At 35.6% G+C, this 142,004-nt stretch overlaps 1 protein-coding gene across 1 annotated transcript; it reads right to left on the minus strand.

Moving 5' to 3' along the window:
* Positions 1 to 10,350: 10,350 nt before the first annotated feature.
* On the minus strand, positions 10,351 to 120,973 carry ADGRL4 (adhesion G protein-coupled receptor L4). The gene is given in 17 exon segments (XM_006178514.3): positions 10,351 to 11,746; positions 12,094 to 12,262; positions 13,603 to 13,694; positions 38,228 to 38,294; positions 38,424 to 38,644; positions 41,421 to 41,624; positions 42,838 to 43,011; positions 48,074 to 48,279; positions 51,880 to 51,996; positions 53,415 to 53,598; positions 53,703 to 53,828; positions 53,830 to 53,883; positions 54,693 to 54,763; positions 55,256 to 55,405; positions 61,444 to 61,596; positions 119,240 to 119,389; positions 120,735 to 120,973. Coding segments are annotated over 17 exon segments (2,223 nt in total). The 5' UTR covers positions 120,757 to 120,973; the 3' UTR covers positions 10,351 to 11,683.
* Positions 120,974 to 142,004: the final 21,031 nt, after the last annotated feature.

The raw sequence follows: 142,004 nt of genomic DNA on the forward strand, positions 1-142,004 counted from the left end.
ACTAGAATAAATGACTCAGGAACATCTTATACTTATGATTAAAGTTTTGTTATAGAGAAGGATACTAACTAAAGTCAGCCAAGAGAAGGGTTGCACAGGGCAGAGTCCAGGAGGGATCCAAACACAGAACTTCTGATTTTCTTCTCCCCCTGGAGTTATGGGCAGCCTTTCCTCCTGCTGATCACCCTGTGAGACAGTCCACACAGAGCATTGCCAGCAAGGGAAGCTCACCAGAGACATGGGTGCCCAGAGTTTTTACTGACGCTTGAATATGTGTTTCCTGCACAGCTGACCGTTAGTCTCCAGCCCCTCCCGGAGACTCAGCTAACAAGTTTATCTTCCAGTTCCCCTGGAGGTCAGAACCAGTATGGTGTGGCCCAAGTCTCCCTCCCAAATCACACTGATAGACTGTCTGGTGGTCAAAACCCCTAGGCCAATGAAGACACTCCCATCAGGCAGGACATTCCAGGGACCTTGAGATCATCTTCCAGGAACTGAGGGCAAAACTCAGACCTCTCCTTGGATAATTTTTCACTACACATCACATTATAAAGACAAAGATTACATGAATTTTAAATAAGATGAAACATAATTTAAATATGATAGTGACAATATTTACTAGTGCTGGAAAAATACACACTTTGAGATTTTTAAAGAACTTGTAGTATTTCCTTCTCTTTCAGAAAGTAGAGTGCAAATTATAATGTATTTGAGTATTTTATAGGACAAATTTTTAATAAGAAAATGTTAAAATGGCCATTTTTTGTACTTAGGCATCTTAGTTGAAGTCTTTATTACTATATGTTAATCTTTATGGGATGTTGTTTCTCTTTAGCATTGTCGGAAAGAGAAGAATGTCCACATGGTCTTCCCTCATGGCTGTGTTCTTCCAGTAAGGAAGACAATTCTTCAGATTAGCTATTATCCCTTGCTTATAGAGGAATGGCACTGTTTTCTGTGTGTCTGTTTTTCAGTGATGGGGCCACTGGTGGGTCTCCTCATTGGTTTCCATTAGCTTACAATACTTTTGGAATGTCACGTCTTAAAAAGAAATTTGCCTAATACCAAAACAGCTGTCTTCATTTAAAGCACATTAGTTTATGAGTGCCTGTAACACTACCAAAGGCAATGATCATTTACTTTGAGCTTTAGCATGTTAGAGACAGAGGACTAAAGGAAGCAGGCTAACTTTTTGCTCGTGGTTGTTTTCCCTTTAACGATGAGAAGTGTTAAGCTGTGGCGATGGCCTCATAATGATGTGCACAGGTGTTCACAGTCTGTGTTGTCTGGATGGTTTCAGAGAAAATCACTTTCTGAACATGGGATTTTTCACCCTTTCCCTATTATCTCACGCTTCCCCTGCTGAGTCTATTGGGTGATTATGTCTGATTCAGTCATCTCGCTTGGAAGTGTTGCATACAAATCATCCATTAAAAGGGTAGACAAGAAGATCTCATAGCGAATGTTTTCAGATTCGGTAGATGCATTTTCAATTTTGTGTAGCTTCAGGGAAGGAATCCCTGCAAACTGCTTTCCTTGAAAACTTCTTTAATTTCACTCCCTAATTCATAAATTTATTTTTCCTTCAGCACAGCTTCATTACTTCCCTTTCTGTTTTGTACACTGCCGCAGTGAAGCAGAGACTCTCGAAAGATCTTTAATGTTGTGGGTAGCACCCATATTATTTTTGAATCAGTCATCTTGTCTTGAGAAAGCTCTACAACCGGATTGGGGTGAGATGAAATCTAATCTTAGCATACAATCTGTTTTAGGTCATAGCCTTTTGACTTGGGTTTTCATGGGAAGAGAAAATAGGACATCGTTTAGTCCCACTCAGTGTATCAAACTTTGAAATAGATTCCTTACCTATGTAAACTTTCTTCCTAATTTCTCTGATATTAAGTATTTTGTCTTCTGTTATTTCTAGTCAGAGTACTATATAGAAATACTATTCTGTAAACAGTATCCACTTCCTGGAGAAATGCCAGAACAGATATGATTATATAATATACTTGATCTTGTATTCATTTACTTACTAAATATTAGTTAATCCACATTCATCTAGAAAATACTACACTATTATTAGTTATGCAATGATTAAACTTAGAATAATAGTTATGAGTAATACAAAATAAGTTATGGGCCATTTCATAAAAAGAAAATGTGTTCATCTAAATTTTAGAATTACAGTTTTTTTGAGAACTAAATATTTGCAAGTATGTTCTAAATTTGAAATTGTTTTGAAAGTTATTGAGTGAAAGGAAGACATTAGTAGATTTTTTCACACTGACTTTGGATTTTCTACTTATAACCTTGACTTTAGTATTAAGATCAATATATTTGTAAATTTCATGTAGCCTGACATTTGTCAATGTATTGACCAGGGGGAATTTTAAGTAAATTACTCCAACTGTGCTATGGATGTGGAGTCCTCTGGGCACTCAATCACCCAATCCTTTGTTATATTGTCTGAGGAAAGTATTCTGTTGATTTGCTTCTTAATAAAACTACTGGGTCCTCTTTTGTTGTTGTTTTTACAGAAGAATTATCAACTACATTCCTGGATTAATTGAATGCCAAGGAGTTTCATTTCACAACTAACAGGTACATAGCTTAGAGTTTATTCTCAAACAGAATGTCACTCCAGTCAATATTGCTGAACAACTCAACTGATAGAGGCAATAATTATGGATGAGTGACAGTGGCAGGATGTGAAAATTCTGTATTGTATCACATCAGTACCTCCCAATCTATGTTCCGTGAAGTTTCTTAGCTCTTCATTGGTACACCCAAAAGAGAAAAGAGAAGTATTCTGAATTTTAAAAAGGTATGGCAAAACTACGGTAAGTTAACATCAACATTTTCATTTGTGTGTTTTCTAAAACAGCAGTAATTTTCAAAACATTTGATGTATTAAGATGATTGAGAAGCTGACTCAGAGTCAGTGGTAGAGAGTTGGGCAGTGGTTATGGGTAAACTATGCAGGATTTTTCAAAAATATTTACTTATAAAATGCCCTTATTATTATATTTTTTCAAATAGGACCCTATAAACTTTAAGCAGAAAACTGATGTTTAGAATACTAGGATATGGTATGGAAAATACTGATGTAAACATGAATTTTTAAAGCTACCTCTGGATTAAGATATAGTAGCAAAAAATATTTACCTGGGTCATACAGTTTAGGACTTTTATGGCTTTTATTGCTTTTACTGGATTGCTCTTTGGTATCACATCATTGGATTATACTCAAGGACACTTCAGGAGACAGTCCTGTTGAATTCATTGCTTTGTCTGATGAAAGGATATTAGCATGATCCATAGATATTAACAAGAGCATAAAATTTACAGCAGATTGTATTTACCCGAAATGACCTCAGTAATATTTCCCGTTTCCATATGCTTTTATGCATGAGACTTTGTCACTCCATTATAAGGCAGGTCTATATTTCCAACCCCTTAAATCTGGGTGGGCTTTGTGACTACTTTTGGCAGAAGTAAGCTATATGCCGTCAGAGACCAGGTGGTAAGAAGCCTTTCTGCCTGAACCAGGGCCTCTTGGAATGTTTGCTTTGGGAATGCTCTCTCAAGGATCCCAGAAGCCATGATGTGTGAAACCCAGATGATACAGAGAGACCATGAATGGATGTGTGGCTGGCAGTCCCTGTTGAGATGGTGGTGGATGGCCATGTCAGACGGCTGTAGCCCCAGTGAGTATCCGACAGCACGAGAATCTCTGGGGAGAGCTTCCCTACTGAGCCCGATCAACCAACAGAAATGTGAGAAGCAGTAATAAACCATTTTTCCAAGGCACTAGGGTTTGGAGTGGTGTCGTTACACAGCAATAGATAACAGGACGGAACCTGGATGAATAAAGCATTCATATTTTACCTCCGTTTTATGGCTGTACCCTTATTTCTCTTTTGGCGCGACTCTTGTTTTTGCATTTATAGTATCTAGTTTCTATTTTACCCATGTTGGTAAAAGTGCCTTAAATTTATTTTGTAAGAAGGTTGAATATACATCATGATTTGTGTCTAAAATCACGTCATGTTCAAGTCCAAAAATATATATTAATCCACTTACCTTTTCTGAGATTTATAAAGGAAACAAGGAGATACTAAGAAATGACATTACATTCTTTGTCTCAAAGAAACAGAGATTTGGTGAGCAAGAGTGAGCTTCCTATGCTGCTTGTCCCAACAAGTAGGAAAAAAAAAATGTTTGGCTGTGTAGAGTTATTCAGCTTATTCAAGCTATGCATGCAAATCTACTTGGGAAAAAAATCACAGAATGCTAAACATGTCTTATACTTGGGCACACAGAAGAATAAAGAACCTTGTTTCTGATCTCTGAGGCATTCTTTGTCAGAATGATGAGATATTCAGGTGAGGGTGACAGATAAAACAAAATGTCTGAATTCTTAAATTAGTAACTAATAGAATTCCTGGCTCGTTTATCTCAAAAATTTGCAATATCTAGTTTACTAAATATGGAAACTATAAATTGCCTTTGTATCACAACAAAGACATCTTATTGTCCAGGAAACCATGCTGAATATTTAAATAGCATAAATAATAGGCAAAAACAAATACATTTTACATACGAGGGAGATGCATTTATTGAAGAATATTTCTTCCTTTCTACTGAAAATTCCTTCTTATTTTTTTCCCACAAGTATTAAAATAGCTCTTTGGCTTTTGCCTTTAAAGAAATCAAGACTGTGTTTTAAAGGAGCTTGGTTTCTGTAGTTTTACATTAGGCGAGAGCAAACGAAATGACTGCAAATTGTCCTGAGCAAAGAATATGAGGAACCTGCATGATGCTAGTATGAATTTCTCTGTCTTTTATAGGAGTATGTGGAAAGCTGAGAATATCAAATTATTTTTGCTCATATGTACTGTTTAAAGAAGAGATTATATTTTGCAGTTTCATGTACATGCTAATAATATTTATATTTAGATAAAAATATATTAATGCATCTTTGTACAGGAAAGCCATTTTAATTCAATTGTAGGACATTTAGCCCCTCAGAGGCAGAGATTTTACACGTACAGAGCAGTAAAGGGGCTTGGGCAGCACCCCCACTCTGAAGAGCACGTTGGCAATGTTAAAGCATTTAAAATTCTCTCTGACTTTCTACTGGCTTCACAATGGATGGCAGTGAAATTTGAGGTTTTGAATGGGACAAGGCGGAGATTGGCAAGATAGGTCGGGAGGTGGAGAAAACAGAGCAAGTAAACCTACAATTTGATTTTATCATTACTGTCTCCTTGCCTGTTTCAGAAATAACTTGCTGATAAATCAATGTTATGGAAACCCTCATCCTATGCAAGAAATTGATGTGCAGACATACACTATTACATATAGAACACATAAACAACAAAGACCTACTGTACAGCACAGGGAACTATATTCAGTTTCGTGTAATGAGCTACAATGGAAAAGAATCTGAAATATACATGTGTATGTATATGTATAACTGAATCACATTGCTGTACACCTGAAACTTACATTGTAAATCAATTATACTTCAATAAAAATAAAATTAAAAAAAGAAATTTAAGTCTATTTTTTTTTTTTATTAATTTGGTTTTTACTAGTGAATTCCACCACATGACTGTAACAGTCACTGGCACCTAGCAAGTGCACACAGTGAATGGCTGCTCACCCAGGCTGTGATAATAATAGTTCGTACTTCAATATCACTGGCTATTTGCTAAGCACTGTGGTAATTATCTTCCATATATTCTTTTGTTTAATTATGAAGTAGGTACTGTTGTTATCTCCATTTCCTAGTTGAGAAACTGTGGAACTGAGGCATGGGGCTGTAGCTGGCCTGAGATCACATATCTCACTAGGGGTAGAAATGGATTTCTAGCCCAGGCAATTGGACTGCAGAGTGATCCAACACCGCAGTGCCTCTGAAAGATGTGAGAGGTGGCTGTTTATTTACACATTCCTTTAGGAGACTCTGAGCCATAGATCTGAGGATCAGATTAGGGAGCGTTTAGGTGGTTCTGCAGAGGAGTGAGTGGCACTCGAGAAACAAGAAGCCATGTTGTTTTGAATAATTATTTTCCTCACTTGGGTCACAAAAGTTCTGCAGAAAAGCCTTCTGCATCCGATTGAGTGAAAGATGTAGTTGTCATGATTGCTGAGTAGGCTGAAGTGACAGCATAAATGACCTCACTGGAAAGGGGGCTGCTCTTCCAGGAGCCCGACGAGCAGAAAACCAGGGGAATTTTCAGGTGATCTGAACAATATTTGCAGTGGTGGCAGCTCAAGGCTCTTTCTTCACAGCAGGCAGCAGTCCCAGGGAGTCTTTTACAGGATTCTGTTCTTATCACCTAAAACTTGCAGAGCTTAACTGACTGCCAGGATAATTAACCCCCTCTGCATCCTGGAGGTTCTTTGAGATCCACTTCCGATACATTAAGGAAAAGAAAGAAAATAATCATTTTCAGGTTGAACAGCCTGGCCCTCGGATGCTGATAGATGGCAAATTGCAGCCCAATAGGAAACAAAACCACATTTCTTAAGGCCAATTTTGCAAGAAACCTATTATTTTTTCCCATATTTTTGAGTGCATAAAATTGTAATATACTTTATAGAGTTTATTAATTACTATGCCTCAAAGTGGGGGGCTGAGATTAGAATCATGGGTCCGTTGGACCGAAAGAGATCCATTGCAGCTAAACTAACCCTCTCATTTTGTATTAATCATAACTACCATACAAACCTATGATGTATAACATCTGAATGAAACACCAAGAAAACTGCTCTGTACTTTCAGATCACCTACTGATCTCAATGCTTGCTCAAGCCTTCAATCTGGGGTAAGTAATTCAAATCCTTTTCACTTAAATGAAAATGCTCAAGGAGCTTTGTGGATTTCAAATTCAGGGTATGGTTTTCACTGAACAGTTACAAGAAATAACAAGCTACTTCTGTATCAATGAAAAGGCGATAGTGCTTTGGCTTATCAACATAGATCCACATCCGTCATGGAAAAAAAAAAAAAAACTGTTGGCATTTGGTATTTTAAACAATAAAACTAAGCCACATGGCATGGAGAGCATTATTCCTGAAAGATATTGAAGTCTTCCAATATATTACTTCATTAATCCAGATTGCATACCAGCTGTGCAAATTATGGTCCAGGTTCAATATGAGATATTACTCAGTCTCTTAAAAAGAGTGAATGAAATAATCCATTAGCTTTCCATGTGAGAAAAGCAGGTAACAGAGATGTTTTTAAAATGTGATTCCACGTATAAATCATTTGAATCTGATGAAATGAACAGGAAGAAAATTATGGAAGGCTATATCCCAAGTAGTTAAGGTAACTTGCCTGGTTGAGGGTGTAAGTGGGGATGGGGGATGGAAATAGATGCGGGGGGAAAGGGCAGCCAAGCAAAGGGGAAAGGAGAAAAACACTTCACCTTAGAGCATATAAAATACACACTTCAAATTGCACATGCACGTAGAAGAGACATGTTAAAAAAGCACGTCACCCATCTTCCATCCCCCAAAGAGCATAACTGTAAACAGGAATTTAACTTCCTATCTGAGGGAGTCTGAGCACGTCCCTCAGTTCCAATGGAGGAGCAGAAGGAGCTACGGCTTTCAGTTTAAACACTAACTTTGCAATTTCCTAGCTGTGTGACATTGAGTACTTTTCACATTGAAACATGAGGATAAAACTGCATATGTTACTGTAAGAATTAAAAGAGATCCTGCAATTTAACAATGAAATCGGTATTAACTCTCAGGAAGAGATCCTTTTTTTTTTTCTTTTAAATGCCATCTCCAAGTTATTTCTCTCACCTCCGTAGTCTAAAATCTAAAAGTTTCAACACTGCATGATAAGTTAACAACCCCTGTTAAGTGTTATGTTATTTCATACACTTTATAACTGCTATAGTTTTAGTGACTGGGGTAATTAGTAAGAACCAAATTGATCTGAGAGGCTTCATACCAGGGATTTTGAATGATGGGTAGAACTTGCATGGAAGAAGACATTCTCAGTAAAAGAAAAATCTGAACAACAGATACTTTTTCTAGATCCACACTTAATCAGTAATTCATACTTTCCTCAAAGATTTCATGTTGGAAAAATTAGAGAATAATCTTGACACAGAAAAGAGTCATATTTTCTAACTCATTGAAGATGGGTACAATAACTTTAAAAATATGGAAAATTAAGAAATGCAGGGTCACTTTGGGGGACAGTGAATTTAATAAGACTGAAGAAATGACACCATCATCAACTAAGAATGTATAGTTTGTTAGTTTATCTAGCATGCAGATTGTGGAGTATTTGTTAATAGACTTTCTTATGTATTTTCTATATTGTGTTACATTGTGTATAAATATTTTTCCTAACCACAGTGCAATCAATCAACCAAAAGATATTTTTTAATAGAGGATCATAATATCTCTAGTTAATAGCAATGTTTTTACACAGTCAGGGTATTTATCTTGTATGTTGATGTCCTTTCATCTCATTGTTCAAGGCCATCCTTCAAGTAGTGAGTTCTTTGATTAAATCTCTTGAAATTCTGTAACCCTTCTCCCATCCTTATTTGTTTACAAAGAAGAGTTTGTAAAGTAATATTTATTAATGAATTTGTGATACATTTTAGGAATTGAGGAGATTGCATCTCAAATCCTGGTATCACTATCAAATGAGGAAGTGACATGTGAGGAATACCAGCCCGATGGAAAATGAAGCACTACTTTATCAGTAGTTTGGCAAGCTCCTTAGAAATCCCCAAAGAAGATTTTCATTGGAAAACTTGAGTTGAAGCTATATTATGAGCTCAAGGTGTACACTAGTAGCCTAATTCCTCTGCCTGCTCCATGCCACCAATTTGACATTTTTGGCTGTCTCTTCCGCCTAACTGTGTGGCAGTTTGAGAGAAGCATGGAGGGCTTTACCTGGGAAGCTGGCTCACCCAAGGGGCCTCCAGTATGGAATACCTAAAGCAAAAGAGCAAAAGCCAGACTGTTCAGAGGATCCAGACTCTCTTATCACATCAACTGTGTGGTCACAAAACAGAAGGCAGTAACATTGATTCAGGAAGCAAAAAAGAGAAGGTACTTGCCTTTAAGGAAGAACAAATCTTGGTACAATAAATATCTCAAGCTTGGGCTAAATAATTGCTATACAACGTGATAAATGTTAAAACAGATAAGCACTAGGCGGAGGGATGACACAGCAGCGGGAGGGACTAATTCCTTGTGTGAACCAAGAAAGGCTTCACAGAGAAAAATACCTTAGGGAAAAGTAGATGTTTGTCAGAGTAACGACGATCACAAGGAGAAAATTACAGAAATAGGGGATTTGGTAAACCATAGTGAGTTCTGGGAAAGAGAAATGGTTTAGTATAACTGAAGAGGCTCTTAGGGCAAAAGTGAAAATCGGGGAGGTAAGCAGATACGAGAAGGCCTGAAATCTCATCCAGTGATATCTAGGGGAGGGTTGGTGAAAACAAAGTGCATGAGCTAAGGTTTGCCCTAATGTTATGAGTACTTGTTTGTCTCTGAAGATGTTAACACTGCATATCTCCACAGTATCAGTTCCCTATAGTTGCTGTGACAAATCATCAAACAATTATCAATAAATTTGTGACAAATTATCAACAAACTTGGTGTCTTAGTACAATATACACTTCTTATTTTACAATTCCAGAGATTAGGAGTCGGAATTGGGTCTCCCTGGGCTAAAACAAAGGTACGGCAAGCAGGGCTGACTTCTTTCTAGAAGCTCTGGGGGAGAATCCAGTTCCTTGCTTTTTTCAGCTTCTAGAAGCTGCCTGCACACCTTGGTTTGCGAGCTGTTTCCAGCTTCAACGCCAGCAAGGCGTGGTTGAGGATGCCTCATGTTGCATCACTTTGACAGGCTCCCTCTTCTGCCGCCGCCATCTTTCATTTATAAGAAATCTTCTGATTGCATTGGGCCCCCCTGGATTATCCAGGATAATTTCCTCCTGTCAAGGTTAGCTGAGTAGCTGTTAGCTGGTTAATTCTCCTCTCCATGCAACCTAACATAGTCATATGTTCCGAGGATTAGGGTGTGGGCATTCTGGCGGTGGGGGGGGGGCACTGTTTTGCTCATCACACGTGATTTGTACACATTGACTTACCAGGTTACTTTTCCAATATCAGTTCTAGTAGACCTATAACACTGTCCTATGATGACAATGCTAATAATAGGTCATAGGTTTCTCTTATAAGAGATCAGAAGATCTAATCAAAAGTTATTATCACAAATCCTCTAAAAATGTTTAAGACATTGGCAGGTAGCTCATCTTGAGAAAATGACTCAGCCAAGCAACAGAAAGGTTCATTTAGATCATGTTTTATTTGTTAGAGCAAGATTTGACAGACTTCATTTTAACGGCTGGAGAAATTAAGTTAAAATCACAACATTTCGTATCTTGGCATACTTTTACAGGTAAGTGCAGAACAATTACATATTTTTGAAATAAAATTACTACTTCTGCATTTGAATGAGAAGATTTGAAGACAGAAGCCTTACATTTTAGCAGATATACATTAATAGTGGGAAAGTGTCAGGAAAGAGCCACCATGAAAGTTTCCACAGTTCTTAGTGATTTCTTTGCTATAAATAACATTTTAAAATGTGTTTTTTTTCTGAACAGAAAAAAAAATAGCAATTCACTTTATGAATACTTTCATATTTACAATGCCATTTTACAAATAGTAAGTTAAAAGGGAGTATTGCCATGTGATCTACAACATTTCTAAAATTAAAAAAAAAAAGAACTCAAATTTCCTAGTCTAATGAGATACAGTATTTTTCACTACACTGAAAGGTTATAGCACACAGTGCTTCAGGTTTATATACACCATTTTTACATTTACAGGCATGAACAATATTATATTTTGACACATTTCTGTACTACTGAATAAGCATTTGAAGTCACCATCTGTGAAATAAGTATAGAAACAGCATATACCTCACTCTAACGTGAACCTAAAAACAGAACAGAAATGTTTAGTTTTTCCTTTTGTAAAGTTTTGTGTCCTTTTTAGACTATTCGAATAGAAAATGGACATAAATACAGGTCAGAGTCATTTCAGTAGAAATTTAAGTTCAGAACAATTCACAAGATGGTAAGATGTGTTTGCTCAGTACTTGATTTTATCCCTTTAATTTCTCATCTAGTTTACAAAACAAGTGTGCTCGAAATACATCTCATTGTTATAACAGCTATTCCTTTTTTACTGTTTTATATTCCACTCCTTCGTTCTCTTACGCTCCACTTTCTGTAACAGAGCTCATTACCAAGATGATAGGGGACTGGTTTCAAAGGCAACATGAGTCACAAAAATATCAAGCCAGGGGTTTCCTTCAGGACATGTATATATTTTTTGTGTTAGAAAGAAAATCTTCCCTTGGGCGCAGTGATATCACTCTGAGAAACCAATTACTTTCCAAATATCTGCAATACTACTTTTGACATAACTAAGTCATGTAGGAAAGCTTACTATACCTATATGGTACATAATTTTATCTCTTATTATCTACAGTTTCTACACAGTAAACAGAAAAACTGATTTAAAAGATTTGATTATCTAGTAATTAATAATTGGGTCATTTTTACACATCGGCCGTCCATAGCTTGACTTTTTTATCCATAGTTCTCTCTGTTTACCTCAAACATCCGAAACAACAAGGGACATTTTTGAACAATCTATAATATTCTTCTTGGATCTAAAAAGAAAAAAGAAAGAAATATTAAACGTAATTGCAGCAATCACAACAAATTACTTTCGAATCACATTAAACTGTTATATTTGGTTTTCTAAATCATTATTGTCTTCTGACTACCTGTCAGAATACGCTCCAGTGAGTATAAGCTATATTTATATCCTTACTAACAGGTTTTTTAAAAGCATATTGTGCTATGAACAACTAGATGTTCCGCTTATTTTGATATTAAATGTACTGCATTTAGGCAATAAAGGTACATACAATAAATCTATGAGAATGGTTATCAATTTGGTAGCTGATGCTACAAAAATATTCTATGAGGTCGACAAAAATAACAAATTGCTTACCTTTCTAGATAAAACACACAGGAACAAGAAGATGAACATCCCCTGGAAGGCATTGCTGACGGTGAAGAGGTAAGCGGTCACCACGGACGCATGCACAACGTGGAGAACGCCAAAGATCCAGGTGGTGCCGAGGAGGAACAGAAGAGCAAGGGCTCCTCTGGCACAAGACCTGGAACCAATGTGAAATGTTCCAGCTGAAAGATCTACGTGGACATCCCCAAATTCCTCCAGTCATGTGGGGAGTCAGTTTTTGCATAATCGAGGAATCTTTGGTAAAGACCAGTCATGGTTTTGAAACTGACAAATTGTGCTCAAGTTACAGGGGACAGACTGGGGTATCCTGCTTGCTGCACTGTGGCTGGATGTGCTTCCAAATTCAAGGCATCATTACTAAAATACGGTCTTTTGCAAGGAATTTCCTTAATCTTAAAATATTTTCATCTGGTGTACTGCAGGGTGTATGCTTTGATTTCCAATCTAATGTTGTGGTAACTCCCGAAGGTTAAGACAGTTATCTGTTAGAAAGTATTCTCCCTAAGAAACCTTGAAAAGGCTACCTTGTGCCGGACATCAAAGGAAGCTTCTGTTTCCTTTCAGTCTTGGTGGAGAAGAATGTTGAAGATATGAAACAAGAATTTTTTGTTTTGTTTTGTTTTTGCAATACAGTTACCTCAAAATAAATTCATGATAGAAAACTGATTTCTTAAAAATTAAAAAAAAATACATGCACATAGTCTCTTATACATTTTCAACTTATAGCCTATGAGTTTCAGTAAAATAATCTTCAATCCTGCTTACTGAGGACACTGCCTTGAAAATAATGATTATTTTCTCATTCATTCTTAGTGCAATCATTCTTTACTGCCGAAGATGTTTTAGCAGTGTACCTTAGAAAAAGCGTCATTCTTAACCTTATTTAAACTGGCAAACTGTATGTAACTATGAATGGTGAAGAGTAAAAGAAAGTAATAGATCAAACATTTGCTAAATCCCAACTGTAAACCTTGTGCAAGGTATCCAAGCTCCAGGAGTGTTCCCAAGCCACCTGAAATCAGTTGTTTCTAACATTCCCTACAGCTCACTTCAATTTTTCCTGAACAAACAATTTTCAAGGTCTCAATAAATCAGTTTTAAAGGGAGGAGGTGACGGAAAAATCACGGCAGTATGCAAACTAGTAATCACAAGAAAGAAACACAGTTACCGAGCTCTGAGAAATGTTGTGCAAAATAAAATCACTAAGGCCTTCTTTTGTCTTCAAATGCAATCATCATTTGTTTTTTATTTTGAAGGGGAGTATATTTAAAAAGATTGCTTTACTTACCATTTAATCTTTGATGATTATAGGCTCATTGAACATATTAAATGCTATTTTGCAATAAGTATTTAAAATATGATGGGGGAAAAAACGTGAAAAAATCATGTAAAAATTGTCCTTCCAAAAATGATTTGTACTTTAAGTTACAGAAGCTTTTAATTACTAAAGAAAGTACAATTGAAAAAACACTTACCTTATGTTCTCATAGCAACTAACTTCTGGTTTCAACCCTGCAGTGTGACGGAAAACTTTGTATATGATAACACCAAATGCCAAGAGGTTAACCTGAGGAAATAAATTAATTTCAAAAAAGAGATAATTTTCATAGTACATTAGATATATATAAAGGAAATAAACAAGTAGCAAAGACATCAAATAAATAGAAACCAGCAAATCATGGCATTTTTATGTATATTAAGAAGCACAAACCCTCTGGTAGACTTATGCAAACAAATCTGTGGTTGATCTTTACAATATCATTGAAAATTGCTGGTACAAATGGTAATTAGTACAGTTTGCCAGATTGTATCAAGCACCTGTTCAAGAACTTCTTCAGATGTTACGATCACTTCTACAGATTGATGAATATCGTCTACTGCCAATAATACGGTTAATATACATAGTAAGATAAATTTTGGTTTGAAAAACTTTATGAACACTTGAGAAGTCAAATTTTTGTTCATTAAATTGTGTGCTGTTTCTTTGAAAAGGAGTTGCAGTGATAATTCTGTCAACCCTTTGAAAATTTAAACTAGAGAAGAGAAACTGAAAGGAAATAAGAAAACTCACCAGAACACACTCAATCTCTATTGCTAGAAAATGTCTGAATATACCTTCTTTGGTTCAACTGGCTATTCCTTCTAATATTCATGTTGTTGTTTTCTTTCCCTAGATTTAACCTCATGAACTTTCAAAATATTAGCCAATGAAATACATGTTTGTGTGAAGGCATATACATTTTTACTGGAAAACACATTCTATTATTTATATTTCCTCACATGAGCTACATAGGGTACGCAGGATTTTTACCCCTTCTAAAGTGACTGCATTATGTAAAATTTCCTCTTTTCTTTCCTTTCTTGTATTTTTGGAGACCTGTAAGTCACGTTTGCAGTGTCAGAGGATTAATTGAGGGATATATTTTAAATGTATATCTATTTTAATATAAGCATACTAGTAATTTAAAATATTAAATTATAGCAATAATTTGCAGGTTAATCTTTTACCGAATATATTTTATTAATCCAAATAGATTTTTCAAAAGCCATTTTGTAATAACAGCAGCAAAGTGCAGTATTTTAATTTTCAGCTAATTCTTACACTAGGATTTCAGAAACTTATAGAAAAGTTCTGTTTTTTTTCTTCTATACTCTAAGGAGTTTTATATAGTTCCTGAAAATGAAATTTATAAATTACTACTATAAAAAACAGTATAAAATAAAGGGTCAGGTAATTTCATGTTACTGGGTCTCCATGGAGAGGTCCTTGAGAGAAAATCTTAGAGGAATATGGATGTAGTTCCTTCTTCTTGCTTCCAAATGTCTATTACTTCTAATTATATGATTAATTAATTTTAATTACAGTAAGACCCCCCCACAAAGAAAAAATTTCAGCAAATGCAGAGAGGAGATAAAATATATTTAAATTGATTCAGTTGACAGTTTCACCCTGTTGTATTATGCTCAAATAACTAATTGAAATGACAATTCAATAATATTTAATTTTATAAGTAGCCTTTGCTACTTATAAAGGAGAGGTGCATAGTATTTATGAGATTTCTATATTTATAGCTTCTTTAAATAAATTTAGAAACAACAATGGTATTTAATTTTATAAATATATATATATATATATATATACACTTAGGCTTTTTGAAGTTGAAGTATAGTTGATTTACAATGTGTATTAGTTTATTCTAGTGTACAGCACAGTGATTCAGTTATGCACATATATTTAATAGTCTTTTTCATATTCTTTTTCATTACAGGTTACTACAGGCCATTGAATATAGTTCCCTGTGCTATATGGTAGGACCTTGTTGTTTATCTATTCTGTACATAGTAGTTTGTATCTGCCATATGTATATTTTAAAAAATAATCAAAGTATTAGCATTTGGTTAGTATAAATAGTATACTCAAACATTATTGGTTTGATAATCTTCAAAAAATTTTTAATAAGGTGTTTATACTGAACTTGTCATCTAAACAAAGGAAGTGTTATAAGATAAAATAACTTTAAATGATTACAAAATTGTTCTCTAATGAATAATTTTTCCACATTAGTGATTTGTAATATTAAAGTTTCTTAAACTTCTGTTTTTGATAAAACAAATTAGAAAAATAGTCACCCATGTTGCTAGGGTTTCTCAGAAGTGCACACACATTTTAGAAATGCTCTTTTACATTATATCCTAAAACAGTGAAAAGTGGAAATGGAACATTCTCCATGGGTGATCTAGTTCTGGAAAGTACACCTTCTCTGCATTAAAAAGGAAAATGTTTACCTATTATGAAAACCAGGTGCACTGGACGAACAGGAGACTAATTCTTTGTCCATAAATTTCTATTTTCCCAATTGTAAGATAAAACAGATTAAAGCATTTTTATCAAAAGGTGTTATGGTTTTGTATAATAAAAATACTCACAAATACATTGATTGTATTATCTGCATTCATTGACAATAATACAGATATATGGAATTTTTTACTTGCATGTGTTCCAAACATTTTATAAAGGGTCTATTAAGTGGCTGATAGAGTGGTGAGGGCTGGGTACCTATTAAGGAACAAAATACTGTCTTTTGTTCTCATAAACTTATTAAGAAAATAGTAAAAAAAAAAATCATACAAATACTTATAATTCTACAAACTGTGAAAAATGCTCTTAAGTCACAAGTTTAGACTGTTAGGAGAAATTATATGAAGGTGGATTAGGATGAAAGTTTTGGAAGTCTATCTCTTAAGATTTAGCATTTAAACCAGGACCTGATGAATGATAATGCCTGAGCGGAACGAGAATGAGGGAGAAATGCTTTCTGTGAAGGAAAATGACATAGAAAAAGCCTTGATGCTTGAGAGCGTCAGGAATGCGACGTGCCTTTAAGGCATTAACCACAGTGGTGGCTGAGATGTAGCAAACACAGGGAAGAGGATCAGGAGGTGAGGTAGACAGAGATGAATAGTACTTAGCTTTTCTCTGAACGGCAAAGGTTTTTTATTTATTCTTTCACTTAAGAATCACTTATGCGCTAGAGTCCTTTTCCTCAAGGAACTTACAGTATAAGGACGGAGGTGAGCAGGCAAGAGTCAAGAGCAGCACTATTCAGGACGTGCCATGCAGCTGTTTGCACAGCAGCAGTAGAACCCAGGCGATGATGCCCTAACGTATGATTTCTAAGCCCATCTTCAGTGACCAGCAGAGCCCAAGGAGGGCAGCACAGAGAAAAGAAGTGATTTGTCTGCATCTCAGTCCTTGGACCCATCTATGTACACTCACTTCCTGGGTGGTCAGACCCCGTGGCTCCAAATAGTATCCTTAGATCTTATCTGACTTCACCACTTGGAAGTCTAATTGGCCTCCTGAGTTAAAAATGTCAGAAATTAAACTGCGGTCTTCCCTGAAAGAACCTACTTTCGCTGTAAACTTTCCCACTTCACACATAAAAGTTATCTCATTTTCCAGCAAGCAGATCAAGCTTACTCAACAGCAAACCCTTCATCTCTACTTTCAAACCATATTTGGGATATGACCACCACTTGCCGCCTTCACAGAGCCTTTCCTGGAAGAGGCCACCACCACCACCACCTCCTGGGCAATCGCAAAAGCCCCCTAAGTGGTCTCCTGCTTGTATTCTCGCCTTCCTACAATCTACTCTCATTACAACAGTCAGACCAATCCCTTTAAAATGTAACTCAGACCGTTTCTCTAGTCAGCAACCGGTGGCTGCCCATCTCAGGTTGAACCTGAAGATCTCACAACAGTCTCTCAGGCCTGGAATGATACACCTCTTCCTGCAAGTCCTGCTTCTCTAAGCTTTGATCACTTCACTCCACTCACACTGGCTCTTCCGGTCTCCCCCCAGCACACAAAGCCTGCCTTCTGGCCACTGGATGTGCAGGGCCCATGGGTATCCCCATGGCTCTCTCCATCACCACCTCTGTTTAAACGCCCCTAACCTACACACTGCCTCCCAGTGGACTTCGATGAAAAACTGAAACCCGAGTGATAAAATCAGACCTGTGCGTTCAATCCCATGGCAATGTAGAGAGTGATGCTATTCTTTACTGCTTTGAATGATGCAAATTCTTACATCAACGTGCTCTCCCCTTGCCTTAGTTGCTAGGAAACTGACAAAAACGTTCCTCGACTAAACTGTGGTCGGGTTCCTGTGAGCCCTCTTCTCATCTAGGCCTCGACCTTGGGTGTCAGTGCCATCCTTGCGGTGTCCAGTTTTAGCAAGAATCCTGCTAAGTCAGCTGCGAGAGGATTTCCCACTCTTCATATCTGATCACTTTCAATATCTAATCAAACTCCGCATCTCACATCCTTGATTTCTGATCACCCCAGCCTGCCGTTCAGGAAGAAAGCTGTTAAAGAAAGTTTATCAAGAATTCTCCCTACCCTTGATGTCTCCTCTTAGTGATTTTCCATCCACCAGCCCCACCCTCTCTCCCACACATTGCCTGTTCCTTTGCCAGAAATCCCCAGCTGCCTTTATTATATTCAGAGTTGAGCTGCATCTCCCCTATTTCAATAGTTTTGATATCTATCAAAATAGTCCTAAATAAAAGCATTCTTTACCATTTTAAGAAGTGGCAGAATAATTTTTTTCCCTAACAAATCTCAGAGCCAAATCCAAAGCATATTATAATATTCAGCAAATTTCAGATAACTAGAAAAACCTACATTTACTCCTTTTAAACTGCCTGCATTTTCTCTATATCCAGAGATGTATGTGACTTAAATTCTTCTTCCAATAGAGTAAGAAAAACCCTAAACAAAGAATCAATATCACCTAAAAGCACATGACTTTATTTACTTAGAAGTAGAAATTAAGTTGAAATGCTATGCATTTTACATGGTATAGAAAAATATCTTTTGGGAAAGAATATTTTATGAAATAAGTATGAACAGCTTGAGATGCGATAAAAACAAAAGCTCAAAACAAGAGTTAAAAAGTATTTCTGATACTAAGAAATAATTTGCAATTATTCTAGAAGTAATGACTTTGAGAACTGATAGAGAAATATTTATATTTTAGGTTAAATAGTTGCAAAGGTACTATAAACACTGTGCTTACAAGCAATGGCTACATCAATGAGAACATATTTTAATTCTTCAGTAAATCTTTAAAATATAATGAAAATTTTTATATTAACCTTAATTAGGAAATTGATGCCTTTAAATTGATTCACACTTTCACTAATTTGTGTCTATCTATATGTGCTGATTCTCTTATTATTTATCTCTAATGTTAGTGTCGCAAAACACAGGGGCTAATTAATGACTCACAAATGAGTAAAGTCATTCATTATCATTTTTGTCTCAATTTTTAAAAAATAATTTTATTTATTTAGATAGAGGTACTGGGGATTGAACCCAGGACCTCCTACATGCTAAGCATGCCTTCTAACACTAAGCTATACCCACCTCCTCCAAAAAACCAATTTTAACTTATTAAACCTTTTCTAGGAATAAACAAGACAAGGACATTAGATGGCAAACATAAGAACTCTGAAATTCATCGCTGCACGTTAGAATACTGAAGAGAGTGAAAATAGCTGTGAAGAATCATTCAGTCGTGAAAATTTAACCCTTGAGAAACAGTAATATTTTAAATTTAAAATCAGTTCCCTCGCTTTATCTTGAGATACCAGAAATCGACACATTGTAACTGACTATACCTAAAAAAGAAAAAAAGAGAGAGAGAGAGATACTTATCTATACAGAAAACTGTTTCTTCACTTCATTGGTACATGCACTTACTTTGAAGTTTGGCAGACATGTTCTGATGTTTTACAGAGTGCATTAAAATTTTTAAGTGCCTATTTTTTTAAATGAGAAATTTAAATAGATGATCTGGTGAGAGGGTGGGAGCTAATTCTGAAAGATTTAGACCTACAGGTACATTCAACCCAAGGGCTTCAAATTCAGACTTCAAAATAAAGCATCCTGATCAGTCATTTTTCCTTTCTTAGTCTTTTTCTCAATAATTTTTGAAGCCATCTATATGCTGATGTCAAATCTCACCAGAAAGAATGAGAAAATTTCTCTTATAGCACTTTTAGACTCACACTTTAATTTTTCATATATATCAAGCAGGATCTGGTTCATATAAGAATGTGTCATAATCACAACTACTATATCCTTTCAAATAGTTTTATTACTTCTAAATTAACTGGCCCAGGACAAACCTGCTTCTGCCACGGACAAAAGCTGGGTTTCTACTGGCCTACCAAGAGACCATTTAAAAAAAAAAACAAAACTCATTTTCAATCCCTAGCCACTGCAGAGATGGCTAAGTGCTTTTCAATTTAAGCTTTAAAATGAAAAGAGATGACCTATTAATTAAAAAAAAAACTGTCTACTAGCTAGATTGGAATTAAGTACTTAGAGTTTTCTCTTCAGTCTGAGTTTTTCCTTTTTTTCTTTTTTAAAAAATTATTTTCTAACTGGAATCACCTCTTTGCATGCCTCTGTGACAGTGATATGGACATAGTACAGGGGTGTGTGGTAAGTGGAATAATGCCCCCTCCAAAAAAAATGTCTACACCCTGACGTCTGGAACTTGTGCATACAGCACAAGGGAGTTCACAGATAGAATTAAGGTTATGGACTTTAGGACAAGGAAGTTATCCTGGATAAGGACTCAATGCAAACATGTGAGCCCTTAAAAACCAGAGGGGAAGGCAGAAGGGATTCAGCAGAGAGAAGAGAGATGCAGCCAGAGGTAGGAGAGAGCAGGCAGAAGTGGAGGTCAGAGGGAACTGAAGACAGAGCCAAATGGCCATGAGTCGGGAAGTGTGGGCGGTCTCCGCAAACTGAGACTCACCTCTGTCCAACGGTCAGCAAGGAAACTGATCGCACGAAACCGAATTTGGCCAATGATCTGAATAAGCACGGAAACAAATTCTCTCCCACAGCCACCAGAATGGCTGATGCCTTCAGTGAGACCCTGAGCAGAGGGACCAGCTGAGGCACGCAGTACCCAGACCTCTGACCTACTGCACTAAACTAATAGATCTGTGGTGTTGAAAGTTGAAAGTTTGCAGTATTTTGTTCCAACTGCATCAGAGAGCTAATCCAGGGTGAAAGCCGCTCTGGATTAGCTTCCTCTTGCTGACTAGATAGATTTCACTGTGAAACACCCTGTCATTGTAGTGTTTCTTATTTTTTAAATAAAATTTTAAAATCCAGTTTAAAATAAATACTAATTTATCACTAATTTGTATTTATTATTGACATTCTAGGTATTTGGTGAGTAGCCAATTATATAAAAACATTCATTATCTGTGGATTCTGCTTCTGTTTCTAAAATAAAAAGATCAAGACAAAGACGAGTTATACCTTGTAAATGACTTCCTTTCCAGCAAGTCATACATGCAGTTTGTACTTTCAAGTACCTGTCACATTTTTTTTTGTTATAATACCTGCCTTTATAGGCCCTTCTAATAGCGTTGCTAGCTTGGTAAATAAAAATACAAGATGCCAGTTAAAGTTGAATTTCAAATAAACGACAAATTATTTTTTAGTGTAAGTCTGTCCCATACAATATTGGGGACATATTTATACTTAGAAATAATTTGTTGTTTATTTGAAATTCAAATTAACTACTTTCTTGTGGTTTGTATGACAACTGTGACTTCATAGCTGATTCTTTTTACAATCTAAGGACACTGACTTCTTAGTAGAGAACCCCAGGGACATTTCCCTCTCAACATAGGCTGATACATAACTGTTTCAAAAGACATCTCAAAGGAAGAGGGGGTACATTTTCAGATATTGCAATCATTGTGGAACCTAAACCTATGTGTATGTGCTGAGACCAAGAAAATATCCTGAAAGTATACAGTGGCTGAAAACATACATAAAAGTTGGAGCCTAATACAGATCATGCCCAGGCCTGCCAGACTCCCCCCCCCCCCCACCCCGGAAAGCCCTCTATCTTCATGGTGAAGCTGGGTCAGGAAGCAACGGATCGGGCTGGCAACCTGTTAAAAATCTTTTACTAAAAAAGTAAGTTAAAAATAAAATTTCCAAAGTTTAGATGTGAAATTGCATTAGTATAAATTTAAGGAAAACTCACAAATTATGATACCACCATGCTTGTGGACCTTTTGTCAGAACTGTGGAGTGGAATAGCTTTCCCCTCTTCAGACACCTACGTGACCCCCTTAGGAAGCATTTTTCTCCTAACGTCACAAGCCTATCGTGTTTAACATTCCGTAGACTCAGGATTTAGCATCCTTGGGAATGTTGATAGAGCTGAGAGATAATCCTCTGCTGCAGGTACGAACACCCGGCTGAGGAGGCAGTAGAACACAGAGAAATGGGAGTGCAGTCTATCCTTACACGAAAAAAATACTGAGTAATCTGAAACATATCGAAATATTTGAAACAATCTGAAAACATAGTGAATATATTTAAGTAGGTTCTAAATACCGTAAGAGAAGAGTGTTATTCATAGATTTCTCTGGAATGTTAACAGCATTCCTGATACTCCACTAATGTTTTGAGGTTTACACTTTAGAAGACTACAGTGTTCTTCTACCAGGCACTGGATGAACGGTTGTTCTGGAATAAAAGCGTTTTTCACATACTCAACACCGTCTATAAAATCGAGCCTCATGTCAATAACAAAAATAAAACTAACTAATATTTACTGAGTGTTTTCTACATGCCAGACACGATTCCAGCTCTTCTTTATTTATTCATTTATTTAACCTTCACACGAACTTTATGGGAGAGGCATTCTTATTCCTCTTAATATTATCGTTTACAGATGATCCCTGACTTACGATACTTTTACGATATTTTTCAACATGATGATGATGTGAAAGTGATATGCATTCAGTAGGAATGGTACTTCCAATTCTGAGTTTTGATCTTTTCCCGAGCTAGCAGTGTGCGTGCGCATCACTCTTGTGATGCCGGGCAGGGTCGCAGCCGCAGCTCACAGGCAGCTACACAGTCATGAGGGTGAACATCCAACACAGTGACAACTGTCTGTACCCAAATGTCCACTGTTTTTCACTTTCAGCACAGTTTTCAATGAACTACATGAGCTCTTCCACACTTTATTATGAAACAGGCTTTGTGTGAGGTGATTTTACGCAACTGCAGGTAACATCAGTGTTCTGAGCCTGTTTAAGGCAGGCTAGGCTAAGATATGATGTTCGGTAGGTTAGGTGTGTTAAATGCATTTCAACTTAGGATGGGTTTATCGAGCTGTGACCCCATTGGAAGATCTGTATCATTACATTTATTTCACATTTATGGCAACAGAGGCATATGGAAGCTAAATAACTGGCCCAAAGTGATACATTTAGGATGGAGAGCCAGGAGGCATCCTTAGGAGACCCATTTTAACGTTTATGCTCCTAAAAGCGTTGCAAAGCTGGCAAACCACACAGACGAAGGATCAGTAAAAAGAAATTCAATTGACACCTGACAGTTCAGGGATTTAATTCTGTAGACTTTTAAAATTTTAACGGTTAATAGTAACTTTATGTTAGAAATGGTAGAAGCAGAAGAGTGAAACACTCATGAGCAATGATGTGGTGAGCTATCTGGCATTAGAGTTCACTGAACTTAGTCAAGATGCCTGTGGGCGAAGGCCTTGTTTACACTGAACAGGATTTAGTGTTCAATGCCAGTGATTCCCTAATGCAGACACATGTTTTCTGTTTGCTGTGGTCAGAGATTTAAGAAAATGATAGTTTTTCCTTGTTTTTCCTTTGCTGGTGAAGAGCAGAGCTTTCTATCCTATCCTTTAGAGTTCTAATATGGTTATTGGGTTCACGTTGGTGGCCATAAGTGGAACGCAAAAAAAATCTGTGGTTGCATAGGAAGAACATATTGGAATTCTCACTGATATTTTCCAAGGACACCGGTGCCCTCATTTTTGCCCACGTCACACAAACACACCTCTGATGGAAGCCATTCAGAGGGACAAGTGATTCCTACTGAAGGTAGAGAGGGTCACCCCTTTGTTATCTTTCGGCTACTGCAGTGTATCCTATGTGCGCCTGCTGGGTGGATTTCCAAGGCACATTAGGTACTTCTAATAAAGTGACCCCAATAAAATGAAGAGGTAAGATGTAATGTCTGTAAGTGTGCTGTGGGTTAAAGTCAATGCTGAAAAGGAACACACAAAGGAGAAAATGACAGAGATGACACTCTTCCTACTCTTAGGGTGAGTTACGTGCCAGACAAGTTGCAAGACGGTGTAAGTAAGTCAAGTTAAAATTCATGAAGATCTATTCAAATTTGATAACACGTTGTTCAAAAATTCAAAATATTAAGAGGACTATTTGAAGTATATACATTTAGAGCCACAGTTTTCAATTGTATGTAAAGTCATGTGTACTCAATTCAACACATAATTTCTCTAAAGTCAAGAATACACGTTTAGAAGTCTTCTTAAAGTTTTCTACTTATCAGTGAGAGTTTTAAAAAGTCATGTGCCATTGGAGAAAAACTTTGTTCTTTCATGATGAAGTATGTTAACTGAAATAATGCATGAAAAATAATATGGCACGAACTTAAATGTATTCCCTTTATACATTTAAATGTACATTCTTTTCAGTAATGCTAATGGAAAGTACAATTTGAAAACATTACTGAAGATCTGAAGAAGTGAGTTTTAGAACAGAGTACTTAGCGTGGTGTACCTCCAATGTAGTGGCCCTAACGTACAGCTTTAATGTATCTTTGTGACAGTTTAGCTATGATAACCATTAAAACCAAATATTGAACTGAAGTTAGATCTATAACTTTGGATTGCTGTATTAAAATAATAATCAATATTTCACTTTTTAAAAAGAAAATACTAATGATATTTTAGTGAGAATCACATTGAATGCATTTAAATATTGTTAGTTCATCTTTAATCTTTTAAATCTGTATTTTCAAGCATGCTTTTAATGTACACTATATATATGATGTATAACATAAAGTGCATAAGATATTAATAAACTAGTAAATGTATACAGATTTTCAAGATGAAAACATACATTTGTTGAAGTACATATTTTTTAACTGATGGGCTCTTTAGTCAAAAAAGTTTGGAGATCATTGCCTCGTATGATTTGACAGTTTCAAAAAGGCAATGGATAGATCTTTAAAATAAGTAGAATAAGTAGACTTTAGAGCCACACTTCAGGGATTCAAATTTCAGCTCTGACACTTATTTGATTCTTTGCATTTCATTTTCCTTGTCTGTAAATTATGGATATTTTCATGCTTATCTCATAGGGCTGTTGTGTGCATTAAATTATATGCATAATTAATGTAAAGTACTTAGAAGAGTGCTCAATATATAAGTTCATAACAAACCTCATTATCACTGAGTTATTAATTCATTTGGAAGTATGTTCTGTCTGGAAAATTTGAAGTGTCTAGAAATAAATCCAACATTTATTTTTTCAACAATTGGACAAGCATCATTTTGTGTTATACTCTCATGGGACCTGTAAATAGCACCTAAAAATATCAGAACTTATATCTGTCAGTCTTTATTTTAGGCAATATGTCTTCAACAGAAAACATAAGATTTTTTCCACTTTCAGGGCTTTAAAATAATGTCAGCAAAAATAAATACTTAAATAGATGTAATTCAATAATATGTCAATTATTTATTGCTCATGTAAACAATTTCCTATTATTGTTAAAAAAAAAACTCCTCAAGGGTAGAACTGAAATTTCCAGGTAAAAATTCTTGCTATCTTTAAGAATTTAATAGAAAAAGGAGGAGTAACTCGGTTTCAAAGGATAATCCATATATAAAATTACCAGATACCTTAAATATATAAGCATATCCTTAATGAATCCAGTCTGATAGTCTGGGACAGCATATGGGAGAGGATAGTTATATTTTCTTATGTCACTCTAATATAGAACAGGGGTCTGCAGACTTTTTCTGTGAAGGGCCAGATAAGTAGATAATTTGGATTTTGAGGGCCATATGGTCTCTATCACAATTACTCAATTCTGCCCACCATGGACACTTAAATGGCCTTAAGCAATATGCAAACAAATGAATGTGACTGTCATTGGAATCAATGAAACTTTATTTATAAAAAAAGACTATGGCCATTGCAGACTTCTGGTCTAGAATCCAAGATCCATGAAGGATAAGGACTTTTTCCTATTTTATTCACTGATGTATTCTCAAGGCATAGCACAAAGTCTGACTTATAAAAGATGATCCATAGACATTTGTTGAATGAATAAGAGAATGAAGGGTGGTACACCCCAAACCCAGGTATCCTCAATGGTTTATGCAAAGGAGCATTCAACCATGAATTTGATTAAACATTTTAAAAATTGTATTTTATTTCATCTTGTGTCTTGCAGATTTTGACAAAATGATATTTTGTTAGAAATCTATTATTTGTGTACAGATATACCAATTGAAACTGAGAGACATAATTACCAAAAAGTAATGACCATCTAGGAACAAGTTTAAAAAAAAAAGGAGAAGAACAAAGTTACACTCCTTTGTTTTAGGAGTGGATACCTTGAGATGCATGCAACATTTTGCATCTAACAGAAATCACAGACCCATGGATTTTATGACGTATACTTGTTAATCAGACTTGGGCACACAGGTAGGTCACAACCAAAGTCGTAATCAAAAATGGGCAAAATGCTGCTTCATTAGGAAAATATCTTCCCACAACCCCTGAGGTAATAGTTAAATTATTGCTCTATTTTATTATGGTAAAACCCCACAGCAATATATAACCATCTTAAAAATATTTAAAAAAAATCACACTTCATATTTTTAACATGTTTCTATTAGGAATATTTTAATAGCTGAATTTTTTCCAGTGTTTAAAAGAATAATTTACTAGTCTCCAAGCAGAATTAAAAAGTGAGGAGAACTAGAAATTTATAAACAAGAAGGAGGAAGTGACCTCGGTGGGTGTAAGCGAACTTCGTGAGCGTATTTTTATGGCTGGTTTTAACTGTAGATGGTTATAAGCCATAGAAAGACAGTAGAAAAGGAACAAAGGTGAAGGAGAAAAATTATATGTGAAGAGTATTTACAGCAATTGTTCGATTTAATGTGACAATGAAAACTGAGTGAGGAAATTTCTTTTGTTAAGCTATAAGCAAGGAAAAATGTTCCTTGTATATACTTGCTGTATAAAATGAAGGTAGAGGTTATTAACAATTAAAAAATGTATACAAACTTATAGAAATCATTTGACTGTTACTTAGCATCTCATACAAGGCTTACACAATTAAATTCAAAGATGTATCTAAAGCTATGGCCAATTTAAAAGGTAAAAATAGAAGAGGGACTTAAGATTGTCCCCCACTTTTAAAAGATGTTTTTATCCTTTTAATTTTTTTTCTTTCTTTCTTTCTTATTTTTTTTTCCTAACGGTAACTCTGTATATAGTTTGGCAACATTAGCCTCATGTACATATCAGAAACCCAGGGCACAGAAAGGACCCTGTGATACGTACTTTTCACCAATCATATATGGCTTTTGAAAAACTCTAATAATATTTGGCTGGGACCTCATTTTATTCAATGCCAATGTTGAAATTGCTAGTGAAAGCATGCTATAGAAGGTAGATCTAGGTAGATAGACATAGCAATCATTTCTAAGGTTTAAAGAAATAAAGTAAAAGTGATACGTTATAAGGAATGCTTTACTTGCTATGCCTTCTGAGAAGTCCTCTCAAAAGAATCCCATTTTCATGGTGATGATGATTTCTTTAAATTTCCTTTTTAACAGGGAAGAACAAATCTGACTCCACGGTAGATCTGTTCCTTTGGCTCTAACCCTGTGCTCTGTTCCCGGTGCTTAGTCATGCTGGTTCTGTACCCTTTGTAAAAGAATGTCATCTCCAGCTGAAAATATACAGGAGAGCCCATTCTCAAGGCTCTGACCTATAAGGGTGTAACACTTTTCCATTCATATAAAGACACAAAGTTGCAGAACAGAGAATAGCATTTGTCTTATTGGAGGTTTACAGGAACATCACAACCTGACCTACGTGGACGGCTGCAAGAGCTAAGGATTAAGGATTCTGACACCAAGAAGTTTGCAACAACCAACCACACTCCCTCCTCTTTTTAGTATAAAAGGAGACTAAATTCTGACTTGGGTAAGATGGTTCTCTAGGACTTTAGTCCCCCATCTTCTTGGTCTGTTGGCTTTTTGAATAAAGTCACTATTCCTTGTTCCAACAACTCATCTCTTGATTTTTGTCCTATCATTTGGTGAGCAGTATGAACTGGGACTTGGTAACATCTTTGGGGATAATAATTAACATTTTTAACTAACTGCTGTACTTGGTACATCATTTATTTATTCATCCAACAGTATTACTTGAATGATTACTACCTGGAAAACCTCAATGATAACAGACGGAGAGAAAATCCATAAGGTTTTACTCTCAAAGAGTTTACCGTCTCCTGGGTAAGATAAGACAGATATGGATCAGTTATTAATCAGTCATTTAAACTAATAGTCATGTAATTATAAATGGAGAAAGGTCTTCAAAAAGAGAAAAAAATGTAGAAAAAAATTACTTTTGAAAATAGATTTCTGAATAGAGCTGTTTTATAGATTCATCCGTACCATGAAACCAATTTGAAGTATTTTTATTACCTACTTTTCACTTGCAGAAATATTCTAATTTTGATGATAAACTGATGGGCCACCCTTATCATTGGCTTTGATACAGGTTTTAGACTTGACCCCAAGAGCAATGTAAAGCCAAGAAAGATGTAAAGAGGGGGTGAAGAGATGTTCAGATTTGCTTTTCCAAAATGTTACCTCAAGCTTACTGATGTGTTGTCTTAGAGTTGTTTGTTACACATGTTAGCTTGATACACTAATTGAGAACAAGGTCTCTACCACTGAGCTGTATACTCTTTCCCATCTCAGCTTTTTCTTGATGAGAGAAAATGAAAAAAGAATTTGAGTAATTAGATAGTATACAGAACATTGAAAATTACTTATTGATGCATAACAATTAAAGGAACAATCAGCATCCAGACTGTCTGTATTCCATAATCCAATGTAGTCAGAATTTTAGGAAGGATATTTTGGTTAGTGGTTAGATATGCTTGACAAATATCCAGATACAGCAATACAAAATGGAGGAAGAGACTTTTATAGTAGGCAAGATTTCCCTCATTTCTAACAAGATGGAAAGTAATTTATCTTGACATATACACTAAGTAAAGAATTGAAAGTTTATGAATAATTTTTAGGAGGTATACGGTTGCTGGGTCTCTCACAACTCCCCCCGAAACCATTTGTGGAATCTGGGAGATGGGAACAAGTTTTTCATGGACCCAACAAAGATCTACTCCCTTCAATCACGTGCAAGGAAAGATGAAAGGCTATGCCGTGCTGAAACAGCACAGGATTTGAATTCGGAAAGCATGAGCTTGCCTCTACCACTCAGTAGCTGGGTGATCCAGAGTAAACTGCTTAAGCTCTCCACGCCTTAAGATACATTTCCACTTATTTAAACTGCAGAAAAAATGGTGGCTCTGAATGAGTGTGAATTAATCTCTAATGAATAAAGGCTGTGCTCTAACACTGAACAACTTGGGCTCTCTTTTTGAACAGATACCATCAGGAGGCACGCTTTTTTCATCAGAAGGAATTTTAAATGTTCCTTTCTTGGGAAGTGTTGAAACTAGACACACCATTTTTTTATGAGAAACAGAAATCAATACAGTCCCACACAGATAGCCCATTCTCTCAGAACGAGCATTTTATGTTTTGTAGAGAACATTGAAGAGGACAGAGGGACATGATAAATACTTATGGGGAAGAGTAAATATTTTCAGATGTGTAAAACAAGAGCTCAGCAAATGCTTAGAAAGACTGATTCAGAGAAAGGCTCACTGTTGTTGCAGGTTAGCTTGGGTAAGGATGCTGTGTTACACACAGAGGATGATCAAAGCAGAAGAATGATCAGAATATGTAGTGTGCTGTTGGCCAGATGTAAGGATTTTTATGTATTCTTAGTGAGTAGAGGCTTGAAGATTTCGTCTGTTAGCTACATAAGAATGTACACAATTTGCTTTAGTGTAACCAGTTCTTCTCAAGGAATTAGTACACGTCTTTAGAAAGTTATAAATTACAGAACCCCCACAGGTATTTACAGATAAGTCAAGATTATAGTTACTAGATCTAGTGAAAATTTAGTAAAACATTATCTCTTACTAAATGCCATTACTATCTTTATTTTGATGTATTACTGAAGCTTTTGCGAGGATTAACTAAGATGCTAAAAGGGTTTTGTAAAGATTAAAAGACTAAACGGATGTAAAGTGAATAATAATTCTAATGACCATCTTGCTCTAATAACATCCCTAGTGCTTCCCTCTCACCATATCATTATGTAACATCCTTCACTGTAAAGCTGCATTTATAAGAAAATACCAGTGGTAAACTTCACCTTGGCTGGTTATTTCTAATTGGGCTTGAGAGACCCAAGGGTTTTTTTTTTTTTTTCCAGTAACTTTTTGATCTCTAATTTCTATGAAGTTATTCAATTTTTATGAAATTTTCTAGTACGAGTCCCAAGGAGATTATCTGTGAAGGTATTTCCGGTAAGAATATAGCTCCCACGTATGGGGATACCTTGAAAACTACAAACGTATTATTTATGATAAGTATTTTTTAACTCCATTTTTTCTTTTCTTTTCTTTTTTTTAATTTCAGCTACCTGTTTCAAGAAGGTCAAAATAATATGAAAAAAAAAGCAGCTAAATGTTATAGGCCCTGAAATTCTTTTTAATACATAATCTCAAGAAAAGGTTAAACTATTAAAGTGACCTGAACCACAGAGGTCACTAAAAGATGCATCTAACAAATTAAAGCACGTAGTTAAAATGTTGATGCTGTTATACACAACATTTAAAATTTACAATAAACAGTGTTTCTAATACAGCTTCAATGGGGTCATCTAAAGGACATGCCCAAACCATGATTTTAATTATTTTTAAAAAATATTTATGCTATTTAAAGAAAGCTGCAAAAGCACTCCTATAAAGGATGTTTAATTCCGAGTCTACAGTATACTGTTGCTCCCAAGCAAGAGAGCTGGGAGTATCACCCCCACGGCACATTTGGTTGCGTCTGGAGACATTTTTGGTTGTCACACCGAGGTGGTGAGGATGGTGGTGGTGCTGCTGGCATATGGTGAGTAGAAGCCAGAGATGCTGCTAAACTTCCACGCAGCACAGGCTGCACAACAAGGATTTGGTCCCAAGTGTCAGTGGTGCCACTGTGGCAGACCTTGGTCTGTCATAATTCTTCCTGTTGGTTCATAGATTTCAATTTAACCATTAGACACCATAGTAGATAAAAATGTCTACTGTTGGCAAAAATGTCAGGAAATGGACATTTTCATATGTTATTGATGGAAGTATCAAGTGAAGTAAATATTTTGAAGGCAATTTGTAAATTTGCAAATCTTCCTTTACTTGCATTTGTACTCTTAAAAATTGAAGTCTGGTTGGCCGACTTACAATATTACATCAGTTTCAGGTGTACAATGCAGTGATTTGATATTTTTATATATTAGGCACCATCCAAAGTTATTAGTTATTGACTGTATTCCCTGTGCTGTACATTATACTTCCAAGAAACACTTCCTAACAGTTTTATATAGTGGATATGCGTAACTGTACTGAAACAAAGATTCTCTGTGCAGTATTATTTGTAATAAGAAAATACTGCAAACAAATGTTCATCAGTAAGGAAGTGGTTAAATACATTACAGCATACTCATAATATGGCATGATGAAAAAGGGCAGAATTAACAAGGAAGGATCAATGTGATATATTGCAGGTTGTAAATAATCCAGGTTATTTGAATTTATAATCAAATTCCTTGCTTACATTTATAGATATATTTGCATGTGTATGTGTGTATGTGCGTGTGTGTTCAGGCAAACAGAGGTCTAGAATGATACAAAGTAAATATGAAGAAAAAGCGTAGTCAATCATGGAGACTATGAGTATGTTTTGAAACATTCACGTTTTACTTTACATAGCCTTGTAATATTTGTATTTCAAGCTTGGGAAATTTGTGAAATTAAAAATGTAATAACAATAACAGTAATAAATATACTTAGACAGATATTGTCTGTCTTGTAAGGGTTATGTGAGAAATTCATTTTTGAGAAGGTTTTGATAAGGATTTCCCAGTGAAAGGAAGTTAAGAGATTGTAGTCATAGAACCATTAGAGGAGACCACTGCAAAACACTGGGTGGAATTCTGGGCAACGGAAAAAGAAGGGAGCAACGTAGCATTATAGAAGCACTCAATTATAAGAATTGTGATTCAAATCCAAATGAAAATTCTCACTTTTTTTTTTTAAAGAAGATGCCTTGTTTGGACACAGCTTGATCAGTATTTGCCTCAATCAAGCAAATTTCATTCTTCAGCACATGTCTATGGGAAACTTCAATTTCTATTCAAAAGTTAAGTTATTTTCACAAACTCTTCTTTATATTTGTGTACTTGAATCTAATCATTTGCACAGTTTTAGTTGAAAGAATTCAGCACTAAAGATGAAAAATATTGGAGAAAGAAATAAATTATGAAAATTATCTGCAGTCAGCAGCTTGCTTTTACAAAGATTTAGAAATCTCTTTCTTGTCCAGCTCAATCTTTCAAAAGCATGGCTAGGCCCTTTCATGTACAGTTATAATCTCAACATTCTAAATGTAGTGCTTCATAGATGCCATCAGTGGGGTCACTGGTTCACATTTCAGAATTCTAAGAGAGCCTTCATGCTAATGAGTCAACACCTGAGGAAGTGTCTCATTTGATCAATACAGAGTATGTTGCTGCTCAAATACCTAAGCAGTTAACACTTATCAGAGTAGGTTGAAAGCTGGAATCTTCCTTTGAAACAACATACCTAGGGGTAGAAAAAAGCCACCAGGGCTGAACTAATTCAGTTTGTACTCATTTACATATTGTCTTAAAGGCATTATTATAACCCCAAGCCAGACATGCCCCCTAGGGCTCCATTCATAACAACAAGCAAATACCATTTACTGAGAACTAGTTCTCACTTTATAGAAGAAATACGAAGACTCAGAATTAAAGCCATTGCCAGTTGTTCTATAAAAAAAGTCTTTTCGGAGGACAAGTCTGTCCAGATTTGTTCAGAGAAAGCTGTGAAAGCAATCTTACTACTCGTATAAAGCCAGACATCACAAAGTCTCCACTAATTATCTATTTAAATTTGAAGGCTCACTTACAATTTTTCTTCATTCTGGAAAATAAATACTATTTATTCTATTAAATTTCGAGTGCTTTTCTTTAAGCTATTTCACACTTAGTTTCATTTCAGTTAACTTTTTCCACCAGAGTGTACTAGAGACTTTTAACAAATTCCACAAAGTAACAAGCACATATAATCATGTCTTGCTATAATTAACCAAATGCTGTCGTATCTTCACCAATATTTAAAAAACTAGGACCTGCGCTCATATGTATATATATGTTTATGTATATACACACACTGTATTAGCCAAACATATATTGTCTTGCATATAAATTTTTGGTGTGCCAATTACGGTTTTAAAATTAGTGTTTTAATTTAATTTTCAATACAACAGGTAAAACTGAGAAAGCCCAAGATTGCCCTCCAAATAATTTTGTATTTTCCTGTTTTAATTTTTAAAGAATAGATGCTCTTTCTAAAAAAAAAAATTCTTTTTGTTTTTACCATATTCTTTGTTGTGTTGCGCTGGCATCATTACCTTCATTTTCCATGTTGGGGATCCAGAACACAGGACAGTCATAGAGCTTAAGAAAGATCACAGGGTATTTCTTCCTGCCTCATTTATTACCACGGTTTCTATTAATGGATCAACTGAAAAACTATTAAAGGCTTACTGTCTTCTGTGTTCTGGAGTGACCAGAAAGAGGGCTGTGTAGTTTTGGAGTCTAGGGTTCACTCAAGCTCGGAGAATACAGTGTAAATGTCGCTCTGTGGAGAATCCTTTTGCAATTATTGGGCTGTGGCCCCTAAGTTCATGTAGCACACGGGCATTGATTATTAAACAAGCTATGGTCAGTGCATCAAGAAACTCATAGCTCTATGTTTGGGTGTTTGGATGTGGAGGATGCGTAGTGTAATACACACAGAAAATCGTCATGTGAAAAAAACTAAGCGTGAAAAGTATGATACAAAGGTTTGAATCAAAATTCTTTAGGAGCATGAAGACAGAGATTAGTTACAAATCAGGAAAGGTTTTCCTGAAGTTGTGCATCAATTAAGGAAAAGATTTCAGGTAGTAGAATTTCACACAAGATGGTAGGACTATTGAGTGCAAAGAACCAAGAAAATATCCAAGGGACAACAAGTATCCTGCAGAGGATAAAGTTCTTAAAGGAGAACATGCAGTGTGATAAAAGGCTGAAAATAGATAGGGTTCAACTCGATACCGAGAACATTATAAACCAGCCGATGGCATTTGGACTATAGACAAAGGGAAACTGTCAGCACTGGGATTAAGAAGGTTGGCCGTGGATTCAACTTCATGGACATGGGTTCCAGCTCAGGTACTTACTAGCTGTTGGGCAAACTGTGTAATCACTCTATGCCCCGATTTTTCCAACTTCAAAATAAAATAAATCACACACACACACACACACACACACTCACAGCCATTTTTGAGTTATTAAAAGATTAGATTCAGTGTGTTAACACATGGAGAGTGTTTAGTGCCAGGAGTATACCAGAGCTTAATATTAATGTTCTTATTTTTCTTATTAATAGTTCCCATTATGTGAGCTGAGTTTGGGGCAGTTTATTATGGGTAGATTAAAATGAAATGGGGCAGAATGGCAGCAGAAAGATAGATTAGAAGGCAGTTGCAGAAGAGGCAAGGTAAAATGAAAAGGCGAGCTTTAGATTAAGACAGAGATAGTTTCAAGTTCTATCTTCATTACTTATTTGTAGATTCAGTGCCTTGGCTCGATCACTTAATATTTTGAATCAAATTCTATTTTTCATTAACTATAAAATGATATCATAACACTATGGCTGCTTTAAGGAGATTGAGTATTAAAGTATTAGCTGTGTGTTTCAAAATTAGTAGCTGCTCAATAAAACTGTAAATTTAAATAACTCCTATTACTGTTAATAATACTAGAATCTTAGTAAGGGGTAACAATGACTAAAAAAGGTAGCAAAGGCTTGACTATGAAAGGAGAGGAGAAATGGAATTAAAAATTTGATAAATAGTTAATGGCATCTCGACCAGTGAGTGATGAATCTATGAAAGGATGATTCCTGAATTTTCTGAGTAACAGACAGATGATGATAATTTTGTGATTTCCGGTATTGCCTTATTTTCAATGGCGACTATTTTGTCTGTGCCCATTGTGTTTCTTCAAATGGCCCCCGGCAAGCTTACAGGGCAAACTCACACTAAGAATCCGATGCATGTAGAGCCGACTCTGCTTCTTCCCCTCTCCCCACCTCCAAATGAGACCTCATCACAGCGATGACTCTGAGCTCATGTTGGTCTCTCCTACAGCTCACTGGCATCACTTATATTATTATATGATGTTCTTTGCCATTTGTTTTGTCTTGCTTTCTCCTTATTGATACGACAGTGGGCAGGGGATGACTCTTACATACCCTTTGTTCTCCCATCATGCCCAGACCGCCCAGTTAACATGGTGAACTTAAGGATGTGGCTTGGCACCTTTACCTCCCAGAATATCCCCAAACATAGGATGATGATTTTCAATTCAGTGAATCTATGTAGTTGACTGTAAGGGTGGTTGTAGGATATGTTCCTCCATTGACAAAGCTCAGCTTCTCTGCTGCTGGGGGCTACAAGGGTCTGATCACCTCGTGGATGGAGAGAGCTCAGGACATCACTTTGGTTTAGTCTGGTTCTTATTACTGCTGGTAATCTTAGCTTATGTGACGGCCTCCACTTTGGTGGTATATGTGATTTTCTTAGTGTTTATAGTATTTCACTTCCATCGTGGCCCCTTCTATTTTCCAGAGAAGGCTAGCCATGCCACCGTTCAGCATCACCTCTGTTCGACCCATTCTCTTGTTATGTATAACTTCACTTGACCTGACAACTTTCCGGGCAGCCCCACAACTATTTTCCACTTCTCTCACTTTTCTGTTCTTATAGGATAGCTAAAGCCTTTGTGTATCCCCTTGCCCCCCATTATTTTATTCCTAGGCACATTCCATAGTAATCCTTTCACCTGCATGCTGTCAGGAAATGCAGCCTGCAGGAAACTCTAACCAAAAGCAAGTCTAGTCTCTATGTTCATATTTGACCCAAAGTCAGGGATCATGTCAAGCTGTCATAAAAACCTGCTCCCACTCTGCTCTTGTACATCAAGGAGACATGATAATCCCACAGCCACACTGGCATTCAGTCTGGGATCAGAATGAGAGTTTTTCACTCTTACTGTTTCTGGTTCCATTCTCTACAAACCCTTTGGAGTACTCCTCCACAGCTCGTCTTCAGGGAAATGGGGGCGCACTGACGTTTCTTTCTCACTGGCAGGATAAAGAAAAGCTTTTCATAGAGAACAATGCACTCCCTCAAAGGCCACGGACTCCTCACTCTGAGCCACTAACCTCTCAGCGCCCCCATCCCTAGTCCTCTTACTGAGTTACTGCTGGTCCTACTGTCTCTTTGTAAGACCCACGGGGAGTGTCAGGCACAAACTGTTGGTGGCTCTTTTTCAAATGTCTGGTGCTCAGTATTTCTTTTATTTTACCTTTGAACTCGATACTATTCTGGGACAACAGGAAAAGTTTTACTTAAAGTTGTGTCATACAGCTGAATAATAACAGTAGTAGTAATAATAATAATAACAGCCAGCATTGGCACAGAACACCAGAGATAACCACAGCAAAGGAATTCACTTCCATTCAATAGTTATTCAGAGAATTTCTGCAGTTTTTAAAAATACAGAAAAAGATAAACAGCATTCAGCTTTAGAGTCAAATCAAGGAGCCTTATCCATTTCTTAAGTAGCCTGACCCTCTAGTTAAGTGGAATGATTCTCATACTGAAACGGTATGAAAAATATATTGGTTCGTTAATTCCAGACTAGGACATTGTTTATTTCTAGGAAAGGTCATGGGACTCATTTTTTAGATAAGCCCATCTGAAATCTATTGACCTTACTATAAGATAATTCAAAATTATCTTTCCTCATATAGAAGCAACAGTAAAAAAAATGTTTTCAGGGAACAGTTTCCATTTGTTACTTTAGAGAAATGCTCCTGTTTTTCTTGTTTTCGGGATATTCCTAGCCTACAACTTTCATCTAAACTGTAAGAACCACTGATCCACTGATCTTTCACTTGTACAAAACAGTATCAGAGATGGCCCGCTCTGTAGAGAGGGAATCAGTAAAATCAGAATGTGAAGGCAGTGCCATCACACAGAATACTCATATCAGGGCAACACATGAAAATATATGAATGGGCCACCACTCAGTCTGGATTCTCATGGGAGCTGAAGTTTTAGGAATTATAAATAAACTAACATTGAAACTGTTTTAGCTAAAACCTTGCCAAGAGTTTCTTTTTTTATTACTAGATTCCTTGTGAGAGTTATAAACAATTTTCTGTGATGATTAGGGAATATAGCCTCTAAATGCACTTTATTTCACCCACACCATTAAAAATATAAACCTTGATAAAAATTCTCTCCTTTGCATTACAAGTCTTTCTCCATTTAGCATCTTCCTCACAGCCATAAAAAATGCATGGGGGAAACGTAAGAGAAAAAAAAAAAGCAAAAAGATAGCTAGCTTACGATCAAAACATATGGGGCAAAGTTGTCCAAAATATTGTCACAACTCCTCCACTGACAATTCATTCTATTGTAGAATCTTGTCAGACCTCCCAGATTCATTGACAGACTATTATATTCAGAATGGCTTTGAAAACTTACAGCACTTAGAAATGCTCTGGAGACATATAAAAATGTCTTTATTTAGAACAGAACACATAACACCTGCCAAATTTGTAGGTTTGAAACTACTTCCAATAAGAATTAAAAGGCCCTCTTCCCAGCTGAAATAGGGCTATCAATGTATAACTTGTCTGCTCATGGGAAATAGTGGGTTCTGGTCTCTGATGTCGCAATTTAGTTTAAAATCACTTTCATGATGACAGGGTACATAAGGATGATAAAACTAGAAAGATGACAGTCTAATCTTCAAAGATCCCTGATCATCGATAAAAGATTAAATAACGTAAACATCTGAAATGCCAGATTATTAGCTGGTTGGCACACTCTCAGGACTGGAGTATGAAGAGACACTACTGAGACGTGAGAGATGCTTTTCCTACATGTAATGCAAAAATATATCCTCCCAAGAGGGGCAAATGAATTGTAATAGTTTTGAATTCAAAATATGTATGTTTTTTCTCAAAAGTGATGCAATGTATATAAAATGTTAATACATGATATACTGTAAAATGTTCAAAATTATTTTTCCCCTCCAAGTAAATGACTGATGGCTGAGAGTTTTAAGCACCCTGAAATCATAACATTTTTGAATTCTCACCGCAATTTTAAATATACGTACAAGAATGATTAGACAGGCTGGTCCTATAAAACTCCAAATAAAGTTGTTTTCTGTGCTAAGCCAACATCTGAAAAGTAAATAAGAGGTAAAAATCTATAAATATGTACTATGTACTTCAACAAAGCAAAATTGTCGATGATGCACAAAGCATATTCAAAATTGCATTTCTAATTTTTATGAGATTGTCTTAACTTACACTTTGGTGGTGCCGTAATATCTGTATCCTAATGATGCTGAAAATCCAACTACCACAGCTGGGCTGAGATAGCCAAAGATATAGAAATTCTTGTGCAAAAACCCTTTGTTGTAGATGACTCCTACGACAATGAGATAGAGGTGGATGCCTTCGATGCACATCCACGCAAAGGCAGCTAAAAAGAAGTAGTGCAGCAGCCCGGCTATGACTGAACAGAAGAGCTGGAAATGAAAGAAAGAAAGAAGCCGTAAGCAATGTTTGCTTTAACATTATCGTAACATAAAATACTGACGTTCTCCACCAATTATACCATTTTATATAATGCTTGATCCCATTAAACTAGCCTTGTCAAGGGTCAGTCTTTTAAGATGTACCTCTTGAATCTGATTTAAAATAACTGTGCTTCATCGATGTGAAACGTTCATCTGTGTTCACATTAGTTCTGTGATAGAACTAGTTTCTGTTCTTGTCCAGAGGTTTATACTTTTTATACATTTATATTATGTAATAAAGTGTGGATTAGTCACATGTAAGCCACGATATTTTAGTGCCTGTTAGTAATTTGAATTGATTACTGTTTTGGACATTCTTTCACTCTTCTTTATTTTATTCACGCAAAAAGAATGAAACTTATTGTTAATATTATGCCTAAAAAAATAATAAATAGCTCGATTAAGTGAAAACACTGAATTTACAAAACAGACAAATGATGATGTATTTTACCAAAATATCCATTTTAGAGTCATTTTAAGTGATATGATTATCAGGTAAATTCGAGATGGACTGCAGTTAAATGTTATTTATTAGTATTGACTTCACACCTAGAACTGTAGTTAGCACCTGGAGATCATCAGACTAAGTGAAGTAAGCTAGAAAGAGAAAGAAAAATACCATAGGATGTCACTTATATGTGGATTCTAAAAAAAATGACTCAAATAAAGTTTTTTACAAAACAGAGACAGACTCACAGACATAGAAAACAAACTTCTGGTTACCAGAGGGGAAAGGGGGTAGGGAGAGATAAGTTGGGAGCTTGGGATCTGCAGATGCTAACTACTATACATAAAACAGATAAACAAGGTCCAACTGTATAGCACAGAGAACTATATTAAATACCTTGTAATAGCCTATAATGAAAAAGGAATTACATATATATATAAAATGAATATATATATAAAAAATGAATCACTACGCTGTATGCCAGAAATGAACACAACATTGTAAATCAACTACACTACAATTAAAAAAAAGAGAAACAACAGAAAACAAGTAGTTACATACTTCTGCATTCATAGAACTAACACAATCTATTACTGGTGAGGTAACATAATAATACTTACATACCTATTGCATTTAACAAAACATAGTATAATCCAACATAATGAGATTACATACTAAAATACATTGGAGAACATTATATGAGGTTGGGAATAATGATTAAAATTTGGGGACCACTTTAGTGAGGAAGTGAGATTTGAAATATGGCTTCAAAATGGGAAGAATTTGATAGGTAACAGAATTGAAAATAAACACTCTAAGGAATAGTTTTGTGGTGAGGATGATGGTGGAATAAGGCTGAAGGAATTAGGCGCTGATGGAGGGTAGTGGGAAGTACATAAAATTGAAAGATGGTATGAATACCACTGCAAAACAAATCAAAAAAAATAAAAATAAACCAGATATGAAGTTTACAGTCTAGTGTATACCATTTACAGTAAGTGCTTTATGGCATCTGCTTGAGAAGAAAACCTTGATAGCTGATGGTTAGTTTCAATACTTGAAGGATTTCTAGTAAGAGGCAATTTAATGGAGAGGACAGGATGTTTTGCCTGCCACGAGGATGCGTTCTCCATCTCCGCCTGCAGGGGGAGCTGCAGCTGCTGCGCTAGGAAAGCCAGTGATGTGTTCCTGTTTCTCCAGCGCTGCTGCCAGCCATTGCCTGAGCGCTGCGAGATCACTAAGACACTCCTGGTTTCCTGTTTGTTTTGCTTTGTTTTTTAATTGAAGTGTAGTCAGTTTATAATGCTGTGTCAGTTTCTGGTGTGGAGTATAATGTTTCAGTCATACATACACATACTGTATTCCTTTTCATATTCTTTTTCATTATAAGTTATTGCAAGATATTGAATATAGTTCCCTGTGCTATACAGTGGGACCCTGCTGTTTACCTATTTTTTGTATAGTAGTTAGTCTCTATAAATCCTGAACTCCCCATTTGTCCCTTCCCACCTCCATTCCCCTCCCCTGGTAACCATAAGTTTGTTTGCTCTGTCTGTGAGCCTGTTTCTGTTGCCTGTGGCTCTGGGTCTTCTCAAAGGGCTCCTGGCCAACCACGCTGCGCTTTGCCTAGGACTGCACTGCTGCGCACAGTCTCCCGCACTCGTCCTTTCTCCTTCCTTCCCTTCACTCACGGTCAGCTCTGCGTCTTGCTCTGATGGCTCTCCAAAACTCTCCTTCCTATTTTCTCTCACAGACATTTTGCCTAATAAATCTATTGCATGTTTTATCCCGCTTTAGCGTCTGCTTCTAGGAAGACCCAGACCAGCACGATATGGGAACTATTTATTCAGTAAGGCTCTAGATCAATACTGGTGGAAAATGGTTAGAAAAGTGCAGTGACTAGTGGTTAGAAAAGTGCAAATTTCAATCAATGAACTCTGGCTGTTGTGTTAAGATAAATTTTACTTCCAATTCTCTCTCTTCCCTCTGTTTTTGTTTAATGCCCATGTTCAAACAAAACAAAACAAAACAGGTTATTTCTTTAGTTTTCTGCCAGGCTTTCATAGTTCATCATTATGAAGGACATCGTAGCTCAGGGAATCGATAAGCAAGTGGCTTAGATATGGTAGCATTATCAAACTGAGAAAAGGCTTAAGAACAAAGTATATTGTGTGTTTGCCCCATATAAGCCTTTAATAATTCAGGTTTCTATGACATATATATTTAGGACAGTAAAATTTAGAGAATAAAAATAGAGAGTAAGGGAGATCTACATACCTTATTAGTGTTTGTATTGATTCCGATGAGAAAAACAAGTTCAGCAAGGAACAGGCTACAGCAGAGATTTTTGTGGATTGTTGTCCTGGTGCTTTGAATTTCACTGAAGAACCAGAAGGTGAAAATGCACATGGCGAGGCAAATCAGTGAAATAATTATTCCTAGTTGAGTGATCCTTGTAAGAATATTATAATCTTTAATACCCTAAGGGAAAATAATAATACAGCTGTTAACAGAATAACTTAGTAGCTTGTCAAAGGAACTATAACATATAATGAACTTCCTTTTTTGGTGAAACATTAATCAAAATGTTCATAAAATGTAAAAATACAAATGTGCATTTAGATGAGAAAAATTTTGTGCTTTTGAAAATGCTCAATATTCAGAGAAATCTGATATCAATCATACAGCACTTTAACAGTTCTGTAATTAGTGATTCTTTTCTAGCCATAGTATATATTAGTATATGGTTTAACAACGTTATCATCAACAGTTTTGATATTAGAAAGGAAATTCATTATTGTAATGTGAACGTGGTTAATTAAAACAGATCTATCGGGGGTAAGAACAAGTCTTATTTCTATGCAGCAATTCATTTAAACACATTAAGCAAAGGTATCAGAAATGCTGCATATATAGAAATGCTGCATACATAGAATAACAAAACAGTCTAGATGAGAGACTTGAAATGAGAAAGGTTGGTTGCATTTTAACTAAATGGTTTTATATACAGAATAGAAGCATCTTTGTTTACTTAACATTCAGAAAAAAAAATAGCACCTTTATCACTGACATTGTGGTGAAGCAGATTTATTTGACTACTTTATATATTTGATGGAGTCTAAGCCTGTATGGAAATAAACCTGTAATCTAATCAAGATTATGATGCAGAGATATAAAGTAAAAAAGTTATATAATGTAAAAGCAAGATGTTACTGATGTAAAATACATATTATGAAGCTATTTACGTTAAAGAGATTTTTCACGTTTAAAAATCTTGTATTATTAAAAGATGACATTAATTATAAATGTGCTAATACTTATTGGCTAGGTATCAAATATTCTAAAGAATTTTGATACAAAAGCAAAAACCCTTTAAGTCCATGATACATTAAAATGTATAAATGGTCATTAAAAGCAGCATTAAAATCTAAGAGTCAATGGATAGATATTTAGCACACAATCTACTAGAAATTATAGACTAGCTAAGTCTTACACTAAAAATAACCAAAAATCCAGACTAGATATGTCATAGAAGTTAGGTAGAAAAACAGACTAAAAAAAGATACTGTTGGGGTTTTATCAATTAATTAAATATACTATTTATACCCAAAGGAAACATAAAAATTAATTATTCTTATGAATGACATACAAAACACAGACAGATTTATAAATATGAAGTGGAAAACTGCCTTACAATGGAAGAACTAGCAGACATCAAAATTGCAAAATGTGTCAGGTGATTACAGCGGCACGAGGTGTGGGTCTCATTCGAATATGTCAGCTCACAGCCCTCGGAGGACCAGCTGCCGTTCATGGTGTCAGGCAAGTAGTTCCAAAACGCACACTGACTCCTATGCTTCTCTGTGGTCTGAAAAAGAGACATTTTACTGATGGAAGAAAGATAAGAAGTTATCCATATGGTATCATTTTTGTTATATTTAAAATACCATTTTTGCATATCAATATAATTAAAGCTCTGCCTAAAAAGTGAAGCATAAAATCAATGCTAATAAATGAATTTTGCTGTTGTGTGAAAGAACTGAAATTATACTGCGATGGTGCTATAGCTTATCAACCCTGCATCACAGACTTGTGAGAATTGTTATCAGCTGAGATCATGCATGTCATTTAGAATGGTGCATGACATATCATATTATCTTCAATAAATGTTTGTTTATGGAGTATACACTAGACATTAGTCATTGATCCAGTTGCTAAAAATATAACACTGAACAAAACAGAGAAACTGTTTGCACTGTTGACCTTACATTCTATTGAAGAGACAAGAAATTATTAAACAAAAAAGATAAACTTGGGAAAGGAGAATAAAAGTAATCTGAGGAGGCTTTTTCTAGATGACGTTAAAGTAAATACTTTGATGAAGTGAGAAAGTGAGCCCCGGAGAATTGGGAACAGAGTGTTCCAGACAGTTGGAATGGAAAATGGAAACTCTCTTAAGTGAGATTCAATGGGGATCTTCCAGAAACATTGAGAAACCAGTGTAGTTCAAGCAAGGGGTGAGGTAAAGAGGAGTGAGGATAAGAGCAGGCAGCACGGGGCTGATCGTGTAGACCACAGGATGGGTGTTCAGTAACAGCAGAGTCCTCCTAGTCATATATTTATATTAACTAATCATAACAATGCCTAATGCACTGTAAGTTTTCATAATGATTTATTCATAAAGTATGGTGCACATTATACTTGTTTCTTGTAGAAATAAAAACTATTCACAATTTTATAACAATTTGTAGTTAACTAGGTCCTTTCTCACCTATTTCATTTAATTTGACCCTGAAAAGAGCCCTATGAGGTACGTATTGTGTTGAGTGTTAAGAGATCACGAGATATCTAAAAATATACTCAAGCATAACCACTGGCGAGTGGAGTAACACAGAATCAAACCCAAATCTTCAGACAACTACTCATTAAAGAAAATATTAGTGGAGTATCAAATATGAGACAGGCACTGTGCTTGGAGCCAGAGGTCCTCAGTTGAAAAGATAAAGCATCTTCCCTCAGGGATAATAGAAACCCAGATGGTTTTAAATCAGGCAGTTGCTTTAACGGCATGTATACAAATCCCAGCACTTGGATCAACAGTTGGCGCTCTGGAGAATCTGACTGGAGTGAGTCTGGGAAGACAGTGGTTAAGCTAAAATTGGAGAGATGTCAAGAAATTTTTCAAATAGGTCAAGCTATGTGAAGAAAATGGAAACTCTACATCTAGTTCCCCCTAAACAGCCAAGAAAATGCCCAATCCCACACGTGTTAAAAAAAAAACAAAAACAAAAACCCCACATAAACTAGAGGAGCCAGAGGGACTCTAGAAATGGGGAACTTGAGTCACTTGAGAGTGTGTCATGCAAAAAACAGAGGGTTAAGTGAGGGTCTGTCTACATGCGGAGCTCTCAGTATCACCTACCACATTCTCTTCATTCTCCTAATCCAAGCTCTGTCTACAGGCATGAGGTTAAAAGGTTTCTGGGAAACTGAAAGGCCCCAGAAAAGTGACTTTTAGGTGGTGGATCTTCCAATGCAACGGTCAGAAACCAGCCTGACGTAACTCTCTAAGGAAGCACACCATTGCCACAAGCCACTTGAATATGCACGTCTTTCAAATGCCTCCTTATTAGGTATGAATACCTACCAGGAACCACCAGACCTCCGGGGCACACACTCTAACATGAAAGACAAAGAATAAAGGCCAACAAGCCAAACAGAGAAAAAAATCAGGAGCAACACAATGTTGGGAGCAGAAAAGAGTTTTTTCTTTGTTTTTTTAAATGCAAATGATACCGCAGAGAGATACTGCACCCATAAAACAAAGGCAGAGTTTAAAAAATAAGAGTTTTCAATTATAATTAAGTATAAAGTAGAAATAAAAAAATGTTAGAAAAGAAATTAAAAATGGAGAAGAAAATTTAAAAAGAAAAAAACCTCAGAGTTTCAGCTGAGAAGTCTAATATTTAAATAGCAGGAGCAACAGAAGAGACCAGAGACACTAGAGCGGAAGAAATTAACACACAAGTTATATTTAAAAAATTCCCTGAAACTGAAGGCCGTACATTTTCATACTGAAGAGACTCAGATTATGCCTAGCACAGTTAATGAAGAAAGATCCACACCAACGTTCATCTTAGATTAGAATCTTGAGAACAAAGGTAAGATCTCAAAAGTTCTAGACAGAAAGAGACAGATCACATGCAAAAGAATGCAGATTCTAAGGAAAATATCAATTTGTGTTCAACTTCTCCAGGTAAACCTTGGAAGCTAGAAAACAATGAGCAAGGTCTAGAAAATTCTGAAGAAATAATTATTCTCAATTTATAACTCTATACCCATGGAATTTATCTAGTAAGGATAAGATAGAAATATAGATACTTATCTCACAAGATAATGTGAGAGTTCAAAAAGTTGACTTTCTGGGCATCTTTTCTCAAGAGCCAGTGGAGAATATGCCACCAAAACACAGGGATAAGCCACGAAAGAAGAAAACAGTAGCTCAAGGAAATGTTGAAGCTGACACAGGAGAGAGATGAGTTGCATGTCCAGGATGAGGTGGCAGGAATGTCCAGGCTGATAGCTGTACAGCAGGCAAAGAGCAGACCATCCAGACAGGATCAAGTTCACAGAAGCCAAAAAAGGATGTCTGTAGAAATCATCTGATAATCTTATGTATTTAAATGTTTGCTGAGGAGATTTATAGTACTGTCAGAAAGTTTGGGGACAAATTAGTAATGGATAAACAGAAATCTAAACAAATAAATTTGAGGAATTTACTAACAGCAGGAGAATGGTTCGGCTTGCTGATTCAGGTGTGAATTACACACTGAAAATTGATTTAATCAGAAACTTGATGAAACACGGGAGAATAGATTGCTGGGGGAGCGGGAGGGTGTGTCTCCCAGGGAAAGAGATGTATAGGAAAACTAAATCCAAATTTTCTGCAGATGGAAGTCAACAGATAATTCCTATTTTTTAGACTCTTAAAATTAGAGGAGTTACTGGGTTTTGGGTAATTTGATTCCTCAGAGAGTCTCACTATCCTTATCTGTAAAATGGAGATAACAGTACATACCTCATGGGGCTATTGTGAGAATTAAGTGAATTTTTTAAAAGTAAATAATTTAGAACAAAGTCTGGTCCCATATAAGCATTATTCAAGTCCTGGTTGCTATCATTATTATCATTATCAATATTATTATAAAAGCTATGATTAATATTATTCTGAGGTAATGAAACAGTATATACTAGTTGGTAAAACTGCAAATAAATTGTCAGGGGATCAGGAAACTGAAGGTGTGATAAATGAGACAGCTTCTATTTTCCTAGAGAAAAAAAATGGGATCAAATTTTATTCTTAGAGAAGGAAGGTGTGTTAGAGAAAAGCGGTGAAATTTCAGAGTGGTCATTACTTTGAATGGGAAAAGGATTTGAACAGAGAAGATTAAGGACAATCAAGCTTTCTATTAACCAAGGAGAAGGCTGTGTGTGTGTTTTGTTTTGTTGTTGTGTCAGAGACTGACCAAGTGGGCTGCCTTTGGCATCTCTTCAGCTGCCAAAACGTTCAGCTAATAAAAACTGCAGAAAAACCATGAGACCATGTGAAAGAACAGCGTTTGTTTTCTAGTGTCAAAAGGACATTTGCATTTAGCATCTGAAAATATCTAAATTTAGGGTCCAGTTCTTAAAACAGTTCACACTTTCTTTCCCCCTCAGCAGAATGCCTACCAATGCTTAGGTCTGAACTACTATTTATGTGCATTTTCTATGCATTTAGTTTCTCTCTACTTCAGATGCCTTTCTTTACAGCGACACATTTGGACCGTGCGTAAGCATACAGAGTGGCCCCTCGGTATCCACAAGGGGTTGGATCCAGGATCCCTGCTCATTCCAAAATCCACAGATGCTTAAGTCTCTTACGTAAAATGGAGTAGTATTTGCATATAACCTACGCACATCCTCCTGTATACTTTACACCATCTCTAGATTGCTTATAACAACTTAATACAATGTTAATGCTAAGTAAAGGGCCTGCAGCAAATTCGAGTTTTGAGTTTTGGAACTTTTTGGCATTTTTTTTCCCTCCAATATTTTCGATCTGTGTCAGGTTGCGTTCACGGATGCAGAACCTGCGGCTACAGAGGGCTGACTGTATGTTCTTTTAGTCCTCTGCTCCCCATAAACATGCACATACAATTACCCAGCTCCAGGGTTCTCTAAACGGAGCTTCTGAGGCACTTTGCATCATGTACTAGGACTGAAATTTGATTGAAAGCCCAAGAAACTATCAAATGTAAAAATGCAGCAAACAATATAATTTAAACTTTCCCCACTCATTTTTAGGTCTATAAAAACCCCCAATACTTGGTTATTTCTAATCATGTTTTTTTTAATCATACAGTTTTATTATACACGGTTTTAAAAAAAGATTTAGACTAACATTAAGAGTAAAATAGTCTCAGATGATTTCTTTATGAAATATTGTAAATTTCTCTATGATTTTATTTTAATCAGCATCCCAAATCTCTGCAAATATTATTTTAAATGACAATTATTAACCAAACGTCTCCGTCATTACATAGGTAACATTTATCTCTTTGATACTTTTTAATTACTTCTTCCTTAAAGGTATGAACATCTTCCAAAAATGAGCAATATACTTAAAAATAAAACTAAAATACAGCTTAATTTCAGGGAATCAAATAGGTGACATCCTTTGGCTTATTAGAAAGTTTGAAGGTCACTGGAAGTACAAAATTATTTTATTGAAAAATTAGTTTAAACCACTTTACTCTTCTTTTATTTTAATTTTGAATCTGTTCTTAAACTCAAGAACTCACATGCCATTAAAGTGAAGTCACAAAAAAATGTTCATTTCTTTGAATGTTTCATAGCCATAACCAACAGTCACCAGAAACGCAACTTACCTTTATGTGACTTAATGTAAATGTTATTTTTTCAAGTTCATACAATGTGGGTGGGTTCGAGTTAATTGAGACTGATATTACTGAAGAGATGACTCTTCCTTCTTCTTCGGCTTTCTCAGGACTCTGAGGTTCCAATAAGAAGTTGTCCGATGATGAAAACAGAGAGCCAATGCTCTTATAATATAAAAATGCAACCGCAACATTGCCTATCAATTAAATAAGTGTATTCAGTGAAATTCTTATAAAACAAAAATGTATTTAAGCTTTTAAAATAAACATAAAAATTGACCAGACAAAATTTTTACTCTAAGGGAGTCATACAAATCCGCAGACACTGAAATGTGGGTCATAATATACTTACGCTTACACTGTCAAACCACGGTAAGCCTATTCTCTGACCCCTGTGATTCTAAAACTGATCGTGGACTAACATCTTCTTGGCACAAACTGTATTTAGGATAAAAGTAGTCCTAGATAAATTTACATCCAAGTACTGACTAAGAACCAAGGTGCAAAGTGTATTCACTTCAAAAATAAGATTTTGACTTACTACTTAGCTGTGCAAATATATGAATTAGAAAGATATTGGGGGGAAATAAAACAGATTTACAGCATTAAGTTTAGAATTGAAAGAGTTGTGAGATGCCACTGAGTTTAAACTCATGCCCAATGAAATGTCTGCTATTTAAATCGATGACATACAGTTACGTGAACTCGGTAGGAAATTTACAGCCTTTTAAGGCAGCCATTTGTTCACACGCCTGACACTCCCCAAACACAGCATGTTGGCACATAACTCCAAGGTGGAAATCTTCCCTGATCAGTCTGGATTATCATGTGACCATTTTCCCCTTCACCTGGACACTAAGCCTGTATTAATGGACCTCAAACTGCCTTGGTTTTTGTAACAACTCATTATCACTGATATCAAGTGTGTGAACAACTCAACATGGAAAACAATTATTTTTTAAAATTCCTGTTGCCACTTAGGTCTTATTCCTTCTCTGTCTGCCGTAGAGAATCATGGACAGTAAATTGAGGAATTTATATTTGGAATTTACTCTTGGAATTGAAAGTTGTGGTTTTAGTCATTGCTCCTACTTGGGTGTCCCTGCATAGACTTGAGCTTTCTTACCTTTAACATAACCTAGCTCTTTACTAGGATAAGGTGGAGACCAAATGAAATAGTACATAGTCTTCTGTAAACTTTAAGGTGCTATCTTAATATGATTATCATCATACTTATTAACAGAAACGTGTTTGCTTTAGAGACTTGGAGAACTTAGGAAGAACTCTATCATATTCAGTTGTTCCTTCAAATTTGTGACTACAGCAATTTGAAAAGCATAAATGAATCAAAATCTTCAATACAAATGTTGACAATCATCAAAAGCAAGGGACTGTGATACAAAGCTGCAACCCTTCACATCACAATATCACACTAATAAATAGTATTCTTTGGATATGATTATGTGAGCTGGAAGTTGCAGAAGTACATCACCATTCATGTTCTCTACCTTAATCTAAAAAAGCCCCACAAGACACTGCTAAGAGCCTTGCTGAAATTCAGGCACATTGAATATTTTCCTAAACTTTCAACCCAGAAAGCTTACATCAAAGAAATAATGTTAGTATAACATGGCTGGGCTAGTGAATTCTGTTAATTCCCGGAGGTGACAACCAGCCCAGCATTTGCTGTAACAGACCAGGGCCTGAAGCAGAACCTGGAAACCTCTTGAGTGAACTTGACCTAGTCCAGTCGATGAACCAGTTCGTGCAACAGCCACTTTTCAGGGGGTAATAGTGGGGAACTGTCCAAAATCAAATGAAGCACCAAAAAGATAAAATGGATTTTAAAAATCTATTCATCACTCCTACCCCTTCTAAAGGAAAATATTTATTTAACATCAATTTTTGACATTTGGTAAAAGGAGATTCATGTCACATAGAAAGGTTCAAAACCCCCTTTTAATATCTTTATGAATACTGTTTCAAATATTTGTCCATTATCATCTTTTTTGGGGAAGCCTCTTTTAATTCCCATGATTTCTCACTAATTTCAGGCCTGAAATTTCATTTAGCTCTCGTATCAAATCTGTACCTACTTTCAGTAAACTAGGGTTTCATTCCCTAATGACAGGGACTATAAAAAGATTAAAAACCCATCTGTGCCTCCTTTATTTTCCTACTAATGCCTCTATGCTGCTTTTAACTAATGTATGTTTTTATTAATAGGTTTTGCCAATAAGTGAATAATCACACGTAGACATCATTAAGTGGTTTTCGATCAGTTTCTTAGCTTTGCCCTTTAAGATTCAACCTTGAGGAAAACAAATTTTCTCCCTCTGCTTTCCTGAGAGCTGATATTACTGTCCCTTTCAAATGTACAGAGTTTGCCTGCATGATTATGAAATGAAACAAAACTACCATACACTCAGACAGGATCTCTTTGAGATATTAATTTCATGACAATTTCATCATCTGTCACTATGATAAGTATTTTCAATGTCTTTATTCTCAACTTCTAAACACTACTCAAGATTGTCTTTGAAAATACAACAGTTTAACACATTCTTTGGATTTGCTCCTAAATATTATATGTGCGCTTGGTTAATTAGAATATGATGTAATAGGGTAAGAACCATGGGTTCAATGGCAGTATGGCTTAGTTATTTTTGCTTTTTATGGCCATCTGTTTCCTACTTTTGAATAAAAAATGGCAAGAAAGAATGGAGAGGATAATATCAACGGATTAGAAAAAATTCCTACAGTAGCACCGTAAAAAGTTTTTTAAAAGATGGTCTGAGAATAAGCGTCAACATGCTTTTTAACAATAAAGACTACATCTGTTTTATAAAATGATGTCTGTAAGAGACATATGTGTGTTGTTATATATAGTTTTCATTCATTTGTATGACCACTTACTCATGCTTTGGGAAAATATTATAATTCACATTTTCCTTAAGTCATATATTTTGACCTGTATGGGAACAACAATTGTATTATTAGCAGAGTTTTTTTTTTTCCTAAGTGCATTGAACTAAGAGAGCAGATAAAGGGATAAATTAAAATAGCAGCTGCTCCTTTGCCTGTGTTTAGGTGACAAGGAAAAGCTGTTCGGGGCTGATTTCTTTGTTAATTCCTCCCCTTTAAGTCTTAGTCCTGTACCATTTGTTGACTTCTTGCTCCTTAGTTTCAGTACCAAAGAAATGAGGAAATTAGGCTAGATAATCATAACGTTACCTGTGAGTACTAGCATTCCTGAATCCCATTTCTCAAGAAAGCCTGCCGGTAGATTAGTTGAGTTTACTGTACAAAGACTAAGAAAATGACAAGTGGACGAGAAATCCAAGCCTAAACATAATTTTCTATCTTTTTGAACACTATCACTATTCACCTTCCTCATACAAGCACAAATTCAGTCTCACAGTGAGGACTATGAAGGATTACTGGAGAGGAGATATTAAAAGAACTCCTTGAAAATTACAGCATCTATGTACCGCTGCAAGGTGAGGAATGAAATACAGTTGCTTTGTGTTTTTCCACTGGGATCTTAACAATATTCGACAGTTACAGAGTTGGAGGTGAAACAAGAGGATCTTAATATCATCAGCTAAAATTCTCCCCAGGTATTTAAATCATAATGAAAATCTCAAGTACAAATATGGAAATTCTGTACACAAACATAAAACATTTTTTCTATAGAAAACCACACATGTTCTATGTACATATGATGCAATCAAATGTATGATAAGTATTTACTGGAAAATGTCAAAATACTATATATAAGATTGTCAAAGTCCTACCATTTGAATCATATGCAGCTTTTCTCTTTGGAAATATCTTTATGTAATCTCCGTCCACGTTCATATGGGGATGAGTATGTTTCATGTGATAGGAATCAAAATAGAAAGCTTTGAGAGCTGAAACAGAACCACGAAAATCAAATTCTCCGCAATTAGTTTCCTCAGGGTATTTATTGAGTTAGAGACAATTTCACCTATCATTCTATTTCAACTTCTTAATTACAGCAGGTAGAATGAACATATGCTAAACATGTCTGGACATTATAATTTGTATTTAAAAATCTTATTCAAGATTTTTTTTTTTTGATTTCACTATAGCATTCATGGTTTAATTCTATATTTATTGAATTAAATAAAAGAAAACATGTATGTATACAAAGAAGCTTTAAATCATAATTATCAAGGCAGACAAGCAACTACAATCTAATGAGAGGATGTTATGTACAATATAATTTATTATATACAGAGCGATTGAATTAAATTCTTGAGTGATAATTTCCTTACCTCATGTATTTTCACCTTTGTCATTCAGGAACGTCATCGAAATTTAGGCTCCTATGTGTTGGTCACAATGCTTTCTACCTTAATTTTGAGTAAGTGGTGAATCTTGAAGAGATAATGATTTTTGTATATCTACTGCTGCATAGCAGGGTGACATCCAGAAAATACAATACAGGTGTGTGCAATGATTATTTCTGAAAGTGTACCTTGTTTCCTCAAGAAACTTCCTCCTCAGTCTGATCTAGATTCTTAATGTTTTAAGTATGAGATTTCATACAGCAAGAAACATTCTAATTGACTATGTTAATTTCTTTATATTATCTAAAGGTAAAGGAGTCCTAAGGAGAAATTTAGATATACCACTTCCAGGACGAAGATATATGCCCAAATGATCTCAAAGGTAAAAGTAAAAAAAAATCTTCAAGGTCCAACATTAGAAAGGCAGGAAATGAGTACGTAAAATAGTGGTCTCTCTGCAGACCACTGCAGAGACGCTAAAACTGGTGCTCACGCTGCAGTGTTAGAAGTCAGGATGGCATTACCTTTAGGGTGCAGGGCGTGGCTGGCAGGAGGCAGGAGGGGGCTTCTGAGGTCCTGATTGTACAAGCGTGTTCACTTCGTGAAAATTCGTCAAGTTATACTCTTTTGATAGTGCACTTTTCTGTATGTGTGTGCTTCAATAAAAATTTAACTTAAAAATTAACATCCTATATCTAGGAAATCTGTCTGGACTATCATTAGTCCAGGCAGATCCTACCAAGTCATGAGATGACAAGGGAGTAATCTCTGAGCATTTAAATGCTAAACAGTTGAGAAATAGGAAAAGGTAGAGGGTACCGGAAAGAGGCAAATTGTATGAAGTCATCCTTTTTATTTATACCACCCTTGTGAAATGCATTACCATTCATTTCTGCATTGATTAAAAAAAAAAAACCAGCCAATTTAATTAACAGTATTTGAAATAGTTTCCTTCCCTTCTGAGAAGAGCTTGTTTGGAAAACACTGTTGCTTTGACATTGACCTTGACTTCTTACCTACGTCACTTGAATTCGTATCAAACTGAGTGTTCTTTTGGAAGTTCTGAGAGATCCTTAAGGCAGCTTGTTCAGCAGCATGGATCAGTTTTGTAAGTTGAGTTCTTCTATGATTCATAGATAACTTGTCCCAAACTATAAATGTATCCTTTTGAACAAAATTATTCACAGTTTTTACAAACTCCTGTTGAAAAAAAAATAAGTATATCTCTTAATCTTACTTTAATCACAGATGTAAAGAAAAATTTAAAGCTTAATTATAATTGAGTTAAAACTCAGCATACTTACAGTAAGAGTTGAATTAGAAAGGATGTCCTTGGCTGCATTAGTGCTGTTCGTGTAACCCAGTAATGAGGATGATTCAGCTAATACTTCTATATACGTAATTATATCCACTGGTGAAAGATCTTTCACAGGAATTTCTATAGACCTCTTGTAGCAAAGCCATGGGTTCTTTGATGTGTCTGATCTGAACAAAAATGAGTTCAGAAAAAGGAAACCAGTTTAAAGTACCACTGGATCTTTTCAAGAATAAACACTTGTATACTAAATATATTCTGAGTTTTTCTTTTTGTCCTATACATTAGTAAGTTATCAGACTAAACCTAAACTATAATATGAAACACTGAAACCTGAAGATTAGCCAATGACCTAAAAAGTATACAAGTTACTTCAGGGAGTAAATAGCATGTTTGAATGGATCATTTTTAAAATGAGCTTTTAAAAGTTATAATAAATTACAACTTAATTTGAACTAGATTTTAATCAACCAGAGAAAATTCTTTACATGATAAAATGGAAATTTGCTTTAGTGGATTGTTAATGAGTCATATTGAGACTCACACTTTCAATCACAGGACAATAATTTTATGAATGTTCTACTTATTTACTCCTTGAAATAGTATTTACTTTGAGGTACAAAATCTAGTTGCATTCAACTATGTCTTCTTAGAATGTGGGAACGGCTTGGGGTCAAAGTATGTTTTTACTACTTTATTCATCAATGTTCTTTGCATGTTGAAACTAACTTTCAGTATATTGAACAGTAAAAAAGTAACATAAGTTAAATATGTAAAAGTCTTCTTCAGTACTTTGGGGATTTTCCAATTAATCCTGTCTCTGACTGAAACAAAATACTTAGATCTCTAAACGAACATAGTTTCAACTCTATATGAAGATCCACTGCTTGTTGCTCTTTTTAAAACGTGCCATTAGAGATTTTAATGGAAACCAAAGTGTCAAAAGAGAACAGATTTTTAATTCAACTTCTTTACTCACTTTTGCTAAAGTTTTACCAATATTCTCAGCAATACAGGCATTATCTAAGTGGCAGTCTGCATTCACAATTTCTGCAGGAAAAAAAAAAAAAACACATTATATGGTAGGTTTCTAAAAATAGCTTTCCTAAGATAATTATATTGATTCCAATAATTCTGCTCACTTACTTAAACACTTGAAAACATTCTTAACACTTGAATTTCATTTTCATTTTTTTTATGAAAATTCATTTACTTAAAATTGTTTTCATTATTCATTACCCTAAAACTTTAGTCATAATAAAAATTCACTTAATTTTCTTCATTAAAATGCACGGTATTTTATGGAATCTAGAAAATTTGTAGCTACCCTAAAGAATAGGGCATGTTAATTACATAAAACATGTGCATGTGGTCTACAGCTTCCATTAAATAAAACAATATCTTTTCTTACTTCATTTTATAGATGATAAAGGCTCCTGGTACATTTCTTGGAAGGTGTAGCTCTTTGATATTTCACTAGATAGTACATATTTTATAATACATAAAGTTTCATCAAACATAAAATTTAACAATATAATTTACCTTGGCAGTAAGCGCCATCATTAGGTGTGAACTGGGAGTTTCCTGTGGATGTCTGATAACCTTCTTTGCAGGAGCAGTTATACCCACCATCCACATTTTCACACACGGCATGATCACCACAGGCTGCTGACTCACTGCACTCGTCTATATCTGGAAATAGGTGAAAAAGTAAATTTTTAATTTAGTGCTTATATTACCCTGTTGATAACAGTATTACATAGAGATTTGATTTCATGGCAAATTTTAAAAGAAAGCAAGGAAAATCTCATCATTAGGAAGATGACAGAGCAAACTTAGGTGCAGATATATTTTTAACTTTGATTTGGCCAATCCACGTTGACAGTATCCTAAAAATGTTAACAACAGGCCAACTCTTGAGTTGTTTTCTGAAGAGCCTGATTCATCGACAAAGTCATTAGAGTAATTTCTATCATTGATGATGTAATATTTTTTCCTAATTTAGTAAGAATCCAATTTACAAAATACATTTGGAATTCTTTGTCTCCTAGTATTACATCAAAATTGATTGTAACAACTCAGTTTAGAGTAACCTAGAGGGCAAAAAAGAGTGGCCCATTTTCTTTCCAAAGCCTCACTTTTCCATGTAAGTTAAACTAAAATTTAAGATGTAGCAGAACGTGTGATTCAACTCCCTTAAAATTTTACCACAAGTTATTGCTTTTGTTCAGGTTATATTTTACTATGATTCTTAATACACAGCCATCGTAGATAAAGTAACAAAGTGTACAGGATTAAGTCTCAGATTTTCAGTAGCTATATATCAAAGCTACAATAAATGTGGTAGGTCATAAACTATATAATTTATACTTTTAATTTAAAATTTTATATAGTACAGTGAAACATGTCTTAAAGTTACAAATAAAGTATAAATGCTCTGCCAGTAGGCAGAGTTCCAGAAGGGAATGATTCCAAGGAAATGAAGAGTCCAGATCATTACCTTCAACCGATGCAAAGATTTTTGTGCTCCTGGCCTCACTCTAACATCTTGCTCTGACATCTTCCAGCTAATTTATGTTAGATTAATGAACAAACCTGTAATCTTACATACATAATTTGATTTTTTAAAAACTAACAGAGTGGTACAATACCATTTGCCATAAAAAAGGAGGAGTAATCAAAGTCCAATTAAAATGTCTTTGAGATAGTTATCTGAAATGTAGCTGATCCTAATTTCTCATTGTACAAATGCAATAAGGGCACACACACACACACACACACACACAAACCATTAAAACCCATAGGGCCAGAAACTGGAACTGACAGTAAGCGTTTTGCCATTTCTTGGAGAAATTTCCATTAACTAAGAAGGTGATGGTACTGGATAGAAGAAGAAATTAACAGGCCTGAAAAAGAGGTCCAACACCCCTTGTTCTTCTGCCAAATCTATTTATTCATGATCTGTACTACCCAATCCAATACCTTACTTCTACAGGAACAAATGCTGCCTCTACGCCCTCACGCTTGTCCTCCTATTTTATGTATGTATATGCTCAGAAACTGCCACTCAAAAAAAAAAAAAAAAAAAAAAAAAAAAGAACAGAATTAAAGGAGGGAGTGGCAGTGGGCTGACTGTATGTTCTCCTAACCCACATCTCATGTTTTTAGATGCCTTCTATGGCTAACTGGAAATGAAGTGTTGGTTTCTCACAATTTCAAACTCATTTGAGGGTGTCATGTTTCTTCCGGACTTTGTCTCTAACCCAGTCTCTGAGCATCATACAAATCTTGGTTCGACAAACTCAATTTTCATCCTCCCTCCTGCACTTTGAACACAGGTGAACACAGTCGTGGTGCTCATACCTGACTCTTACGGCTTTCCCCTGTGCATCTTCCACACCCTGTGGTGCTTATTTTGGGTCTCTGCCCTAGTTTAAGCAACCCCCCCAGCACCCACTCAGCTGTTTGCTTTCCCAGCATGTCAGCCTTGGACCCACTAGGGTACTTCAGCCTCTGAACTTGTCACCAAGTGACAAATGTTGATCTGTGAAATAATGAGGGCATACCCTGGGAAACTGGCATTCAAGGTTAGGATTCCATAAATTTTTACATCCTGCCTCCAAATACTCATCGTCCTACCAAAGAAATGATTTTCAAACCTTAATCATCCCATCAAAGTAATGTTTTCTAAATTGTTTATAATTTTCTTGTTTATATTTTTGTTCCTTTAACTTGTTACCAAAATGTCGAAGTGAGGTGCGCTGAATTTGACATTCCTCTCACTCTGGGCCCCTTTAGTATAGCTTACTGTGTTTAACTAGTAGTGGTGTGTGTGACCCCCCCACAACTGGCTACGTCAGGGTGTCAAAGAGCTTCCACTACCCTCAGCACATCACTCGATGCCCTTTGCTACCTAGTAGTATAAAGAGATTCATAAAATATTGAAAGAGTGTCCCATATCCAAATGGGATGAAACTGGCTTGGCCAAAATGAATGTGGCTACCAGTTTACATCAAGATCCACCCTAACATCTCTTGCAATCACTTGCTGGGCCTAACTGGGTCTAAAAAGACCAGTATGAATCCTTCTTCCTATGGGTAAATGCCCTGCAGGGACCTTAATTCAAATCATGCCTCTAATACTCATTAGCTTTGTGACCTTGGGTAATACTATAAAAAAAAAAAACCTTTTAATTCAAAAGAGTTCTTTTCCATAGGAAAGAACTTAAAGGAAGTGTACTTAAAGGTGTTTGGCGTGGTGACTAAGATATCCCTGGTACTTGATACTGGAACTGGAAATCAGGTCCCCTGATTCTACTCACACTGTGAGGAACCCTGTGAGTATGTAGGTCTGGAGAAAACAGATGGATAATGAGTGTCTCATTACATTGCCATGTTCTGATGCTCCCCAGAGTTGTACAGAGAAAAGGAACCCCCTCCCCCATCTCAATGAAAGCTAAATTGCTGCTTTGTAATTATTTCAGTCAGGCTAGACTTGATGTACTATATTTAATAACTGATCCGCTTTTTCCACTACCAACCTAACACTCCGCTTAATACTAAGAACCTGATTTTGCTAAATGCAGGTGCATAATAACACGCATTCGCTTGTTTTGCACATCAAAAAATTCATTTGCTACTTTTTCATTAATCAGGTTATGCTTGTTTTTCATGTCTAAAATGAGCCAACCCAGCGGTGTTTTATCATAATCTTCTTTCAAAACATGATCACATGATTGTTTTGATTTTTATAATTTTCATCAATAACTGAATTTTCTAATGTTGTTTAACTCACAGACTGCAAAGAAAAGATAAAATGTTCAATTACTGGAAGTAACTGGCAAGACAAAATTGCATGTTAATATTATTCAAAGCCAGGAAAAAAATAGGTACTTATCAGAGTACCTAAGGCAACAGGACATAAAAAGTTACAGGTAGTAAATACTGCTCTCAAGCACACACAGAAATTGAGAAGAAGCTCTTGGGTTCTACTCATTTGCTTTAGGGGAGAGTCACTTTACTCTTGGATGCCTCAGTTTCCCCACTTGTGAAATGAGAATCTAGAATAAGGTCTCTCGGGAATGGGGCGTCTGAAGTTCTGTCTTATCCTGATTTCAAGGGGAAGAAAAATAGGCATGAAGCCAAATCTCACCCAAAGCCTCTGCAACAAAATTACCTCCTCTGTGGAAAATAGTATTTGAATACTGACTAAAGATAAAGAATTTTGCTTGGGTCATTTCTTGCCCTGGATTGGAGTTTTTCATAACGTATTTATAGAGGTTCCTATGACTATAATTAACAGACCTGTCAAATTTCAGGATCAGCTAAACTTTCAAAGCAGAAGCAACACACTACAAGGTGATACACTAATGTAAAAAGGGAGCAGAATTGTGGTTCTCTGTTCAGATTCACCGAGGATTATCATAGTGCACAACGAAAATTACTACAGGACTGGGGAAAAAAAGAAAAGAAATAGCTGCTCTGCTTCTCTAAAAAGCTTAATCTTAAGGACAACACAATTGGTGAAAAATAACGGTATTCCAGAAAATGACTTTTTTCACTGAATAATCCATCAAACAAAACAGGTAGGAACTGAAGGACTCAATATTGGGTATTGGCTTTAATTTAAGTTATTGTGTGGACTGATTACTTAAATAGTGAAGAAGGGAATTAGCAAAAACATAGGGCTGTTCCACAGTATCAACAGTAAATGAGTACTGGGAGAAAGGGTCTTGCATTACAAATGTATTGCGATCGCATACAAGTGTTGGCTTTCACTCATCTGTGTGTGTGTGTGTGTGTGTGTTTGCTCTGTGCCTGTGATTCATTTTTTTTCTAATACAGGAATTCTCTACTTTTAGGGAGCACAAACAGAGAAATACAGCCCTTTGTGAATTGAGGCGTATTAAAGAAACCAGGATCAGATGAAAAGACAGATGTCTTCTAGAGCCAAGAGGGAATGGAGATCAGAGTTAAAATTGTATTAAATTCCAGTGATTAAGATGTTATAGGTTAGATTTCTTCATTAACTGGAACTTTTCTAGTAAAGCACATAGAGCTATACAGTCAGAACTCAGCTAGTAAAGGTAAAATATACACACATTTATAACATTTAAAACTGGCTGACAAGCGTATAGACTTGAGAAGAAGGAATCGTGAGGTACTATAAGTTTTCTGGGCAGGATTTCATAGATTCTTATTTCTTGAATATATTGTAATGCTCTATTCCAATAAATTTTTTTTTTTTGCTGTGAACACTTAATGATAATATTCTCATTCAACAGAAATAGCATTATTTTCTCCTATTTTAGATCATCTATGCCCTTGCAAAGCTTGATCCACTGCATTTACATGATCCAGGTCCAGGTATGAGAGTTAAGTGGCCACGCACTTAAGCCTCCTGTGGAAATAACAGTGGCTTTCTAGATTCAAGACTGTGACTGTGGTCCCCACTTCATCCTAAATGTGTGCCTCTGGGGCAGCCCTCCCCTCCCCTTGGCTATAATATAAGAATAAAGTCTACCTTGTTTACATAGCAGAGAAAATGCTGTGAACCGTAAGTACACAAGGCAGGGTAATTTCTTAGATAGAAACATTTCAAATATTTTATTTGAACATTATCTCTGAACTTACCATGTGTGTTAACAATAACATTGCCAAATTTCTCCTTAGCTTATTGATCAGAATCTCTCTAGGAGCTCATCCAAGGCTTTAGTGTGATGTAGATTCTTTGAGGCATCTCTGGTTTATCTAATTACAGAAAGCAGAAGCAGTATCTTGCTTCTGTCCAAGCCTATACAGTCCTGAGTTCTGGTCTCATATCTATCCCTGACTATGTAATTAAACTCTCAGGGCCTCAGTTCACCTATGAATTTCATAGATTATTACCAATCATAATTAATTATACCAGTTGTTCATAAATTAGACAGTTTTTAGAAACCATGATTAAGATAATTTATAATTTATTTTCAATGTTAAAGTCTTTGTCTAGAGAATGTGCCTCTGAAGATCGTTCATCTTTTGAAATTTCTAAACAATCTTTTTTGCTCAGACTGTAATCCAAATTCTGTAGGCTCTGATAAATCGAATGCATGACCAAAATACAATAGACGGACATTTAAAAAAACTATAGATATTCCCTTCAGAATCACAATAATAGTTCACTTAGGGACTGAACTGAAATTATTATCCCTTTAGAGGACATTTTAATGAACCTGAGATGAAGTTTTAAATAGGACCCAGTGTTCACAAGAACTTCATGCAGATTTTAACTGTGACTAATTTTCAGCAAAGCACTAGGACGATTCTTTCACAAGTAATGCCTGTCTGAACATTCTCTAGGAAAGCACAAGGCTCACCTAAGAGTGCATATTTATAAAAGTACCAATATCTTGTGATACAAATGACAATTTTCTTGAGTGAACTGTATTATTTTAAAGTGTAAATATTTATTCTGTTGCTTGCCACCATGCTAGATTTCATAACTTACTGATTTTTGGGGGGTAAACTTTTGATATTATCAAAAAAATTCTCTTCTTTTTACATTCTTGGATAAATATACCATAGTAACTGATACAGCATTAAAGAACTAAAGGGATTAATTTCTGGAAGTATCTAAAAACTGCGGTACAATCAAGAATTGACAGGATTTGATTTGCATATTATTTAATCTCTGGAGGTAATAAGCAAGAAGAGGTAGGTACAGATTTTAAGGTAGATGGTTGAACTTACCTACGCAGACGGTTCCATCATTTGTGATAAACTTGTCTTGTTTACTGCTGGATCTGAAACCGGGTGCACACATACAATAGTAACTTCCCTCCGTGTTAGTGCAGTTGGCATTTTCACCACAGGACTGGGTTAAGTTTCCACACTCATTATCATCTGTGGACACACCAATTTACAACATTATTTTTATATAATTGAGATGAATTCCTAATGTTTTCCATCAATATTTGGTAACTTTGCCTGTTAAATAGTTTGATGTAATGTGATGCTTAGTTCTAAGAAAAATTAATACTAAAGAATCCACATTCCTTACTTGCTTTATTCTTGTTTAAACGTGAAATCTTTGTTGTTGCAAAGAAAAACAGAATCTCCTACTTCAAAAACACTAAACATAGCTGTTGCACCTATATTATTTTTCAAATTTCACATATAATTTAATTATTATAATGTCAATGAATATATACTCATTTGTGAACCTACAATACTATTTATAATCAGTCAAAAGTATACCGTAAGTTAAAAATGAAACATCAGAGATTACAAATTGATGTGCTCTAATCACGTCCCGTTTATTTTAATCACTTATTCTCCGGAAGAATTTTGTGTTACTAGGTCTGCATCCCTTTATTTATTCTTTAATAGATTTATTCATTACCATAGGCATCGTATTGCTCTGCAAAAGAGCACACAAATACAAAAAATTAGATCATGATCAATGGTCCTTACCCTTATACTCATAACATAATTTATTAGAAAAGATATAGGTTCAAAAATCTTTTTTTAAAAAATCAGAAAGCAGATTTATATTATCTGTTAAATAAATGAAATGGAAAGTAAGTGTTTCTTAGAAGTGATCGTGATGGGCTGGAGGAGACATTAGATCCTGTTGTAGGTTGAACTGTGTCTCCCAAAAAGGTACATTCAAGTCCTAATACTCAGTGTCTGTGAATGTGAACTTATTGGGAAATAGAACCTTTGCAGATACAGCCCAGTTGAGATGAGGTCATACAGAATTAGGTGGGGCCCATGATGGATGTCCTTATAATATGTACGAAATTCAGACATAGAGTCACAGAGGAGAAGGCTATGTGGAGAGAGAGGCAGAAACTGAAGTGATGCAGCTGTGAGTCAAGGAAAGCCAAGGACAGCTAACACTCACCAGAAGCCAGAAAAACAGAGGCAAAGATTCTTCCCTAGACCCTTCGGAGGGAGCATGGGCCTTCCAACCCCTGGATTTCAGAGTTTTCGCCTCCAAAACTGTGAGAGAATAAATCTGTGTTGTTTCGAGCCCCCGAGTTAGTGCTAGTATTTTAGGACAGCCTTAAGAAACCAACAGACCCAAACTGGCTAATCTAGGATAGACACCATTGACTAGACAGAGAGAAGGAAAGTCACTACAAGGAAGGCAAAATACTGGCACACATGCAAGCATGGGGTTGTGGAGACATTTCTGAAGGTTGTTAGGCAGTTAGATAAGTGGGTGCACTGGGCAGATAGTTGGAGGAGAGGGAGGATGGTCTGGAAGGCGGTGTTATGCCCGCCTCCACCATAAAGGGGCTTTACTTCCTCTAAATGAGTGCCAGCAAGAAGCCGGTTAGAACCCAAGAGCTGCACCTGCCCAGGAGCAGACAAGGACCGCACCAGCCATGGCCCAATGCTCACTGTAATATAATTAGCACTGTGGTTTAGGCTCCGCATGAGTTTTTCTGCATGCATCATGGGGAAGGACATGCACAAAAGGCACCAAACAAGACTAGGCATTCCAGGGGCAAGAGCTGTCAATCAAGCAAAAGACCCCCTCTGTGCAAGGGTGTAAGAGAAAGGGCAAGCGACGACCACGGCTTTTCCTCCCTGGGGTCAGTCCGTCTCCCATCTTGGAGGTGTACCTTCCCTTTGCTAATAAATCTTCTAAAATCTTTTGCTGCACAGCACTCCATCTCCGGTCTGAATTCTTATATTTTGGTAAGACAAGAACTGGGGTCATTTCCTTTCCCCTTTTTGAGTACAAAGGTAGAGGGAAGACTAATTGGGGAGCACAGGGGAGAAATCATAGGGGGTAGTTGTGAAAATAAGTCAGGTTTGGAAAATGTCTTGAATTTTCATTCTCCACTGCAATCAAGCCAAGGTTAATCTATTTTTAAAGGATGAGTTGTGTACCATTAAATTTATACACAGGTTATTGCACACATACAGTGATAACTAAGAGTTGGGGATTTTTCCCAAATGCTTTATAAATATTAATTCACTTAATCCTTACATAAATTCTACGTACCCTAAAAAGCAGGTACCCTTTTTATCCTCTGTGACTGGAGAGGAAAGTCAACTATAGAGAGGAGAAGTAACTTGTCAAGATCACACAGGCACTGAGTTACAGAGCCGGGTAGTCTGGTCCCAAAGCCTGTTCTCTTAACATCTCTTAACTTCACCAGGTGCCAGACAACATCCAGCTGCCTCTGTGAGGATCATTTGAAAAAGTAAAAATATAAGATCATACTGATATCTAATGAATGAATGGGTTTATTTTGAGGGAAGGAAAGAAAGGTACTGAGGTAGAGATTTCAGAAGGAAAAATAGAAACTTTATCTATTTTTAACTTAAAATTTACTTCCACTTAGCCATTTTCAAGCATTACAGATACAAGTTAACATATGACAGACAACTAGAGGTGAATTCCTCTTTTTTCTCAAAAATGACTACTGTGGATGGGTCAGGCTGATTTGAAAATCCTATCCTTTCAAGATATTCAATCTATGTATTCTGTTCCATAATTTTATTTTAAAATTAATGTTTTATCACTTTGACTTATTATATTAATTATGATAGGCCAACTGCTACAAATATATCCAAACATGTAATGGGGTCAATTTAATAAAAGATTATTTACTGCTCTAGTCAGAGGCCAGGGTTAGGTTGATGGTTTGACCTCTTCCATGATGGTTTGGGAACCCAGGCTTGCTTCATCTAATGGCTCCATCACCCCATAGGGCCCCCAAACTGTCTGTATTCATCCAGGCAAAGATTTGGGGGTCAAACAGAGCACAAGAGAGTTATGAGCTATGGCTACAAATGACACGGATAGCTTGTATCCACATTCTGTTTACTAGCATTCATTCAAATATCCACACCTATCTACAAGGGAGGTTGGAGGCTGTAGGGTAGCTGGGTGCCCAGGAAGTAGACGAGATTTTGAACAGTCAGAGCTCTCTGCCATACTTACTCTCCCACAAGTATAATGTTACTTACAGAATAAAACCGTATATATGAAGAATTTACCAAATATAAGAAAATAATTTTGATTAATAGTAAGCCTACATAAATTGACTGGAACTCAAAAGGGAAGATAACATTATACTTTTTAAGTTATTGTAATTTCTTAAGTCAATAAATATCATTTGGATTAGGCACATTCATTGCATTGATAGCTTTTATTCTTCCCTTGGCCAATCATTTATTTTATACATTTTAAAATTTGTTTTGGCATTTTAGTATTGTGTCTCTGATGGAGGTTACAAGAAAAACCATGACGCTGATTCTGCCTTCCTGAACCTGAGCATCCTGAAGGGAGGATGGAGATGTAAGCAAAGAAGAGCAGTGAAGTGTGGGTGTCGTGAAAGAAGACGGCAAGGGTGAATGGTGGACTCACTCATTTTACTTCAGTTGGGAAAGAGGTCAGGAAAGATGTCATTGAGCCCTGAAAGATGAGGTGTAACTGCATCACATTTTTATATGGTCATTTTTAGGTGTAATTTTACATATTATGGAACCGTTAAAAGATGTCGTGGACAGAGGAGGAAATAATGTAATTGATGTCTTTTCCCCTCCCACCTGACGGGGGAGTTTCCCACCTTGTAGTGTCTGGGGGACACCTGACTGACATGGTTGTCTGATCAATATGATGACCACCATTCACTGAAGGCTCCCTGATGAACCAGGCACTAAGCACTTCATCTCCATGATCTGACTTGCATTTTTAATCCTCATATAAACCCTATGAGGCAGGCATTATTTCCATTTTACAAATAAGAAAACTGAAATATATAAAGTTGGATAACCTTGCCCAAAGGCACACAGTTAATAAGTGGCAAAGTCCGATTCAAGTCTTGGGTATTCTGAACGTCAAAGTGATCTCATTTTTCTTAAATACTGTGTTATAAAAAGAATTCATAATAGCTATTATTTATTGAGGGTTTATTATGTGCTGTTCACTGTGATAGGAAGATTACTGCAAAATGGAAAATACATATGACAACCGTAAAATGTTGTTAAGAAGATTAAAAGAAGTTGATGCCAAGATAATGCTTAGTGTGGTGACTTGCATGTAATAAGCTTTATATACAGGGGTGCTAATCTTATTATTTAAAAACATGATTATTATTTACATCACTAGAAATCTGATCCAGTTAAACTCTGCTTAAAATTCTTAACAGCTACCTGGCTTTTAACGTGTAATGTAAGGCCCTTTATAACTGACAAGAGTTTTATCTCCTCTCTGTGTAGAGGTGAGCTTCCAAAGTCTGGGAACCAGTTTAAATTGCTCATCCTTACACATGTAAAATAATCAATATATTTGTAAAGAATCTATAATGTAAGATCATAAAAAGTCCAGAGATTCCATTAGTAAAGATAGAATATATCCATTCTAAATACAAAAAAAAGAGCCACATTAGTTTCCCCAAAATTCATTTTTAAAAATTCTAATAATTTAATGCTATATAATTATATATAATAATAATAATTATAATATAAATTAATTATAATTTATTGAAAGGGCACTGAAAAAAAGAAAGAAAACTTATTTGCAATGTTATTACACAAAGATAATCTCTCATCCTTTGAGGCACCTCCATTTGAAAGATAATTTGGAGCACGCAGAATCTCCACTTTTGTACATGGCTTATATTATACCATACCATTATAGTAAGCTTTATTTTACTAAGAATTATTCCATGTTATTAAAAGTTACCCAATACTTCAGTACAATGGCATTATTCCACTTTATAATGCGGAAAAAAAAAATACAATTTACTTACGATAGGTCTCTGGAAACAGACTGTCAGATATTTGAGACCTGGCCTTGACTGTTCCCATGAGGTCCCAAGCTCAACACATGCGAGCTCCTCATTACTACTACGTGGATGCCTTTCAATTCAGGCCTATCTCATAGTAAGACTGGTAGGACCCTGTGTCAGAGGCAGGCCGGTCCCTAAAACAAAGGAAGCAAGCAGCACCTATGGTGCCTTTCACTCTGAGCACATACCCAAATCTCTACTTTTGGGTTTGCTTGGAAAAAACAGTTCATGAGAAAACCCAGTTAGTCCGTGAGAAGCAAGATCATTTTCTCTAATGTCTCGAGCAAAGCTCGGCCAGGCCTCACACCTAATATTTTTTCATGTTATGTCATCAGACCTCTTTGCACTTTACCATAAGCACCTCTCTGACATTTTGAGTTCTAATCCCTTGTCCCCCTTGTAAATTCTCATTCCCAGCATGTGATTTATTCTCGGATGAGGAGAAAAGCAGAACAGCAAGAAAAGAGTTTTGAGCTCCCCCTAGAGGCCAACAACTTGGAGACACGTACGTGCAAAGGCTGAGCTCTCAAAAGCTTGTTTGGGTCAGGCAGGTGGGTAAGTAGAAGTTTGACTTCACCAGGTGCCAGACAACAGAAGGTGGCGTGGCTATGATATAGGGAAGTACTCACTTCATCTAGAGTATTTAAATTTTTTAAATTTAAAAAAGCATATTTAAAATACCTTTCAGATTTAGCATTTGGCTAGGCACTTGTCACCCCTAACTAAAGCATATGGGTATTTGAGGAAATTTTGTGGAAGTATGAGAATAAAGTAGGAGAAATTATGAATGGCTATTCTATAAAATGCTGAAGAATTAATACTTTATTAACATGTGTATATTTAATTATTAATTTATCTATTCTGTATTCAGAGGTATTACACAATTCTAGATGACTACATGTACATATATACCCAGAAAGTAAACATATATGTCTACGTCTGCATCCAAACTCAATTATACTAGTTTATCAAAATTACCCGAGGACAGCTCACAAATTGAACACAAGCATCTAAATCAAGTTAAAGAAAACGACTTCACTCATATTGAGTTTGATTCAATCATTCAGTTACTCAAATATTTATGAAGTTTCCCAGTTCCCAAATGTGAAGATATCTATACTGGGAAATAAGTAGAAATTAATCAAAAAGTCAGGATCTGTGCCCCGCTGTCAGAGTTCACATTCTAAAGCAAGTTAACATACGAGCATATAATTGAGTTCTTATTAAAATAAAAGTTTCAATTTTTACCTCAAAATTTGACTCCCTCCACAGCATACTGGGAGAAGTTTATATTAACTTTAAAAGGAATTGTGCTCTCAGATCAGTTATTGGTAATATAGAGAATGATGAAGATTGAATCCCTTGTGGTCTATAGCTGCAAAAAAAAGGATATGCAAAAATACAGAGAAAAAGAATTCTCTGGGTCTGAGGGATTGGTCAGAGTCCAAGAAAATGAGCCACTTCATGTCACCTGACTGTGTTTCAAAAAATAAATTAATATACCAATATGTCATTTGACTACAGTATATTCTATGTCTAGGATAACTCATTAATAGGTAGAAAAATACTAAGACCGACATGGTTTTTGTGTCTCTTCCTGTTGCATGGTTTTGAGCACTTGACCTCTTAGCTTCCTTATGAAGAATTTGGAAATAAAACCATTTCCTTATCTATCTCCCAATCTTCTGTACTAGATATACAATACGGATGAATTCCCTAAATGGTCACACTCAAATCTTATTCCATGAAATACCACTTACCTGAAAGTAACCTCTTCTCTTCCCCCAAGATAGCGGAGGTGGGCAAGAAATTATCTTTGTGAAGTAATATAGAAATGTGACTTATTTCAATCGCCTTAAACTTTCCAGTGTCCAGCCTCATAATTATTAATTTTCAAGGAGAAAGTTTCTTTGAGTGAGTATAATGCAGGAGAACAGAAGCCTGTTCTTCTGTACCCTGATTTCCACTGTTTAAATCAATGATCAGTATTGTATACCCACACTCTGTGACTCTGTATTTAGAGTCTTGTGGGATTATAAAATAAATATTTAGATTAGGATGTCACTGGAAAAATTCATTATAATACAGTTAAATAGAAGAGAAATTTAAAAAAAATGATCAAAAACTGTTAGTAGAGAGGAAGATTTAGCATTCTTGCAGCAAAAATTCTTCCTGGCTCACGTCTAATGCAGAGACTTGAGCACTGCAAGAACAAAGGCATACACACAGCCTGTAATACACAGGATCTACGGCTGCTGGGGGGAACCAGACAAACCCCAAATGATTAGAACGGAGTGTGTGTAATAAATACATGAGGTATTTAACAGGACAGAAGTAACTCAGAGAAGAGACGGTTTCCTCTGCAAGTTTTCCAGATAAAAGGGTGAAGGTTATTTGCAGAAAAGGTTTAAAAGGGAAGTGGGTGCATTAGCCAGACGCTAAGAATTTCAGACTAAATTCAGTGGGTAGAAGATGGTCATCATCAGATTTCATATAGTGGAAAAAAAACTGATCAGATTTGATTTTCAAAACAAGTTTTTGAAATACAAGGAAAATTAGCTAAGATCCAGGTAGACTTGCCACACCCTGTAAGAGATGAATAACTAACCCAAGAGCCCAGGAGAAAGGAGGGGGGTGGGCTATATTTTAGAAATGATGAGGTATTAAAAGTCAGGGATCTGGGGCGAGAAAGGAAAGCAGATAGAGTTAAACTACACTAGGCATGAACTGAAAATTGTGTCATCTGGATAATGACCACATGCATATCTTTATATGAGTATCTTTACTTTTGTGTCTTTGGAATTTTTCATAATAAAATCATGTTTAAAATATTACTATGACTTGGAGAGTGACTAGATGTGAGTTGGCTGGAGAGAGAGGAAGCAAAGATGACTGCCAGGTTCTGTCTGGAGGGATCTGGTGGACAAATCGACTCGCTTATGAAGACAGAGAGAAGCAGAAGGGGGGCTTCCTTTGGGGCTAAGAGAGTGAGCTCACACTGGGACATGGAGAGACTGAGGTGCCTTTAGAGCGTTCAGATGGGAGTAACCACCACTGAATAGTCAAGTGTGAAGCCACAAATTGTTTAATCACAAGATGGAGCTCAAGACTCCCTTATTCTCTTCCAGAAGATGAATCAGAAGCAAGATACATGCAATGTTCACAGCAGCACTATTTGCAGGAACCAAGACATGGGTGTAACCTGAATGTCCAACAGCAGACGCCTGGATAAAAAAGATGTGCTATATATATATACGATGGAATACTACTCAGCCATAAAAAATGGAATATGGATGAAGCTGGAGATTGTCATTCTAAGTGAAGTAAGCCAGAAAGAGAAAGAAAATACCATATGATATAACTTATCTGTGGAATCTAAAAAAAGTGACACAAATGAACTTATTTATAAAACAGAAACAGACTCACAGACATAGAAAACAAATTTATGGTTGCCAGAGGGGAAAGAAGGGGTGGAGGGATAAACTGGGAATTCTGGATTTGCAGATACTAACTATTATATATAAAATAGATTAACAACAAAGTCCTTCTGTTTAGCACAGGGAACTATATTCAATATCTTGTAACAGCCTATAATGAAAAAGGATGTGAAAAGGAATATATACATATCCTACATATATATATACACACACATATATGCAGATAAATGAATCACCATACTGTACACCAGAAATTAACACACCTTTTTAAACCAACTATACTTCAATTAAAAATAGACAGACAGATAGATAGATAGATAAATAAATAAATAAAATAAAATAAAATAAAATAAAATAAAATAAAACAAAATAAAAGAAGCAAGAGCCTGGCACTTACTAGGCTCCAGTGCAGGGAGCAAACCCACTGCCTTCCTTTGCACTTATCTCTACATGGACCTTTTCTCTGACTCCTCCTGCTTTGATCCCAGTAGTTCACATGAACTTTGCCTTGGGCATCATTACACTATCTTTTTCTTCCTTCCTTTCTCCCTTCCTTCCTTCCTTCCTTCCTTTTCCTTTCTCTCCGTCTCTCTCTCTCTCTTTGTTCTTGGTATGTGTCTACCTGAGTTTGCCTCTGCCTACCAACTGAGTGATAAAGTCCAGAGGTTATGATGTGAGAGAATAGAAAAGGACTAAGGAAGCCCCTTACCCTGTCTTTGTTCTCAGTGTTGACCAGAAAATTCCATGGGCGTTTCCACATGGTTCAGTCCAGTCTGCCAGGAAACTACACAGGGCTTTAAGATAATAAACAGATACACATGCCAGAAATATCTTCTCTCAATACATTTCTGGGCAGCTTGTTCCTATGGTTGGATGGTTAGTTACTCATTTAGTTATTGTGAGCTTAAATTAAAAACCAGATCAGCATGATTTATACCTAATAATCTGAAAGACAAGGGGAAACATTTTTCAGACATTCTGCTAGATGGCTCATTTTATTTTATTTAATCTTTGCAGTAACACAATGATTGATACTGTTCGCATTTTACTTACTAGGGAACTAAAGCTCAGATGGGTTAAATTATGCTAGTTTAGAGAAAGAATCTGTTGGATATGGTTTTTATATTTAACACTGCCTGGCTCCACAAGACCAAATTATATCTCTGCATTGCAGAGTGAGGTGTATTTTGCAAAGTGTGCTTCTAAACAAGGCACAAATAGTGAGCATCTAATTCTTCAAATTCAAGAGTGATACTGAATTCCCTAGTAATGACACATCTTTGGCAACAAACCATGTAATTGTATTACATCTTGTATAATAAAGTAGAATTTTACTGCCATATAAGTTACTGGCATTCCAGAGTCTGAACCAGATTTTAGTCAGTGTTCGACTTTTTCAATCTATTGACCACAGATAGAGAAAAATAATTACAAAAGAGAAAATATCCCCCTTTCTTTTTCCAGCACTTGAAACATTACCGCCTGGGTTCAAATTGATTATAACAACTTGAAAGCCACGGAACTTTACCAGCAGCATTGCTCTAACACACATTTTCCCTCTGGACATGATTGCCAGCATTGCTCCGTAAATGTGAACACTAAAATGACTTAACCATTATGTGATTTCTTGTGAAACAGGCCCTCAAAGTCAAAGGTGGAGCAATGCAGACGCTTGCTTTTTTTTTTTTTTTTCTATTTCTCCCCCAGGCACCCTGCTGGGCTGATTTGTTTTCAGTAACATTGGTGATTGTCTACTCTTATCCAGTACTGTCTAATGAACTTAGAAAAACCATCCTTATGAGCCTCCTCAATTGTGAACTTCCTGTGGTTTGTATTTTTCGGGGGCATATGAAGGTAAACACATAGTCATGGAGGTAAAGGGGAGGAAAAGGTCAGCAGAAGGGAAAGAAAAAAGAGGAGCTGCAATGAAACTAGAATGGGTGCAGTCAGTCAAGGAAGAGTAATGGAGTTATTGCTTCCATGCTGAAACTGTCATTACCAACCGCCATCTAAGACGAGGGAGGGTACCAAAGGAGAGACGCAAAAGCACGTCCTTCTTCCCTTCTGGGGATTTCTTCTGCACCTGAACCTTTAAGTGCGGGCCAGAATATGAGTATGATACAGACATAACCCACCCCTCCACATAAACGGATGGACATAGGCAGAATCATTAAAAATACAGATAAAAATACAAATCCAGTCCTGAAGACACACTTCCTACTTTACCATTCTTGATTATGAAACACATAGTGTCAACATATGTTTCCCATGACCATATAATTAATAAGCTCAATTTAGTAAAGAAAATTCAGACACATCAAATGCAAAAAGTTAGAACTTACCTTGAAATACTAGATAAAGGAAGTAGGATTACACAAGAATACAGTGTTCATAGCAGGGTATTCATTATTTGAAAAAACGTATTTAGTGGAAATGTGTTTTTTTTAAATAATTTGAAGTAACAAGTATCATTTGAAAGTCTTCTGAAAGGAAAAGTGTGCCTTGACTATGGATCAGATTATGGAAAGGGTATATAAACCAAGGAAAAAAAAAAAACGTGTGAACGGTCTCTGTTGCTGTTTTGACATTTACTTATTTTCCCAGGGAAATGTAGCACTTAGGAAAATATTCTCATTTTATACTGCTGTCATTTTTTTCATCCTTTGTCAGAATTATTAAAACACACATTTTAGAGCAAACAGGCAAAACCAAGTGTGAGAAGGCGAATAGAAAAATATGCCATCTTATTTCTCTAGACACTGGAAGCCACTTCCTGTTCATTTGATACAAGTGGAAGGATAAAAATCCTCATATATTTATTTCAAATTATAAACCAATTATTCTGAAGCTTTTTTTTTCATTTCATTGTATCTATCAACTGTAATAGTAAAAATGAATAATACTGATATACAGGCTTTCTGGTACTTGAGTGATGGTTATGAAATAGTTTTTGAGAAACTAGTTTTAATGCTTTTTGTTTCTAGTCATTAAAGTAATACATATTCAATCACATCCATAATAGAAAAATCTTACAAGGTTGAAACCGAGCTCCCCTAAAACTGAGTTCCCATGCAGAGTTTACAGTTAACATCTCTATCCCCTTCTTGTCCTGCCCTCGTTCCTCAGGATAGATGAGCATCAAAGAAAGGGGGGACTGAAATCAATCAGGACCCTGTGGGGCCTTTCCAGTCGTAAAAGCCTCTCCATGTCCCCATTTCTTGTTTGTAGAAAAAAGGCTTTAGTCTCCAAGCCTTCCCTGAATTTCCAAAGAGCTGACTCCAACGTTAATGATCAGAACAAGTGAGTCACAGGACTCCCAGTTCCTCCAGAAGGGGTATAGATGATGATCTGAAGCGTATCACTGAGTGGGTCTCCAGAAACTAAGACCCCCTCCTGGTGGAAGATGGTGGCTTCAGGCTGATCACAAGCATGTAGACCCCAGACTGGTTAGAACCAGAAGGCTGATGATTGAGATTCTCAAAACGTCACCCTGTCACCTCGTCACCAACCAAACAGAAGTGGATCATGCATCCTATGACCTTCTCCCTTAACTTTGTGTTTAAAATGCCTAAAAGCCATTCGAGAGTTCAGGTCTTTTGAGCATGAGCCACCCATTCTCCTTGCTTGGTGCCCTGCAGTAAATGCTATACCTCCCTTCACCACAACCACCTGGTCAGGAGATTGGCTTTGCCGCACATCGGGCAAGCAGACCCAAGCTTGGTTTGCTAACAAGCTCTCAGCTGCAAAAAAATTTGCCAACTTTCATAGGAAAAATGATCCAAATAGTATAAATTTCTTGCTAACATAACTGAGAGATGGGGTTGGGTAGCATGTGTAAGTCACTGAGATAAAATTGGCATCGTAATTCTCTAATCAGCCAGAGAAAATTTTCACTCATCTGGCAGAAAAACTGGTAGAAATACATGGATCCAGAGTCTAGGTCACCCATGCACTCTGTGTGAAGGACACATTTAAGATAGTTTTCAAATCAAATAATAATGGATTTAGAAGACATCTCAACATGGGAAAATGAGATGAAGGTGTAACAATGGTAGACAATGAACCCTGCAATATGTAAATTCAAATGGAAGATGACTGTATGATTATGAATGTGCAATATAAAAGACTAGTTAGGATTTTAATAATATATTTACTGAAATAAAGGACTAATAAATAGTCTGGACATAATAGGGTCCACAGGGCTCACATTACTTTGGCCAGGGTGAGGAGAAAGTACAGAGGCAGGTAAAGCACACTGCAGAAGGAAGTGCTCTCACCTAATTTTGATAAAGTTCAAAAATATGAATTTGATTGTGAGTATCAAGAATGGGAAATAGACTGAAAATTTACAGTTTAGTTTTCAAAACAATAGAATAGATAACATGAAATAATTTTAGTGGAATAAAAACATCAGTTAAATAGATGAACTGTAAAAGACTCATACTTCCTCATTATAAGACATGGCTTATTAAGTTACATTACAGATGAAATCCAGCTATGTTTTGTTAATAATAAACACACAATGTTTAAATGGAAGCAACCTTGAAAGTAAATCAATGGACAAAGGAAATATAGATGGTACATTTAATATCAAAGTAAATACCCACATCACTGCCTGCTTGATTTAATTATTAATGAAATCATGTTTCCTTGATTTTAGGATGTCATACATTTTGACACTTCCTTGATGTAATAAAATATTTTGCTGAAAAAAATATATCCAACCTACACTTACTGAAAGTTTAAACATTTATCCATACAACTATATAGCACCTTCTTTACTGTGTCATACAATTGACTCTAACCCTTTTTCACATTATATTCTAATGTAAATTTGGAATTACCTTTGGTATCCAACAGTATGTATGTTATGATAATCTGCTGCCTTCCCTAACTTGTGATCTTAATCTCTATATTTACTACTTTTAGGCGTGGCAGATGTCACTGAAATGCAAAAACTATCAGAATTTTGTTTGTGTTTTCTTTTTAGCTAAACTAGGATTTCACTTGCTTTTGTTGCACTGTGTATGCACCGAAAATTCACTTAACTTTCTGAACACTCAGTTTTAAGCTCCAAAGGACAGAGTTCCAAGCCTGAGTGATATTCCTTCCTGATGCCCACATTGGTTACACCAACTTCCCTCAGCCGTGCATATTTTATTATCCATTCCTAAAGATACAATTGTGTTAGTATCTGAGCAAGAAATGGCACTAAACTTGCAACTTACTATTTTGAGGAAAGCAAGAGTTTTAAAACTCATTTTTCAAATTCCTCACTCTAATTTCCTTTCTCCCTATTTTTCAATTCTTTCATGCTGAATTAGGTTTCTCCACTTTTTATAATATATAATGTAAAATAGTATTGCTGACAACAGTGAATTAAATTAGTTATCAACAGCATAAAGAGTTAACACATTTTTAAATTAAAATTACACAAAGTTTTAGAAAACAACAGCAAGAAACCAAAAACGTCTAAATAATGCATAGAACAGAAGAAATCAGAAATTATAATGGAAATTTTGTAGCCTTCTGACATTAGAAATGAGTCTATAATTCACAAAAGAATTAAAAATATATAACTGCCCTGCAAATAAATATTTATCCTTACTAATAAACAAAGACATTCTACTTAAAATAGCAAGGCAAAGCCAATCATCATCTATAAAATTGGCAAGGTATATTTAAAAATGATCATTTTTATTAAAGCTACAGATGTTTTCTTTTGTGATTACCAGTCCACTGTCGCCGGTATGACACTATCAGACACTGTATTCCCTATTTGCTACTGCACAAGTTTTTAAACCAGACTGGGGCATATGGCAGAAAGAGCAAAGACACATGAACTTCTTCCCTAATGTCTTTCAGGCCTGCCTCCACTCTGACCTTTGGATTCTTTTCTTTCTCCGAGGGAAAGTGTCAGAACTGTGTTCGGACTGTTTTTATTTTTAATAGCAATTTGCAGAAGTAATAGCATTCAACTTGTATTTCATTTGATTTTATTCTTTTAAACTCTTTTTTCATTACTTTAACACTTCAACATTTTAATTTCCCTTAACTATAAAGGAGAAAATATAGTGACTTAAGAGAATATGGAACCAGAGTTAGTATAATCAGAGCCCTCACATATCCTGCTAAAGGTGGTCTATATACACTGTTAAATCAAGAGCCCTAACAATGGCCACATTTTTTCCCCCAGAAATTTCCCTTCCAGGTAATAATTCTGAGCGTCAAAGATAGGGCAAAAGTTAATTCAAGAATTTTCACAAAGTACTATGGTGGCAAGAATAAGCCAAAGGCTCAATTCCCATTACAAATATTTTGGATTATCTGCTAATCTACAGCCATTCAAAATAATATTTTGAAGAATATTGGCTAACTTTATTAGATGGCATCTGTAGTTTAATAAGGGAAATATCTTGAAAAACACAACGATGAGTCCCACCCCCCCACTGCTTACTACCTGGTTGAAATCTCTCTGGCACCTTTTAAGAGACATGCTTGTTTGGAGGCGTATCTTCCTATGAACTACTTCACTAACATAAAAATGTGGCTTTTTTTAAAAAAGCATCAGCCTGAACCATGATTTTACTAAAACAATTAAGTTTTACAAAAGTTATCCAGGTGTTTTCTGAACTATATCTGTATCCATGGCAGTTTATGATTTTACATATTGCATATTATAAAAAATATCTAGCATTTAAAATGATCACAAAAATGCCATAATCAGGTTTAATTTAAATCAGGTTTCTGGCAACCATAAGCCTTCAGAACAGACCATACATCTGACAATGATCTCTTGCTCTTGAAACAATAATTATAGCTCTGACACCCTTACTGAGTGGCCTAACATAACCATCCTCGCTCCCGGACCACATAGATAGATTGCACAGCCAGCTGTGATCAGGATGTGGAGTTAGAAAATTTGAGATATTGTCGTAACTCTTCTACTTTACTGTGTATTTCTTAGGTTAAGATTTGCCAACTTTTTTTTTTTATATATAGTCACCTATGGTAGGAAGTGCATATATCCCCATGTATGGGTATATTCATAAATACATTGAAACAACTTTTTCATAAAATAATTTACCCTTCTGTCATTTATTGTGCTTTGATATTGTCAATTCTATATTACCTCAGTATGTTTTAAAAAGCTGGTCATGGTCCACTCCATTGACTTTGGCCTTTTAACTAATGAACTACAGTTTGAACAAGAACAGATGGCTCAAGTCACTTGATTCCATTTAGTGTAAGTGTATGTGTGTCTTTGAGATGACACCATTGTATGTATTAGAAAAACATGTCTCCTCTGGGTGGACACAGCTTGGTGGGCAGGAAAGTAGGGGAACATATGGAGCCTTTGCATCAATCTGTAAAAAGCATCCCCTCCTCCGTGGGAAAGCAGTCCTGCATCCTCGAACAGGGCTTGAAGGGCAGAGCAAGCTGAGAATTCAGTTTACGCTGAGATCGACATTTAACGCATCCCTAAAGTATCCTTAGTTAGTGCCTTTGTCCTTCCTCTTAGAGATCACATTCACTCTCTGTGTTCAACTATTACCGGGGGGACATAGCTACACTTTTTTCTCCATCTTTGATCTCTCTCTACACTTTAATTCAATAGCTACCAGATAGTCCCACTTAATCTCTCTCAGCATTTCTCCCTACTAAATACGGAACGTTTTCATTTATTACCTTCTTCTAAGAGGACAGCCATTTTGCCTCCTTCAAGTTTATTTTTTCCCTTTTTTAAAAAAAATTGAAGTATAGTCAGTTTACAATGTTGTGTCAATTTCTGGTGTCCAGCATAAAATTTCAGTCATACATATACATACACATATTTGTTTTTATATTCTTTTCATCTTAGGTTACTACAAGATATTGAATAAAGTTCCATGCACTATACTGTATAAACTTATTGCTTATCTAATTTATATGTAGTAGTTACTATCAGCAAATCTCATACTCCCAATTTATCCCTTCCTTCCCCCTTCCCCACCTGGTGACCATAAGTTTGTTTTTCATTTCTGTGAGTCTGTTTCTCTTTTATAAACAAATTCATTTGTGTCTTTTTTTTTTTAGATTCCACATATAAGTGACATCATATGTTATTTTTCCTTTCTCTTTCTGGCTTCACTTAGAATGACGATCTCCAGGGCTAGCATGTTGCAGCAAATGGCATTATTTTATTCTTTTTATGGTTGAGCAGTATTCCATTATACATATGTATATATACTCTACTTCTTTATCCAGTCATCTATTAACGGACCTTTAGGTTGCTTCCATGTCTTGGCTGTTGTAAATAGTGCTGCTGTGAACATTGGGGTGCAGGTGTCTTTTCCAGTTAGAGTTTTCTCTAGATAGATGCCTTGGAGCGGGATTGCTGGAGCATAAGGTAAGTCTATTTTTAGCTTTTTACTAAAAAGTGAAAAAAAACTTCAAGTTCTTTTTATCCACACTATCATTTCATGAGTCCTCCTGCAGACCCATATTGAAGACATCTTTGATTCCTTTCTCTCCCCTGTCTTCTCCATCCAAGCATAAACTTTATCCTGAAAATGTCACTATGACCTCTTTTTCTTTAACTATTTCCCCAAAGTCATATCAAACATTCTTCAGAAAATGTCATTTGTGTATTTTGCATAACTAATATATATACATATATGTATATATGTTTATATATATATTTATATGTAATATACATTGCTTTTTTTTAAAGAAAAGAATATAGAAATTTAATTTCAATGATTTTTTTCCATCTTTCTGATAACGTATCCTTTCAAATCTGACCGATATCTCACCATATACAAAATAAAGAACAACAATGGTGAGGACATATTTAAAACCTGTGGCTAATAAAATTAATCAAATAATACATTTTAAGTAATCCCAAAATATGGTGCCAGTCTACTTAAGAAAAATGGTCACAGAAGATTACCTTTTCTTAAAAAAATGATGTGTGAAACTATGGTGTGCATAAAAGCTTGTTTTCATATTTTATTATTGTTAAAATATGGCTTCCATATTTTATTATGATGTTGATGAACTACCGATAAATATGTCCTGTATTTTAAACTGTGAGGTTCTCAAGGAAAAAGACCATAAGTGATTGACATTTGAATTTTCAGACATGTCTGTCTATCTGGCACATAGCAGATGCACAATAAATGCTTGTTCAATGAGGAGACCACAATCCTGGGTCTTCCTGCTTGCACCCAGATCTGAGTATGTCATACAATTTTTATGGACAAACTGCTGAAAACTTAGTAGGGGATTTGTATAAATCACACCAGTGTGCACACTGCAATGCGGAGGCTGGAATTCATTACGGAATTCATGTTCCATGTTTCATTTGCTCCAACCCCTCTTTGCTCCTTTGTGTACCTTTCTGTCTTTCCTACTTGACCCCAAACTCCTCTGAGTCCAGAAAAAAAGCTAAAGGCACCCCGCCCAGTTAGGAGTATTCAAAATCCCAGGGTGCTACCAAGATTGTATTTCTCTGCCTTTTGAAGTCTCTTTAGTGAAACGGCAAACTCTAATTGGATCTGCATCTTTGAGGCCCACTTTGGGGACTGCGGAAAATAAACCTTGTACTCCTAGTTTTCATTCTAGCAGGATTAAATATGACATTTGTTTATATTTTAAGATAAACCTGCCTTTATCCTAAAGCATGCCACAAAATTATTATTTTATCATTTACGTCTGGCTGGTCTCGGATCATCAGTCTCTTGACTGTTTTACAGGATTTCCTGGTAAAAAGGATAAAAATAAAGTGACATGTAATAAAATCAAGGCCTCAAGAAATAATTAAAGCATGTAAAGAAACACTTTTTTATGGTGCATATAATAAACATGGATGTTTTTTCAATTCTTAGAAGTGTTCATTGATTTAAAAAAATTGTGGCTATTCAAAAAAGAAGTTGTGAGTAATTTATAGCTATTTAAATTGAAAATGATACTGGATGTAATCAAACATCATGCTTCCAGCCCTAACACAACTGCCTTAAGGGTCAGTTAGGAATTGCTTCCCACCATCAGTTCTGCAGCCTTACACCACTGCTGAGGTACACTGAGCTGTGGGAAGATGATTTAGCTAACAGTACAGACCCTGGGAAAAGACATGATGCCTTATTTTCTGGACCAGTGATCTGACCCAATATGGGATAGTAAAACTGATTATATAACCTGAGATGTGAATACCTAAGAGCAAAGGAGACTGATTCCCAAACTTTGTTCAACTTGAAAATGAACGTTCAAGAAGAGAGTGATCCGGATATCACTGCATAATGTACATTTAAATCTTTATCACTCTCGTGGCTTTTTAGCTCAGAGTATGCAGCTACTGCATTTTTTTTTTATGTTTAATAACATCCTTTTATGACAAACCACTGAAGTCTTGGAGGTATCTCATTTTTATTTCAGACACTATTTCTGATCAAAGTACAAAGCAGAAAAGGTTGCAACAATAACCTGAGAATTAAGTGGTTTACATCCCCACATATGATGCAAAAGGAAGTGAAAACAGCAAGGACATTCTAGGCTGCTGGGATTCAGTCGTGTTCCTACTGTCTACTTAAAATGTCTTCATGTTTACTTTTCCCCCAGGACTATTGTTAGCAATGCCATTTCAAAGCCTAATAAAATTCTTCTATTAAGCCCCTTTTCCCCCCTCTTACGTGTTTCATCAATCACTGTAAAACTGTTCTCTGTCATGGGGTAATTGCAAAGTGGCATGTGGCATGCCAAAGAAAGCATCTGCATGTCCTCGTCCCCCTTATCTCCACGCGGGGCAAAGACGACAAGCTAATCTATTCGTTGAGATATTGTTAAACTCATCAAATAAGTGACTGTTTTCGGCTTCTGTGGTGTATTCTGTTACAGTATCAAAGTTGTGGCTTTCGAAGCCATTTAAAGAGGGCCGTGGCCGCAGTTAGCTGAGCCTAACGCCTTTGTGGTACAGACTTCCTGAAAATGGGACCTTTGGTTCTGGCTAAATGACTCATACCAGATATTTTGGAAGAGAAAAGACATGTAATTAGCACACAAATCTGCCTGTTGGTGTGTTAAAAAGTAGGACGACTTTAAATCGGGAGGATAAACCTTTAGTTTCAACGGGGCGCTTTATTTCAGGCCAGCCGCTTAGTTCTATTTTGTGTCTCTTTGTTTTCTCACCTACAAAGTGGTGATGTTAATATTGCTCCTTTGAAAATTTCTGTAGAATTGCTTTCAGCAATAAAGGAGATAGTGGCCATACATGGACTTGAATAAGCTAAGCTGTGAAGCTACTTTTATCCTAGTATTTTAATCTTTAAAAACAGAAATTTACCTAAGTCATAATATAGAAGCCTAATTGATGCTTATAACTGTTTCAGTACAGAACCTCGATAAAAATGCAAATACCTATTTTTGGAGATTCTTTTTTTAATGTAAAAGCTAAAAGTGCACATTTTTAAAATTTTAAAATAATCACACTTGAATATGACACAAAAGCCTATAATCTGTATAATACTTGGTTATAAGAAAAAATTTAAGTGAAATGTTAACTGACAATTCAATTTTAATTGTGCTAACAAAGTAGATATTTGGAGCACTAACTCCTTGTACTTTGTTGTTTATAGCAGGCAAAACTTGCAGGCCAACCTAAAAATAAATAATGTGGGGCCACATGCTAATATTTCAGTTTTTATAGTATTCCTGCAGACACGCACAGAATAAAGTGTTAACTGAAGAAACAAGTGGAGGACGTCCTTATCTTACAACTCAACAGTTTTGTAGCAAACAACAAAATGATTTACCAAGAACAGGTATAACCAGAATCCCCCTTTAAATAATCCACTCTAAAAATCAACAGCTAGAAAGAACAAGAGATTGTAAGCATTAAAACTACTGTACCCCTTTCCACCTCTCTCTTCTAATAACGATTATATAATGAAATATATAATGATAATGGTATAATCATGATGGAGCACTTAACGACGTACTAGGCAGTTAAATTGACTGTGTCATTTAAATATTAAACAAACCTTTGAAAAACATTGCCCCCATTCTGTAGAATAAACTACTGAAGGCCCAGAGATGTCAGGTGGCAGGCTGAAAGGCACAGCACTGGAGTGTCAGAGCTGGGTTTTAAATCTAACAGCTGAGCTGATGCTCTAAAATATTAAGCCAGATTTATATTATCTCCACTGAGCATGGTGCCAAAAGAACTCTTCTTATGAGAAAGTTTATTTCAGTTTAACAGTGATGACGGCACAGACTCCCTGCTCCCCCAACCAAAAAAAAAAAAAAAAAAAAAAAAAAAAAAATGAAGCTGTTATTTGGAATCCTGTTTGAAAAGAGCCACCATGAGATTGAGAAAAAAACATAGACTGAAGAGGCATGCAGAAAACAACATCTGAATCTTATGTGACTTGTTCACAGTTTAATTCCCCCATCAGCAAAACAGAATTAATGATGTCCACTGTAGCATTGTTGTAAAGATGGAAAATCCACTAAAGAGGGGAGGGAGGGATGACTAGGCAGAGCATGGAGGGTTTTTAAGGCCATGAAAATGGTCTGTATGATCATAGAACGCACAACCCTAATATAACCCTAATATAAGCGATGGACAGTTGGTGATAATGATGTGTCAATGCAGGTTCCTCAATTGTAACAAATGTCTCCCTCTGGTGGGGATGTTGACGATGGAGGAGGCTGTGCCATTACTGGTGCAGGGGGTGTACAGGCCATCTCTGTATCTTCCTTTCAATTTGCTATGAGCCTAAAACTGCTTTCAAAATCAAGACTTCAAAAACAAAACATCAAATGTCCTCAGGGAGAACTTGGTACATTGAAGGTGCTAACATTCAAGTACTGTGAATAATAAAGCATACTAGCTTTTGAGTAAATAGGTAAGAAAGTAAAGAATTATTTTTAGCCCACTACAGAGGCTATGGAATCCTACCTCCGTTATGTAAAGCATGTATTTATCACCATACTATATCATTAGGATGAAAAGTCTGACTGGATTTTACATCAGGAGGAATGCTAAGGTCTAACATTTATGGTCAAATCTTCATTAAGAAAGTAAACAGAAACACGTTACTGTGGAATTCTGAGACTAAAATAAGTTAGGCTTCATTGTAAATCTTCTTTACTCATAAATTGCCAAATGGAGCATATGCATAACAAATGGAAATTATAAATATGTTAAAAAGAATAAAATCCAAAGCATGAGGAACTTACATAAAAAAAGTCATTTCATTCCTATAGCAAACCTTTATCATGTAAGGACTGTACGCATTTCCAACTAGCACACTGAGAGGAGTTTGTTGAATTAGAAAAGGAACATGTTGGGAAATAAAATTTATGATTTGAAAGATGGAGGGGATGGTATTGCCTATTCGGTTTCACAAATGTAATCTTCTCATTGCCAAATTTTTCTCAAATTCTACACAACGGTTCTGTTTTCTGATTAATTTCTTAGATTGTAAGACCTTTCGCATAGTTTCTCGGCCAACATACATCTGCACGTTTCCCCTCAAATGTCTTTTGTTCCACAACGACACTCCATCTGTTGTTACTGCCTCACTCATTCTGCACCAGCAGTGCGGGAAGTCTGGGCGAGCAGCAAGATTGCCAGCGGACCCTGCTCCCGCCGGGTGGGAGCCTCTCAGCTTTGAATGTCAGACTGAATTCATTTGCAAAGCACATATTTCTGTGGTTTTAAAGGAAGCCAGACAGGTCGCATCCTTAGATTGTCAGCATTTGCATTTTTAGATGTCTGTTCTTCTCCACTTTATTCCTTTGATTTCCTTCCAGATTTAGTCTTTCGTTATGAGCTGGTTTCAAAGCATTTTTAAAAACAGGTTCTTTAATTTTGGTTCAGATCTTAGAGTTAAACCAAGAACTCTTTTTTACCACCTAATTTATATGCCTTTTTAAAATGAGTTTATTTTTGCTCCATGGAACAAAGCAAATATCAAGTAACTCTTTCATATATGTGTAAGTATTATATATTAGCTGTATACAGTGAGAGACTACCTTCATTTCTAAAAGAATGAAAGATTCCGAGTGACTGTTCTGCTTATTGTTAAAAATATATTTTAAAATGTATTAAATAAACATAGATGGATTTAAAAGCTATTTATGTGACTATACTTAAAGTTTAAAATAAGGGATATTTTATGAGCAAGTACAATATATTGAAAATGCAATTTGAATAAATGTAACAAGTATCAGTTTCTCCTAAGTGATGTGAGGTCTGTCGTAAGTGAAAATAGTTACGTGTCAACAGAAACAAGTAAAGAAGGAAATGTATTTACATAATGTTAACATAAGACACACTTTAAAAAACTTTTGCCATCTGAAATGTTTATGATAAATTCACCTGCTTGTTATCCTTCCCAACTTGTAAAATGTGCTAACATACCTATGACTGCTGAAGGGTTTTTGTTTTATGTTGTTTTTCTCATATGCATTCATATTCCATAATTCTCCTTTTCAACAACTCCAAGAAGAATTTTGACTAACTGAACAAAAAAATTAAGGTTAGGGCAACTGAAAAAATCTTTGAGTAGTTATCCATGAACTTTTAACCTTGATTTAATTATTGAAATATAGTGATAATAATTTTTAGAGACAAATACACTCTTTTCTTTGCTTACACAGTATATTGAACATACACACACACACACACACACACACACACACACTTGGGGTAAGTACCCTGATCTTAAATAACTATTTAATAATTACCTACAAAGTCGGGGCTAAAAATCACAATCCTGTGTTGTGTCTCCCTGTGGATACAGGTCAATTTGAGCACCATGATCTGTTTTCCTCTATTTTTCCAGGTATTTCTTGGCAACTCAATTGTGTCATTTGGTTTAAAAAAAAATGTATAGTGTCTCTTTTAGAAATATGACTCTAAAATCTTTTTTAAAAAGAGTGAAAATTCATCCAGCTATGCTTCTCACTTTATACAATATACTCAAGGAAACATCCTCAATTGCTGTGTTAATATCCTATTGCTGCTGTAACAAATTACCACGTACTTGGTGACTATGAACGACACAGATTTATTGCCTTATCATTTCAGAGACTGGAGTCTAAAATGGGTCTCACTGGGCTAAAATGTGTGGGTGGCGCTGAGTTCCCTTCAGAAAGATCTAATGGAGAATCTCTTTTCTTGCCTTTTCTGACTCCACGAGGCCACCAGCGTTCTTGGGCTCATGGCCCACCTCCACTGTCAAAGCCAGAAATGGCCAGCTGAGTGTTTCTTCTATCTCTTCATTCTGACACCGACACTTCCGCCTTCCTCTTCCGCATTTCAGGACTCCTGTGAGATAATATCGGGCCCACTGAGATCGCCCAGGAATTACCCAACTTCAGGCTCACATGATTAGCAACTTAATTTCACCTGCAACCTTAATTTTTTCTTGCCATGCACTATAACTTATTTACAAGTTTCAAGGATAAGGGTATGGCTATCTTTGTGGGCCATTATTCTGCCTACCACAGTTAACCTATTTAATATGGTGACGAAACACTAATTAAATTCCCAAACAGACTGCAGTGGGCAGGTGAAAACCTTTGTCTTTCATGCGAGGCATGCGCTCTACCACTGAGCTACACCGCCCCCTTGTCTTTCAGATCCTATTATACATATACAATTACACAGAGAGAAAGAAGAATAAATAAATTAACTTTTCTCTCTAGCACAAAGTTAAAACTGGTGGTTTTCTTTTTGTGATTATAAAGCAATCCTAACTCTTGCCTACTATGTTTCTGGATTTGCCTGATAAATAGGACCAAAATGGTTTCTGAGTTGTAACTATGATAGAGGAAACATTAATGATTGCTTAGAATCAACATCCCGTGATAAATTAACAATATGACAGTTACAGTATGGAAACGATGATGGTGAAAATGATTCCATTGTTCGGATACTCCTCAGTTGAGTTATACATTTTACTGATGATGGTCAGTTGGATTGTTTGCAGGTTTAAATATTAGAAATCTTGCAGCCATAAACATTTTTGTGTCTTTTGGTGCATGGGCAGCAGAATTACTGGGTTATCAGATATCCTTATCTTTAAATGTAAAGATTATGCCAAACTGTTTTCCAAGGTGGTTTTAGGAATTTACATTCATACTAGCAGTGATGAGAATTTCCATTGTCCAAAAATTTCACTAACATTTGATATTGACAATCTTTTAAAGTTTTACCCATCCTGGTGGGTATGTGGTATTGACTTGTTTACTTTTAATCTCTGTGATTATTAATGCAGGGGCATCTTTTCTTTTTCTCACAGAGCACTTGGATGTCTTCTTTCATTGATGTATTTTCAGGTCTGTTGCTCATTCTTATTATTTTGCAGGTGTTCTTAACATATCCGATGTAAACGTCATTGATAAATTATATGTGTTGCATGTATTTTCTCCCACTATATGAGTTGCCTTTTTATTAATGATGTCATTTAAATAAAAATATATATTTAATTTTAATCTAATTCCATTTTATATTTACTTTTATGGTTACTACTATTTTGTCCTGTTGAAGAACTCATTTCTTAACCTGCTCTTAATCTTCTACAAGCTGTTTTCTGATTTTCATTTCATAAAAGTTTACAATTCAGCTGAAATTAACTGTTATACATGATGTAAATTGAGGGTGTGATTTTCATTTTTCCATATGGATATCTAATTGTTTCACCACCATTTACTGAAAAGATCATCCTTTCTCCTTGTCTACAGTACCTCTGTTATTGTAAATCAAAATAAGCATGGAAAAGAAATATAAAATTAACTATTAAAGAAATTAAATCTGTAATTAAAGATAAACAAAACACCAGGCCTGTATGGTGCACCATCTGGATGATATGATGAGATAATGCTATTTAAAATTCTTTCAGAGAACAAAAAAAGATGGAATACTATCCAACTAATTCAAAGAAGCCAGAAAAATCTAAAAATCTGAAAGACTGATAAGGATATTATGAGAAAGTAAAATTACACATCAACCTCATTAATAAACAATAATGCCAAAACGCTAAACAAAATAGCAGCAAATCTATTCCAGTAAAATACAAAAATGGATAATACGTGACTGCTAACTTTGACTTATTCCAAGAATACAGAGATGGTTTAACATTTGAAAATTAATGTAATTTGCCAAAATAGTAGTATAAAGAAAATACAGCAGAGTCATCTTAATAGATAAAGGACAAGGATTTTATCAAATTCAACACCTATTCCTGATGAAAATTTCCATAAGTGAGGAATATAAGGGATAAAATAAACACAAAGTTTAATGATGAAAAGAAAGTTTTCCTTTGAGAACAGAAATGAGATAAGGATGGCTGCTTTTACCACATCTATTAATCATTTTACTAGAGATACAGTGAAGCAATACAAAGTAACAAAAGGTTTAATTATTAGAAGAAAAAGATAAAATAGTAGATGACTTGATGAATTATCAGAATTATAAAGAAATGTAGCAAACTTGTTAGACAAAAAGTCAAGATAAAAAAATATTTGCATTTATTTTTTACAGAAATAGGCCATAAAATTAAAATATCACTTAAAATACAAAAAAGTAACACAAGTCTAGAAAGCAATCTAAAAAATTCTGCAAGCTCACTACAAATATCATTAACCACTATTGAGAATTATTGTAAAGCAGGCATATATCAGGTTCATAGATTGGTTACCTCAATATTACCAAAATAATCATTTCAAAGGATATATTTCAATTCATTCATCTTGAAACAAAATCCCAGCCAAAAAATATCAAGCTTTTGTGGAGCTAGTTATGCTGTTTTTTTTCAATTGACACTAAAACACAAAGGGCTAGAAATGAATAACGGAGATGAGATTACTGTCCTGCCAGAAATAACCAACATTAACAACAGCAAAACAAGAAAAATATATGAAAAAATGGTTTTCAGCACTGGACAACAGATATCAAAAGGCAGTAATCGCTGTGAGATGAGTAAAAAAGCTCTGCCTTGAGAGCTTCTTGACCATGATTCAGATGCAGCTTGATAAATTCCCTGAGCAGAGCAGATGGAGCCAATAGTGCCAGAAGACCAAGGTGACTAGAGTTTGCAGGACAGAAAAAAAAAAAAAAAAAAAAAAAAAAAGCTGCTGAGAGAGAGAATCCTAAAGAACTGCAAAGTTCCTGTTGAGGATTCAGCAGAATACTGAATAGTGCTGCATGTGAAGACAGAGCCATGTGAAAGGAGAGAACAGTGCCCTTTGCTCACACAGCAACACTTTCATTCCCAAAAGCCAAATGGAAAAAAGGACACTGGGCAGAAGGTTCAATAGTGTTGGGCTTCAGCAGTTTCTCCCATATATTCAAAAACTACATACAGATATAGAATATTTTTAAAATTCTTGAAAAAATCTTCAATATCTGAGATGAAAAATATACTTCATGTCTGTTTTCATTTTAATTTAGTTTAGTTTTGTGTGTATGGCCCATGAGTTAAGGATGGTTTTTATAATCTAAAGTGAATACTCAATAGCACTTATATATATATTTATATTATGTTAAATAATTATATAAGTACTATTCATATATAAACACTTTGATTTTGTCTTTCGTAGTTTAAAATATTTACTTTCTGATCTTTATGGAAAAATCTGCCAATTCTTGACTGAGATAAAATGGAAAAATTCCTTAAAGAACACAAACTATCAAAGCTCACTAAAGAAGAAATAGATAATCTGAATATTGGTGAAATCAAATTTGTAATCAAAAGTCTTCCCAGAAAGAAAACTGCAGGCCTAAATGGCTTCAATGACAAGTTATTCCAAACATTTAAGAGATAATACTAATTCTATACAAACTTTGTCAAAAAAATCCAAGAAAAGAAAATCCTTTCCAATTAATTCTATGAGGCCACCATCACCCAGATACCAAAATCAGATAAAGGCATTTCAAGAAATATCATGACCAGCTGGGTTTTTTCTAGAAGTGTAAACATGGTTTAACTTTCGAAAGACAATTGATATAATTCACTGTATTAATCAACTAAAAAAGAAAAAGAAATCTGATTATCTCTGTTAATGCAGATAAAGTATTTGACAAAAGTCTATTCCTGATAAACTAAGCTTCAGCAAACTGGAAATTGAAGGAGACTTCTTCAGTCTTATAAAGGACATCACAAAAAAAATCTACAATTATATTTAATGGTGAAAGACTAGATGCTTTTCTTTAATGTAAATAACAAAATGAGACTATGTGCTTTCATTACTTTTACTCAACGTTGAACTAGAGGTTTTAGCTAGTGCAATAAGCAAGGAAAAAGAAAAAAAAATGGCATTTAGGTTAAAAAAAAAAAGAAGTAAAAGGAAGTAAAAGAGATAAGTAAAACTATTTGCTGAATAGTCTTCTTGAAAAGGATAGTCTTTTTAGAAAATGAGGACAGAATAGTTTGTATGTAAAAACACATAGAACTTTAATCCCTACCTCGCACCATATATAAAAAATATAACTCCAAATAGACCACAATGTAAAACTTAGGGTGAATTTTTATAGCTCGAATTATAAAAATAGTTTTTGGATAACAGCACAAAAAGTAAAATCAAGAAATGATTAAATTGATAAACTAAGGTTCACCAAAAATTTAAATGTCTGCTTTCTGAAAGACACTGTTAAGATCATGTAAAGTTATAGATTGAAAGAAAATATTTGCAAAGAATATATCTCAGAAAAGACTTCAATCCATAATATATTTCAAAAACTCTCAAAATTCAAAGAGGAAAAAAATCAATAACATTGGGCAAAAGGTTTGAATAGACACTTAAAAGCTAGGGATTGCAAGAAAGCATGCAAAAGGATGCTCACCATCATTGGTAACTTGGGAAAAGTAAATTAAAACCACAATGAGCTACCATTATACATCTAATAGAAAAGCTAAAATTAAAGTGATGGACTGTAGAAAATGTTGATGAGAATATGGAAAAACTAGATCTATCATACATTATCTATGGGAGAGGAAAATGGTTCAGTCATTTTGCAAAACATTTTATCAGGTTCTTATAAACATACACTTACCAAATAAACCAGTAATTCAATTTCTAGGCATTTACTCATGAAAAATGTAAACAAATGTCCACACTAAGACTAGTGTATGAATTTTTATAGTAATTTTATTCATAATAGTTCCAAACTATAATAACCCAACTGTCCATCAAGTGAATGATTAATAAATTATAAATAGTACTCAGAAAGAAAAAGAAATAACCTACTGATACTTGAGTGAATCTCAAAATCATTATACTGAGAAAAAGCAGGCATATTCAAAAAAATAACGTATTTATGATTGCATGTATTTGAGATAGATCAGATCTGTTGTTATAGAAAGTCACTCAGTGTTTGCCTCAGGCCTGGTTTGTGGGTGGGGACAAGACTGACTATGATGGATTATATGGGAACTTGTTGGAGCGATGGAAATATTCTATACACTAATTGTGGCATTGGGTATGTGGCTTTATAAATTTATTAAAATCATCAAATATAAATTTAAAAGGGTGAATTATTGTATGCAAATTAAAGATCAACAAAGTTGATTTCTAAAAATGCAAAAGGCTCAATATTTCTAAGATACCCTTGAAGAGAAGAAAATAAGGTAGGATGACTTTATCAGTAGAGACAATATAAAGTTACAGTAGTGCTGATGTAAGGACAGACAGAGAGACCAGTGAAACAGAACAGAAAACCCAGAAACAGACCCATGTGCAAATGTGTGTGTGTGTGTGTGTGTGTGTGTGTGTAGTAGGAGTAGTAATGTAACAGTAGTAGTACCATGCGCGTGGGTTGATGAATAGTTTGGAGAATAAGTGTAATTCTTCATGTGGCACTCCCAGAATTTAACTATAGACTGTTTATGGTAGTGATTACATTTGTAATATACGTATAACCTCTACTTGGAATTAATTAGCAGAGATTAACACAATCAAAATAGTAGACAGTCACCCCTATAATGTATTTGTGGTAGAAAATACTAGCAAAGAAATATAAGCTACTACACCAGGAAAGCAATTCATTAAATAAATAAGAAATTAAAAAATAAGAAACACTTCTAATCTAATTCTCCCCACCAAATTTGGCAACCATATAAATTTCCATAACCATTCCCCACCACGCTCTATATCCTCTGTTACACTGGCCATGTGAAAAAGGTTTGGTATCAGCTTCTTTGGCATCCAAAATAGTAAGACTTTCGCTTAGCTCTTAGACCCTAAATCACATATCAGATCAGCATTCCAGTTCTCTCCAAGTTTAAAAGTACCCATTCTGATGTCTAATCCTGACTCGAATCTCTATGCCTTTTATCAGGTCCTAGATTTCTGCAGCTTGGGGTACTCCTGGGGAATTTTCTTGCCTTCTACAAAGGATCAGCACAGACTATCCATTGGCATAACAGGTTCTTTTACCTAAACAACTATTTTTGGACTAAAAATGTATTGCCTAACATACAGCTGACACTGTAAAAGTGAAAGGCACTATCTTTGCCCACAGGAACATGGAAGATGAAAAGCTACAATTTCCAAGTAGAAAATTGCCTGCAATAACCAATGCTTCAATCCCTCTCCTGGGTAAACCCTCAGACCATTGTTGTCAGATATTTCTGCTTTTATTATCAGCTTTTTTTCATAGCCTTACTCTTCAACATATGATATATACTTCCTTTTGATTGTGTTAATCTTTGCCAATTAATTCCTTAGTGTATTTTACAAATATGCACAAGAGCAGACGAACATTTATCTAGTACTTTCCAGGTGCTGAAATCTGTAAGTGCTTTACATGTATTGTTTCAATAGATTCTCCCCCAAATTCCTGTGGGTTAGATTTTAGTAATTCTATTTCACCTGTTAGAAAATTAGAATCAAAGAGGTTGACTTTTCAAGGTTTACGAAGCTGGAAAGCTTGGAGTCAGGAAGAAAACATGCAATCTATTGCCAAAGACCTTCTTCTATTTTTCCTCTCTATCCTAACTTTTCCATTCCATTCCATATACTAGATTGATAATCTAAGGTCAATGTTCTACATTTTAATATTTTGGGACTGTCAATACTTTTCATTTACCACGAGCAACAGCAGCAATTTTTAGAATCAGGTATGGGAAAAATGTAATGAAAAACATCTTCAAATACGTAATGAAGAAAACACCACAAGCTTCTCTAGGGCCTGCACAATTATCTCCCAAATGTGGCTGGCCTTCCTAAGGAAGTAGAAACAAACTTTTATGACAATTTATATATGGTTAACCTAACCTGCAAAAATAAATACTGTTCACACAGTCGTGAAAGCTTTGGGCCCAAAACATAAATGTCATCGTGTCCTTTCACTACTTAAAAAGACTTTGTTTTCAAAACTGATTTCAAATTCCATAGCTTGATATTTAAGTCCATTCCCACAGCTTGATACTGAAGTTCCTCGAGGATCCAGTCCTTGGCTGTATCTCTCTTTTCATCCCACCCCTGCCGCCAACATTCCAGATCTATGAAGTACTTGAAGATGTTCAAACAACTCATGTCTCTCATTTTCAGAACCATTAAACATGGCTTCTGATAAATTATTATTTCTTAACTATTTTAACAAAGAATACTAATATTTTAGGACAAAATTCAGATTTCATCTTTTTCCAGCAACCTTGCTAATTTCTCATCTGCGTATGCGCTGATGCCCCTGCACGTGCCCCCGAGATGGAAGGCATTCCCGTCTTTCTTCCTGCTGTGCTTGAGTTTCCATTCCTTTATTTACTGTATGACTTTTTCACTTGGCCTTTCTTTTGAAGAGTAAGGACATTTTGTTCCCGCCTTTTCCAGATAAGAATAGACACAATAAATATTTATTTTAAAAAGCACTGCTTCTTACAATATAGCATTGTTTCCAGGAGACGCCTACAAATCAAGTCCATTTAAGTGTTCCACTGAAAAAGAGTGATTTCTAAAATTAAGAATTTTACTTAATATTTTTAAAACAGAAAACTTTATAGCCACCCAAGAATTAAAGCTTTATTGATGCAGTAAAGCCAGAAAATTTAGATGAAATCTTCGGGAACTTGCTTACCACTGAGAGTACTAGCTGCAGCCTAATGGAATTTACGAGCGGTTCTGAAGAACTGCTTCACGGAATTACAAGGCTAGAAATGAACCAGAGGTGGTCACTTGGTCCATCTCTCACGTTTAAATCATCCAGAGAGATGAAGAGTTACACTATTTGTAAAAAAAAAAAAACTCCAGAAAAGTAGATACGGCAACTTTGTACTCCAGTACATAACACTTTTCATGCTAAAAATCTCTCCCTAAATGTAACCTAAATTTCTATTGCTCGAATTTAAACCCTTTCCTCTTGTACCGTCAGTATTTAAGTCTGAGAAGAGCAGGTTAATCTCCACATAAGCAGCTCGTACACTGCAGCCTATTACTGGAGCCCGAGTGCTTCTTTTGTCTCAGGCTGAATAGTCATTTTCCAAAACTGTCCTAATCTTTGTGACACCTCTCCGGATTTTTGCTGAAAGCATCATCCTCTCGCTACAACAGCCTTCTAACTTTCACTCCTGCTCCTCAACAAGCCCTCCCTTCGAAAGCAGTCACACTATCATGCAAGCTTCAAAGAGGAGAGAATAAAAAAAATCTGTTGACAGTAAAACGGATTAATATGAAGTGACTAATATAGACCAAGATTGGTTACAAGGAAGCCATGATTATGTCATGCCCATTGCCTTGTAATATTTCAAATTAATTTGTGTCAATTTATCCCTCTACTGATTCAGGTATAAAAGTTAAGTTATAACTATTTCTTTTTATCCACAAAACGGTTACAATAATAGCACCTACCTCATAGGATTGATAAGGATACTATGAATGAATTTAAGGTTCTTGAATTAAGCAGGTGCTCCGTAAATGTTACTTGTTACTATCAGCAGTTTTTGTAGTAGTACAAGTGACCTTTTACTATCTTTAAACATATGAACCGTGTAATATCATTTTAACTCTCAAAAAAGCCCTGAAATGAGTAGGAACACTGTCTCAGAGGAAGAAATAAATTCCTAGTTTTCCTTGGTTTTATAAAAGTGGCTGCTAAAAATTATTAAAATATCTCTTTCTTGTGTTATGAATTTTGTTTAAATAATAATTAACATAAAACAAAAATTAGTAAGAGTTGAATTTTTATATTATTACATGACTGCTCTACGTCACTTCATGTCCTTAATACAATTACAAATTTTACTATTTTCACTTAATATTCCATTTGTATTATAATTCATTTTTGGTTTTCACTTTTTACCTCTGTTTTCAGTCTTTGCAATCTGCCTCACCTGTCTATTTTGCTTTCTCCTGAGTTCAGGATCTTCTAAGAAAATGATGGCATAATTTCCTTCTTTCAATTTTATGTATTTTTTGCATTGATATATTTTAATTAAATATTTTTGAATATGTTCTGATTCGTTTTGCAATCCTAAACCTAAGCTTGAGAGCTGTTTACCTTGAAAATCTCATTTATAGTTCCCATATTTGCAAGCACCATTCCAAAATATGCATGTCATTTTTTGTTAGAGCTGACAGCCCCTCGCTTTAATGTTCTTGTGTAGAAACGTAAGCCAACAGCTCACACCAACGTGGCCTTACAATCAAAACACAGGTCAGGAGAGTTGAGAAATCAAAGTAAACAAATTGATTATAGGTCATGTAAGGTGCTTCCGACTATAAAAGAAAACCCATTTCGAAGTGGTTTAAATCATAAGGCAATTGATTATCTCACAAGAGGAAAAGTGTAGCCTTAGAGTGACACAGGGCTGATGAATTTAGCAGCACAACCGTACCACCAAGGTTATTTCCTCTTTCTGCTCTGTTACCCACAGTACTGATGCTTTTTGCCTCGGGCTAGCTTTCTTCATAGTCATAAGACGACTTACGAAGTTTTGAATTTATAGTCTAACTATATTAAGACTAGATAATCTTAATATCTTTCTCCAACAAGACACTAGAAATACCAGATAAAATACGACAAGTAAAACAATCATACTCTTAAAGGCAAAACTGAGCATATTAGAAAGTATGAGAAATCCTCAGAGACAAAAATGAAGAGGAAGATTAAAAACTAGGATGTAAAACTAAGCCTCAAAGGACTTTTTGGGGGTGATGATTTTCAGTGGGTTCTCTGGGAGAAGAGACAAGGACTGAACTTACGCAAGATGAAGCCAAGAGTAAAACCACTGCTTAAAGTCACTGCTTAGACATCAAAGGACTTTGCACTTAGTAAAAGGATGGACTTTACATGGTCTTCACCAGGGAAAAAAGGGAACATAAACAATGATCTGTCTTGGCCTAGGCAGTATGTGGGGGACATTTCAGAATCCGTAATAACATGCCTGTCACTACGGAAACCCCAAGCTGACAAACTAGTTGAAAGGGACTCTGAGATGGTGGTGATGAGGGCATGGTAGCTGCAAGAAGCCAATGAATATTCTTCCTTCGTAGAAAGATCCTTGACACAGGGATCACAGGGACCCGAAACAGAAAGACTGGCTATAGTAAATTCTACAACTAAAACAACACACACACATTCACAACCTCACCATTTCTGAGGATCAGCAGGAACAATCAGTAAGAAGTTTAGGATCTTTTATACATGGAATTATTGAAATACATAAAATAACTATGTTTAAAACTGTGAAAGTGATAAGTGATGAAATTTAAAATATGTAAAAGGAACAAAAATGTTTCTATTAAGGGCTCAAAAGAATTTAAAAGAATCAAGTAGAAATTCTCGAATTTAAAAAATGGTTGCAGTTAATAATTTAGCAGATTGCAACACAACAGATTAGCTATAATTGTAAAAAAGTGTTGATGTACAGTTAGATCTGACAAAGTTACTTAAATGTGTATCATATATCAACAAAGAGATGGGTAGTGCAACAGAGGTCTGAGACATGAAGAATGAAAGAGAACATTTGGCTGGAATTCCAATGAGATTAAATGATTATTTTAACAGTTAGTAAATGAAAAAGCTATAGAATTGAAGAAAAGAATGTTTAAATACAGGAAATAAAATTCCAAGCCTTGAGAAATAAAAAGAAATCTAAACCTGGACACATCACTGTGAAACACAAGAGACGATCTTATAAATAGTGTTATAAACAATGTTTGTGTCCCCCCAAATCCACATGTTGAGGCCTTGACCCCTAATGTGATGATATTTGGAGACAGGGTTTTAGCAGGTAATTAGGGTTGGATGAGGCCATGGCAGTGGGACCTTGGTCCAATGGGATTAGTCCCCTGCAAGAAGAGACATCAGCGTTCTCTCCCTCTATCTCTCTCTTTCTGTCTCTCTGTATCCCTCTCCCTCTGTCTCTTTCTACCATGTGAGTCTGAGGACAAAGCAAGAGGTTGACAATCTGCTAGCCAGGAACAGACCTGCTGGCACCCTGATCTCAGACTTCCAGCCTCCAGAACTGTGAGAAAATAAATTTCTGTTGTTTAAGCCGCCTAGTCTGTGGTGGTGTGTTGTAGCAGTCTGAGATGATTAATATGTACAACTACAGAGAAAAGATAGATGACCTGCAAAGATAAATGACCACTGACTTTTTTGAACAGTGATGACTAGAAAATAATGTACCATATACCTTCAAAATTCTTAGGGAAATTTATCTGTTAACTCAAAATGTTACATTCAAATAAATTCAATAAAAAATTACGAGCATCTTTAAATAAACAAACTCTGTATATTTGCTACCAATGATGAACTTCAGGGCAAAGAATGTGGAGCCCAGAAAGAAGGAATGGTAAACACGACAGGAAGGTGAGAAAGAAATGGATAAGTAACCAGGTAGATCGAAAATAACATCACTCCATCAGCAGTGCACTCAGAGAGACAGCGGAGAAGCGGTTTAGCACATATTTTCTGGAGCTGGCCTGCTTGTGTTTCAAATCTCATTCAGTCATTAGTCAGCTGTGTGATCGTTGGCGCTATATTAGTTTTCACATCTGAAAGACAGATATTTGAGGCTTATACGAGTTAATAGAAGCTAAGATCCTAGAACAGTTCCAGGCACAAAGTGAGCAACTTATAGCTCTTATTATTTTTATTATTATACTATTATTTCAAAATAATAATGCCTAATTTAAGGGATCAAAAAATACCAAACTAAAATATTGGACTATAATGACAAGTCAGATAAAAATGAGCGACAGGTGTTGAAACAGTTAAGGCATTATATTTTGAAATCTATGTAGAGATAATGATTATCTTTGGCTTGTTTAGTTAATTATGCAAACTAAAAATGATGGGTACTACTAAAGGAAAACGAATAGAAAAGGAAAATGTCTCTCAGCACACAGTCTGACTAAATTTTGATTGTAGCTATGTAAACAGAAAAGACACATCGACTGTGAGAGGTAAAATTTAGGCTAGCCGGCATCTTTGGCATGACAGCAGTGAGCTGCAGGAGGTACAAAAAACGGTGTACCAAGTTCTAATGAAAAGACAGTGTGACTTAAAAATAGTATGTCTAGGCAAGATTTTCAAGTACAAAAGGAGCTGTTAGACATTTTCATATACAGAGGAACAGAGAATATAGTGGTCAGAAATTCTTCTTGAAAAAAACATTCTCAGTGATGAAATTCAGCTAATTAGAGGAGGTGTGTTTTTAATCCCAGAAATGGAGCCTCAATAGTGACAATTACTCAAGGGAAGCACTAAAAGCGTTTAAACGTAAAAGCAAGATTAAACTTCTGTAGAAATTGTGGGAGAACAGAGAATCAGTAGTGTAAGCCTCGATAAAGCAAAAATAGGAGAAGCAACAAAAACCAGGTAAAAACGGAAGGGAAGGGAAAAGTGTTACTATGATAATCAGTTCATCTTTTACAGCAACAGGCAACCTGGTACTGTTTGAAACTAAAATGAGTGGTTAAAAAATTTATCTCAGCACTCTGATTCTATTTACATTTTTTCTTTTATTTCCACAGTTACTTAAAAATTTATTTCTCTGGTGGTCAAAAATAGAAATCTACAATCAGCAATTCTTTCAGTTTCATTTCAGTTTCTTCTGTTAATTTCTAGTAAAACAAGCGTCAGCATTTTTCAGTATACAGTGTATTATATACTTTCAGTTGTAATTGTATATTCGTTTTCTTTTGTTAAATCTAGTGAAATAAGAGTGGCAACTTTCGGTAAAATAATAGCCTATCTATCTATCTATCTATCTTTTATCAATCATTTCCCTTGTCTATAATGTCCTTTAAGAGGTGTCTAGAGAAAGATCTCCAGAATAGTGTTCATTAAATACATAACAGCTGGCTTGGGGGGTTTGGGGATTTTAGTGATTTTTTGTTTTATACTTTTTAAAGGCTTGAAATTTTTATAACAAGTATATACATATCTCACTCTTATAAAAACAAAGAATAATGTTTATAAACAAAAGATTAGAGTTGGTTCTTTACTTGATAAATCTAACAACAGTATCTTAATTTTGACCTTCTAGTTGTTTTGCACAACTAACATACTATCATAATATGCTTCCTCCAATGGCAATTCCAGATTGGTGACAGGCATATTATCTCTCATTTCCCATGCAAAAGAAGATGAAAAACAAAAATTATATATAAGACCATCCTCTTAGTTGGTGGAAGACATGAGTGGCAAAACTTAAGCAATATGTGAAAAAACATGATTCATATTTGTTTCGATATAGCAGAAATATGACTGTCTTTTTCGGTAATGATATCTGCAACAAAGATGTCAATTTTTTAAAAAGCAGTACGCGTTATTTTTTCTTCTTGTATTCAGACTTTCAAAAGATGTGATATGGAATAATATTTTGCAACTAATCAAAGACAATTGAAATCCAAATACAAACTATATTTCTACTCAAATTCAAATATTTTCCAAGTTGTTGACTCATCACAACTAAAAGCAGCTGGTGTCCTATTCAAAATGACTGTAAACAATTTACGTTCATGCCTCAAAAGATTATCAAAAACAGGAAAAAAATGTATTTTGCAAAAGAGATTGCATAGAAAGTCTAAAAAAATGAATTTGACCATAAGGGAGGTGTTCTGTAGCATTAGGATGCTTTGAAGGCACTTTAATCTTAATACATGTGTCATGAAACAAAAATAGATAAATCATGGCATGATTTAAAATATCATTTAAAAAGGATATTTTGGAAGGAGCTGTCAGTGCTATTTTTAATAGTAAATTTTCAATCTCAGATGATTTTTTTTCACTACCAAGAACATTTGTTAAAAAGAGCTTTAAATCTCAATATATAAATCAATACCTAACAGAAAACACATGAATTACAATTTCCATGCATCATTTAAGACAGGCTACCAGGGGACACTTGTCAAAGAGGACCTCGCCAGTACTAGTTGTCTCCAAATTACAGTGGGGGAAATTCACCCCAAAGCATGTGCAAAATAATCTACTGAGACACAGGAAAATGTTAGCATTTCTTCATTTACTGATATCTTTTCCTTTTCCCATTTCAGTTTTGGGGTGTTACATAATGTTGAGTGCTGCAAATATCATTTATAAATAAATGACATAGATGTGTAGTCTAAAAATTCTAATTTATAGCACGAACATAGGATAAAAAAAAATCACCATCATTAGTTAGAATAGGCTTGATTTCCATGTCAATTCTAATTATTTGGTAGTTATTGATCAATAGACTACTCTTGAGAAAATTCCAAGGCACTATTCAGTCAATGTTGGTAAAGGGTACTGCTATGGATTGAATATCTGTGCCCCCTCAAAATTCAAATATTGAATCCCTAATCCGCCAGTGTGATGGTGTTTGGATGTGGGGCCTTTGGGAGGTAATTAGGTCATGAAGGTAGAACTCTCATGATGGGATTAGTGCCCCTTTAAGGGGATGCAGTTACTAGAGCGCTCCCTCTGCACCACGTGAAGGTACAAAAGGAAAATGGCCATCTGTAGACCTGGAAGGGTGTTCTCTCCAGACATCCACTCTGCTGACACATTGATCCTGAACTTCCCAGCCTTCAGAACTTTGACATAAATGCTTACTGTTTAAGCCACCCAGTCATTACGGTATATATATATATTTTTAATAGCAGCCAGAACTAAGACAGAAATCATGATGCTCATCTGTGGGAGAAGACAGGAAGCATGACATCATTGGAACGATCATCTAGCATCCCGCTCTGGACACTTCTTGGTTATTTTATGTGGATAATTTTTTTGTTGCTATCCTTTCCTTTTCAATATCTCAAGACTCCTGTCATTTTCCTAGACGAGACACATTTCCTCCCTCTTTTGTCCCCCATCCCTCAAGGCTTCAAAATAGCACGTGAGGACGCTCTGGATGCCAAACCTGCATCTGTGCCCACATGGAAGCCAGAATCTCCCTCTGTTCTACACTCCCACTTAGCTTGGCTTTTCCTGTGCTTGAGATCCCCTCCGTTTTTGTCTTCATTGAAGCTACTCTTTCTTTTCTCTCATCTTCTACTCTTTGTCTACTCAATTCTTTCCAACAACCTTCACATTTGGTCAATTTCCATATCGGCTGTTTCTTTTACTTTCATAGCCATACAACTTAAAATGATTTCTTTGCTTCTCAGCCATGACTCAACCCATTCTAGATTGGATTCAGTCACCAAAATTTCACCCAAGTAATCCTTGCTAATGTCACTATTCGAACACTTTGTTAAAATAGTTACTAAACTTTTTTCAATTTTCACTGGGTCTTTCAATAGCATTTGAAACTGAACTCTTCCTCTTTCTTGAAATACCCATTTCCTTATCTTTAATGATAACACACAAGTTCTCCCTACCTTTGAGGCCACATTTCTGAACCTCCTATGTCAATTTTCCTTTCTCTGCTGATTAAAGATTTTAGTCTCTTAGGACCTGAGCTTAACTCCTCTTTGTTTTCATTCTATGATCTCTCTTATGTAGTCTCTCTAGGCAATCATATTTGCTTCCACGGCTTCCATTAATTAACATCAGTATTCTGCTAATGACTCCAAAAATTTCCTGTCTATTCAAGACTTTTCTGTGTTCCAGACTATTATTGTCTCCACCTAGATATAAGAATAGCATGACAGTCATACTATGTCCAAAACAGAACTCATCATTTCCCTCTATGTAGATTTCTCTTATCAAACGCATCAACATCCCCCCAATGGTTCAGACTGTAAATCTAAGAGGTGTACTTCACATCTCATCAAAATATGGTCACTGACCACAGCGTGTTAGATACATCTTCTATAATTACAGCACTGGACCAGCTACACTTCAACTTATTTTTGTTCTTAGAATTTGCATTTATTCATCATTCATTCTGCGCTTCCACTGTGATATACTGATCGTTCCTGCCTGCCATATCTATCCTCGGGTACATGCTTCATCAGGCTACCTCCCAACTCAGCCCTCAGCTCAAACGTTGTCTCCTTATGAGTCTTCATGACCACCCAGACCACTCAGACGATTAAGTAATCATTTGTGTAATTGTGTTTTTGATGTTTTCAGTCCTTCTAAAATCCACAAGAGCCACATATGCTTGCTCATGGCATTATATTTAACCCTAAAAAGTACCTGTTACATCACAGGTGCTCAACAAGTATTTTTTGAGTGAGTGAATGCATGAACTAATGAATGGTAAATTATACAAAAAAGCATCGGATCTGATTCAACCTTATTGCTCTGTTGTTAAAAAAGTAATCTATGCTAATTACAGACTAGACTTTTATGCTTATGATAAGGTATTATTTATCATACTACTTAAAGTATTTTTTAAATAGCTGCAGCATTTTTGTGTGTCTGTAATTTAGGAATATTGACAAATTAAAATAAAAGTTGAAAAATACATTAGAAATTTTAAAAAAGTAAAGAAATGTAAGATATAACCTAGTACTTTCTTGCCAAATTACAAAATGAAAGTAATAAAAACCAAACAAATGTTATTATATTCAGGATTTAAACACTTTATTTGCAGAAATTTTTAAAAAGTTCAAATGGCCATTAACTCCTTGAAAATAATTTTGAAATGACATGTTAAAAAAAAACGTAGGGAGGAGGAAATTTAAACTTAGGAGAGACTCATAGGAATTTTCACCACTCGCCAAGTGCTAAGAAGTTTTTAGAATATATTTAGTTGAAATTTAGTTTCAGAAGGATGCCTTTTCATTTGAATTTGTATTTAGCCTAGTTTTTTTCCTTATTCAATGACAAATTAATCTTATTATTATATACATGGATCTTATTATAAATACGGTAATCTTATTATACATAGCAACTTTATTATTTATATACACACAATGTACATATGTATCTTTTTCTTCTAATAAACTTTATACTAAAGTATCCTGGAAGTCTCTTTTTAAATTGCATAATAATAATGACAAAAATAAAACCTCATATGTAGAAATATCCATTACTTATCTATTTTTCCGTGTATTTATCAATCTTCATATATGTTTAAATAGCTAATTTCAGTAGGTGATTTGTTATGTCAAACAAAAATATTTAGAGTGTCATAATATATAGATTTGTTCAAGTTTTCATGTAAGCCCTATGTTTCTGAGCAATAAAAAATATGAATATTTATATGTTTGTTAATCAGTTATGAAAAATATTTATAGTGACTAGAACAAGCTGTTTTCTGATAGTTTATACTTTTAAAATCTGTTTCCTACTGTACTTTATATCCTCCATTAAGTATCATGTCTTCAATGTTAAACATTAAAAAAAAATAACTTATTGGTGTATACATATATACAATTTGGGAGATGTTAGTTCCTAAATATTCTTTTTAAACAGGCTTCTATGTTAAATTCAGTCTCCCACCATGCTGACCCAGATGACTGGTACAAAGGAAATTTAACAAAAATCACTCTTTAAAGAAAGCTTACTAATAAGTAAGTCATAATTTTTTTTTCCTTCAGACACAGCAAGCCTAAAATATAAGTTGAGAATTAATAAACCACTAACAAGTTAGACATCATATACCCTTATGTTAGGTGTGTGGTTAAGTGCTCACAGGTGCTGGCTGTTCACAGAGTCTGGGAAAAGCAGAGGAGTACTTTGTTATTATATGTGTAACCTTATTGACAGAGCCTAGCTGCCTAGATGATCTTAATCTGACTTTCTGGATGGTTTGGAAAAGTAGAAAAAAATGAGCCTACCAAAAACAATTTGGCAGGAAGTGACCGAATATTAATATTTACATTAATAACAGTTCACTTACTGAGGTCTTTCTATATGGCCAGTAACATGGCTAAGTGCTATATTCGTATTCTCTTCTTTAATCTTTAAAAAATATTTTGAAGTTGATTACGTGTACACCATATAGGAATTGGTTCAACTATGACAGCTAATAAATGACAGAACCAGGATTCCACCCGAGGGCCGGCTTCCTCAGAGGCTCTGCTACAGCCATAGCCATGCCCCTTCCAATAAACTGTAATTCTACTTTTGATCAGTCTCAGTTAAAACTGTCAGCAGTAGCTGAATCTAAAAAGTTGAGGCACAGATTTCCCAAGTGGGTCTCCATTGTAACGCTTCATTTGCTGAAATCTACTTTGAAATAAACAATAGTCATTTCTTCTCCCCTATATTCATTATTTGTACTTGATATTCTAGTTTTGAATATTTATCATAGGTCAAAATTTTATTTTAAATTCTCCTCCCTAAATGTACCATATTTCTAAGTGTATCGTTCAGTTTTAATTATTGTTATAAGGATAATTTCTTTCCTATTAATGAAGGAATTGATCTTCAAATATTAAGGCATTATTGATTGGTACTAAGTCCTTGGATCATAATTTATGAATCGCTGGAATCTTTTTATAAAACTGTATTGCCAATGAATATGAAAAAAGTATGTGTGTACAAATGAATCACTATGCTGTACACCAGAAATTAACACAACATTGTAAATCTATTATACTTCAATTTAAAAAATTAAAAAAAAGTATCACCAATAATTGATAAGACAGGTCTTCTTTTCTCAACGTAAGTAATGAAAGTGTATTATGGGTTATAATCTAAAACCTCAGATTAACTTCATTCTTCTTTATTCTTAAAGCAGCCATCTGATTTCTTAAAAGATAACTGTAAAGACATTATGGACTGTAAAACAACAGCTAATTCCTCTATTGAAAATTTTCAGACATATTTATCTACTAATCAACTGAAATTCAAAGTCCAAAACACATTTAAAAAACCGTTGTTCTCCACATGGTGTTGCGTTATGAAACTGCTGCAGTGAACATCACACTCGTTGAACAAACATAACACTGTAATCGAGCATCTGCTTGCCTTCCTGCATTGCATACACAGCAGAGATTTGCTGTACTTTTTTTAGTATTCTCAAACGGTTTCTGTGTTTATAAAGGTCCAGAAATTATCTTCAGAACTTATCCACCATATGGCACCAGGAAACCTGGCATAAGAACCTTTCTGACACAAAGGATACAGAACTCTCTTATTTCAAAATATCAACATTTTTCCACAAACGCAGAACTACCAAGCAAGTGTTAAACCACCTCAACTTCTGTTCAATCTTGTCAACATTGATTTTGTTGTCTGTACATCTCAACTTTAATTATCAAAAATGCACAAATACAGCACATTCCTTCCCTTCCCACTTTGAGTTCTCAATGTTAAACATGACTTCAATTCTATTTTTAATTATAAATTTGTTAAGACTTAGGATGTGTTCTTGATCAGCAGAGGGCCAACAGCATGACGTCTCTAAATAAGTATGACCAAAATTTTAGTTCTGAGGTTACACTCACAAAAGAGAAGTAAAATGGAGGTGTCCACTTTTCTGGATAATTACTGCATAGATACCTGATCTAGTTAGTAAACCCAAAGAATCGCAAGGAAAACATACATATATTTTGGTGTTCTCTGGGAAGATTTTTACAGATTTCACAATTTGTTTTAACTCTTCTCTGCAATTCATTTTTTCCCTCTGTAAATACAACCTGAGTTACCATCAATAAAATAAGCTAACATTTAAGACGTAGAGAATGCTGACAACTTAGCTACTTTCATTCTATTATAAAAATGCATTCTAAAATTTATTGAATAGCTTACATAACTAATAATATTTATGTCTATCTGGGCCCATGTGCACACACTTTTCAATTTTTAATTTGATAAATAGAACCTTTAAAATATTAGAAAATATAAAACACCATATTAATCTATAAATGATATACTCTTAAAGGCTCCACTTTCAATGTGAAACAACTAAACATAATGTCAATTACGTAAAATCTACTTGCTATGTCATGGGAGGAGATTATGCAGACCCCACAGTAGCGAAAAGTAGTTTCCTTCCCTATCATGGTGACAAAGTGATTAACTAGCGAGTTCAGCAGGAAGGAATGACATGCTTCCAAGTGTGTGTGGTTCCTTAAACTTCGTCAAGACACATTGCCAGATCTTTCAATTAATGTGTAGCAAGGTCACGAAATCAATTTCTTATCAGCCAAAAACACTCATACAGTAAATTTTATTTTCAAACCATAATCTCTAAATTAAATCTGTGTGCCTAAAAAATATAGCACAGAAACTCAGCCATTGGGTGTTCTGCCTGAGAGCGTTTTCACAAATGGCACAAGGCTTTGTATGCTATATATAGCCTACAATGTTTGGTTAGATTCTAATCTTCTAGAGAACGTCATTATCTTTTTCCATGGCAAATAAAGGACCAAAGTGTTAATTTCCTCCTTAAAATACGTACAAGGTTTGAACAGTTCTGGCATTCTACCTTCCAGCAATTTATTTGGGAACTTTTAAACAATTCTAACCCATGAAACTGTTTATGAATGAGGATTTCTTGATAATATAAATTAAGTACCTGAACAGAAATTGTGGGAGAAATCATGCTAATATGGAAAATAGCATTCTTTTGCAGTAAGTTCCATGTAAAGGGACCTTGTAGGAATTGAGCTTGTCTGACCAAAGACACTCAAGATAACCAAGTTTTTAATGGAAACTCTTTGACCTGAATATAAAATACATTACTTATTCCATTCAGGTACTGGAGTTGTTTCTCTATATTCCAATTTCTTTAAACAAGAGTATTTTTTCCCCTAATATCCTTATTATCATCCTACTCACAACTACCCATGAGACTACAGTAATTTAAGCCCTGGTGCCTTTTTTTCTCAATGGCAGTGAACCAAAAAGGTTAAAGGAACTGAAATATTTCAATTAATATAGCCTTAAGGTTTTAATATTCAGAAAATCACAATTTTCATGCCAGACAAATATGATTTGTTTTATGGTTTTTATGGTTCAAAATATTTGAAACATTTATACAAATGTTGCATACTAAACACTACACAGTGGTATTATCTCATACAGCTGACTAACAAATTCTACAAAATCTATTGTAAATTCAGATTCTTGGGACCAGTTTGAAAGTTGGTAAGATATAGGATATAAAATCATATTTCAAGAAAACAGGAAGAAGAAATCATCTGAGGTAATATACTAGAGTTTTTCAAAGCATTTTTCACACATCCTCCTTAAACATGTAATCTTTTGGTTGATTTCAGCACTGCTAAACAGAATGGAAAGAATCTTTTCTAAAGCAAGGATGTGAATAACTCTTGGGAAGGGTTAAAACACATTTTTTTAAGGATTAAACAAAACATGTTTGTGGATGGAGACAGTATTTTCTTCATAATCTTCATAATTTTCTTCATAATCAATATATTGGAAGCATTAAAATTCTAATGAAGTAAAGTCACAGAGAGTAAGAATATTTTATTTCTTCCCAATTCATTCATGTGATCACTTATTCTACTTTAAATGAATTTAGAGCCTGATTTAAATAAACACAATGCAATCTGTTTTATTAACAGTCCTTCACTTTGCACGCATTAATGAAAAAAAAAATAAAACTTTACCTTAAGTAGGCAACTGAAGAATAAATATAGCTCTATGTAATGGTGTATTTAAAAATGATTAGCTCACTGCAAAGAATGATAAATGTGGGACAGGTATTTTCAATTGCACATAGACTTGAATTCTTTTTTGCAATTAAAGAAAGAACAAAGTACAAATATGATTAGAAGTAAGAATATTATTTTGTTACATACCAATAATGTCACACTTCCTAAGATTGTGAAAATGGCATATTTCTTACACAAAATGCAGAAGAAAATAACATAGTCACTGTGACTCCTGGGACTCTGAAGATGAATGAGAGTGTGGGTGCTTCAAAAATAGGAGGTCATCACAAGACATTAGTGCCCATATTGCAAATGACCCTGCCTTAGGACATACCACTTCCTAGTCCACAAAAATGTTCAAAAGAGCAGTAGATAAGTTAATGCAAAGTCAGTCTTGCACAGTGGATTATTCAAAATGAAGAAGGAAGATGAAGATAGTTTGGAGAAAACCAACATGAAGGTTATGGTGCTAACTGATCATTCACACAAATTTTTCCATCTGGCTATGATGGATAGTCTTGGATCCATTCAAGCAGGAATACTGTCCACAGTGTCTTAATAAATTCAGCACAGGCAAGAAATGATAAGAATGGGGTACCAATCAATCAGAATAAGTACTCAAAAACAATCCATTGTATTTTACAGATTCAATCCAAGGAATTTCAGGAGTGTCCAAGGATACAGTCAAAAAGAATTAGTCATTGTCCCCAAATAGCAGTCATTTGGGGGAGTCCCCAGGTGGTATTAAATGCAGACAGACTCCATCAAAACTTTTTCCAATATTACATATTAATACAAAAATAAAAAGGAAATATGACAACATGAAAAAACAAACAATTGTCCTTAACATATAGAAATGAGAAAGGCCTTGCTGAGAAAGTGACATGAGTACTGGGTCTCAGACAATGAGTCTCAGATTATAGTATTTCCAACATTGAAAGTGTCCAGTTTCTCCCCTGAGCACACACACAATTGATGATCCTGTCCCATTTATTGAATCTGACACAAAGTATTTTGATGCCTGGAAAAATATGAAATCCTCAGAATGGAGAAATTTGGGCACAGGTTTCCAGCAGAGAAGACCGCCCCTCTAATCAAGTCCACTCACACCATCCCTGGCTCATCTCACAGTCATCAGTGTTCTTTGGAAACTGCAACACAAGGGCAAGAACCATTTCAAAGCGTTTTGTTCAGATTGTTTGTTAAATGGCGCTTATAAAATTACATGACTTACAACCCTCCTCCCTACAAAATGAATACGTGTACCATTTTATTCAAAGGGAGTACACTCAGTCACCTACGACAGTGCTAAACCTCTCCCACAGGGGAGCAAATATAAAAATCAAGGTTTTATAGGTTTCTTGTGGGTTTTTAGTGATTTAGGTGACTCTGGTATTGTACTTCTTTGCTGATTGTATTATATTTAATACCTTACTTTTAGGACTGTAATACGGGGGGGGGGGGTTCACTGAATTCGGGTCCAGAAATTCCTTCCAAACAAAGAAGACACCAGAGAAAACAAGTTTTCTTGTTGGAAATAGTGGAAAATACGTTTTATTTATGTTCCAACCTCTACTGATTTGTAACATCCACCTGGGGAACTTTGGGGTCACAACCTGGTTCAGCAGAAAAGACTATCATGGCGGCGTTACGGTTAGGAGTAGGGACGAGGGAGCACATGCAAGCAGATGAAAGCATCACCCGCACTGGTCACGCCAGCTCCAGAGATCAGTCAAGCAGGATAGCACAGTGGAAAGTGCACTGAGTTTAGAGGCAAGAGACCAAAATCCAGATCAGTTTCACGTTCATGTTTCCAACTGAGCCAAAAATCTGTTAGCTATCCAAAAAAGTAGATGAGCTGGAAATTGGCTACAGTTCAAATAAATGTCTCACAATAATAGAATCAAATAATTTTAAAATTGTAAGAGACATTAATAATGCTCCTAGTCCAATGCCGTGAGAATCCCACTTGAACAGGACTAGAATATACATAACAAGCTTGGAGACTTTGACACAATAATATTAAAATTTATTCCTGAGAATCTAGTTACTAGGGCTTGGCACACCCGGAGGGTTCCAAGTCATCGGGCTGGGATAAAAGGATATAAAAGAGGGATCCAATAATGGAAACCTGGAAGATAAGATTTTGGTGTAGAAATTTTCTTTTTAAGATGATGAGATAATATCACAGGATTTCTAAAATATACCTCCCCGCTTCTTTAAGCCAGAATTAGTCTCAGAGACTTTATATCTTTTGTTATTTTCTCTGCTACATTTTGTCAGATCCTTCTTCTATTAGATGGATATTTGGTTCTCCATGTTTAGTCCCCATTTCTTGGTTTTCTTCTCATATTTTCCACCTTTGCCTTTTAGTTCTGCAGTCTTTGGGTATTATTTTTCTGTCATTCCATTGCACATTATTGCCTCAATTTGGGAATAATATAGATTAGAAGATAAATAGATTTTACTGGAAGAGAAAAACAGGTTTGTTTTGCAGGAACAAGAAAGACTATTAACTAGTGGATTAAGGAAATCACTTGGGGGGAACAAACAACATAGGTTGGAAACTGCAGGTAATTACAATATTATAACCACAGATGTTATAAGTGAGTCAAAAGCAAAGTCTGAGTTGAATCAAATGGGGCAGAGGTTCTTAAAACAACACACTTTTTCCTGGGTACCAAGCAAGGGCTTCATCCTCAAATTATAATGTGAAAAATCAAGGGCAAATTATACAATTATGGTTAGAAAACACATCACCTTTGAGATAAAGTAGGGGAGGAATTTGGGAGAGGTCTGGGCATGGATAATGGAAAAGATCATGGTGGGGGGTGAAATTGGATTATTATAAATGGAGGGTGATATTGAACTGATGAACTGAAGTGTGTCTGGACTTATTCAGGTGTATCGTCCACTGATGTGTAAATAAATTTGAAATTTGTAGCTCCCCTGTTGTATGTGTGATCATTTTTGTAGGAAAGGAAACTCAGGACCAGAGACTTTAGTCTCCATCTTCTGGTGATTTTTAAGCCCTGGCTTGCATTACTGACAATTTTACCAGCTTATTGTCTTGATTCCTACTGCTATTAAAGGAGATGAGGACAAGGAGAAAGACGGTACAAGGAGCTGAATAGCACAAAGTTTATGGGATCTACCGAAGAAGAAAGTATTTTTTTGTGGTATGATAGCTCTTTCGTCCAGAGAAGCCTATTTGCTTTGTTTGTTTGGATACAAAATTTTTGAGAATCATTTTGGGGGTATGAACTGGAGTTTTTCCTTCAAGCTCTCTTCTCTCCCTAAAAAGTGTCTTTTTTTTTTTTTTTCAGGCCAGTTGTTCTATTTATTCATCGTTGTGTCTGTATTTTTGGCTTTTCTCCAGTGACTGGTTATCCTTAAATGACCCTCATGTTTATAACTAGAGAACAATGTTGATTACCACAGGTAGCGTGGCCCTGATTTTGCCTGCCAGACAATTACGACCTCTTCAGTGCAATAAAGCTTCAAGTTTCCTGTGTGGGTGGGGCACAGCAATGTTCAGGCAATATTCCAGGTAGCATAGGTGAGGAGCGGGCAGAAAGGTGGCATTAATTTTCAGGGATGACAGGCAAATGACAAGGTTTCCTTTGATAGTGTTTTCTTGGCTTCATTTGGGAGTAAACACCAATGGGAAATTTATGTAGCCTTAGGAAAATAATGTCTCAACCAGTCACCAAGATTTCCACTCCCTTTCCAGGAAGGGGAAAGAATATCTCCACCCCAGGGAAAAGACATTGTCTTCACTGAAGCCCTGTTTGTATATTCTGAACTGCCCTGTTTGTAGCACTGGATTTTGCTTTGAGAAGTTCATTCTTAATTTATAGACTTCTCATGGCCCTTCTCTGACTTTACAGATTTAGGAGGTAGATGAACAGGAGCTAAACAATTGCTCCTGGTCTAAGAATGTCATCAAGATATTAAAGTTTATAAATAGTTTTAATTTGCATGCACTTATTCCTAAGGTATCATAAATATAGACACTACACATTTTTTTTTCTTTTTATCAGTTATTTTGATAACGTAGTGCCAAAAAAGCGAAATAGAGGTAGGAGGGGTTAAACCACAATTCATTTTTATTTTAATGAGATTCAATTTCATTATTTGTAGACGTACCTCACATAGTAGTTTGAGGACCATATGAGGCAATTGTCTGAATGTGTTTTCTCTGGGAAAATTCTTTAATCTATTAATTGAGGATAATATTAGCCCTTACTTCAAAATTGTTATGAGGATTAAATTTATAAACTCATGTAAAGTGCTTAGAATAGTCTAGCTCACAGAAAGCACGAAAATTAACATCAATATTACTCTTTTCTTGTGAGTAAGCTGTAAATCTGAAGTCACTTACTTAAGCATTAAAGAGATTGCATAAGAAAGAAGAGAAATAATGGGAAAACGGATAATCAGAAGACTGGTTAATTTGCTTCCGAAATAACTGGAAGTTGGATACGAAGTATGTGATGCCCATTAAAACTGGGACTATAGAGCACTGACAGTCCCAGAACAGAGGAAAGGCCATCAATTTTGCCAAATAAGGTTAGAAATCTTAACGTACTGACAAAACAGTAGAGCTATAATAAACGAAGCAGAAAAACTGAGACTCAGTCAGTCACTTCGTTGTGTTAAAGGTTCTATTCCTCAAATTCCTCTGTTCTTCTTTATATCATTATTCTCTTAAAAAGCAACAGAGGGCTAAAATGTAGGAAAATTCCACAGCTAGAGTGCAATCTTCATTTAATTTAAATTTCCTAGCAGCTCCTAAAGATGTGACTGGACAGAAAATATAAGCTGGGGGAAACTCCATGCTCACTTTGCATGCAAAATGAAAACTAATCCTAGAAAAAATGATACCAAATTTTTATTGTTATTGATGCTTTATCAGCAGCATATATCTGTGTATGTATATGATGAATTAATGTTTTAGCCTGAAGTAAAAACAAAAAAAGATAGTCTTCACTTGGGAAAAAAAAAAAAAAAACCAAGACTCTAATAATGTCAAATCAGATGGTAAGTTTTATCTAGACTGATTTAACACAGAATTTTGAATAAGTCTTTTTGATGACTGAAATTGGAACTCAGAAGTTCCATGCTTATTTTTACTATTTTGGTTTAATTCTGTGTCATTAGTTATCTGATACTACTTTTCTGATCCTAAATATGCAAGTAATCCACCTAGAAAATACTGATTAAAAATAATTAAAAATAAATGAGACTTCTACATGAATAAATATTTTCATGTTTCATTATAGACTATTTGGGAAAATCTGTAATCTTATGTTCATCTTAAACCTTTCTTTAAAATCTCAAGGTATTTCTTAGTTTGTACTTCATTAATTCTCATAGTTGCCCTATGAGATAAACACGAAGGATGATTTAGAAAAATGATCCCTGAAACTCAGTCTGTAAAAATGGCATTGTCAAGTCAGATCAAGTTTTTAGTTTTAAAACTGTGAAGCTGATCACTGAAACTCAGGTGACAGAAGCAAGCCCTGTGTCTTTTTTTTTTTTTAAACTAAAACATGAGCTTAAAGAAAGTTTTTATAATGGTTTATTCTTTTATTTTTCTCTTTCTGTATGTTAAAGGAATCTGTAATCTTAAGGAGTGAATATTCTGAGGACGTTCCATCTAATTATTGTGGTTGAGTTTATCCTCTGTATTGTCACCTTTCTTGTCAACAGATGAAAGAGGTCGTATTTCCAGTACAAGGAAAAGGACTTCTGAAATTGGCAAAGGTTATTTTATTTATTTGGATGAAGTTCACAGAAATCATGCATCCTGGAATGTAAGCCTTGAGTTAATTTAGACTCTCATTCCTTAAATTGGTTACATTTTCCATTCAGTACAAGAAGTCCTAGGGAAACCTGTACCTCACTTTAAAAAAAAAAAAATTGGAGTTCACTCTGATGTGTTTCTAGATAGCTGTGTATCAATTTTTTTTTGTATTAGTATTCATTTACCTAAGAAATTCCTCTGGAATATGTAAAAATATGTTTGTTTTACAAAAACATTTGCTTCCTTAAGAATTTTAGTAACAAATTACATATGAAGGAAGATGTGTGTGCAATGTTATTGAAACATATATTTCCAAATCTTTCAATATTCTTTAAATATTACTTAAAAACCAAAAGGCATTTCTTTCCAAGGATTGGAATAAGGAGAAAAGAGAGAAGGAGAAAAAGAAGGAGAGAGAGAGAGACGGAGGGAGAGAGAGAGAAAGAAATCAAAGAAAATGTTTGTCCCGACTGCTGCTCAATTTTCTACTCCTAAGTTCCAGTAACATAAAATTTAATAAATGTAAAAGGACAAGAGAGGTTGCAGATGAACTACCAGGAAAGCTGATGATGCCTGATAAGAAATGAAAAAAAAATATTCAAAAGAGACCATTTGAAGATTTAAGTCAAAAAGACAAGGTTTAGAAGTTTCTGTGAACAACGGCTTTCTTAGAGGCAGTTTTGAGCCACTCCACCTTCAGGGTTTGTAACTGCACAGAAGTTATACATGGGTACAATTTAAAAATAATTTGTAAACTTTAACTTTCCTTGTTTTTGTTCCAAACTGTCTCACCTAATAAATAGACTAACTTGGGTCAAGAGAGTATTTAATTTGCCAGGATATGCAAAGCTAAACTGATGGACCACCTTTTTTCGGTAACAGAAACACCATGTTGGTATGCTAAGTTATTAAGGGTACCATTTTCTAAATTCTCAAAGCTATAATAAATTTTGAAACTGACAGAGACAAAATATATACACCCATTGTTAAAATAAGTAAATGATCTTGCCTCTTTCTCAATCATTTCTAAAGGTAATTATGGTGTTTGATCATACAAGAAAATGCTTGGTCTGTTCCCCAAAATGCACTGATACATTTTATGCCATATTTGTCCTACATTGTAATGTTTATTTTATAAAATATTTTCATTAATAACTGCAAAATAAATATATTTCTGAATAAGCTGGCATACACTTAGAATCTAGTTCAACAATGTATTAGGTCTCTTTGTTACTTTTAGAGCTAGAGATACTAACAATATTTTTGGAATGGCATTCATGAAGAATAGGTAATGTTTGAGATGAACACATGAAAATAACACACCTATCTTTAAATAAATCACAGAACATAAGCATCCGAATGAGAATTAACAATATGCAAGCCAGTACAGTTATTCCACTGATCTCGCTATTATATATAATACCAAAGCATTTCAAAATTTTTTGAATTGTCTTTGTTCCAGGCTATGCATGCAAAATATTTCACTTCATATTACTTTTTAACCATACACTATTTTCTTAAAACAATTTTGGCAAGTAATCTTCCAGTTTACCCATGAAATTTGGCTGAAAGTTTCTCTTAGCTGTTTCTGAAAATTAAATCCACTCTCAAAATCTCACTGCCATTGAGGACAGGGAAATATACACATACAGTTAAATAATTTAATTTATTATATTATATATAAAGTGAGAGTTCTAATAAAATATTGAGTACTGGCGGCATCATTTTCATAATTGAATTATCTCATAATTACATTTATTTGAGTGAGAAGTGGGTGATATCCACTAGTTTATGTTATTCTGACATGCTTGTTTTTAAAAATCATTGACATACGTAACATGACCTCATAAAAGTCAAAAGGTATATAAACACACACACACACACATATCATATAAATGTGACTACATGATTAAATATGAAATATCGTGGAGATGTGATGCAAAGAAGAATACTTAACAGCAACCTTTCTGTTCACATTTCTATCACAGACATTACCAGTTCATTAAATATTTAAAATGGCAGCTATTATTAGGACATAGTTTAGATAGTAAATCTTACTGCGTTAACGTCTGTGTATATGTACGACACACACACACATTTTGTATGCTTTGCATCTGTTCTGATGATTCTTGGTTCACCCATTTTAATGCGCATCCTCTTTATTACTGAAGAACAACTATTGTGGAAGCAATCACGTGTCCTCAGCACGTCAGTTTCAGCCTGGGCAGATTCATGCTAGTGGACTATTTTAATTAATATTTTTCTCACATTATAAACCCCTGGACGACTCCTTCTTTCTGACTCTTGGAAAGCCATCGTGACGCAGTTCTCTCTGCCTTTACCACCATCACGCTGCTCTCTAGTTTATGATGGTGTTCTTCCCGTTGAGTTTTACAAGCATACGTACGGTTATTAGATAATAATGAAAAACTGCTTTTCAATCATACAGTATGTCCCCCTGAGTGCAGGCATGCTTCCCTGTGAAGTGCTTGTGACGCTGTTCAGTAGCAGGCATGTTCTGCGCTATGGAAAGACTTCTGCACATGTGTACAGGTAGTCCGTTGCATCCTTCCTGAGCCTTCGTGACCTTAACCGGGGCAATTGTTTCCCTCCTCCCCGTTCAGATTCCACGACACGTCCAAGAACACAGCCCCACTTAATGAGTTTGTACGAGAGCTGGGAGACCACTTTCTCGCACCCGTCCATCCTCGTACCCAACACGCACTGCACAGCCTCCTTCCCCCGTCCCTGCTTCTCCTTCTCACAGCTCAGCTGATTCCAACTCAGCCAGCACTGTGTTCCAGGTGTGCACAAAGATTCTTCCAGCCCTTTCAACTTTCCTTCCCTTTTTTTAACACCTTCCTTATTACCTGGAGGAGGAGGAATCTTTCACTTCCTATATTTGTAATTATTATGCACCAGAAGGTAACCAAAAATATACTGAGAACCATAAGGAATAGCAATAGCAGTGTACGTCTAAAGAATTAAAATAACTTAAATTTTATGGTTAAATATCTTCAACAATTTCAAAAGCCTTTGACTGTACCCCCAAATTTCTACACAAACTTTTCCATTTTTTATCTTAAAATATACTTATCAGCATAGAGATGAGTGTGTAAATAAACTCCATTAATGCCTCAATACAGTGGTAAAAAATAAATTCCTATTCACATGATACTGTTCTACCCATCTGGTTTAAAAACATGTACTACACTAAATATATCAGGTGACTAGTAATATGCTGACAGTTTTGGTAATCTGCAGAAGGCTGAGGTCCCAGGGCTTGAGTCCTAGCTTTTCCAGGTTAGCCTTGGGACGCTGGGAAAATCGCTTAAGCTTCCAAAGTCCTGCTTCTCTATGTTCAAAAGGCGACAGCATGGAGCCCAGCAAAAGCTGGTTATAACCAGTCATGATGGTGTTTGTGAGTAAAAGACAGCAACTGTAGATTTTATTTCAAAAGCTTGTTATGAAAATTAAAACTATATTGGGTAGAAGCAGCATAAACTATAATGAACTGTACAAATGGGAAGTGCTATTTGTTTTATAGATTGGGAAGGTAGCCTTTTGTGGGCTGCCAGCTAATCCTTTCTTACTCGACCTAACGGGGCCATCTTTGTAACACACACTATGTATCGTGTAACTCAGCTACTTAATACCTGCCAATAGCTTTTTTTTTTTTTTTTTTTTATTGTTAACAGAATAAAGTCCATGCCCTGGACACCTTGACTGAATTCCCACTGATCTCTCAGCTAGTGGACCCTGTGATACATTTCCAGCATGAAATACTTAGGAGTGCCTTAAAAATACACACGTGTTCAACTTCTAGGTCTTTGTCACTGCTGATTCCTTTTGCCTGACTTCTCTTTGTCACTTTGGCAATCTTGATAAGACCTATTTATTCTCAATTCTAAGCTTAAATGTCACCTCCAATTGGAAAGCTTCCCTGCAGTTGATTGCACATCTCAAATTTACCTCTTTTTATACTTTTTATAACATTGTATCAAATCATTAAAATAGTTCTGTAACTGTCCTCAGACATACTAGAAATCAAGGCCAATTTCTTATTTATGATGTTAATCCAAGCGCATAGCAGTGTTTGTTAAGCAGAGGCCTTATGGGTCAAACAGAACGAGTAATAATGCAGGCACTGGAATTAGACAGACTTGGGCTTAAATCTTGGCTCCATCACTTATTTGCTGTGTCAGCTGAGAATTTCACCTAACCTTCTTAAGACTCTATTTCCTTGTAGATAAAATGGGAGTAATAACAGGATGAAGGCATTATGCTAATTAGTATCTTCGATTCAGTGCTGACGACAATGACGATGATGAAAGTACTCAATAAATACTGGTTCAATAAAAAGATAATTAAATGAAATAAATTCACTGCTATTGAAACTTGTTTCTAGGGGACCATGCAATCCCAATTCTGAATAACTTGTTCAAAACTAGCTCTTGGAACAGAATACATTTAGCAATGTTGGGTTACTACATAACATTTATTTGGCACGCCTTTGAGGGAGCCAGATTTTTTGAAGATTATAAAGATGATGAAGATGATGTTAATGATGCCAAAAAAAAAAATCAACTTTCCTTCCTCAAGAAGTAGGCATCCTCTGTAACAGAACTTCTGTCCAGTGATTTCTTAATAGCCTACCAACAGTCTTAGAGAAATATAAAGAAAGGTGGGGGATCTCTTTAGAGATCTTCAAACTCTTCAAACCCAAAATACAACCTCGACTATCCAGCATTTGAAAATACAGTGCTTTAATTCCAAAACAATATTAAATATATTTCTGGAAAAAAGTGTCAAAAATCTGTCAGTGAATTAGTAAAAGGTGAAAAAGATAAAAACCATGGTTTGAACACTGTTAAGAGGACATTGGAAACCTCAGACAGTGAATATTAAAACAAGTGAATATATAACATTCTTTAAATAAGGAGAGAATTTAAGTTCAGAAGAAAATTCCCATTCAAATTATGTTCTGTGCGAAAAAGAAACTGCAGGGCCAAAGGTCTTGAAATATTTTTATTTTCCACGGAAAATATTATCTGCCCTTCAGCTGGCTATTGACTTAACAGCATGGGGGAAAAACAACTGCATCAGATAATGGAAGATGTGTTTTTAGAAGAAATCATTAAAAACATGATTAGAAGCTGGTTGGCTGCGGAAGGTCCAAATTGTCAAAAATTATTGATGTTTACGATGGTAATCATGACAGCTGAAAAGTATCTAAATAACAAAAAGGCAACGCTGCTTATGAAGTGCTGGGGTGCAATTTGTAATGATTAGTGGAAAAGCACACTAATATGTTTGATGCAGTATTTTGAAGGTCACTCAACTATCAACTTGCTGTAATGCCGTTCAATTAAGTACACAATAAAGACCTAAGATTATTTATGGAAGGAATTTTCTAGTGCTTGTAGAATAGTAAATGACAAATCCCGGCTGTATGTACAAGCAGAAACGCCTGATCTAATGCACCATTAAGCAACTGCAGCTTTGCTCCACATTTTTTAAACATTAAACTAATTATGATGAGGTCTGGTCTTACTATATACTGCATATTTAATCTTTTTTAAGAGCCTATCAAATTGAATCACCAGACACAACTTGTTTATGCTATAAGCAAACACATGCAATATTAACAATGTACAATATCCTGGCTTAATTAGAAAAAGTCCATGTTATCTTAAATACATTTAGGAGTGTAATACCACACAGTTCTAATGTGAACTTGCCATTTAATTATATTTTAAAACTAATTTATGTTACTTGGAATTTTTCTTTCTCTCTCTCTCCTGCATAGAATGCTGCTCTGTTGACCTACTTCAAACTAGATTCTACTAAAAATGAAAGCAAGAATAAAGAAAGATTGAGCGAGCCTTTAGGAAAGAAGAGGAGTGGTGGTGATGAAAACCACAGACAAAAAATGACGCAAATTTGATTACTGGATGGTGATCTGTTCATCAAGCCGATGGGCTAAATTGTACCTGAGGAGGGATTTTCTGGGCATTTTTGCTCTGGGCTCTAGCTTAAAGTTCCATAAACTGGGATCTTTTTCAGACAAGAATATATTTCAAATTTTTCTTTCTGTCTCTCTCTCTCTCGCTCCAGGGCATATATGCTGGGTATGCAGGAGAAAACTTTGAATCTCTTAATAATTGTCTCAAATTTAGACACTCAATACCTGAAGAAGATATCTGTGGGCAACACCTATCAGTATAGCCTGGACTTCATGAATTCTCTGTTCTTTTGTCTCTAAAGATACTGACCTTGCTCTCTACAACCTCGTTTTTCAGCTTAGGTTCAAAGGCAATCTTTACCAAAAATAAGATACATGTAGAGTCATCAGAAATCAATAGTCAAGCATAAATTCTGACCTGGGGAGCTCAGACTTATTGTTTAGTAATTAAGCTTTTTTATCAATGGCATGAAATCAAACAGTGTACAGGAAAACAACTTCACTTCTTGGGCAAGAAAAAGAGCCATCACATCAGAATTTAGTCTTACAATATAATCCAAAAGAGGTGCTAAAGATTGTTTACCTTCACAGATTGTGACACCGTTTCCTGAAAATCCAATGTTGCAGTAACAGCCTTCAGCTCCATTCCGTATTTCACATTTTGCATTTGGGACACAGGGTGTCTTGGTACAGTTTTGAGTGTAGGAACAATTCAGCAAAGTGGAAAAACCCACTAAAGAAAATAGAGAAGTACACCCTTTAAAAAGAAAAAGAAAAACCTTCCCCCATTGTTGAGTAGTAGACTACGTATACATTAATATCCTTCTTTCTTTCCATTTAGATAAACGCATCATGAGAATTTTCCCCCAGGGAGCATTTAGGTGAATAACAGGACAAGAGCAAGTAAGTAAAAAAATTAACTTTTCTTCAGCCTCATCGTTTACCAAGTAAATCTCAACTGAGCTAAAAGTAATACACAATCTGGGCTTTATAAAGAAAACCGCATTCTTGGATAACTGGCCCCTTCACTCTGAGATGAAATACTTTTAATGGTCACTGCATGATTATAAAGGAATATTCATCCTCTGGGGCACGATTCTGTGCTGAAATCAAGGTCAGCTGAGTATCGGAGTCTTTCCAAAGTTAAATCTCTATTATTTCATGATGAAGAGCAACAGATCATACTATCCAGGAAGATAAATGCAATTATGTTTTTTTTCCCCTGTATTCTAATGATCTTCTAAAATTCTGCCTTTTCCATAGTGAAGTTTCTTTCACATGTTCTCCCATTAGGGGGAAAAACAATCAATTCAACATATGGGTCAAAGATTGATCTTTCAGAAACAGAACACCAAACACCACCAACCATATGCAGCGTTAAAAGAGAACAAGCCTTTATTTCAGAGTTATTGAAATCAAAGTTGGCAGTGGTATTTTGTGGGCTGGTAGGAAAAGATAAGGGAAAGCATAGGACGTTCCTCTATTTTTTTTTTTTTATTGTTGTCCTAGGACTTCTCAAGACAAGCCCACTTGGGATGGACAGTTATAAATCATGCCAGTTATTATTCTGCAAATAGCCATCTGAGATAAATTACCCTTATCTGGTAACAAAAGATTCTTAAACATTCAATTCTAAATCCCAGCCTCACATAGGGCTGTACACACTGTGTAAACCAGAATTAATTCAGCCTCAAAGGCGTGATTTATTCTCTCCGTACAGTATCATCGAAATAGTACTTGAAGTGAACCCCAAATCTGGGCTGAGCGGCAGTCCCCTTCAAAGGCCAGAAAACCTCCCAGAAGTGTTAATGGTTTGGATTTCCCCAGTTTCTCGGGGGAGGATCAGAAGACTTGTCAAAGGCTGAGACTTCGGGGACTTTGTCAGGAGGAGTGAAGAGGGGCCTCAGTCCCTGGGCCCTGAAGAGCGAACTCCAGAGTTGAAAGGCCAGGGAGAAAAACATCCTGAGAAGGGCTGTGCCGCTTGGAGTCTTGGCCAAATCCACCTGGCACGTGAGTGCCACCCTGGAAACCTCTGACTCCCTGCAAGTGCACCCGGGGCCCGGGGCGCGCGGACTCACCTAGGAGCGGGAGGAGTCTCATTGGCGGCGCCGCGATGCAGGCGGTGGCGGTGGCGGTGGCGGAGCAGCGGGGCGAGCGGGCCGGTACCCGGGGTGCGACGGGGCGGGCGCGCCAGGCTCCGGCTCCGTCCCCTGTGACGCACCCGCTTCCTCCGGACACTTTCCGGCCTCTTTTGTGTGAGCGTGTGAGGAGCGCGGAGTCCGCCGGCCACGTCCGGCCCCGGCCCCGGCCCCCGCGCCCCCGCTGACCTCATGGGCCGCCGGTCCCCAGCGCTCCGCGCACCCCGACGCGGGGATGGTGCCCCCTCCCCAGGCGCAGCGTCGGGGCACGACCCTCAGGGCCGGTGCCCAGCAGTCAGCGCGCCAGAGACCCACGGAGCGTGCCCCCTGAGTTCTAGAACTGCCTAGGCCTTAGGGGTCCTTCCTCCAGCCTCAGTTCCAGGACACAGATTTCTCTTACTCACTAATACGTTTCCCTGAAGGTCTATGGGCCCAGAAGTAGACTGGAGCTTGGCGCCAACCGGGGCCTTCGTTTCCAGCGTTCAGTCCTCATCTTGCTGGGATCCAGGGTTCCAGACTGTAGAAGAAGGATCTGCACTATCTTGCTACAGGTCAGGATTGTGCCTAAAACGGCTGAGTGGCAACCCAGCAAACCAAAAAGCCAAGTGTCAAGAACTACGTGACTGTGAAGTACAAAATGCTGATTTCCACTTTCAACTAAAATTTACGCTCCCCTCACCACCCCCTCCCCGGAACACCCGTTGCAATGCACGTAGGTTTCCTTTTTCATGTTACAGTATATGAGTTGATTACAGAGACACAGCTCATTCAGGTTGAAACACAGAAATAAGTCTAGTGTAAAAATTTTGAAATAACTGGCAGGCAAGGCTGATCCATAAGGACCGAAAGCGGATCAGTGGTTGTCCGAGGTTGGGGAGGGGGCCGACTGCAGAGAGGCACTAAGGGAAATGGGGGGTCATGGGAATAGTCACCATCTTGATGGGGGTGGTGGTTCCCTAAATGATGCATTTGTCAGACCTCATCTCTTAAAGTAGTGCATTTTGTTGCATGTAAATTATACCTCAGTAAAGTTGATTTAAAGAAAAGAAATGACTGATGTTTTTGTCACTGACACAAGTCATGTCACCTTTAAACAGTTGGGCATGCCTTTGCTATATTTCATATGCATTCTGTTTAATTTAGTAAACGTCTGCTAAGAATCTACTCTGTACAGACAGTACCCTCACAGAGATGGACAAGCTGTGGCCCTTGGACGCCAAAATGATTGTAAACTAGCAGGGCAATAACTAAAACTGGTCACAGTGACATAAGTCACAATGATATATGTGCTCATGTATAGACATGGCTCCTTGCCTCTCCACTGCGTCTTCCTAGACACTTTCTAGCTTAACTTAATTCCCACAAAAAGCATCTGAGTGTGGTCCTACAATACATGAGGGGAATGAGGAACAGAGCTGTTGTGTGACTTGCCCAGAGTCACAGAGTTAGTCTAAGTGACTGGTTCTGTTAGACCCAGTGTATTTTGCTTCCATGTTGGTTGGTGCTGTCAGTCTCCCAGCTCTATTCCATCTACAGTGGTACCACCCTCAGAAGGATGCTGCAAAAATGAGTAATCAGTGACTGCTATTCAGGGAGTCTGGAAAGGCAATTTAGATGTCCTAAATGCCAAGAAAAATAAGTTTTGGTCTTTGTTGCTAATTGCTTTTCTTTTGAGAGTCCTTTTCCTTTTTTTTTTTTTTTAAAGCTAGACAGTGATTCAGTGAATAAAACTCTGGCAGCAGTCTGTATGAGGGATGTTATGGAGACATCAAAGACAAGGATGCCAGAATAGTCCAGGAAATGGACCACAGGTGCCTGAACAAGGATTGGAGTACTGGCATGGGGAAATGATTAGATAAAGAAAATTGACATCTGGTTGACTTGCTAAGGTTGAGGGATGCATTTAAGACAAAGAGAATGTGAAGATTTTCTAGTTGTGTGAGCAGAAGAAGGTTGGAACCATTCACAAAAACAGGAAAGAAAGGATGAAGAGTGGCTTTTAGAACATGAAAATGAATATATGTATACATATGCATGACCAGGACATTATGCTGTGTATCAGAAATTGATACATTGTAACTGACTATGTGTCAATTTATAAAAGTGGCTTTCAAGGAAAGAAAGTTAAAAGCACAGTTTTATATTATAAAATTCAAGGTGTTCCAATGACCTGACTCCATTAACAGGAAGCTAGTTTCTCCAGAGTCGTCATATACACTCATCATATGAAGTCACTGAGTACACTCATCATTTGAAAGACATAAATATGGAAATATATTGTTTTCTGAGACAAGTTATAAACTGAAACACAGCACCTATGTTTAAAACCACTATCATGAAATAGTTTACTCCATATATCAACCACTCATGCTTACTTTATATTTTTGTACTACAGATAATAGAAGACAGCCAATTAAAAACTTTTTTCTCTATGCATTGCTTAAAAATTAACAAAAATGAGCTGAAGTACAATTTTAAAGTATTTTTCAAACTTTCCTTTTGCTTGTGTGTTCTTACTAAAAAGTAAGAATTTATTTGTGTATATTTTATCAAGAAACTACTGGAGAGCCAAAAGAAAGCATGAAGTGCTTTATGATGCTTATAGCTTTAAAATTGTTCTTTGTAAAAAATCAAAATCACTTAAAAATTTAGTACTTGAAGTCTGTTGCCTTAAGGAATAAATATAGTAACTGAATAATTTTAGATCTGTTATCTTTACTGAAAAAGGAACATTTAGAATTTTCAATCCAAATATTTTAATTGTGGGGGAAAAGTATATTTTAAAGAAGTATTCTCAAAGACAGGTAGAACTTTAAACTTTTATCAACAATCTTCATTTGGGTACCACTGAGACATGTCTAATTGTTTAAAGCTAGAACAGTCACTTACAGCTTGATTTTGGCCTGAGTATAACACATGGAAGTTAAATCATTTTAAGCTGCCTACCTGATTGTGGTTTTAATACACTAGTATACACATTCATCCTGCGATGTGAGATCTTATCAAATCTATGATTAGTTCTATCTTGGGTCTGTCTGTAATGTGCCAAATTAAACAGGATTTCCTTGAAAGGTTCTTGGTCAGGTTGAAGCTTGCTATGGAAAGAATTCACCATGGGACCTGGGTTTAGCTCCAGTTTTTATCCTGAATAGATTCCTTAACCTTGCTGGGGGCCAGTTTATCCATGGTAACATGGTAATAACAGTGCCTACCTTAATAGATCATAGTGGGTTGGTAAGTTCATTAACAGACATGTCAAAACGACTGGGGATTTGATATCTTCATATTCAGCACATCAAATATAGGAAATTAGTACAGTTGAAATGGAAGCCTTCTGCACTGATGTATCTGTGCCCACAGAGACTGGCAGCTTCTGGTCCACCATCACGAGGCCTCTTATTCCTCACCTGAGTGTCGGTAGTGTGATCAATTTGTAAGTGGCCAGTTCTGTGACTGTCTCCAAGTAACATCGTTACTCACACAGCACTTGATTTTTCACAACTATGGAAATTTTGTCACCAATTTGTTCATTTAGGTAGTTCCTCATTCTTTCTTATTATCTTTATTCCCATCGGACCCTCAGTAGGATTACAATTTACCAGATAACATGTTTCCACCGTAAGTCAATTTTAGTGAAACCTAGAATTAACAATGTACAATTGGCAAAAAGATAAAAAAAAAAAAAAAAGGAAAATTGAGTCATGTGTAAGTTTGGGAAGAGTAATCAGATGGCAACATACTCAATGTTTAAACCAAGGAAAGCATAATCTAAGTGGGACAGCAGTTCCTCAATGCAAAGGAAGTTCCACAGACAGACAAAGATTGAGGTTCCACTGGGTGAACTTGTCTGTTAATGGTCCTTAACCTGGTCTTGCTTTTAGAACTTGAAGGTAAGAAACCTAAATATTTTTTCCTCCACGACACTTCACACAGTGTCTTGAGGATAATAGATAATCAAGCGTTGAGTGAGTGAATAAGTAAGTCAATAAATATCTAGAACAGTGTATAGTAAAGTTTATCAGAAATGAAAATCTTTAATTTTGGAGATTAGTTGTTTGTCTTTAAGGTCTCCAGGTTCCTTTCATAATATTGGGATATAGTCAATCACAATCTTTTACATTTAAATTTAGGGGGAAAGCCAGAAAAACTCTTAGTTAACTGGAGAATAATTTATAGTTCCCAAATTATAAGAAACATTTTTTTTCATCTTCATTTAAACTGATGATCTTAAATAATCAGTATAGAGATGCTATAAAGTTCAAACCTAGTTATCTGGAAATCTGTGACTCTACACTGAGTCTACTTAATGTCTGGTAACAGTTTGCATCAAATATAAATTTTGATGTGTTAATATATATTTCCACTGAGGCATTTTTAATAACTTAATTTTCTAATTATAAAACTCAAGTTAATATATAAAAGAACATTTTAGAAAATTGAGTTTCCAAAACTACAAACAGAAACACTTGACTGGCGTTTAAGCTACTAATTTTTTTTTAGTGAAAGGGGGTGCAAAAAGCGTCTGGTAATTTTCAACACTGACTGGAAGGAAGGAGATCTGAGTTCCTTCCCAGTCTGGTCATTCAATTGTTTTGTGGCCTTCGGAAAACTCACTACATCTTTCCATTATTCTGTTTAACATTTGCAAATGTCCTTGTTTTGTCTGCTTTTTCTCTCCTTTAGTTCCTGTTCATAAAGTTTTATAAATTAGCATCCACGTTTAGGAACTGATATTTTTAAGCCAGGTATTGACAACAACAACAAAAAAAAAAAAGAGAGAAAGAGAAGAAGAAGGATGTGCATTATGCTAATTGTTTGCATTATAACTGCGTTCTAAATTATTTTATTAATGTATTTTCCTTTGAACCTTTTCCATGTTACAAAAATATTAAACTGACCTCACTTTTTTAAAAGGGCAATGCCTCTAAGATAGAAACCATGCTAAAATCACCATCTATTTAATATTGTTATACTTTTTAGTCATGCTTTTAACATGTTATAGCATTGATTTATTCATAGTTGATTGCTCTTCTTCATTGAGCTGCCCAAAATAGTACCCTGAGAGGTTACAGAATCCATCAGGAGGTACAAGTAATTTAAATTATTTCTTTAGGTATATAATATGTTGTGCCTTACATTACATTTCATCTACCTTTGTGTTACTCAATCACTAGTCTATTATACGTTCTTATAATTCCTCACAATGGCTCAAATTTTTTAGGAAAATTAAATATAGTAATTACATACTGTCAGCCTATTCCAGGTGCTTGTTACTCACTATCACCATTATTGTTAACATGCAGATTGAGGACATAAGTCTCTGGTTCAGATCTCCAGGGAACATTATTATTAACTTCCTATCACTTTGAGAATTATCTTTTTATTCTTACTCTTTACTTTCTAGTTTGTCACAAATCTTTAATCTCAGAAAAGATTTAATTTTCTTTTTGTGATCTGTTTTATTAATATCCTCTGTAAGAAGGGATTGGTTGAAAAAGTAGAAAGCTATTTAGAAGTCTCAGTTAAACACATTAGCTTATAATCATTTGTAACTGATCTCATTAAAAAATTATTAAAGGTAGACATCAGACTGTGAGTTTTCCCCTTATTTCCATCTATAATGATAAATATGAGTACTGTCTCTAGCCAAATGTTAATATAATTTTGCCTACACAGAAATGATTAGACAAGTTTAAAGGTAACCATTTACTCTTCTAAAAGTCATGGTTTATTCAAATATCTTGTAATAACCTTTAATGAAAAAGAATATGAAAACAGATATATGTATGTATATGCATGACTGGGACTTTGTGCTATACAGCAGAAACTGACACATTGTAACTGACTGTACTTCAATAAAAAATAAAATTAAAAAATGTGATGGTAACATAAAGCATCATTGACACATACTTGTAAATTAACATTGTTAAATAAAGGCTCAGATAATACACTTTAGTTCTCATATATGTCATAAAGCTTATTCATAAACCAGTTATACTAGTTTCTCTTCCAAAATTCTAAAAGTTATTGACTTTCCAAATTGTAATTTTGCCTAATACTCTTTTCCTACTTACATAATGCAATGATTATTCAAAATCTATGAATAAAAATAGTTTTTTGTGTCATATGAAATTATATAAACATCTTTGTTTCGTTCAATAACTTACAATAAAGTGATAGAAAACTAGAATGATGATCAGTTTTAATGATAATTCTAAGATTTCTTTTCTATAAATCGACTTACACAAAGGGAAAACTTATTTAAATGTTGCCTTTTGGAAGTGAATCTTGTTTGTGAGATGTAGAAAAAATTATGGTGCAACGAATAATTATATGAAAAAATTCTCACGTTATTTTATTTTGTGACAAATGTAATTGCTGAGTCCAGAACATTGAATGATCAAGAGATTTTTTTTTCCTCTTTTCATTAGTAGATATTCGGGTATTTATAGGTACTTTCCAAATATAAATACATATGTTTAAAATGAAAAGAATTCTAAACAATAACTGTAATGACATTACTTAGGTTTGAAATTGTCTAGCTGTGAATGATAGAAGTTGCAGTTAAATTACCGTCAACATAATTGACCCTTTAATCCTAAAAGTTGAGTTTCTATTTCAAGGTGTTTTCTCATTTTGCCTATTTAAATCAGAAAGTATAAATAAGATTCCAATGTAAGTAGTTAACATTTTTGTTAATCTAGGTATATCCTTTCCTTAAAAAGAAAAAGGAGCTACATATTAAATATTCTCTTAAGTAGTTTTTATTTGATTTCTAGTATAATATTTTATAGTATCGGCCAGACTTCTTTTTAATGATTATTCTGTATCTTATTTTTAATAATTTCAATGTTCCATTATTAGCCATGTATCTTGTAACTATGTCCCTCATTGCCCCATATTTGTGAGAATAAAAAAAGTTTTATTTATACTTGCAAAAAACTATCTTAAAACTTTTAAACAATACATATGACTTTGAAATGATGAATCTTTGTTGACTGTCTTTTTGTCTTTGAAGGCTGAAATTAATATTATGTATTGTTTATATTTTCAGTGCTAAGATTGCTAAGGTTGATGTGTACAATTTTTAACTGATGTGTCTTGTTTACAATGTCCTGTGGTCCATTACCATAGCATTTGAGAGGAACCACATAATTATGGTCTTAGAGGTTGTTCTGTAAATATACTAATTTTGTTCCATTTCCCTACTATCCTTGTCAATAGAATGGCTAAATCTCATCCTTTTCTTTCTTTTTTTTTTTTTTTTTAATATATTTCTTTCTAAAGGACTTATAGGGCTGTCAACAAAAATGGATTAATTTCATACTTCTGTCATGATAAAATGTTTGATCGGAACAAAGACTTATCCTTGAATTGTACCTCATACTTTCACTATGCAAAAAATTTACTGAAAGATAAGGTGCCAACGAATTAATATATTCTTATCAGAATCTTTAGATGTAAACTTCTTGGTTTGTGTTGAATGCTCCATAGCACTGAAGAAGTATGTATGTGGTAAAATGATTTGCCCAGATGCAATTTGTAATGTATATTATCTAACTCTCAACTTAATGATATGCTGTTAGAGTATAAAATCACTCCAGCACTGAATCATCTCCAAATATGATTATTCAAGAAAAACAATAGCCTGTATGATGTAGCTAATAATTAGCTAAGACACTGGGAAAATAGCATCTAAAATAGATCTGAAGTGTCCTGCTTTATCTAGAGAACTGTGCTCCAGTTTATATCACTGCTCTGATCAGCATTCTCACGGGTTCCCATATGCCCAAGGGATGTCAAACTTCTCTGTCCTTTGAAGCCAAAGGCATCATTCCATCCACCTGGCCTGATGCCTCTGTCAGAGCAGGAGGCTCAGCGTAGCCCACGTCTGGCCTTCTTGCTCTTCCATGTGTCTTCAGACCCACTGCAGTGGCCTATTTATCCCTCTAGTCCTCAGTGGCAAGTTGTTTTTACAATACATACTTTTTTCTTTTCTGATTAAAAAAACTATTCTAATTAGGTGACTGGAATCAGATTGAAAGAAATACAGCAGGTTAAACAGATCATTCTGAAGAGCTGTTCCCAAGACAAAGCCTCTTAACATTACTCCAGTGGAACTCACCCCACATTTCCCTTGGTAGAGTCATAGAAAGGTTTGATCGTCATGAGAAAATACACACTGATGGGTGAGCAATTCTACAGGAAGGTGAATTTATTTAATTATTTTCATTTAAAGAAAGGAACAGATAATCAGGTACTAGTGTACTTCTCAAAGTTGCTTGCAGATATCCTGTGGTCATTCATTAACCCTCCAGTCAACATGACCGAGTGTCTATGTTATGACAAATTCTGTGTGACAGTTTGGAGATTCAAAATTGTAGTGTAACAATAAAAAAAACCTCCCAAAATGTTCCTTGGGGCTACTTCTGGGCTTCCTGCACAACGAACCAGCTGGGACTGGAGATGCCACTCTTATGCCAGACCTGACTTCCCGTGAGGCCCCAAGGTGCCCAGGTCCTCTCCCAGATAGCTCTTGTCAACAGTGGACATTAAAATTCAGACTTCTTGGCACCCAAATTGACTGATAATTCCTTCCTGTACAACTGACAAGACCCATCACCTACTCACCCCACCAAGAGGGAAAGCAGGGCCCTCTCCACTAGGAGGCACGTCTGTACTTCACGTTCAGGAGACAGACCTCAAGCAGCAGCCTCCCCGGGGGGGATGGGAAGACCGCAGGTCCTGTGCTCTCTCTTCTATTGCTAACCTTGGCTTGTAAACTTACCTGTATAGGCGCTTTCCTGGATACACCCTGGAGTCCAGTGAAGGGGACTTGGCCATCTGATCTTTCTTATTTGCCCAAGCCTAAGAAAAATGGCTTTTTCAGAGGGTAGCAGACTCCTGGGAACCAAGAAATCTGGCTTTATGAACCAACAGCCTACCATCGGGGGTTGTAACTCCTCCTGTGAGTGGTTGGGGTGGGAAAGAAAACCGACTCCTGACGGAAGAGGAACCCTTCATCCAGCCTGTCTTGCTGGGCAGCCCAGGATGACTCCTCAGGGTAACGTGCAGTCAGTCCTGCACCGCAAACGTACAAGTTGATGCAACATGCTCCTGACATCAGTAATGGTGGAGCCAAGCAAGGGAAAACCAAAGAAATCATACTAAGAAATAACTGTCAATGATGCCACAAAGAGCATAGCCTGTCCTGAGGGTGTGACAGGGATTTCTCGTGGCTTCTCAACGAATATTTTGTCTGTCCTTCCTAATAATAGTAGCCTGTGTTCTAAGCTGTGAACCTGGCCTGCTATTTTCTAGCCTGCCCTGCAGCTGGGAGTGCCGAGATGAAGTACTGGCCATCGAGGTGTAAGCACGAGCTTTGGGTTTGACTTCTAGAAACCTCCTTTAAATAGACTGATTCTTCCATCCTGCTGCTCACGATACAGTGGTAAAAGTCACAACCTAGAATGCCAGCAGTCGTCCGGGGCTGGGAGAAAGAGCTGCAGCCTCTCTGGTGGAGCCATAAAGCAGAATCACCCCCTGAGGACTGTCGATCGAGTGCTGCCTCCCAGCACTGGCAGAATTGACCGCTTCTCGCCTTTAATGTAAGAAAAATGACCTGCTGTCTTGTTTGAGCCATTGCTATTTTGGGATTTACTCTTAAGCATAGATAAACCTAAACTCAACTGACAATGTGTTTGACTAGCAATGATTTAGATTTCAGAAAGCTAGAGACGTGGACAGAGTTGTGATTGATACACCCGGATAAAGGCACGGCTGCCATGGCTGTTGGCAAGTGGATTTTTGGTACCGAAACAATGCCAGGCTTCCACCTAATTTATTCTTGACTCCCAGGAGGTAATGGTCAGAGAATGTCAGCTAAGGAAAACTGAGGCTCAGGAATGAAGTGAGAACATTAGGATAAATCAGGACTACCACATGGCCCTGAACTGCAGTTTAGGGAATTACACCCAGGTATACACACATGAATACATACATATGTGTACATGTATATATGTGTACATGTATCTATGTGCATATATATTTCTACATAGACACAGATAAAGTAAGTTTTTGAAAGTATGATTGCCTTTCATACCTGAGTATCACAAAAATATCCAAAATTAGAATCTTTATTTTGAGATTATATTTTCCCTTGAGTCCAGGGAGTAAAACAAAATTAGGGCAAACTAAATGTTTTCTTGATATTTATTATGAGATAGTATCTTTAATGTTAGATCTCTCTTCATCTCAAGTCTCTGAGCATTATTAGCTTATTATGAGAGATCTGTAAGTTGTAAATTAAATTAAAGAGATCGTTCCTGAGTAAAACACGAATGCCACGTGAGAGTTCCTCAGTGTGGCAATGCCTAGATCCAAGTAGTTTAACTGCTCATGTCTCCATCCTCCATGCGTTTTGCTTAGTCTATTAAAAATAATGACAAAACTTCAAGATTTCAAAAAAATCCATGAGGATTTTGCTCAATCAAAGGGTTACTGAAACATTTCTAGAGAGTCGGTATAGTGACTTTAATAGATTATGAAGACAGTCATTAAATATAAGGCAATATTTATCACAGTAACGTGATAACAGCATCCCAGGGTGCTGTAAGTGAAAATGGGATTTTTTTTTATTAATTTATAACTATCACGCAGTGCTTCTGTAACACAATCCTGGGCTTTGAGAATGAAGCAAATGTGGCTTATTGATAAAGTCTTTTGGTTTCTAAGTGGTTGACATCTTAAATGAAATATTTAGACCTAATAGCTTAATAAAGTTGTCAGTTCTGGTTTTCCTCTCAAATGAAATTGTTAGATAATACTCACTTGCATATATTGGTGGATTTTGATACAAGAGTCAAAAAAGAAAACATTTTTATCTTTCTAAGAAGTCTTTTTTTATAGTTTATGTCAAGCATCCGAAATCTTTTGCTATGTATCAAATTTGATTTTGCATGATTATAAATACACTTTTTTCTTTTAAAAATTCATATTATCTTAGAAATGTGTTGATATTGATAAGATTCAAGGAGAAATAAATTTTAGGAGAAAACATGAAGAAAAATTTAAAGTACATTTTTCATTTATAAATAAAATAGAGATTCAATGGAACTGTCCATTAAAGAACAGAAGATTAGTCTAAAGTCTTTTCCTATTATAAACACACACAAATGATGAGGGACACCCCTTGCTTTGTGATTTGTGATTGTTTATGAAATTTAATTTCACCGTTCTCCGTGTCACATAACTTTATTTTCCTTAGTTTGACTCCTACCTTGGTCTGCCTCAATGCTGCTACCTACATGTAAGTAGAGTGCCCAGTCAGACCATAAGTTCTCTCAGGGACAAATGTGCAGCTATAAGTATGTAATTTTGAGTTACATACTCTTCTTACTCATTGCTGCCCACTGTGAAAATCTGTCGTGTAAAATCTGTCATGTTGATATTATTACAGCAACACTGGCTAGGAATGCCTTGACACATGTGGCCTCCTACTGCAGATTCTCTGCAGTTGTGAATTAATTAGTTAAACAAACAGACAATCAAAACAAAAACAAACACCCAAACTGATTTGGAGAGCGATTTCTCAGTGTTTATCAACAGCCTTAAAAATATTCTTACCTTTTGACCCAGGAGTTCCAGTTCTTTACTTACAGTCTAAAAATATAAAAACGAACACGCCTTGATTTTGACAAGTTTTATGCACCAAAATATTTACAGCCACTTTAATGGTAGCATTCAAATATTGGAAACAATTTAAAAACTCAACCAAAAGGAAATAATTAGGGAAACTATGCCAGAACTAATCCGTGATATATTATATATATATGTTTTCTGTTGTTGTTATGAAGAACAGTTTCCTGGTTTGTCCTTTTCTTTAACTTTATCATGGATAAATGGAAGTGATGACGTAGACTTACCAGATAACAGTTACAATACTGCTGCATTCCAATTTCACTTATTTGGAATGTCTTTGTAGTAAGAATTGTTCTTGAAAAAGAAGATTTGCAATATCACAATGCATTTGCCTACTTAGACTCACTGGCACAGAACTGGCTAGAGTTGTATATTAGTAATGGATTTGTCTTTTCTCATAAGTTGCATAATAGTGATCATCATTTGGACAAAATAATAATACCGATTTCAGATTTTGAAAATGCCAACATGAAGACATAATGTTAATGAAAAATACCAGTGTATTGAGTCTTAAAAATAGTCATGAATACTGGAATAACTAAACACAATAAATATGACACATGCAATTTTAAATGTTATTTATAGAAACTAGTCAATACATGGAAGATTAGTATGGTATGAGTATGGTATAATAAGTTCTAAGTGAAGCACAGAAAGATACAAAACTGCATATACAATAGTACTAACAGAAATGACTAATAACTACTGTGTCATAAATGTTTGTTATGTACCAGCCACTTTAAAGCGTTTAGTGGGTAAAAAATTCATGTACATTGAAGACGACTCCATGACCTAAATGTGCATCACCATTTTAGAAATTAAGATCTCAGGCTTAGCAAGAGTGAAATGTGTCCAACTCATCTCCTGGTGAGTAGCAGTGTCTGGACTCCATCTCATAACCCAAGGTTTCACTTGTCACATCAGTGTTTTAAAACTGGTTTGCCTGTAATTCATAATGAGAGATACGTTCGTAGCATTGCAAATTCAATACATGGACACACACACGCAAACGCACACATGACTTTGTATATGTAGACAGATAACTTTAAAGAGCACCATATACTAACTTGCTCATCTTTTTTTCGCTTGTGTCCTAACAACTTGGTTCTGCATTTTTGATGAAGTAGATCCACCTCTTCCTGTCAGAACAACAGGAAAACAAACTTCCCCTTTCCAAGAGTGGCTACAAGAAGTAGCCAAATATCTTGGCCAATTATTGTCAGAAAAACACCTGAATATCAATTATGGAAAAATCAGGGTTATTGTTTTACACAAAATAACGTGGTTTCTACTAGAAGAAACTACACAGTGTTCAGCTTAACTCGTTTACTTATCTGGAGGGCTATTTTCTGACTAATATCCTAGCTGACTCACGAAGATATCACTGTTCAGAATCAGACATGTTACAGGAACCAAGCTGCTGAAAGGATAGAGGTCAGAAACAAATAGATCTGGCTTTGCATTCAGTGGAAACCCCTGGCCCAATCCTCAAGTTCTCCTATGGCACAGCTCCCATAGAGGCAAACTCAGGTGGGATTTGAGATGTTCATAATAAAGCATTTGTTCCTTCATGACCTGAATATTTATTAATACTACACTTAAAAGCAATGCAAGGTAATGGGGGCATAACAATGAACAAAATGAAGCCTGATGAGGCTTATGTCTTTGTGGTTTATACTTGTCGTGTTTAAACTCTATTCCTACCACCTAGAACTACTTACTTGGATTTGTCACTTGAATGCCTAAAACATTTTCCAAAACTAAACGTCCCCTCTTCTCCTTGGCTTCTCCAAACAGAATATCTGAAACTGTGCTCACGTCCACACTGAAGCTAAGGACAATGCCATCCTCACTGTTACTCGATACACTGTCCTTGGAATCACTCTTGATTCCACTCTCACACACCCCAAATTTAACCCAGCAGCAAATTCTGTGAGTGCTACCTTCAGAATCTGTTTAGAATTACTTCATTTTTCCCTCGACCCTGGTCCAAGCCACCATTATCTCTCTCCTGGGTTTCTCCATTAATATCTTAACTGGAGTTTCTATTGTCACTTTTGACCGTAAAACAATCTGTATTTAATACAGCTGTCAAAGTGAACTTAAAATACATATTATGTCATTCCTCTGCTTAAAACCATCTAATGACAATCTATGATCATTCAGAACTGAAGCCAAAGTTCTTCCACTGACCACAGGGCTTTACATAATCTCTGCTCACTCCTACCTCCCTCACTTCACCTCCTGTAATTCTGATCTCACCCTCTCCCATTCAACTCTGTTGGTACTGGCCTCTTTGGGGAATTTATTCTTACAAGTCCCCCATTTAAAATGGTTTCCTCCTAGTTTTTATAGTCTTTGTCTGTCTGTCACCTGCTCAGCATTGTTACGTTGCTTTGGTGCTTCAAGAATTTGTTGAAATGCTATCTTATGAATGAGGCCCTTCCTTATTACTCAAAACCACACCCCTAAATTTCTCACTGCTTTTCCCACACAGTATTTATCACTATCTGAAAAACTATGTATTTTCATTATTTATTCTGACTGTGTATATATATACACACTCAAAAATACTTATATATGCACACATATATATACATATACATATATTTACATATACAAATATGTATATTTCTGATAGATTGTAAGATCCATGAGAGTAGAGACTTTAGTTTAATTTAAAGTCTGTACTGTTGGACCCATAGCATGAAGAGCAGTACCTGGCATATAACAAATGGTAAGTATTCACTGAGTGATCAAATCAGTTAAACAATAAATCCATCAACTCTGGATAGTAAATGAATAAAGACCCTGTGAATGAACAAAACAGACAAGATTATTGCCTTCTGGAGTTCATGGTTTGGAGGGAAGATCATTAAACAAGCAATTTTATTTTTTATACTATGTATGTATATAATGCATGCAGATATACATATTCAGAGGAATGAATTAGATCCGCTATGGAAAACTGGGCATGTGAGAACAGGCCATCAGGCACAAATTTGTGTAATTCCCAAAGTTAAGAAACAGTCCATAAGTCTACTCTTATTTCTGAAACCCCATGTCGAGTTCAGGGGTTTCCAAGATAATTCAGTAAAAGGATTCATGGAACTCACTGGAAAATTTAAACTCATCACTATAGGTTTATTACAATGAAAGGTTACAGATTAAAATCAGCCAAGAGAAGAGAGCGATGAGGCTGAGTTTAGGAGAGTCTCAAACACAGATCTAGTTGTCTTTTTCCACTGGAACCATGGATAGTGTTAACTCTTCCCAGCAGTGGTATGAACATATGCAGGGAGCATTACCTAAAAGGGAGACTCACAGGAGCCTTAGTGTCCACAGACTTTATTGTGGTTTGGTCACACAGAGATGGTTGGCCCCCTATGTGCCTAAATTTACTCCCCAGTCTGTTTGGTGGTCGAGCTGATACTGCATGGCCTGAAGTCCCCAGTGTAAGTCACATTGTTAGCATAGTCTATTTGATGTGGCCCAAGGCGTCCACGTTAAGAAAAGACACTTTCTACTGGCAAGACATTCCAAGCCCTTCGGAATTACCACCCTGAATCCAAGGGTAGATGCCAGGCCATTTTAGGGGCAAGGCTGAAATTCTTTACTGCACACAAAGCCCCACTTGTAATTCTGAGTATGGCATGGCTCCTGTCATTAGGATATTTTTGCTAGTCCAGCTCCTCTGTCTACCCAGAATCTTGACGATTCTTTATAAGTAGAGCTCTATTTTGGAAGTTCTTTTGATTCTATTTCAGCCGCATGGGGAGAATAGGGGCGGCCGTGCTTCTGTGGACCCTGACGTCCTGACCATAGTTGAGTAGGGGGTAACCTGATCCAGCTGAAGACTTTTCTCAGTATTTTTAAATTGGAGAAAGGGAAAGCCAGAACCTTTCTGAGGCAAGGCAAAAGATACAAAACAAAGGACTACACGGGCAGGCAGTTCTGGTAAGCACAGGCCCTGGAATAAAACCGTCTGATGTGACTTACACCTCTGCCACTTATGAGCTGAACAGTCTTTTCTGGGTCTCAGTTTCTTCATCTTTAAGTTGGGGATAATGATAATATATTCCCTCTGAGACTGTTACAAGAATTATATAAGTTATATGTGGAGCAAATACAGCTTAGAGTAAGCCCTTTGTGTTAGCTCTTGCTATTATTGCCAAGAGAGATGTTTTTACAGTAGAAAAATGTAAATATAGTATTATAAATAATTTCATTCCAATTGATTGGTAATATTTGCCCCCCAAAACATACTTCATAACAGAAATAATTTTCATAGTGCTTAGAAGTCTTTCCACAGAGAAAACTTCAAATTCAGATAATTCTATAGATGAATTTTTTCAAGGAACATATAATTTTAATTATCTTATACAAATAAAGAGAAAAAAGTAAAGTAGGTAGTAAGTACAGAATAGAGATAAGAGGCAAACCAGTTTATAATGCCTGTATTACCTCAAAGCCAAAAGTAAGCAAGGGCAGTACTAAAAAGAACAGTAACAGTCAAATACACAGGTGTGTAAGAAAATACCAGTTTAAGTTTATCCCAAATTTATCCCAACACAACTTTAGAAAATCTTTAAGTGAATTTATCACATTAGCTTGGTAACAGAGAATGAAGTAACACAATGGCCCCAATAGGTACAGAAAAGAATCATTAGATAAAACCCAATACTCATTCTTGATTTTAAAAAATGCTTATTAGAATAAAATATGTTTAGATTATAGCAAATATCACTCCTAATGGGAAACATTAGTAATACTTGCATTAACATTTAAGGAAGATAAGAAAAAACTCACTTCTATTGTTACTTCTTTGAGACATTGTACTGAAAAACTGGCCAACAGAGTAAGAAAGAGAAATGTAATATATTAGGGCTGAAAAAAGCAAAGCTTCTATATACATATTATTTTATAACATATGATTAAAAATAAGAAAGATGATTGACAGGACTGGTTAGATAGAGGATCAATGTATATAAAGAACTGCCTTTTGCTACAACTAAAAATACCATCATAAACAAAACCCACAGAGTATGTGGTAATATATACTATGGTTTGGAAGACCCGTAGAGTAAATATTATAAACATTTTAATGGAAATCTTTATAGAAAATTTAAGTGACTAAAGAGAGGTAAGCCTGTCATCTCTCCATAAACTGTTCAATAGATTCAATTAAATTAGAAACAAAATTTTAATAGAGTTTTAAAAACCAAATGATATAGTCCCACCTTTACTGGGACAAGGATAGGTTGGCAGTAAGGAAGCAGCCTGACAATAGCAGGTGTCAGCGTGGATGTAGACCAAGCTGGAATTTTACATCTTAGTTTATCCATTCAGGAAAACAAAACAAAACAAATCTGATATCTACCCCTGAGCAATTCTACTCCTAGATGTATAACCTGAGAAACTGTTGCACATGAGTCCTGGGAGACAGATATAAAAATATTCAGAGTATCTCTGTTTGAAATACCAAAAACAAACAAACAGGAAGAAAAAAATCTGGAAAGAACCTATCTGAGCATAGGGAAGAGAACTGGTAAATAACTAAAGTATATTCACATGGTGGAATGTTTTTCAGTAATGAAATTTAATAAAATAAAAAAATGAAAACTAATGGATATGTCTTAGAAACATAACAGAGAGAGAAAAAAACAAGTCCCCAAAGCTGATGTAATGGATGATGTCATTTTTATAAATCTCAAAAACAAGTAAGCTAACTTATTGTTCAGGGGTAGATACATGTGTGCCAAAGCCATTAAAAGCAAGGGAATCATATTTCAAAACTTCAAGGTAGTGTTTACTACCGGATGACATTTGATTGACTTTTAATTGTGCTGATGGTGAGGTAACTAGGATATGCATCTGTATTCCTACACCTATGTTTGCCTCTTTTGGCCACACTTGACCACTTAGCAAAGCTGTCTAAGTCATTTTGCTTGCAGATGCAAAATGTAACTGAATAAGCCTCGGACAGTGTTTAGCTTAAGTGACCTCCTCCAGGTTTGCTTTTATTTCTCCTTGGAGTGGTAACAAAACTGCGGCAGCTCTTAGCATCATTCTGTCTCACAGTAATGTACAAAGGCTGAAAGAGGAAATGTCTGTCTTTGTGTGCCCATTTTTAGGTTTCTCCCAAACTTCTCTAGAACCTACTGCATACAGGTTCTTTCTCATGCAGTCTAGTGTCACTTTGTGTAGTCATTCCTAAAGCGATGACTGCTTGGAAGCATGGAAGTACCCTGACTGGCTAGACGCCTCTCTCCGGATGGACAGAGGCAGAGCTGGTTTCCATGACGGGAGACCTTCTATGTCCTGACTTTCTTGTCTCTAGATCACCTGCTCTGGGCAGCATTTTCTGAGGATTTCTCTTAGATTGAAGTACTCTGTTTATGTTTCTTCCATAGGATATTAAACATACTTTTATGACATCATCTCTATAGTGTATTCAAATTGAATCTTAACTGTCTTGTCCATACGGTGTGAACTCCTTTGAGCTTGGGTTGTGTCTTTCGTATTTCTGCATGCCCAGAGCCTGGCGGAGGATGTCATCTTGTCTAATGAAATGAGTGAGAAACTGAGGGATGTTTTTCCCTGACCAAAGCATGTTTCCATTCCAGAATCTTGTCATTTTTTAAAACTATGTGTATTTATCTATAGAGGTATTTTTTTGGACACACATGGCCTTCAAACAACTCTTCCTGAATACCAGCAGATACTAATAAGAATAATGAAATGCAACCAAATAGAAATAATAAAAAAAATTCCCTACTGTTTAAGCAGTTGGACTTAGAACTTAGAAGTTTTAGTTATTTCTAAAATGTTTGAGTAGGAATGATGGAAATTTTAACCAGTGACTCAGGCAGTGGGAAGAATCAGTACTTCCCACAAAATCAGTCAAGTGATCCCCCAAAATGTAGGGGTACAAATGTAGAGTGAAAAATGCAAGCAATTAGTGACTAAATCAGCATTAAACGTCCTTCCTTTCTAACTCTTATCTGAAATATTCCGATAACTGTGTGTTTTTTAATTCCTTCACCTTCAAAAAGATGCAGCTTAATTTCAAAATGTTAAAATAAGTAATGAAAATGCTTACCAGTTTTATAGTCATAATTTGAAATTTGCTAACTTCCTTTGCAATATATACTGTAGTTCAAATATTTCTTCCTAAATCACTATGTGGTTCATGATAAATTGCTGTGATAAAAGTGCTTCATCTGGTGGGAGTAAGTGACTATTCATTTTGCTAATGTTCCTCACATCTGTCATTTTCACTCCCAAAATACTTTGTTACCGCACAGAATATAAACCTTACAGCACAGGTCTGTGAAGTATGTTTTCATTTTAAGAGTCACTATCGATGATGTAATTTGGAATACTGGAATGATTAGATCAGCCTTTTTTTTTTTTTTTTTTGCCTTTTTTTATCGCCACTAAAGAATAAGCATGCTAACTATAGAAATGTCAGCTTTCATATTCCCTGATAAAACTATTTCCAGGATTTATTCTAAGCCCAGATCTCAAGGGCGGGGACTGCTTCTTATGTGACCATTTATGCACAGTTAAGTGATTCTCTGTGGATGATAAGCACAGCCTATTTTTTTTACAGCTAGGAAATGTGCATTTGCAGTAGAAAAAAAGAACTGTCAGAGGAAATTTGGGTGGTGCCCTGTTAATTCAATTAATTTAAGACTAAAAGTTATTATATAAAGGAAGGAAGCAGATATCAATTGTTGAAAAAGGAATCTACCTTACCTACCATAGCACTGTATGAATTAATAATATAATATGCATTCAAATGTATTTATAATGAGCAAATTTGAGAAATGGCTGACATGAAATACTTTTTTCTTTCTTTTTTTAAACAAAAGGTAACCTTTCTCTTCACAGTAAAAAATATTTGGCAGAAAGAAATCCATAAGAGAATATATTTGTTAATACAATGCAACCTCTTTTATTCTTACTATTGAATGAGACAGCCAAAGAAAAAGATCTAAATAAGATGTCATGTGAGTGTAGAAATAGGGGTCAAAATAAATCATCATAAATATTTCCAATAAAGTGCACATTTAGAGTGCTTAATAGGGAATATTTAAGTTAGGATGGAAGCATTAAAAATTAAAGTTGATTATAACCAAAGACATTCAAATATATGTATATTGAAATATACATATAAGAATATTATTATTTTCAGTATCCCACAAAGAAATTCCTGCTTAGGCAGGATTCTACCCATTCAGAAGTTCAGCTGGTTGCTGAGCCAACTTCATGAGGTACATGACAATAATCCAGTATGTATGTATACACCTATGTGTGCATTTACATATATAATCAATACATAGAGAGATAAATGTTGTAATATGTAGACTGCTGATATTGAAAGTGGGGTATTGATACTTTTAACTATGAGTCATTTTAGGCAGTAGAAACAGTGACATATAGAATCATGTCTGACAAAAATTTAGCCAAAAAGCAAAAAATTCAATAACCTTTTTTGAAAATTTTACATAATGTTTTATCATTAATTATGAATCACACCCAAGATGCAGGTACTAATTCTCTGAAGCCATATTCATAAGGAGGCAGTAAAATATTATTCATTGCATCTCTATTTCATCTTTTAAAAATCTAACTTTGTGTATGTTAGTACATGTATACATATAAAGGGAATACTAAAAATGTAATGGATAGGTGAGTCTAAGGATAAAATTTTAGAGGCAACTGATAGACTGTAGAGGTCTGATAGAGCTTCAGAACCTGGGAGGGGTTTGTGACAAGATAACAGGAAGCCGCAAAAGTTTCTGAAACTGTATGCAAATCTAAGTGCATGTGCTGACCTGTATGTTTCTAAAGAGAGCCTGCAGATCTGTCATGACATTATCATGGAAACAGTGACTCATTTTAACTTAAAACCAGCCACATGTTATCAATCCCTTACGGATCCAGACTAAGTAATCTTAAAATACATTGGAAACAAATATTTGGTATGTATTAAGATGTTTGAATACATTTTTAATAAATTGGATTTATTGCAAAATAAATACGTCTTCATAGAATGATATGGGTTGCAAAAATATATAATTATGTCAATTGACTGAAATGCATCAAATGGCAGGTGTGACAACTGATAGCTAAAATGACATTTAAAAGAAATTCATATGGTAGAATTTGATTTTTTCTTTTCCATTTAGTCTTCAAAAACACATGATAGACAGTATAAAATGGAAACAGATGAAATGAATTTCCACACGGGTTCTGCCAAGTTTCGTCCTCTCTGTGAGTTCTTAGGAAGTCCAGAATCCATTCCCACGAGTATAACTGGAATCTGCAGAATCTGTGAATTGCTTCATTTCTACCACTGACAAACTGCTCAATGTGATGGATTATGAGGCGATGGAAGGCAAGTTTGTTTATTACGGCTTCAGGATTTTTTCTCCTCACCTCTCCCTTCTCCCCTCCTCTCATGTTTTCTTTCCCCTCCCTGTTTCTTCCAGGACCCTGTCC

The sequence above is a fragment of the Camelus ferus genome, chromosome 13 (assembly GCF_009834535.1).
Source record: "Camelus ferus isolate YT-003-E chromosome 13, BCGSAC_Cfer_1.0, whole genome shotgun sequence".
Classification (NCBI taxonomy): domain Eukaryota; kingdom Metazoa; phylum Chordata; class Mammalia; order Artiodactyla; family Camelidae; genus Camelus; species Camelus ferus.